We start from the raw sequence: 144,179 nt of genomic DNA, 5'->3' as shown, positions 1-144,179 counted from the left end.
TGCTGCCGGTCGTCCAGCCGCCGTCTGCTGCAGACTCCTTTCAACTGGCCAACGTCATCTTCCGCCGTCAACCTCTTCTGCCGCCGTCAACGTCTTCGTCACCTCCACTTCACTTGCGGACGCCTTCAACAGCTTCGCCTTCTTGCAACTGGCCGCTTCCTCAGCTCTTTGCCGGCTGCTGCTCTGCTGCTGCCCCCGCGTGCTACAGGCTGCCGTCTTCTGCAGACTCCTTCTGCGTAAATGTTTAATATATATATATATATATATATATATATTAAAGCTGTTTTGGCCGCCTACTCCAACCACCTCCAAGGCCTTCGCTAGCCAGACGACCAACGCCTCTCTTGCCGCCGTCAACTTTTGCTTGCCACCTCTCACCCGCCTCTTCCCGCCGTTTGCCGTCTTCTTTCGCTGCAAATATATATATATATATATATATATATATATATATATATAGTTTAAATTTTTTTTTTTTTAAAAAAAAGGCCGCCTTCTATGCAGGCTTTCAGCTGGCCGCCCACGGTTGCAAGTATATATATATATATATACCTATTCTTTTCTTTGCTGCACTTGATGGAGATGCCTCCCCACCAATAACAAAACAACAAAATAAAAAAAATAAAAACAAAACCAAAAAAACCGCCTCCAACACTTCCTATCTCCCTTCTCTTTCCCTCTCCCCTCTCATCCTTAAGCGGACTTCTTGCTTGGGAGTCTATGGGGCTTGCATAAGCTATGGAAGAGCTTAGCAACGCACCTCTTTTCTTTTTCTTTTTTTACTAATCACGTGTTAACGAAGAGCATGAAAGAATGAAATGACAAAAAACAATGAAGGTAAGCATAATGAACGGTACTTGAAAAAGCATAAAAGCAATGAAACATAAAAAAAAACAATGCGGGAGAAACCTCAACCGCTCAATGGTTAACCTTATCCACTCACACCAGGATCACACACCCAAACTTAACCTAATCACTCAATGGTTTTGCAACCAAAAGAGGAAATAGTGGTGGTTTCCACACACTCTCAACCGGATTTGAGTCTTCTCCCCGGCAGCGGCGCCAATGGAGAGACGGAGAACTCTCTCACTTGTAGTAAGAGTAGCACGATCCACGTGTAGCTCAATCCAATGGGATTTGCATCCCTGTCGGAGCTAGGGATTCGACCCGTATCGGTGCACAAGAGCTTATCCACAAATGGAGAGAATGCTCATGGCTACCATCACTTGACACTAGACTAAGCATACACACAAGCTCAACTTGTCCTCATTCCTACACACCCCTTCATTCACAAATACAAGCAAGAGGAATACAATCACTATGCACTCAAGCAAAGAGAAAGACCTCACTCCACTCCTATCTTCCTACAAGCATGCACACATTCAAGCATCAAGCTTCCATGAAAGCTTCAAATCAATCCATGTACTCAAAAATGAAATACTTAAAGCATGCATAAGAGTAAAATGATTAGAGAAGAAGATGAGAAAGACTCATGACATTGCTAATGATTCAATGAAGAGATTTACCTCATACAATAATGTAGATGGGGTGAGAGAAGAGTCTTCACCTCTATGGAGAAGAGGGAGAGTAGGTCTCTCAAAGGAGCTCTTGCATGAACTAAGCCCAAAAAGTGTGTCTAAGCTCTCAAATGAGCCACCTTTTATACAAAAATTCTAGGACTCCCATAAGTCCCCATGTGGGATTATTATCAAACCCTCTCCCACATTCATCTACAAAGTGGAACTCTTTTCAAGAGCCCTAAGTATCGTTTTTGTTGCATCCTGGTATTGATCTTCATTTGCAAGCAACAAGTACAGTATCGCTGCATAAAATACAGCAGTTTGTGCAAGACAAACCAGAGTGCTGTTTCTGGTAAATTTGTGTGTTTGGTAAGATGTCAAATGATGGCATAAACCAGATTGTTGCTGAGAAGCTTGATAAGAACAACTTCCATGCTTGGAGGTTCAGGTTGACAAATTTCCTAATGGGAAAGGGTTACTGGGACTACATAAAAGGTGAGCATGAAGAGGCACCGGAGATACTGGAGATCAATCCGACTGCTGCAGATGTGAAAGAGTTCAAGGATTGGAACCAAGGAGCCATAAAAGTTATGTACTGGCTCTCTATCAGTATACAAGACACCATGATTGGGCACATACAATACACCATGATTGGGCACATACAATACACCATGATTTGGTTCAGGTGCTTCGAACCACATGACAAGTCATGGAGAGTGGTTCAAGGAGATGAAAAACCTTGAAAGACCAGGTTTTGTGGAAACAGGGGATGACACTGCTCATCCAATTGCCCATGTGTTGGAGATGTGCTATTGTCTATGCAGGATGGCAAAGTGAAGTACCTTGCAGATGTACTTCATGTTCCGAACATAACAAAGAATCTGGTTTCAGTTGGCCAGATGATTGAGGAAGGTTTTCCCTGATGGTTGTTATGTTGAAGACTTTAAAGACAAGTGCAGGTTGGTTGCAAAAGGCAATAGAGTGGGCAGAATGTTTACATTGAATGTAAACATGCCTGAAGTGAGTGCTGCGATGTTTGTTCAGGAATTGTTGCAGACACAGACATTTGGCATAAAAGAATCGGACATGTAAATGTGCAGAGAATGAAGTCTATGCAGACTAAAGGAATTGTGACAGGGCTACCAAAGTTTAAAGTTGAAGGTATACAGAAAATATGTGAAGCATGCCAATTTGGAATGCAAACAAAGCATGTATTTCCACATGACAGAAATGTGAGCAGAAATGCACTAGATGTTATGCATTCATATGTATGGGGTCCTACAAAGACCATGTTTATGGGAGGCTACAGGTATTATGTGACATTTATTGATGACCACACAAGGAAAGTGTGGGTATACTTCATGAAGGAGAAGGGTGAGGTGTTCACTCATTTTCAAAATTTCAGAGTTATGGTTGAAAAGCAAACTGGGAAATATGTAATGTGCCTAATGTCAGATGGAGGGGGAGAGTACTTCTCCAATGAGTTCTTTGAATTTTTGAAGAAGAATGGTATTTGGAGACAGTTTACATGCAGATACAGCAAAATGGAGTTGCTGAGCGGAAAAACATGCACATTGCTGAGATTGCACGAGCATTGATGGGAGAGAAGAATATGCCGCATAGCTATTGGGCTGAGGCTGTTTCTACAGCAGTTTACATCATGAACAGGACTCCAACTACAGCCATACATGATGTAACTCGGAGAGGAGAGGTTTACTGGCAGAAAACCTGATTTGTCTCATCTGAAAAACTTTGTTTGCATTGCATATGTGCATGTGCTAGATGAGCTGAGAACTAAGCTGGATCCAAAAGCTGAAAAATGTGTTTATTGGGTATTCCCTTGATCAAAAAGGATACAGGTGTTATAACCCTACTACACGTGAGTTGACGATAAGCAGGGATGTTGTTTTTGATGAGGAGCTGGTATGCTACACGTGAGTTGAGGGTAAGCAGGGATGTTGTTTTTGATGAGATGAGGAGTTTGTATGCTACTGAAAAAGAAGTTGTTGGGGCTGATGTGAGTGGAAATGTGGTTGCATAGAATGCAAGTCAGCAATCATAGTCTTTGAGTGGACCAAGAGAGTCCTCATCTAGTGGTTCAGTTGATAGACCATGGAGTGGCAGGGTGCCTCATAATACCAATTCTATAAATGTGATTAGTACATCACATAAAGGCAAAGAGAAAGTGATTAAGCCCCTTAGTATGCCTGACATTTCTGCAGGGCATTCTCATGTTGATGGAGAGTCTAGTCTTAAGTTCAGAAACATTTGAGGCATTGACTAGAGAACTCAAGACAATGCAAAGAAGTAATACATTCTGCAAGTATTGAAGACAAAGTTTCCTTTGCTCCACCTCGATTTACAATTCAATGACCTTAAGATGCCGGATCATATGCGAGGTCATGCAAGTCACAAGATATCATTGATTGCCAATGCCATCAAGCGTGGTGGCATCAAGCCGCCAGGAGAATCAGAAAAGGATTGGAAGAAGGCCAAAAAGATATCTTGAGAAAATTCCAATCTATTCAAGAAACAAAGAGAAGCAGCCCGAGTACACATGTATGAAAGAGGGGCTTCTCATCTTGGGTCGGGTGGATGGCCATCTTTCCTCACTCAGTTTGTAAGTATTTGAACTTTTAACATTTTGTATTCAAAACTTTGGTTTCCAAAGAATTAAATCTTATATAAATTGTTATTTTTAAATGTGTGTATAATATAGGAAAATGTGGTGGGTCGTTCTCCTTCTCATGAGGAGTATGACTTTGCTTATTTTGCAAAATGGAATCTCTGTCACATTTACATGGTGTCGCATTGAACTATGAAGCTATGTCTGCTCTGTAAGTTTATATTATTTTAGTTTTATAAGCTTTTAAAAACTTATCTAGTTTGTGTTTTAATATTACTTGATCTTGTGTGATATAGGAAGATGATGAAGAGAAAATAGGCAAGGAGGACCAAGAGGATGAGGAGGAGAAGGAGGAGGATGAGTAGAGATTGGCCTATTGTGTTTAATGTTGTGTAACTTCATACTCAATGTAACTAGCTTGTTATGGCATTTTGGATGTAACTCACCTTTTATGGCGTTCGAGAACTAAGACAATTAAGATTTTGAGAGTTACTATGTTTTGTTTTATATTTTAACATGTCGATATGTCTGTTTGTACAAATTAGAACTATTCTCAATATATTAACTTTTTTTTTGGGAGGCAGATTGGGGCATTAGCCCTAATCTACCCCAAAAAGAAAAATTACAGCACTACTAAGCGACAAAAATAGTGACGCTAACGTTTTTTATTAGCGTCGCTGATGAGCGAAGAAAATAGCGATGCTGATTTTGTTATCAGTGCCAATGAGCGGCACAAATAGCGATGTTGATGTTTTTAACAGCGTTGCTTAGTGGCAAAAATACCGACACTGATGTTTTTTAATAGCGCCGCTAAGCGACGAAAATAACATGGAATAAAGCAGTGGTTATAACGTGGGATATAGCATCAACAAAATAGTGACATTTATAGCGGCGCTTACACCCCAATAATTTTCTAGATCCTTTGATAAGAAGCACACTATAACCATCACTAACCCCTTTTTTTGTTGTAGTGCAGGCAGGTTGAGGAGAAATGTACGTACACATGTATCATACGCAAAGGGAAGGAAAAGGTAGATCAACCTTTTGTTTACTGATAATCTATCAAAACAGGTCACTCATAGGTGGATCGTAACTCTAGTGGCTCTCTAAGTAAAGCCTTGATGAGGTGCTCGGCATTCTATCTATGGTAACTCCTGGTGTAAGGACAATAAAGGCTGTTTTGAGGACACCTAGCAATGATCTAAGTGTACGCACATCTATGAGGGTTAGGTACCCTATTAACAGATTGAGATATAATGGATATACAACCCATCAGTATGATTACATGGTCAAAGAAATACAGGATTTGGAGCCCACTTGTTTTGAGAAAGTACTTGGAAATGAAATGGGAAGATGCCATGAATGAGGAGATGGTAGCATTGGATGCATTGGATGCAAATGCAACATGGGAGTTAGTGCCTTTGCCTAAGAAAAAGAAGGCAATTGGATGTAAGTGGGTGTATAAGGTCAAGAATAACGCAAACGGTTTAGTGCATAGGTATAAGGTGAGATTGGATGCCAAGGGCTTCGCGCAAACCTATGGCATTGAATATGAGGAGATGGTAGCATTGGATGCAAATGCTTGGATGCAAATGCAACATGGGAGTTAGTGCCTTTGCCTAAGAAAAAGAAGGCAATTGGATGTAAGTGGGTGTATAAGGTCAAGAATAACGCAAACGGTTTAGTGCATAGGTATAAGGTGAGATTGGATGCCAACGCAAACCTATGGCATTGAATATGAGGAGACATTCAGGTTCGGTTATAAGAATGGAAACTGTGAGAGTTGTTTTTACTATGGCTGTAAGCAAAGGGTTAGCCTTTACATCAGATATCTGAATATAAAGAATGCCTTCTTACATGGTGATTTGCAGGAAGAAGTATACATGATGTGTAAGATCCCGGTCTCCACCGCGCAACAGATTCGGGGTACTAGCAGCGAAAGTACCACATCGTGCGCGGGGCATGGGTCCCACACTCGGGGTCTCGCCCATGGATATCCGGACAAGAGACTAATCCGTCGGTTTATCCAAAACCGAAACCCGAAAAACTTCCTTTACCCGGAAAGCACGAGCGATTCCTCCAGGATAACTCTTTACTTTAACATAGTCAAGATCATTAGTGATCAAACTGATCCGACTGCACCTCTAACGGTACTTGGTCAGATCAAGGAAGAAACGTGTACTTGGATCATTGGGATCAACGCTTTTTTTCCCATCAAGAGGCACAGCCGTTGATTCCTATCCATAGAATCCAGTATTTACTTCATCTATCGTAATAATAGAAATTAAATCTCAATTTACGGATCCATCAGTCCAGCCTAACCCCATCTATTCCCATGGGTTAGCCAACCTCCCAACCACTGTAGTGATGGGATCCAATTAGGAATTTGGTTAGGTTTTGTCCCGAGTACCAGGGAAAAGAGTTCCTAGGCCCCCTAGCCGAAAGTTCATGCAAACATAAAACTAGTCACACCACTTACACACCCAATATGAAATTGCCTTTTTCTCAGCATCAACTAGCTTTCAAACAATCCTTTAATGAAACCATTATGTCACTGATGACAATCCTCAAAGTCTCTGGTTGAATCCTTATTTCCCGTCATTCATTCATCGGTGTACTTATGGCATTATTGGCAACCAAAATGCTCACCACCTGTTCACTCAGGGGCCTTTTCCATAAATCCTAGCTCATAGTCACCGGCAATATATTCATATAACAGAATGGAATCTCCGTGGAAGATCAGCAAGATCAACCCACAGATCCATATAAAAGAGCCATGGACTCATCCGTTGTTGAGGACCAGCAAGGTCAATCAACCAGATCCATGCCCGGTTTCAGAAAACAACTCTTACTCCTTGTTCCAATATCTTCCACGACGCACGTGTGGGTATCTTCGGTGACCCAGAGCCCGAGCACCGTATGGTCAGCACTCTCTAAGATCCTTCGCAGGTAACCTAGCGCTTCACTCATAGGCCGCTTCCTTGATCCCTCATCCACCGTACCGGAAGCTCACCATTTAAATCGAACCGAGGCTGGTCAAGACCTCAATCGACCTTGCTACGCGAGACGTCCTCCATTGACTCTCCGTCAACAGTTGTAACTTTATCAGTTCGGTCTTCATGACCTTAATCCTCAAGACGGTCAAAATGCTTCCCCAGCATTCTTGACATAAAACAGTCATTTATAAACAGTCACAAAATACAGTTTCTATAACGAACTCTCGTCTTTCCAGATTATCCACTCTCGGACCACATTACTTATTCCACATTCCATTCAATGTGTACTCATTCTCATCCATTTCCTCATATCAACGACACATTAATTCACATACACATTCACATTCACATCCATACATCCACATTTACATGCATACATCCATTCTCACATCCTCATTTATACATCCACATCCCATATCCACATTCATACATCTACATCTACATGCATACATCCACATCCACATTCCCATTCACATCTATACCTCCACATCTACATCCACATACATACATACACCCACATCCGCATCCATACTCACATCCATATATCCACATCTACATACATACATCCATTATCACGTCCTCATTCATATATCCACATCCACATTCCCATTCACATCTATACATCCACACACATACATACATCCACATCTACATCCACATTCACATCTACGCATATACATCTTCATGCATACATCCATTTTCACATTCATACATCCACACTGCCATCTCCATATTCACACATCCACATACATACATCCATTTCCACATTCCCATTCATATAACCCCATATGCCTTCACATCTAATCTTTTACATCACATCCATTCTCGCCCTATCACAACCTACATCTTATCCTATCACATACACTTCTTACCTCATCCCATACACATCTTATCACATCTTAATTCATCTTATCACCTCCTAACTTATTTCATAAGCATCTTATCACCTCTTATCACATCTTATACACCTCTTATCACATCCTATCACATCTCATATCTATTTATAGAATACAAGAGAATTCTTATATTTGATATAAGATTTCTTTACACATTTATTTATGCATAAATTCCATTTAAGGAGATTAATACTTTCGAAGTAAAAATCAATCTTTTATGCATCTTCCTATGCATAAATTCATTTTAAATGAAAATGACACTTTTGAATTGAAATTCAATCTTTTATGCATCTTCCTATGCATAAATTCAATTTGGTAGGAATTACACTTTTAGATTAATACTTTCGAAGTAAAAATCAATCTTTTATGCATCTTCCTATGCATAAATTCATTTTAAATGAAAATGACACTTTTGAATTAAAATTCAATCTTTTATGCATCTTCCTATGCATAAATTCAATTTGGTAAGAATTATACTTTTAGAATAAAATAATTTCTCTTATGCATCTAAGTTATGTATAAAATCCATTTATGATGAAAATCACACTTTTAGTATAAAAAGAATATCTTTTATGCATACCTCTATGCATGAAATCCAATATGATAAAAGTAACACTTACAATAAAATAATCAACTTTTATGCATATCTCCATGCATGAAATTCAATTATGATAAAAGTCACACTTTTATAATAAAATAATCAACTTTTATGCATACCTCTATGCATGAAATTCAATTATGATAAAAGTCACACTTTTATAATAAAATAATCAACTTTTATGTATACCTCTATGCATGAAATTCAATTATGATAAAAGTCACACTTTTATAATAAAATAATCAACTTTTATGCATACCTCTATGCATGAAATTCAATTATGATAAAAGTCACACTTTTATAATAAAATAATCAACTTTTATGCATACCTCTATGCATGAAATTCAATTATGATAAAAGTCACACTTTTATAATAAAATAATCAACTTTTATGCATACCTCTATGCATGAAATTCAGATATAATAAAAGTCACACTTTTAAAATAAAATAATCAACTTTTATGCATACCTCTATGCATGAAATTCAGATATAATAAAAGTCACACTTTTATAATAAAATAATCAACTTTTATGCATACCTTTATGCATGAAATTCAAATATAATAAAAGTCACACTTTTATAATAAAATAATCAACTTTTATGCATACCTCTATGCATGAAATTCAAATATGATAAAAGTCACATTTTTATAATAAAATAATCAATTTTTATGCATAACTCTATGCATGAAATTTAATATAATAAAAGTCACACTTTTATAATAAAATAATCAACTTTTATGCATACCTCTATGCATGAAATTCAAATATGATAAAAGAAACACTTTTATATTAAAATAATAATCTTTTATGCATACCTCTATGCATGAAATCTACATATGATAAAAGAAACACTTTTATATAAAATAAAAATCTTTTATGCATACCTCTATGCATGAAATCCAAATATGATAAAAGAAACACTTTTATATTAAAATAATAATCTTTTATGCATACTTCTATGCATGAAATCCAAATATGATAAAAGAAACACTTTTATATTAAAATAATAATCTTTTATGCATACCTCTATGCATGAAATCCAAATATGATAAAAGTAACACTTTCATAATAAAATAATCATCAATTATGTATAACATAAAAATCAATTTCTCCATGATTACAATAAAATTCTTTCAAATAATCTAGATGATAATTCCTAGAATATAGTAGGAAGTTCTCTTTTCATGCTTTGAATGAAATTATTTTATGTGTAATTTTTATAAAAATTTTACCATAGCTCTGCTACTATGACTGATAAATCTCAATTTATTTTGAAGGATAAAGCTTATCATTAAGGGAATGATTAGAATTATCCCTAATTGGATCATTAACCCAATAATGGATTGAATTATCAATATTCATGAAATACATAAACTAAAAGCATAGAAAAAAGCCATTAATTTGGCCTCAAGCATGGATTAATCTTGGATTAAGAAAAGTTTTACGAAAAGCTTCATTTGGATTGACAATGGGTCATGAGTATGACCATTTCTTGAGTGAGAGAGAGAAATTACATAAAAACCATTAGAATTAAGCATAAAAAAAAATTTATGTAATTCTTTACTATCATTAATTAATTAACTTCAATAGCACTCATCAAATTATGTAACTCTTCACTAGCATTCATCAATTAACTTCAATAGCATTTAAAGACCATTCCAATTAAGCTTCTCAAGCTTGAGAGGGGTTGAGAAGAGAGAAGCATTGAGAAATTATAGAAAAGATCAAAATTCACCATTTACCTTACAAATTGCTTGATTCTTTGTTCACGGTAGAGGCCCCCAACCAATCAATTGGTTAAGTATGTTGATGGAGCCACCAATGGGGATTGAAGAAAGAGGGAAGCTCCAATTTCTTCAATTTGGAGAGAATTTTAGAGAATAGTAGAAATTAGCATTATTTCAGCATAACTCTAGTATAGTAAAATTCTTCTATTTTTTTCAAAGGATTCATGTTCTATTTATAGGAGAGGGAAGCTCTAACCAAAGCTAACTGATTTCTAGAATTTTCTAGATTTCAGTTTGGTTGAATTTGGACTAGATTTGGACCTAGTTTGGTTCCTTTTTTATTCGGTTTGGTTCCATTTTGATTTGGTTTGGTTCAAGAGAGAGGAGAGATAAAAATATCACAATTTTTATGAGTTTAAAACTCATTCAAGCATGTGAAATATGCACCTCCTTTAATGGACTCCCCTTCCTTACATATGTGTCAAAATGGAATCATTATACCCAAAATATCTCATATTTTTAATATTGCTCATAGTTTTTTACTAATAAACATTGTACATTTTGAACTCTTCATCTTATGTGAGCATTTACTCATTTTTGGATACCCAAAATATCTCATATTTTTAATATTGCTCATAGTTTTTTACTAATAAACCTTGTACATTTTCAACTCTTCATCTTATGTGAGCATTTACTCATTTTTGGATACCTAAAATATCTCATATTTTTTATATTATTCATAGTTTCTTACTAATAAACCTTGTACATAGTCAACTCTTCATCTTATGTGAGCATTTACTCATTTTTGGGTATCTTCTTTTACAAATTGGATTTATCTCCTCCCTACACATGGATTGATGCTATTGGCCCATAGGAACCTTAATTGGACCATAATCCAAATTTTTTTGAAAATCTAGACCCTTAGGTTAAGGTCCTTTATACCCATTTCCAATAAATTCCAATTGCACATTGGAAAGTTCTTTTTGAATTTCTATTTCAGAAAAATTCATTTTAATAATATGAGAAATTTTTCTATCTAAAAATATTCAAAATCTGAATATTCTCTCTCTAGAATATTTTCTCTCTCTATGTCAAAATAGGCAGAGACAAGATCTTTTATATTTCTGAAGAGGGGATTGATTACAGGAGAAGATGCTGGACATCTTGAGAGGCTGGGGAGGAATCTTACATGATGTAGCCACCCGGTTATGAGTGTGATTCACACCTACATTGTGTGTGTAGGTTACGTAAAGTCCTATATGGCTTGAAGCTACAAGCACCCAAAGCATGGCCAAACAAGATCGGGGAGTATCTTTTTACCATTGGATTTCAGATATCTAATGTAGATTTTTCACTTTATGTAAAAAAGACAGATAGAGAGATCATGCTATTAGTCATCTATGTGGATGACTTGATTGTCACTAGATGATAGTAATGCTGACATACATGATGTCATCAAGATTTCGAAGTAGAAGTTTGAGATGAAGGATTTGGGTGAGCTGTAGTATTTCTTCGGCATAGAGGTGGGAGCCTGGAGATCATGATCATCGATAGAACTTATATAAAGACCACCTTGAAGTGCAGTTTAATGGGGGTCACTATAGTCTGGGAGCCTAGAGATGATCATAAATATTATCAATGAAGTAGGCGGAAGAGTTTGGGTCCTAAGTCCCTGATAAAATTGCATTCTCCGAGAGATGGCACCAAGACACTACTTTTAGCTTCTAATATGTGGGTGAGGATTACCCTCGGGCCTCGTGGACGAGTAGGTTGCTTTTTAAAGGGTCATGCCCGTTTTTGGGCATTTTGGCCACTTATTTTGAATGACCGTAAAAGAATAAGGTAAAAAAGTCGACATTATTTATAGTAAATCTAATCTGTCATTTTGAAGGCGTAAAAAATTATTTATCCTTGTACTGTACCTTTGTAGAAATCTGTATATTATGGATCCCTCTTGAGGTGAATGTACTTCTCTTTATTTAAGATCAAGCAAGATCTTTTCTTTTCTTTACCCTTCATCCTTAGACACTGTAGTATGTACACTGAAAAATTTAATATATATGTACGGACTGTATATATTTTCAGTGAAAAATCTAATATATCTACAGTGAAAATTCTTATTTGAATCTCTGAAAACTCAGTCTTTTATTACTTCTCTCAAAATAGACCTTCCATTTTTATTTTCCAAAAGGATTTTCTAATTTATTTTAATTATAATTTCAAACTCGAGCATATTTTTTCTCGCATGAGTTTTTGATAGATGGTCATATTTGTTGGGCATTTAGTCAAACATTTAAGATTTTAATACATAAATTTGCCTCTTGTCTAGCTTACATTTACCATAGGTTATTTTTGAAACAATCCATTTATCTATCTCACAGACTACAGTCTACAGTAGCGCATAGAGGAGAGAGAGGAGAGAGACCTTAGACTGGTCACAACCTATATGATATTTTGGTTAGTATGTATTTGTTTAATTTTTAAATAATGTTAAGTATATTAATCAACTTTAATCCTATTACCTACTCATGTTTTGGTCAGTATGCATTATTTAATTTTTTTAACAATGTTGCATATTTTATTAATCAATTTTAATCCCATTGCCTACTCATGTTTTGGTTAGTATGCATTTGTTTAATTTTTTGAATAATATTACTATACTTTTCATGTTTACATGTGGTAGCATAACTTAATTCACACTATTTGGGTTCTTGTAGATCAAGACATTGGTGCCACTCAGTGCATTAGAAGTAGAAGCAAGTTTTAAATTGGAAGAGCCTACTTGGATCAAGTAAATTCCTTATTAGCATTTTAAATTATATTATTATTGAAATTATGATTTTAAAATGGTGTTTGTGTTTAAACAAAGTAATTTGTATTTTCCATATTTTATTGTGTATAATGTGAACTATCATCTTAAAGCAATTTGTTAAAATAGTGTCATGGGAGTACATAACTCTAATTTATACTTTATATTTAATGTGCACATTTTGTAGATCGAAATGAGCCAAAGCACACTATTTCAAGTGCTAAGTGTTTCACAACCGCAGAACAAGTCTAGAGAACAGACGATGCATAATCTATTTGCTACGCCAACTTCTAGCAATGTTGAGACAGAAAACCTTGAAATTAAAAGCAGTGAAGACGATGTGAATGATGATTTGGAAATGGTTGGTATGATGCATGATAGTTTATTGTCTTCTAACAAAGTAGATGAGCAAGAACTTTCAAACAAGAAAATGATGCAAGATAGTTCATTGTCGTCTAACAAAGTAGATGAGAAAGAACTTTCAAACAAGAAGATGTTGTGATGATTTGGAAATGTTTGGTATGATGCTTAAATTTCAACGTGGCCCCATTTTGGCATCTTAAATCTTGTTTATGGTGTATCTTGAGTATTACTACTTGAAAGTTGTTGGAGATTGTATATTTGAAATCTACTCACATAAGCTTCTTAATGATATGTCGCATGGAGGGGTTCTGACATAAGATTGATAGGGTTCACCATGGCCCCATTTTTTAGAGAGAGAAAGAGCATGAAACTTCTTAGAGGGGCCCCAAAATGAGCTCATAATTTCCCTAATGGTTCATTGTTGTTGAACAAAGTAAATGAGAAAGAACTCAAACAAGAAGAATTGTCATCGAAAATATAGAAAAGAGTGGGAGTCAAAATTCACCTTTATAAAAATGATTGTATATGGAAAGGAAGAGTGCATGAAATGTGTATGGTGTGAAAAATACAAAGTAAAGGGACATTGGGGAAAGAACACTGTTATGGGCAAAATAGGTAATTGACGAGGGTTACCTAAAAAGATTCCTTTCAAAAATGCATGAAAGCTTTAAAATAGGTTAAAAACACACTTTTTTTTAAAGCACATCTAGAATTCCATGTGTAGATTAAAAACTACATGAATTTTGACACTTTTTTCAAGAGAGAACAAGTGGTGACCTCCATAGATTTATAAACTAATAATGCTTGAAATAAAAACAAGTTGACTTTTAAATGGGATAGAAGAAGTCCCCACAACTTAAAGAAATACCAAAAAAAATTAAAATTTAAATTATGTTATAAATTTCATGAATGAAATAGACCTTTTTTAATGAACTTTCTTGGAACAAAGTTTACCACTATACATAAATATACACATTATTTGACAAGTGATAAACAAAAGATTAGAATAGATAACATCATAAGCTCTATAGTTTATAAAAGCCCTACAATTAGGCTTGAATGTATTTCTAAACCCAAATAGCAAAGCCAATACAAATAATATGAAATAAAAGTTCTTCATATAAAGATAGATGAAACATCTTGAAGGTTTCTAGAGTAATAAACTAAAGCATGTAAAGTAGGAGAGTCATGATAAACTAAATTATGTAAAGTAGTAGACTCAAAAATCTAAACATCTAGGACTTGATCTGGATATTCCTCTACTTCTTTATTGGATTGGTGATCATTTTCTTCTCCTTGGGGACCAGGGAGCATCAAAGTAAGATTTTAATTTTCTATTAGAGATGCTAATTTCCCAGGCTCATCAGAGAGGGGAGGCATAGGTTCTTTTGATGCTGGTTGGAACTTCTCATTAGCATCAATGGAGATTGCTCCTGTTGAGAGAGGGAGAGAGACGAGACAAGAGACACCACATACGCTCCACAAGAATGAATCGTATTAGTCACAAGTCACATATATATAGGCAAGACCTGGAGTGAGTTAGGGCTAGCTATATATAGCTCTAACACTCCCACTCAAATAAAGGTCTCCAGCTGCGAGTAAAAAAAACCCTTGGGAGCACAAGGGAAAAATCCGAGCTCCTACATATAAATGTACAATGCCACCTTAAAGTCCATGTGCAATGTGCTTCTATATACAAATTACAAAGAATAAATGTGCATGATGTGAAGTAATGTGTGAAGTGTCCTAAAGTCTATAGGCTATGTACAAGTCTAGACAAAATTGGCATGACGTAAGATGTGCTAATCTCCAAAAAGAGAGGCTGATCAATTGGACAATGTTCTACCATCATTGCTCCTTTCCTTACTTCATATCGAACATAGTGATAAATGAACTGCAATATGCTTGGACTTGCTATGTTGCACATAGTCCTTCGCTAGGCTAATAGCACTTTGGTTGTCACATCTAAGAGGAGTGCTTGAGGAAGGAGAATGACTGTTATATGTACATTATGTGTGCTATGTTATATACACATTATGTGTGCATATACTAGGAGGCTAACCCACATTAGACTTGTGAGCATGGGAGCATGGGAACAAGGTCTAGTGGAGCATGGGTTAGGACTAACCTTAAGGGTTAAGGTTAGGGTCAGGCATCCAAGGGTCGCACATGAGGAATGGAAAGTCAAGAGTCACTTGAGGGCCCTCCTATATAATAGGGGCATGGGGCGCACACTCAAGGGAAGCTTGGAGGCTTGGAGGCTTATGCTATGGTCTCTTGTGTAGAGGTCCATATCTACTCATCTACCATTTTACACTTTAGCTACATGCTATTGGATTGGAGTTATACCTCTTGATGGTATGGGACATCAAGGTAGAGGTATGATGTATTTCATTTATTATTCATGTGTGCATCCCTTGGGCTCGGGGGTGGTTGGGTGGTTGAGTTTATGCCTGATTTATGCATGTTTATGCATAACAATTATCTAGAGAGATCTTAGGGTTTAAACAGTGGTATCGGAGCAATCTCTATTTAATTGTTGATTTTTTTTTAGTAAATTTTAATATTTACTAATAAAATATTTTTTTTTGTTGATTTGTGTTGATGAATTGCACGTGGATCATCGATTTGGTGATTGGAACGTGTGTAACTACAATTCAATGGACGAATCGACGTTGCGGGGAAATTCCGTGAGTTAATGCTATTTTTTCCTATTTTTTATGGTTAAAATCAAGCATTAATGGAATTTTTTGCAAAAATACCATAGAGTTTATGGTGGATATTTTTGTAGAATGGATTCCCTGAATTTCTAAAATTTTTAGGAATTTTTTCCTAATTTTTTAGAGATTTTTTGAGCATTTTTTTGATTTAAAATGTATTTTTATACATTTTTTGCGGGTTTTTCCGCGGGAATGCGATCAAATTTCTGTCAATTTGCTACTGAAATTCAGTAGGGGACAGCGTGTTCATGCATAAATTGCTCTCCCGTGTGCGTGGGGTCCTCTCCGCCTCTCAAATCTGATATTTCCTTCATTTTTTCGTGAAATTTCTCTTAAAAAGGAATTTTTTAAATTAAACATTAATCATAATTAATGTCTAATTATGATTATGAGTTTAATTAAAAACTTAATCATGGATTAAGTTAATCTCTCTCATTAACAGAGAGAGAGAGAGAGAAGAGATGGGAGGAGAATGAATTGGAGAGTAAAGTAATGGAGAGGGTGGAGAGGGGAGAGGAGACTCCACCTCTCTCACATGGCCATGCGCAGGCGACGGGAGGGGGGGGCTGCGCACAGCAGCCGGCAGAAAAAAAACGTCCCCCCCCCCCTAAAAAATAAAAACCATCTAATAAGCTATAAAAAGCTTATTTTCATTTTTTTTTCATTTTTTTAAAATATGAGTTTTTTTAATTTAAAAAACAGCTTTTTGATAATATTTCAGAAAAAAGCTTGAAAAAAAAGCCTGGAAAATTTCAGAAAAATTGGAATTTGAGGTTAAAAAATCTCTGAAAAATTCCTGGAAATTTTTTATTGAAAATTTTTTGGCTTTTCATCTTCCGGAAAACCTTTGGCTTTCCGTTTTCCCGAAACCTTTTGGCTTTCCGAATTCCGGAAAAACTTTTGACCTTCCGTATTCCGGAAACCTTTGACCTTTCACATTCTGAATTTTTTTTGTCTTTTCATTTTCCCAAAACTTTTGGCTTTCCGTATTCCGGGAAAACCGTTGGAATTCTGAAATTTTTTGACCGTTCGTATTATTCTAAATGCGTTCGGGGTTGATTAAAAATTTCAAAAAATTCTTAAAAATTAGTGGAAAATTAGACAAAGGTTATTTTAAATTTCGGGAAAATGTGGGGTTGATGTTTGGCATGTGGTGTGTCCATTCGGGCACCCGTGACCATTCAAATTCCTTTAAAATTATATTTTTTGACCGAAAAAATTAGAAAAATCCATTAAAATTGAAAATTTTCATTGGATTTGAGAATTGTCGGGCGGAATTGGAAATTTCGTGAACGATGGGATTCTCAGGGAAAATTAGGAAATTTCTAGAAATTATTTTTAGAAATCCTAAAAATTGGTATTTTTTAAATATCAATGGTATTTTGGCAAATTTAATTGCTAAAAACTTTCTGGAAAAATATAGGTTTGGAATGCCATGAGATAGGTTTGGTGGAATTCAAAATATTATATTTTGAGGCCCTATAAAATTAGAGAAAATTAAGAAAAAATCATGATAATTATTTTTCTCGAGAATTTAATATTTTCGAGGGTTATTTAATGTTGAAGTACGTTTTCTCGTGCTGACATTAGATAGATGCGGGTTATTCGCATATTATTAATACGATTATACCTCGTATTGATGGATATTTATGTTTGGATTAATTCTAAACAATGTATTCATGATTTTTTACCATTGTTTAGCCATTCTTTTTGGACATGTTCCTTAATTTCTTTTGATGGCTATAATTTTCGTTCAAAGTGTGTTTCACCTTTGACATTTTTCCATGATAATTTATTTTGGCACTTATTAAAGTGTGGATTGTGCTTAATTTCTTAAGCCTAAGACAAACTCTATCATGGGTCAGTTGATCGGTTTGTTTTGGTGGATTTTATTGGATGTTTTCCAAGTTTTATATAGACTCATCAGATTCTGCCTAGATCACTTGTGTCTAGGGTTTTTTTTAATTGAGTGTTACACACATGTGTTTCACTTTCTTACTTTGGAGTTTTATTTGAACAACACAATGTTCATATACTCCGGATTGATGAGTTGGCCACCAATTTTAATTCTTCTTTTGGCATGATTTATGTCCATTAGATGGTATGCATTGATTTTTATGATCAACTATGGTGTTTATGGATTCGAGGAGCTTCTATGCTTTTATCCATGGTTTTATAAGGATCTTTTGATCTTTTGAATAATTACATGTGCTTTGAAGGTAGCATTTACCTTCGTTTTTTGCACATAATTTTGGAGTTTATTTCTTATACTCTTCTATATATTTCAACTCGGATACCTAGTTGCTTCTAGGTGAGTTATTTTTCTACCCTAACTTTATTGTGTTTTGGGTAGTTATCATTAGAAAGGCGCCAATAATTCAATTTCTTTTCTAAATGATGTACTCAGAAGGAGTTATTCCTTGATGTAGTCTCAAGTATATAGAGACAGGTTTAGTATGTGAAAGTCTGGATAAGGCCATCTTATTCCTTTTATACAAGGATTTTATTCATATTTTCCTAGACGGCATACTAGGGAGTTTCAAATTGTTAAGGTATGTATGGGTGGTATCATGGTGGAATGGGACGCTAGGGATCCCTCACATATATTATCTTATGGGATAATTTGGGCTCAAGATTGTTGCTTTGCTTACATCACTTAGCATGTTGACCTCAACATTCAAAGACAATCTTATTTTCTAAATTCACTAGAAGTTATATTGTGGGCATTCTCTAGATAAATTTCTTTTATCTATAGCCTGCATATTTTGATGAGGGTAATCTCATCGGCATTTTCACTTGTTGAAATCTCTTTCTTTAGAGTTCAAGCAAGTCTATCTTGTTGTGTTCGGATAAGGAAATTTGGATTCTTCCTTTATTGGCTTTTCTTTCTCTAGTTCCGTACTTTAGGTGATTTACATAATCAACCTCATAGGTTTACGGATGGACATATGTGACTCATCGAGAGGTTGATGACTCTATGTTGATATGGGTAACTCGAGACATCGATTATTCCATATGCAGATGTGGGTATGTCGGGGCACCGATGAATCCCTGGTTTCTGCTGTTATAATGCCATGCTTTCCTACTTTATTCCGAAAGGTTTACAACGAAAAAGTTACTTTGAATGTGAATTGTTCTGATCATCCGCAGTAGTCTGATGGGCAAACAGAGTGTATGAATCAGATTGTAGACGATATGCTTCGTGCATGTCTCTAGAAAATCATCATATTGGGAAATATCTTCTAATGATGGAATTTGCCTATAACAGTTCTAAATTTACGGCTATTTTTTTAGTCCGTGCATACTTATGTATGGGTATCAACTCAGGGCACCTATTGATGTCAGTCTTAAGGACATCGAGCTTGATGCATCGAGGGATTTCTTGCAAGATATGCAGGAAATGCTGACCGAAGCTCGGGATTCTATCAGGAGTGCTCATGATAGGGCACGGTTTTATGCTGATAGGTGACGCTCATCTCGGTCTTTTGAACCAAGAGCGTTGGTTTATTTTAATGTTCCTAAAGATTTTCAGACTTTGTCAATGGGAAAATGCTCGAATTTATCTCCTAGATATTGTGGTCCATTTCGAGTTATGCATCGGATTGGCACGGTTGTGTAAGAACTAAAACTACCTCCAATTGTTAGAGTTCATCCAGTCTTTCATATCAATAGATTGAAAGGGAAACTGGGAGGTGAGGATAACAGTTATTCCTCAAGAACTCGTTGAAGTCGAAGATTTATCCTATGTTCCACATGAACCTGATATGGTACATGAATTCAGGGAAAGGAAACTTTGTAGTTGACTTATCCTTGAGGTTAAAATTAGGTGGAAAGATAGTGAAATTGAGGATTCGACTTGGGAGTCGGTTGAGATTGTTCAGTGCAGTTCTCCTTCTTTTCATTGCAAGAGTGCAATGTTTTGAGAGAGGGGAAGTATGTTATATGTACATTATGTGTGCTATGTTATATACACATTATGTGTGCATATACTAGGAGGCTAACCCACATTAGACTTGTGAGCATGGGAGCATGGGAACAAGGTCTAGTGGAGCATGGGTTAGGACTAACCTTAAGGGTTAAGGTTAGGGTCAGGCATCCAAGGGTCACACATGAGGAATGGAAAGATAGTGAAATTGAGGATTTGACTTGGGAGTCGGTTGAGATTGTTCAGCGCAGTTCTCCTTCTTTTCATTGCAAGAGTGCAATGTTTTGAGAGAGGGGAAGTATGTTATATGTACATTATGTGTGCTATGTTATATACACATTATGTGTGCATATACTAGGAGGCTAACCCACATTAGACTTGTGAGCATGGGAGCATGGGAACAAGGTCTAGTGGAGCATGGGTTAGGACTAACCTTAAGGGTTAAGGTTAGGGTCAGGCATCCAAGGGTCACACATGAGGAATGGAAAGTCAAGAGTCACTTGAGGACCCTCCTATATAATAGGGGCATGGGGCACACTCAAGGGAAGCTTGGAGGCTTGGAGGCTTATGCTATGGTCTCTTGTGTAGAGGTCCATATCTACTCATCTACCATTTCACACTTTAGCTACATGCTATTGGATTGGAGTTATACCTCTTGATGGTATGGGACATCAAGGTAGAGGTATGATGTATTTCATTTATTATTCATGTGTGCATCCCTTGGGCTCGGGGGTGGTTGGGTGGTTGAGTTTATGCCTGATTTATGCATGTTTATGCATAACAATTATCTAGAGAGATCTTAGGGTTTTAACAATGACCAATATCAGCAAGAAATTGTCAAAGCCAAACAAATTCACGAGTTGCTAAAGATGCAGCTACATATTCAGACTCTGTAGTAGAAACTGCAATACAGCGTTGTTTCTTGCTAGCCCAAGATACCAAACAGCCATTGATAAAGAAGCAATTACCACTGGTGGATCGCATGGACAAGTTAGAGCTTGCCCAATCAGCATCTAAATAACCCAAAATATTAAGAGAAGTTGATGAAGATATATCTTCTTGACGGTGATATACAAGTCCGAAATCTGCAGTGCCCTTCAAGTACTTCAAAACATGTTTAGCTTGAGACCAATGTCTTGTAGATGGAGAGGACAAGTATTGTCCTAACATATTTACTGCAAACAGAATATCAGGACGAGTGCTCATGCACACAAATTAAAGATAACACAAGATTAGCATAGGGTTGATTTAAAGCTAATGATTCAGCCTCAGTATTTGCAGAAGTACTCCTAGTAGAGCTAATGATTCAGCCTCAGTATTTGCAGAAGTACTCCTAGTAGAGCTTGCAAGACAAGGAGTGTTTGCCAAATGTGCACTAGCCAATCCAAACTTTTGAACAATATCTTGGATAAACTTTTTTTGACGAAGAAGCAAAATACCATTGTGACGATACCTTTGAACTTGAATACCAAGGCATGAATGGATGTCGCCAAGATCCACCATATCAAAGGCTGAGGATAAAACCTTTTTTACTTGTTGCATGAAAGATAGATTATTAGACACAAGTATAGTGTCATCAACACATAAAGGGACAATATCACAAAATGGTTATCCACATTGCGTGTGATATAAAGATTTGGATCAGGGAAGCAAGAAACAAACCCCTAAGATGTGAGAAATTGATCAATCTTGATGTACCATGATCGTGAAGCTTGTTTTAGTCCATACAAAGCACGGTGGAGTTGGCATACAAGATGTTCCTTTCTGGGAATTGTAAATCCTTCAGGTTTCTCCATATATATTTCCTCCTTTAAGTCTCCATTAAGAAAAGCCGTCTTAACATCCATTTGATATATTTCCAAATCAAACTAAGTTGCAAAAGCTAGTAGTACTCGAATGCTTGTACTACGAACTACGGGTGAAAAAGTGTCATGATAGTCAATCCCTACAATTTGTGAGTATCCCTTTGCAACACTAAACGAGCTTTGAATTTATCAAAGGTGCCTTTGTTTTAGTCTTGTAAACCCACTTACATTTGATAGGAGTACGATCAGAGGGTAGATTGGTAAGAACCCATGTACCTTTCGAGATCAAAGACTCATATTCAGCTTCCATGGCTTCCTTCCATTGTTCCTTTTGTGGAGAGGACATAGCTTCTGCATAAGTTGAAGGATCTTCACAAACAGCCAATACGTGATTAAATGTTTCAAGATCATCATCATATACATGATTTGCACCATGCTCAAGTTCAATAGGAAGATCAACTTAGATATCAAGATCTATAGTAGTCTCCTTTGAAACCGTAGGATGAACATCAATAGACTTGTCTCCAATATCCATCAAAAGAGTGTTGTCATCATGTAAATCATTGTCCAAAAGTAGAAAAGGAAAAGAAGTGAGTAAAGTTTTTGTATCATCAGCATCATCTGTGGACCACGAACCTCCCATCAATTGCTCATTGAATATAGCATCTCGACTAACCATTGCCTTTTGAGAACTTGGATCGTAAAACTTGTAACCCTTTGAGTTGTCAGAATAACCAATAAAAATAACCTTCAAACCTGAAGGTTCTAGCTTGTGTCGTGTCTGTGGGATCCCACTGCCCCCTCCACGCATCGGATTCGGAGTTACTGGCAGAGGAAGCAGCTCCCTCTTGCGCGGGGCAGGGTTGCCCACTCAGGGCCTCGCCCTCGAATGTCTGGGCACGAGACTAAACTGGTGGTCATTCCGAAAACCAAAACCTGGAAAATTTCCCATGCCTGAAAAACGGGGACGATTCCACCATTTTGAATTTCTTAACTAATTTTTCTAACGAGGTCAAGATACTGAACTAACCTTCATCTGAATAAACCAGATAGAAGGGAAACTATTACAGACATAACTTGAAGGAATCAACGCTTTTTTCCTAATTGAATCAGGCACAACCGTTGATCTATTCATTTGAGAAGTCTTCAGGGTTATTATTTAACTATTCAAGTTCTAAGCGTATTCCTATTGATAAATTTTATTATTACTCTACTGATTCTAGCCTAACCCCATCCGGCCCATGGGTTAGCCACCGCCCAACCACTGGGAATTGGTAGAACCAGACAAGTACTCACCCACCCATAATTGAATGCCTTTCTTAACTTTTGCTTTAAAATATAGATACGCACACACTCCTCTTTAAACTTTAATTTATAAAACAATCCATTGACAAACAATTATTGGTTACAGATGTCATAACTTAAAATTTCCATTCAATCCTTGTTTCTCACAAAATACACTCTCGACTCTCCGTTGAGACTAGCAGGTCAGCAAACGAGATCTAGTAACAGATTACAAGAGTTTTCTCGTCATCATACATATATATATCTTCCATGACATACACATGGGTGTCGTAAGCATCGCGAGCCCGTGCATCGCCTAGTCAGAACCCTTGAGGATCCTCCTTAGGTGTCCTGGCACTTCACTCAGGGGCCGCTTCGTTGGCCCTTGCCCATCATACCAGAAGCACACCATTTTACACCATACCTGGGCAGGTTTTTGTCGCGTGAGTCGTCCTTTGAACACTCCCCGCCCCAGCTGTTGTTGTAACCGCACTTCCCTTAGAAAACACATATACCGAATGCTCCCTCCCCCCAGCATTCTGGCGTAAGACGATCCTTTAAGAAAACAGGGTTTCTATGCAAGTTTTCAATTTTGATTTTCTTTTGAATACAGTGAGTATATCTTAATTCCGTATCCCAAGACTTATAGATCACTGGTCTGGATTCCCAAGCAGAATTCCTCAAATTCTAAATTCTTGATCCTCAAATCAAAATCAAAGGTCTCAACTTAGTTTCAGATTCAGTAGGGTGATTTGAGTGTAGATTACTGAACTGGTCACATCGTCTTTTCTTGAAACTGACAAAGGAGTTATGTCTTGGTCATAGTCTGATTCAGGGTTTGAGTTTGGAAGGTTCTCCCTGAACTATCTTTCTCGAAGGGTAATATTTCAATTATTACTTTATTGAATTTCATTCATTGAGTATTTTGCTTAACTGAATTCAAAACTAGCCCCACGAATTCCTACGAGGAATAAATTAATCATTTATCTAAAATTTTGACTTCGATAGTTTTTCTGAATTTTCTCATTACCATCCTAGAGAATATGAAACGGTATAGTTTTCCTTCACTGGAGTATTTACTTATTCATTTTCTAATATTCATGGGATTTAAAAATAGGATTAAAAAGAACTCTTATTTTGATATAAAAATTATATATGCATCTATTTATGCATAAAATCCAACTTCTATGGAAATAACACTTTTATATAAAGGAAAAATCCTTTTATGCATCTATTTATGCATTGAAAAAATCAATTTTGATGAAAGTAACACTTTTATAATAATTAAAAAAATTCTTTTATGCATCATTTTATGCATAAAAATCAATATTGGTGAAAGCAACACTTTTGCAATAAAAAATTCTTTTATGCATCATTTTATGCATAAAAATCAATATTGATGAAAGTAATACTTTTATAATTAAAAAAAATATTTTATGCACCTATTTATGCATAAAAATCAAAATTAATGAAAGTAATACTTTTATACTAAACAAAATTCTTTTATGCATCATGGAATCCCCACTCTGAGGTGTCAAAAATTCATTTTTTTAGTATTTCCTTTGGTCCTTAGTGCACTCTTCGTCTTATGTGAGTATTTACTCATTTTTGGAGGAGAATTTTCTTTATTTCTTCTATTTATCTCCTCCACACATCCTGCATAAGTAGGGTAGCAATAGGGCCAAAGAATCTATCTTGCATGATCTTCTCACTTGCTTCAATAATCAAAGGATTTGACACTACAGTAATTGCAAGCAAGGAGGCTTTTCTGTTGAGGGCATCTGCTACCACATTTTCTTTGCGTGGGCGGTACTTGATTTCAAAATCAAATTCCTCCAGGGTCTGCATCCACCATCTTTAGCGCATGTTGAGATCCTTCTGAGTGAAGATCCACTTTAAGCTCTAATGATCTGTCATCAATGTGAATCTTTGACCCAGTAGGTAATGTCTCCACAACTTCAGGGCATGTACTACTAAAAGTAGTTCCAGGTCATGGACAGCATAGTTCCTCTCATGCGTTTTGAGTTTTCAGGATTCATAAGCCACTGCATGACCTTCCTGCATGAATGCACCTCCCAGGGCAAAACCACTAGCATCAGTTATTACTACCTCAAAGGGTAGAGAGAAATCTGGTAGCTTTAGAACGGGATTGGTTACCAAGGCGGTCTTCAACTTATCAAAAGCACTCTGGCACCTAGCAGACCTTTGAAATGGGATATTCTTCTTGAGAAGATTAGTCAGGGGGAAGCTATGAGAGCATACTTTGGTATAAAAATTCTATACCAACCAGTCAATCCCAAGAATCCTCTGACTTATTTCACTGTCTTTGGTTCAGGACAATCTATGACTGCTTGGACTTTAGCGAAATCTGGAGAACTTCCATCTTTGGATACCAGAAAGCCCAAGTATTCAACATGGTGGGCAAAGAAAGTGCATTTGCTCTTTTTTGCAAAGAGTTGGTGCTTCGTTAGGATCTCAAGAACTCTTCTGACATGAGCTTCATGGTCAGCTACAGTCTTTGAGTAAATCAAAATATCATCAAAGAAAACAAGAACAAAATCATCCAAGTATTCTTTGAGAATGTCCTGCATTAATTGATCGAATGTACCTGGGGCATTTGTCAATCCAAACGGCATGACAGTGAATTCATAATGCCCATATCAAGTATTGATGGCTGTCTTTGGGATATCTTGCTCATTAATCCTGATGTGATAATACCCTGATTTGAGATCTATCTTTATGAAGATCTGGGCTCCACTTAGCCTGTCCCCCCCCAGAAGCTCATCAATTCTGGGAATAGGATACTTATTCTTAACTATCAGCTGATTGAGGCCTCTGTAGTCCACACAGCGTCTTAGCGTTCCATCTTTCTTTTTCTGAGAGAACTGGCACACCCCAAGGTGAAACACTAGGTCTTACAAACCCTTTCTTTAACAGTTGTCTAAGCTGTTCCTTGAGTTTGATGGCTTCAAGAACTGGCATTTTGTACATGCGCAAGGCTACTGCCTGAGCTCCGGGGGGGGTCAATTCTATCACATGATCTACTTTCCAAATTGGAGGCATCTCTGTTAATTCTGCTGGGAATAAATCATCATAATCACTTAACCATTCAGGTTCTTTAGCTTTTAACTTTGAGTCTACTTTGACAACATAAATGAGTTACTTCTTTCTAAGTCCTTTTAGTAACTTAGAAGACTTTACTAACTGCAGACTTGGGGATCTTAAAATTCCGGTTCCTTGAACTTTATTTCCGTGGAGGTCACGGAAGGAAATGGTTCCATTTATGAAAGTGAATGTCAGCTTGATTTTTATGGAGCCAATCCATTCCAAGGATCTCGTTGAAAACTCCCAAAGGTATAACTCTGAACTGATAGTCAGTTAAATTCCCATCTAGATTGAACTGAATACGATCTGTCTCAAGGTGAGTGAAAAGAATCTTCCCACTTGCCAATTCAACGTGCATAGGTTTTCCTGATTTTTTATCTAAGACTAGCTTACGCAAGCATCCAGGAGAAATGAAAGAATGAGTACTGCCTGAATCAATCAAAAGCTTAAAAGGCTTACCTTGATACTCAACTGGAGTATAAATGACAGAGAAATGAAAGAATGAGTACTGCCTGAATCAATCAAAAGCTTAAAAGGCTTACCTTGATACTCAACTGGAGTATGAATGACAGAGAATTGACAATTTGGCCCTTGGTTTTCAATTGCTGCATAAATCTGTCCTCTTTCTTCTTCCACTACTTCTGCTATTGTGAATGCTCTAGCTGCTGCAGTCTAAGGCGGAACTCTTTCTCTTTGGTTGCTCCAGTTCTGGGAAGGAGTTCTGAGGCTACTCTGGACGACAGAGGCAGATGGTTGAGCTAGAGTTCTCCTAGGATTGCCCTGATTTTGACGAGATGGTTGACTGATAAGAAGGGGCTGGTCTCTACACTCTCGGTCCTTGACTTCCCTATCCCCTTGACATGGCAAGAGTCGGGCAGTCTTTCAGCTAGTGACCAAAACCGTGGCATCCAAAACACTCGTTCTCACTTCTGAGCTCATTCCTTTGAATTCTTGAAAGAGGTGGGGCTCCTGAGAAAGTGTTCTATGGGAAGGGTCTTCCTTCACTTATGAATCTCCAAGTATCCTGATTTTGAATTGGGCCTTGCTGCCTCTTTGGGGGAGGAAAGTTTGAAGTACTTCTCGGGGTTTGGAATCTTTTAAAGTTAGAGGGAGCAGGCTTTGGTGGGACCTTAACAATAAAGGCTTTGGAAAAGTATTTTGCCATTCTTACTGCTTCGGCCATTGAGACAGGTTTGGAATTCTTTACTAAGGTGTCCAATGGCTTGTTAATTCCTCAAATGAATCTGGCCTATCAGGTGCTCTTCATTCAATTGTGGAGAATATTTGAGGAGAAGGGCAAAAGCTTGATGGTACTCTTCAATTGTCCGGCTATCCTGCTTTAGTTCCAAGAACTCATTCATTTTAGTTTCAAGGAAGCCCGGAGGACAAAACCTCTTTCTGAGGTAAGCTTTAAGTTCGGTCCAGGTCTGGGTATTCCGATCGAGAGAGTCTCGCAGTGATTCCTCCAAGCGATCCTAGCCATTTCCACAATCTTTAACATGGCGAGAGCCATTTTGCTTTTCTCATTGTAGCCAGTTACATCAAAGTATTCCTCCATTGCCTCAATCCACTTTTTCACTACTTCACCTAATTGCTCCCCTTCACCCTTGAAGGGACCAGGTTGGGATCTGTGCAAGGATTTTTGAACATCCGAATCTAACTCTTTGTCATCGGTTAGAGGTCCAGTTGCCTTGCATAGGCTGCGTGCCTCATGACTCTGACAAAATGAGATTTTTGTCAACTTAACTTTGATAACCGATTTATGATTATTTAATTTTTACGATTTATTCTTTAAACAGATAATTATTTCATCATACATCATGAAACAAGATTTACTCTGATAATTTTATTAACCATATTCACAATCATGAAAATAATTTGGATTTTTTTTGCAAAACATCGTTTATTATCAAAAGTTTTCGATATATACATAGAGCATCACGGCTCCCAAAATCACTGCCTCAATTGTATATGCATAAAGAAACGAAACTATGAAGGAGACATGCCATGGTACATACTATGAGGTGCTGTAGTTCTACTTCTAGGGATAAAGCGGCTAAGAAGCCTAAAAACTCAGCATGAAATTCTGAAGTTCCTAGGTGAATGATCAAAGAGTTGTACATGGTAAACAAGCCCTAGCCTTATCAGAATCATGGCTAAGGAAATATTTTGCCTGAGCCTCTGACGCTCACTGGTACTGACATTAATACATCGTCCTCCACAGAACCACATATACCGATGTCGCTCAAGAGGATAAAGAAAGTAAAGACTCTCAAAATGACGTGCGAGTCTCACTATGCTTACTTGGGTCATAGCGTAGAGTTGATGAAGTGCTCCAATGCAAAGGCTATCATATCGTGACTCTGGGAGAGTTCAGGAATGCCAGAGATAGATTCGGGGTATCCATCTATAAATTTCCAATTCAATTTATGAGTTTTCAATTTTTGAAGTTCATTCAATATAAATTTAAGAAGCGAAAACATTATTTCCCAGATTTACTATAAAATTTTAAGCAATTTCTGATGCTGTTAAATTTACAACAGCGCTCTGATACCAACTGTGGGACCCTACTGCCCCCTCCGCGCATCGGCGGATTCCCAATTACTGGTACGGAAGCAGCTCCCTCTTACACGGGGTAGGGTTTCCCACTCGGGCCTCGCCCTCGAATGTCCGGGCACGAGACTAAACTGGTGGTCATTCCGAAAACCAAAACCGAAAAAATTTCCCATGCCTGGAAAACAGGGATGATTCTACCATTTTGAATTTCTTAACGAATTTTTCTAATGAGGTCAAGATACTGAACTAACCTTCATCTGAATAAACCAGATAGAAGAGAAACTATTACAGACATAACTTGAAGGAATCAATGCTTTTTTTCTAATTGATTCAGGCACAACCATTGATCTATTCATTTGATAAGTCTTCAGGTTATTATTTAACTATTCAAGTTCTAAGCGTATTCCTATTGATCAATTTTATTATTAAAACTCTACTAATTCCAGCCTACCCCATCCGGCCCATGGGTTAGCCACCGCCCAACCACTGGAATTGGTAGAACCAGACAAGTACTCACCCACCCATAATTGAATGTGTTTCTTAACTTTTGCTTTCGAATACAAAAACGCACACACTCCTCTTTAAACTTTAATTTATAAAATAATCCATTGACAAACAATTATTGGTTACAGATGTCATAACTCAAAATTTCCATTCAATCCTTGTTTCTCACAAAATAGTATCACTCTAGACTCTCCGTTGAGACCAGCAGGTCAGCAGCGAGATCCAGTAACAGATTACCATAATTTTCTCATCATCATACATATATATATCTTCCACGATATACGCATGGGTTTCCTAAGCACCGCGAGCCTGTGCATCGCCTGGTCAGAACCCTCCAGGATCCTCCTTATGTGTCCTGGCACAGGGACCGCTTCGTCGGCCCTCGCCCATCGTACTGGAAACACACCATTTTACACCATACCCAGGCTGGTCAAGACCTGGGCAGGTTTTTGCCGCGTGAGTCGTCCTTTGAACACTCCTCGCGCCCAGTTGTTGCAACCGAACCTCCCTTAGAAAACACATATACCAAATGCTCCCTACAGCATTCTGGCGTAAGACAGTCCTTTAAGAAAATAGGGTTTCTATGCAAGTTTTCAGTTTTGATTTTCTTTTGAATACAGTGAGTATATCTTAATTCTGTATCCCAAGACTTCCAGATCATAGGTCTGGATTCCTAAGTAGCATTCCTCGAATTCTCAAATCTTGATCCTCAAATCAAAATCAAAGGTCTTAACTTAGTTTCAGTTTTGTTGGGTGATTTAAGTGTAGATTACTGAGCTAGTCACATCGTCTTTTCTTGAAACTTACGAAGAAGTTACGTCTTGGTCATAGTCTGATTCAGGGTTTGCGTCTAGAAGGTTCTCCCTGAACTATCTTTTTCGAAGGGTAATATTTCAATTATTACTACTTTACTGAATTTCATTCATTGAGTATTTTGCTTAACTGAATTCAAAACTAGTCACGAACTCCTATGAGGAATAAATTAATCATTTATCTAAAATTCTGACTTTGATAGTTTTTCTAAATTTTCTCATTACCATCCTAGAGAATATGAAACGGTATAATTTTCCTTCACTGAGTATTCACTTATTCATTTTCCAAAATTCATGGGATTTAAACATAAGATTAAAGAGAACTCTTATTTTGATATAAAAATTCTGTATGCATCTATTTATGCATAAAATCCAACTTCTATGGAAATAACACTTTTATATAAAAGAAAAATCCTTTTATACATCTTATGCATTAAAAAAATCAATTTTGATGAAAGTAACACTTTTATAATAAAAAAATCTTTTATGCATCATTTTATGCATAAAAGTCAATATTGGTGAAAGTAACACTTTTGCAAAATAAAAAGTTCTTTTATGCATAAAAATCAATATTGATGAAAGTAACACTTTATAATTAAAAAAACCTTTTATGCACCTATTTATGCAAAAAAAATCAATATTGATGAAAGTAACACTTTTATAATAAAAAAATTCTTTTATGCATAAAAATCAATATTGATGAAAGTAACACTTTTATAATAATAAAAATTTCTTTTATGCACCTATTTATGCTTAAAAAATAATATTTATGATAAAAGTAACACTTTTATAATTTAAAAAAAATCTTTTATGCACCTATTTATGCATAAAAATCAATATTGATGAAAGTAACACTTTTATAATAATTAAAAAAATCTTTTATGTATCTATTTATGCATAAAAATCAATATTGATGAAAGTAACACTTTTATAATAAAAAACAATTATCCAATATACATATTTCTATGTATAGAATTTAAATCTAATGAAAATCACTCTTTTATAAATAATAATAATAATCAATATGCATCTTTCTATGCATAGAATTTAAATCTAACAAGAATCACTCTTTTATAATAAAATAATAATAATCAATATGCATCTTTCTATGCATAGAATTTAAATCTAATGAAAATAACTCTTTTATAATTAAAAAAAATCAATATGCATCTTTCTATGCATAGAATTTAAATCTAATGAAAATCACTCTTTTATGATAAAAAAATAATCAATATGCATCTTTCTATGCATAGAACTTAATTTCAATGGAAATAACACTTTTATAAAAAAAATATTTCTACTATGCATTTTTCTATGCCTAGAATGAAAATAACACTTTTAGAATACACAAACGATGGGGATTACTCTTTTTAAATAATAAAAGATAAAACTTATTTCACAAAATTTAAGAAAATTTTACCATAACCTCCTTTGTATGGCTGACCATTTTTTAAATTTTTATAACCTTAAATTACTTAAAAATTATCCCCAAATGGTTTAAAGCATTCTAAACTAATCAAATTCCACTTTTAAAAGAGAAACAATATGAAAAGTTTAATTCTAACAATTTGATTACTTAATTAGGATAAAGAAAGGCTGAATTTAAGAATGAAGAGAGGGGAAAAGCCTTTCCAACAAGGCATAGCATCAATTTATCATTTTAAAGATAACAAAAATTAGAAAAACATTAAAAGAATAAAGAAAAAGTAGGATTTCTAACTTACATGAATATCTGGGAGCTTTCCTTTGGCTTGATGGTTTGAGGGATCTACTCTTGTTTGCAACAAGAGTGGCCACCAATTCTTTAGAAGAGGGAATGGTCAAAAACTAATGAATAATAATAAATTCACAGTTTTTGACTTTAGGGAGGAGTAGAGTAATAGTGCATAAAACACTATTAAGCTTCAACAAAGGGGGAGGCTTCTATTTATAGGAAAAAGTGAGCTTCTAACCAAGCAAATTGATTCTAGAATTTTCCAAATCAGTTTGGTCAATTTTTGACCATTTTTGGGTCAATTTAGCTTACTTTTTGGAACTAGACTTGAAATAGGAGAGAGGAGAGATGAAATATCTCAATTTTTGGGAATTTAAAACTCCACCACACATGTGAAATAGGCACCTCCTTCATGAGGGGGAATCCCCACTGAGGTGTCAAAAAATCATTTGTTTTGTATTTCCTTTGGTCCTTAGTCCACTCTTCATCTTATGTGAGTATTTACTCATTTTTGGGGGGGATTTTCTTTATTTCTTCTATTTATCTCCTCCACATATTTGGATGAATCTAATTGGCCCCTCAAAACCTTAATTTAAAATTTTTAAAAAATCTGGATCCCTAGGAAGGATAAGGCCTTTTGAATAGATTATAATTGATTTCTAATGCACCTTCTGAAAATCTTTTTGAACTTCTGTTTCGGAGAAATTTATTTTAATAAGAAGAGATATTTTTCCATCCAAAAATATCTAAAATTTGAATAATCTCTTTCTAGAATATTTTCTCTCTCTAAGCCAAAATAGGTAGAAACAAGATCTTTTATATATCTGAAGAGGGATTTGATTACAAGGGAAGATACTGAACATCTTGAGAGGCTGGGGAGGAATCTTACAGTCTCTTTTGGGACATGAATATAAGCAATACACCCAAAGACTTTGAAATGTGCAAGAGAAGGAGTTTGGCCTGTCCAAAGCTGTGATCAGTATGAATGAGATCCAAAAGATTATTTGAATGCATATTTGTAGACATTGGAAATGGCTTACGATGATGTTTGCCTAGAGCACAATATTCACATATCCCCATATGTGGGTGATACTTGAGGTCCATACCTCTCACAAGATCATGAGACGATGAATATCAAGAAGCTTTGAGAAATTTGAGTGAGCAAACCGATGATGCCATAGCTTACAATCTAGATCTCCTAGAGCTATAACAACATTTGCAACATCCTCATTCAATGAAAGTTCAAAGAGATTACCATGTCGAGGAGCAACCGCAATAGTGGTGCCATCCTTTTTGATGCGACACTTTGTATTATCAAATCCAACAAATAGACCAAGATCTACAAGCCGCGCAACAGAAAGTAAGTTTCTTTGTAAATCAAGAACATATAAAACTCCTCATAGTCTTTTGGTTGAGGAAGAAGTTTCCAAATACAAGTCGTGAATCCCATTACTTGGCAAGTTGTATTATCTGATTCAGCAAGATAAACCACTTTCTTGATAGGAATTGGATGATAATTGTGTAACCATTGCAATTGATATGTCATGTTGCGAGTAGCACCAGAATCAACAATAAAGAGAGAACCATCACGAACATGTAGTACCTTTTCTGGAGAGACATTATAATGAACCAAATTAGCCTCTTGATGAACATTGTCTTCATCAATGAGGATCTTGTTGAGTAGCATAAGCTTGATTTCGAGCTTCATCATAATGCCTCTTGAAGCATCGACTAGATGAATGCTTTGTGCTCCCACAATATTCACAGGTTGCAGAAGAGGAAGAACCCCTTGATAAACAAGGTTGCTTATTTGTAATACCGTGTTTCTTCATCGTACTCTCGTGCCCAACATTCAGATACCAAGTGAACAATTTTGTCACAATAAGAACAACGCTTTTGAGGAAATCTCAAATGAGAAGAATTACCTCCTCTTTGGAAGCCACGAGATGTAAATTGGGAGGAAGAAGGGCGTTGCTGAAATGGACGTCTCCGGACAGCAAAGGATGTCTCTAATTCTATGTACTCTTGGGCAACCATGACCGTTTCATGAGTTATCAACGTCTCACGATCATGACGTTGAGAATATTCAATCAAAGAAATACATGTATGCTCAAAGTCAATTCCATCCTTGTTAGATAATATAGTGACAATATTATCATACAAAGGATCCTTCACCGTATCAAGAAGGTGTGTAACCAATTAAGTTCAAGGAATAGGATCCCCTACAGTAGAAAGTTGATTCATAATACCTTTGAATGATTCGATGTGACTAGACATGGATTTACCTGCCTTGAATTGAAGCTTGCCAAGAAGATTACAGAGATACAGAATCTCTGTAATAGTTTTCTTCTCAAACATAGTGATAATATTGTCCCGTATAGCATATGACGTGGATAATGGATAAACATCTAGCATGAGTGAATCATTAAGGGCAGAAAGTATATACCGACGACCTTATCACGACGAATCCTAGTGTGCATGATCAATTTTCCACTGTTCAAAAATAGGACCTTCGGTAATAATAACATCATTCTGAAGCGGATCAATAGGTTGAGGAGGGCATGCAAGAATACCAAGAACAATATCTGCCAATTTGTCTCCTTCCAAAATTAATAGCATCTTGTATTTCCAACCATGAAATCTTTGGCCTTGGAAAAGAGGAACATAACGCTGCCCAAAAGGATATCCGTTAACAAGTATGGTGTTTGCCATGTCGGGTTGTGAGAACACGTACAAGATAAGATCGCAGAACTTGCAGACCATGTACGAGATATGAGAAACGTAGCCAAAAAAAGGCATGCACGAGACGGCGAGCATGAAGTGATCGTGTAAAAAATAGAACGTGAACCAAAATTAGAACTCTAAAAGTGGAGAGCCGTGTCTCATGCACATAAGCAAACTTAGAGGTCCATAAAAGACAAAAATAATAATAAGAAAAAGCACTGCGTTAAGAAAAAGCACCATGTCTCAATGTAACTTGCACGACAAGTTTTGTATCTAATTATAGCTTAAACAGCAAGCATCCATCTGAAGCTTTCACGAAAAGCTTTGACCATCCAATCCTGCTTAGGACTCAGAGATAACTACCTGTTTGCTCTCACAAAGAACCTATTTTACTGTTTTAGATGCAATTTGCAGCCTGAATTGTCCTAACTTTTGACCTCAGAACTCTGATTGACAAACCGTTTTGATAGGATTCACCGGCACTGTACAATCTATGCACCAGCACTATTTTGGTTTTAAGGATGCGATTAAGAAACAATTCTAATTACAACAAGTGGAGCTATAAAATCATGTAGGCAACATTTAATCAAAGAACCAATCAACCCTACACAAAACTGTTACCAAAGATCAATCTTGTAGGACATGAAATCATGAAGATGTAGATGCTTCCCTTATGATTAGAATCACTCTTCTGATACCATGTTGAGAGAGGGAGAGAGACAAGACAAGAGATACCACATACGCTCCACAAGAATGAATCATATTAGTCACAAGTCACATATATATAGGCAAGACCTAGAGTGAGTTAGGGCTAGCTATATATAGCTCCAACAACTCCCACCTCTTGCTCTTCATCTGGAAGTTCCATAGAACCCTTTACATGCATAGGAATAAAGGCTGCTTGGATCTCATCCTTTTCAACTGATGCAATGCAGTTTCTCGTTCTCTTAATTGTTTCACATGTCATAGTTGTACCTGTAGTTTTGAAAAAAAATGAATATAAGGACTAACATACAATCAATAATAAAAATTATATATTTAAATATATTTTTTTAAAGCAAAAATAAGTGTATACCAGTTCCAGAAAATAAGTCAAGTATCCAATCATCTAGCATAGAAAATAGGTCGATCAAAGCGTTGAGGCTTCTGGTAGGGATTCACCAAGGCTTTGGACTCAGTCACATGCCTTAGTTTTCTAGTTACTGCAGGAAAAGAAAGCACATTGGAGCGTCTAGACTCATTGACATGCGCTTTAACACGTCTTTGCTCAATGTCATCCCAATAGCCAACCGTGATCATTTCAAAGGAACTTTTGAAATGAAAACCAGGAACATGATCTATATTTGTTTTGACCCTACAATCAAATTTAGTGAAACATAAATTTAAAGTGTTTGAATAATAATGAAAAGAAACTAAAAACATAAGTTCTTGAAACCATACCAAACAAGAGACTCTAGACCATGTGCTTCTTTTCTCAGAGAGCTGTAGTTATTACTGATGCAGCTTTGCTAGTGCTATGAAAGATCACAAATCTCCACATATTTGATGTAGTTACGACTTTAAAATTTTGTAACATCTTTTGAATTTCTTGATAGGTATATGCTCTCTCATCATTCGTAGAACCACTCATACCATATGTGATATCAATGAAAGGATGCAGGGGAGAAGAGAGCTTGAGCTCTTGCAAGCACACACTCACAAAACCCTAAAAGAGAATACACAAGGTGAGAGGCTGAAAATCTTCTTCTTCTTCTTCACACAACACTCAACACACCATATACAAAGATAAGAGTACACACTATGAAAAGGTACTCAACCAAATACATACTAGGGTTCTCTATAGTGTGAACCCAACTAAATGAGCTGGCGCTATAACTATGCCAGTCTCTAGAATGGCTGTCACATAGCCTATCATCCCACTGGCCGCATATCACCCATGATCTCACCAACCATGCCAGTGGTGTAAGTGTGGGGCCTATCCCCCAGGCGGGTCATCACCACTGCCTCACTAGATGAGCTCGATATCTCAACACTCCCCCTCGAGCTCAACTCCATCTCATGTACACCAAGCGAAGCCCTGAATCTACGGAGCTTCTCTATACCCAATGCTTTGGTGAAGATGTTAGCGACCTGGTCCTGTGTGGCGCTGACATAAACAAGGTCAACATCTCTTGCCAAAACCTTCTCTCTGACAAAATGGTAGTGTACCTCCATATGCTTCGTGCGAGCATGAAAAACTGGGTTCCTAGCCAACTGTATACTGCTAATGTTGTCACAAAAAATGGCAACTTGTCTATCCACTGATAGGCCCAAATCTGCAAGTAGCTTTCTCAGCCAAGCTACCTCACATGCTGCCATAGCAGCACCTCTGTACTCGGCCTTTGTACTGGGGATGAAGCAACCATAGGCTGCTTCTTGCTGCTCTAAGTCATAGTAGCACTTCCCAAAGAAAACATGAAGCCACTAGTAGATCTTTTATATGAGATACTACCAGCCCAATCAGCATCTGTGTACCCATGTACACATATCTCTATCCCAATTTCATAAAATAGTCCACAATGCAAAGTAGACCTCACATACCTCAGTATGCGACTCAATGCATCCAAATGCGGCTTCCGAGGAACCTGCATAAACTGACTCACCAACCCAACAACATAGCTCAAATCTGGCCTGGTGATCATCATGTAGATCAAGCTTCCTACTATGCACCTATACATAGTAGGATCCTCCAAAATCTCTCCTGAATCTGCACTCAACTTGCCATTATGATCCAATGGCACTGAGATAGGCTTACAGCCTGTCATACCATGGACAACATGTCCAAGCCATACTGTCTCTGCAGTAATCCATACCATGTGGTGACCTAATCACCTCAATGCCCAAGAAATATCTGAGCTCCCCCAGATCCTTCATCTCAAACTTCTGTCTAAGCAAGATCTTTACATCAAAGATCTCTGCATCATGGTCCCCCGTAATGATCAGGTCATCTACATAGATGACAACAAGCACAACCCCTCTATCAGTGTGTCTCACATAGCGAGAAATCTGCATTGGCTACATGAAAGTCAATAGTGACAAGATATTCAAAAATCTTGTCATACCATGCTCTTGGTGCTTGTTTTAAGCCATACAACGCTTTCTTCAACCTGCAAACTGCAAATCTCCATGCAAGAGTGCATTCTTTACATCCATCTGATGTAAAGACCATTGCTTTCACGCAGCCACTGCTATCACAACTCTCACTGTTGCCATCTTGGCAACTGGGTTGAAAGTTTTATAATAATCAATGCCATATGTCTGCGCATATCCTTTGGCTACCAATCTAGCCTTGTACCTGCTTATGCTTCCATCACTATTATGTTTTACTTTGTACCCACTTGCATCCAATGGCTTTCTTGCCTTCAGGCAATTGCACTAAATCTCAAGTCTCATTTCCATATAGTGCATCCATCTCCTCATCCATAGCTTTCTCCCAACACACATTTCCAACAGCCTCATCAATGCATGTGGGCTCTACAACCTACACAACTTTTGCCATGTATGCATAGTGATGTGCCACATAACCATCATAGGTAAACCTCTGCACAGGATTCTTCACTCTCCCAGATCTTTGCAGCTTTGCATTCATGTCTTCCATAGCCATAGCCTTCTTTACACCAGGTGTTCTCATAGCTGGTATCCCAAGATCCTCATCAAGGCTCATCTCTGAGCCACTAGACTCTCTGTGAGATCCCTGTCCCCACCACGCAACAGATTCGGATGCTAGCAGCGGAAGTAGCACATATTGCGCGGGCTAGGGTCCCACACTCGGGGCCTCGCCCATGGATATCCGGACAAGAGACTAATCCGTCAGTTTTTTCCAAAACCGAACCCGGAAAAAACTTCCCTTACCCGGAAAGCACGGGCAATTCCACCAAGATAACTTTTTACTCTAACGTAGTCAAGATCATTACTGATCATGCTGATCCGACTGCACCTATAAAGATACTCGGTCGGGTCAAGAAAGAAACTTGCACTTGGATCATTGGGATCAACGCTCTTTTCCCCATCAAGAGGCACAGCCGTTGATTCCTATCCATAGAATAATTACTATCCGAAAATTACCTTATCTATCGTAAAATAGAAATTGAGTCTCGATTTACGGATCCATCAGTCCAGCCTAAACCCATCCAGTCCCATGGGTTAGCCAACCGCCCAACCACTGTAGTGATGGGATCCAATTAGTAAGTTGGTTAGGTTTTGTCCCGGGTACCAGGGGAAAAGAGTTCCCACGCCCCCTAGCCGAAAGTTCATGCAAACATAAAACTAGTCACACCACTTACACACCCAATATGAAATTGCCTTTTTCTCACAATCAACTAACTTTAAAACAATCCTTTAATGAAACCATTATATCACTGATGACAGTTCTCGAAATCTCTGGTTGAATCCATATTTCCAATCATTCATTCATCGGTGTACTTATGGTATCATTGGCAACCAGAACGCTCACCACGTGTTCACTCAGGGGCCTTTTCAATAGTTCCTAGCTCATAGTACCCGATAATATTTTCACATATAAAAATCAAGATGGAATCCTCGTTGAAGATCAGCAAGATCAATCAACAGATCCATATAAGAGAGCCATCGACTCATCTGTTGAGGACCAGCAAGGTCAATCAACCAGATCCATGCCCGGTTTCAGAAAACAACTCTTACTCCTTGTTCCAATATCTTCCACGACGCAGGTGTGGGTATCTTCAGTGACCCAGAGCCTGAGCACCGTATGGTCAGAACCCTCTAGGATCCTTCGCCAGGTGACCTAGCGCTTCACTCATAGGCCGCTTCCTTGGTCCCTCATCCACCGTACCGGAAGCTCACCATTTAAATCGAATCGAGGCTGGTCAAGACCTCGGTCGACCTTGCTACGCGAGACGTCCTCCATTGATTCTCCGTCTCACCAGTTGCAAGTTTATCAGTTAGGTCTTCATGACCTTAATCCACAAGACGGTCAAAATGCTTCCCCAGCATTCTTGACATAAAACAGTCATTTACAAATAGTCACAAAATACAGTTTCTATATCGAACTCTCATCTTACCACATTATCCCTCCTCAGTCCATATTGCTTATTCCACATTCCATACTCATTCTCATCCATTTACCCATATCGAGACGACACATTGTTTCACATACACATTCACATTCATTATTCTACGTACATATCCGTGTTTGTACATCCACATCATACATCCAATCTTATATCCGCATTCATACATACACATCCATATCCACATCCATACATCCACATCCATCTCCACATTCACATCCATACATTCACATCTACATGCATATATCCATTTTTACATCCTCGTTCATACATCCACATTCACATACATACATCCACATCTGTATAATCCATATATCCACATCCACATCCACATTCACATTCACATCCATATATCCACATCTACATGCATACATCCATTATCACGTCCTCATTCATACATCCACATCCACATACATACATACATCCACATCCACATTCCCATTCACATCTATACATCCACATCTACATCCACATACATATATACATCCATATCCACATTCTCATTCACATCTATACATCCACACACATACATACATCCACATCTACATCCACATTCACATCTATGCATATACATCTTCATGCATACATCCATTTTCACATTCATACATCCACACTCCCATCTCCACATCCACACATCCACATACATACATCCATTTTCACATTCCCATTCATATAACCCCATATGCCTTCACATCTAATCTTTTACATCACATCCATTCTCGCCCTATCACAACCCATATACATCTTATCCTATCACATACACTTCTCACCTCATCCCATACACATCTTATCACATCTTAATTCATCTTTTCACCTCCTAACTTATTTCATAAGCATCTTATCACCTCTTATCACATCTTATACACCTCTTATCACATCCTATCACATCTCATATCTATTTATAGAATACAAGAGAATTCTTATATTTGATATAAGATTTCTTTACACATTTATTTATGCATAAATTCCATTTAAGGAGATTAATACTTCCGAAGTAAAATCAATCTTTTATGCATCTTCCTATGCATAAATTCATTTTAAATGAAAATGACACTTTTGAATTAAAATTCAATCTTTTATGCATCTTCCTATGCATAAATTCAATTTAGATGAGAATGACACTTTTGAATTAAAAATCAATCTTTTATGCATCTTCCTATGCATAAATTCAATTTAGATGAGAATGACACTTTTGAATTAAAAATCAATCTTTTATGCATCTTCCTATGCATAAATTCAATTTGGTAGGAATTACACTTTTAGAATAAAAGAATCTCTCTTATGCATCTAAGTTATGCATAAAATCCATTTATGATAAAAATCACACTTTTAGTATAAAAAGAATATCTTTTATGCATACCTCTATGCATGAAATCCAATTATGATAAAAGTACCACTTTTATAATAAAATAATCAACTTTTATGCATACTTCTATGCATGAAATTCAATTGTGACAAAAGTAACACTTTTATAATAAAATAATCATCTTTTATGCATACCTCTATGCATGAAACTTGATAAATTTTTGACATATTTGGCTTCTCGGTTGATCCTCATTAACCAAATGCTCTGATACCAACTGTGAGATCCCTGTCCCCACCACGCAACAGATTCGGATGCTAGCAGCGGAAGTAGCACATATTGCGCAGGCCAGGGTCCCACACTCGGGGCCTCGCCCATGGATATCCGGACAAGAGACTAATCCGTCGGTTTTTTCCAAAACCGAACCCGAAAAAAACTTCCCTTACCCGGAAAGCACGGGCGATTCCACCAGGATAACTTTTTACTCTAACGTAGTCAAGATCATTACTGATCACGCTGATCCGACTGCACCTATAAAGATACTCGGTCGGATCAAGGAAGAAACTTGCACTTGGATCATTGGGATCAACGCTCTTTTCCCCATCAAGAGGCACAGCCGTTGATTCCTATCCATAGAACAATTACTATCCGAAAATTACTTTATCTATCGTAAAATAAAAATTGAGTCTCGATTTATGGATCCATTAGTCCAGCCTAACCCCATCCAGTCCCATGGGTTAGCCAACCGCTGTAGTGATGGGATCCAATTAGGAAGTTGGTTAGGTTTTGTCCCGGGTACCAGGGGAAAAGAGTTCCCAGGCCCCCTAGCCGGAAGTTCACGCAAACATAAAACTAGTCACACCACTTACACACCCAATATGAAATTGCCTTTTTCTCAGCATCAACTAACTTTAAAACAATCCTTTAATGAAACCATTATATCACTGATGACAATCCTCGAAATCTCTGGTTGAATCCATATTTTCAATCATTCATTCATCGGTGTACTTATGGTATCATTGGCAACTAGAACGCTCACCACCTGTTCACTCAGGGGCCTTTTCAATAGTTCCTAGCTCATAGTACCCGATAATATTTTCACATATAAAAATCAAGATGGAATCCTCGTTGAAGATCAGCAAGATCAATCAACAGATCCATATAAGAGAGCCATGGACTCATCTGTTGAGGACCAGCAAGGTCAATCAACCAGATCCATGCCCGGTTTCAGAAAACAACTCTTACTCCTTGTTCCAATATCTTCCACGACGCAGGTGTGGGTATCTTCGGCGACCCAGAGCCCGAGCACCGTATGGTCAGCACCCTCTAGGATCCTTCGCAAGTGACCTAGCGCTTCACTCATAGGCCGCTTCCTTGGTCCCTCATCCACCGTATCAGAAGCTCACCATTTAAATCAAACCGAGGCTGGGTCAAGACCTCGGTCGACCTTGCTACGCGAGACATCCTCCATTGACTCTCCGTCTCAGCAGTTGCAACTTTATCAGTTAGGTCTTCATGACCTTAATCCACAAGACGGTCAAAATGCCTCCCCAGCATTCTTGACATAAAACAGTCATTTATAAACAGTCACAAAATACAGTTTCTATATCGAACTCTCATCTTACCACATTATCCCTCCTCAGTCCATATTACTTATTCCACATTCCATTCATCATTCTCATCCATTTATCCATATCGAGACGACACATTGTTTCACATACACATTCACATTCATTATTCTACGTACATATCCGTGTTTGTACATCCACATCATACATCCAATCTCATATCCGCATTCATACATACACATCCATATCCACATCCATACATCCACATCCATCTCCACATTCACATCCATACATTCACATCTACATGCATATATCCATTTTTACATCCTCGTTCATACATCCACATTCACATACATACATCCACATTCACATACATACATCCACATCTGTATCTACATCCATACATCCACATCCACATCCACATTCACATTCACATCCATATATCCACATCTGCATGCATACATCCATTATGACGTCCTCATTCATACATCCACATCCACATACATACATACATCCACATCCACATTCCCATTCACATCTATACATCCACATACATATATACATCCATATCCACATTCTCATTCACATCTATACATCCACATACATACATACATCCACATTCACATCTATGCATATACATCTTCATGCATACATCCATTTTCACATTCATACATCCACACTCCCATCTCCACATCCACACATCCACATACATACATCCATTTCCACATTCCCATTCATATAACCCCATATGCCTTCACATCTAATCTTTTACATCACATCCATTCTCGCCCTATCACAACCTACATCTTATCCTATCACATACACTTCTTACCTCATCCCATACACATCTTATCACATCTTAATTCATCTTATCACCTCCTAACTTATTTCATAAGCATCTTATCACCTCTTATCACATCTTATACACCTCTTATCACATCCTATCACATCTCATATCTATTTATAGAATACAAGAGAATTCTTATATTTGATATAAGATTTCTTTACACATTTATTTATGCATAAATTCCATTTAAGGAGATTAATACTTCCGAAGTAAAATCAATCTTTTATGCATCTTCCTATGCATAAATTCATTTTAAATGAAAATGACACTTTTGAATTAAAATTCAATCTTTTATGCATCTTCCTATGCATAAATTCAATTTAGATGAGAATGACACTTTTGAATTAAAAATCAATCTTTTATGCATCTTCCTATGCATAAATTCAATTTAGATGAGAATGACACTTTTGAATTAAAAATCAAATTTTTATGCATCTTCTTATGCATAAATTCAATTTGGTAGGAATTACACTTTTAGAATAAAAGAATTTCTCTTATGCATCTAAGTTATGCATAAAATCCATTTATGATGAAAATCACACTTTTAGTATAAAAAGAATATCTTTTATGCATACCTCTATGCATGAAATCCAATTATGATAAAAGTAACACTTTTATAATAAAATAATCAACTTTTATGCATACCTCTATGCATGAAATTCAATTGTGACAAAAGTAACACTTTTATAATAAAATAATCATCTTTTATGCATACCTCTATGCATGAAATTCAAATATGATAAAAGTAACACTTTTATAATAAAATAATCATCTTTTATGCATACCTCTATGCATGAAATTCAAATATGATAAAAGTAACACTTTTATAATAAAATAATCATCTTTTATGCATACCTCTATGCATGAAATTCAAATATGATAAAAGTAACACTTTTACATTAAAATAATAATCTTTTATGCATACCTCTATGCATGAAATCCAATTAGGCATAATATAAAAATCAATTTCTCTATGATTACAATGAATATCTTTCAATTAATCTAGGATGATAATTCCTAGAATATGGTAGGAAGTCTTCTTTTCATACTTTGAATGAAATTATTTTATGTGTAATTTCTATAAAAATTTTGCCATAGCTTCGCTGCTATGACTGATAAATCTCAATCATTCTAAGGGATAAAGCTTATCATTAAGGAAATAATTAGAATGATCCCTAATTGGATCATTAATCCATAATGGATTGAATCATCAATATTCATGAAATACATAAACTAAAAGCATAGACAAAAGCCATTAATTTGGCCTCAAGCATAGATTAATCTTGGATTAAGGAAAAGCTTCATTTGGATTGAGAATGGGACATGAGTATGACCATTTCTTGAGTGAGAGAGAGAAATTACATAAAAACCATTAGAATTAAGCATAAATGGAAATTTATGTAATTCTTTACTATCATTAATCAATTAACTTCAATAGCATTCATCAAATTATGTAACTCTTCACTACCATTCATCAATTAACTTCAATAGCATTTAAAAACCATTCCAATTAATCTTCTCAAGCTTGAGAGGGGTTGAGAAGAGAGAAACATTGAGAAATTATAGAAAAGAATCAAAATTCACCATTTACCTTACAAATTGCTTGATTCTTTGTTCACGGTAGAGGCCCCCAACCAATCAATTGGTTTAGTATGTTGATGGAGCCACCAATGGGGATTGAAGAAAGAGGGAAGCTCCAATTTCTCCAATTTGGAGAGAATTTTAGAGAATAGTAGAAATTAGCATTATTTCAGCATAACTCTAGTATAGTAAAATTCTCCTCCTTTTTCTCAAAGGATTCATGTTCTATTTATAGGAGAGGGAAGCTCTAACCAAAGCTAACTGATTTTTAGAATTTGGACTAGATTTGGACCTAGTTTGGTTCCTTTTTTATTCGGTTTGGTTCCCTTTTGATTTGGTTTGGTTCAAGAGAGAGGAGAGATAAAAATATCACATTATTTTTGAGTTTAAAACTCATTCAAGCATGTGAAGTATGCCAACATGCCTTGATCTCATCACGCAGTAGTATCGGGCACCCAAACCCAAAGCTTCAATAACCATAGCCAAGCGGACATTGTTACCCTAGTTATGTCTTGATAGGTCCGCCATTTGGTCTGAGCTACAGAAGTTCCCAAGTGAGGGAAAAGTGAGCGCTTATACAGTTCTATAAAATCCTTCTTCTTCACAGACTCGCTTGCGTCTTGAAGAGGTGAGAAATCATCATGGATAAAACCAATTCCTGCTGCCAAGCCATAAAGGAGATTAAGAAAGAAAAGGGATCGATGGAAATAAGATTACTGCGAGCGACAGGTAAGAGTTACGACTTATATATATATAAAAAAGAACTAGCGTGACCTAGAAGCCAACGGGGTATCTTGCCACACTGAAGTTTTACCGTCTTTCCATGATTTGGGTTTGGCACATATTACTATAGAAGGCTTACATGAGATACATTATGAACTTTGAGATGAGGAGGTAAAAGAAGCTCATAGGCTAAGTCACTTACTTTTTTCGAATTCAGATATGGTCCACAATATCTGGGGATAACTACTTATACTCCCTAAGAGATAAAGAACTTCTTTTGGGCCGTACTCGAATGAAGACCATATCTGCTTCTTTGAATTCTCTGACTGTTTTCTTCTTATCAGCATACTGTTTCTGTCGATCCTGGGCAGCTTTTATATCTTTATGAATTGCCTGCATCTGTTGCTCCATGTCGTCAAGCATTTGACTGGTCATCTCGACCCTAATCAATGGGTCGGACCTAGTTAATAGAATTAAGCAATCTTGTCCGAGACAGCCCTGATTAGATTGGTATGAAGGAATTGGTCTCTGAATTTGGGTTCTTGACTTCCCTGTGCCCTTGTCATGGCAGGAGTCGGGCAGTCTTTTAACTGATGACCAAAACCTTGGCATCCAAAACACCGGTTTTCACTTCTGAACTCATCGTTCTGAATCCTTAAAACAGGTAGGACTCCTGAGAAGTATTCTGGGGAAAGGGTCTTCCTTTTTAAACAGAATCTTTCTTTTATTTTAGAGAGGGAATAATTATAAGATAAGAAAAGGGAGATTCTTACTCCTGCATAAGCATACCTCGAAGGCTGGGGAGGAATCTTACATTCTACCCCACTTAAAAAAGTGCAAGATGTCCTCATCTCGCAAGGTAGAGGACAACTCTTTTTCTTAAGATCGAATTTATTCAGGGGTTCCTTATATTCTAGTCAACCCAACAGAATATTGGGATAAATATCCCTTATATAGAACTCATCATTAAATAACAATTTATTCAGATCATATCATTCATATCTTTAGCACGATAATGGTCCATTAGACCGAAAAATTTCCTTCTGAACATTCCTCCACGGGAATTTCAGTTAAGTTCTCAATTTGCCATCCCTTAACTTGATCTACCATGTCAAGTATTAACAGCAGCAATTTGACAGCACAATCCACTAATCTCATAGTGATTTGCTGAAATCATTATCATCATTTATCATCACAGGGACTCGTCCCAATCATCCACATTGTGGTTTTGCTCAGCTTATTATATTTTAGAAATCATCATTTTTTGCTCAGCTTATTACATTTCAGCTTATTACATTTCAACTAAATTTCAGAAATCATCATTTTTCAATCAGAATCCAAATCAATTCGTCAGTTCTCAAACAGAATTAAAAATCATATCAACCACAATCGAAATCATCATCTGGATAGCATTAATGCTTATAATTTCAAGTCTTAGATTTACTCGTATATACTGCCGGGTAAAGAGCTGCAGTTATACCCTCGGTATATACAGGTAGTCATGGTACTTGGAACTATAAGGTAAATACCATCATGTCTAAGCCTCAAGAAAGTCCGGGATTCCATATAATTGCGGTACTTCCATTTGAAGACCCAATTACTAATTTACGAATTTTTAGTTTGAATATCAATTTGTATGAATTATATCACTCAATTACAACCTTTTTGTGATTCTTGATAAATTTTTGACATATTTGGCTTCTCGATTGATCCTCATTAACCAAATGCTCTGATACCAATTGTGAGACTCCTGTCCCCACCACGCAACAGATTCGGATGCTAGCAGCGGAAGTAGCACATATTGCGCGGGCCAGGGTCCCACACTCGGGGCCTCGCCCATGGATATCCGGACAAGAGACTAATCCGTCGGTTTTTTCCAAAACCGAACCCGAAAAAAACTTCCCTTACCCGAAAAGCACGGGCGATTCCACCAGGATAACTTTTTACTCTAACGTAGTCAAGATCATTACTGATCACGCTGATCCGACTGCACCTATAAAGATACTCGATCGGGTCAAGGAAGAAACTTGCACTTGGATCATTGGGATCAATGCTTTTTTCCCCATCAAGAGGCACAGCCGTTGATTCCTATCCATAGAATAATTACTATCTGAAAATTACCTTATCTATCGTAAAACAAAAATTGAGTCTCGATTTACGGATCCATCAGTCCAGCCTAACCCCATCCAGTCCCATGCGTTAGCCAACCGCCCAACCATTGTAGTGATGGGATCCAATTAGGAAGTTGGTTAGGTTTTGTCTCGGGTACCAGGGGAAAAGAGTTTCCAGGCCCCCTAGCCGGAAGTTCACGCAAACATAAAACTAGTCACACCACTTACACACCCAATATGAAATTGCCTTTTTCTCAGCATCAACTAACTTTAAAACAATCCTTTAATGAAACCATTATATCACTGATGACAATCCTCGAAATCTCTGGTTGAATCCATATTTCCAATCATTCATTCATCGGTGTACTTATGGTATCATTGGCAACCAGAACGCTCACCACCTGTTCACTCATCAGGGGCCTTTTCAATAGTTTTTGACACATATGTAAGGAAGGGGAGTCCCTTAAAGGAGGTGCATACTTCACATGCTTGAATGAGTTTTAAACTCAAAAATAATATGATATTTTTATCTCTCCTCTCTCTTGAACCAAACCAAATCAAAAGGGAACCAAACCGAATCAAAAAGGAACCAAACTAGGTCCAAATCTAGTCCAAATTCAACCAAACTAAAATTTGGAAAATTCTAGAAATCAGTTAGCTTTGGTTAGAGCTTCCCTCTCTTATAAATAGAACATGAATTCTTTGAAAAAAAGGAGGAGAATTTTACTATACTAGAGTTATGCTGAAATAATGCTAATTTCTACTATTCTCTAAAATTCTCTCCAAATTGGAGCTTCCCTCTTTCTTCAATCCCCATTGGTGGCTCCATCAACATACTAAACCAATTGATTGGTTGGGGGTCTCTACCGTGAACAAAGAATCAAGCAATTTGTAAGGTAAATGGTGAATTTTGATTCTTTTCTATAATTTCTCAATGTTTCTCTCTTCTCAACCCCTCTCAAGCTTGAGAAGCTTAATTGGAATGGTTTTTGAATGCTATTGAAGTTAATTGATGAATGCCAAGTGAAGAGTTACATAATTTGATGAATGCTATTGAAGTTAATTGATTAATGATAGTAAAGAATTACATAAATTTTCATTTATGCTTAATTCTAATGATTTTTATGTAATTTCTCTCTCTCACTCAAGAAATGGTCATACTCATGACCCATTCTCAATCCAAATGAAGCTTTTCATAAAGCTTTTTCTTAATCCAAGATTAATCTATGCTTGAGGCCAAATTAATGGCTTTTTTCTATGCTTTTAGTTTATGTATTTCATGAGTATTGATGATTCAATCCATTATGGATTAATGATCCAATTAGGGATCATTCTAATTATTTCCTTAATGATAAGCTTTATCCCTTAGAATAATTGAGATTTATCAGTCATAGCAGCGGAGCTATGGCAAAATTTTTATAGAAATTACACATAAAATAATTTCATTCAAAGTATGAAAAGAGGACTTCCTACCATATTCTAGGAATTATCATCCTAGATTAATTGAAAGATATTCATTGTAATCATAGAGAAATTGATTTTTATATTATGCCTAATTGGATTTCATGCATAGAGGTATGCATAAAAGATTATTATTTTAATATAAAAGTGATACTTTTATTATATTTGAATTTCATGCATAGAGGTATGCATAAAAGATGATTATTTTATTATAAAAGTGTTACTTTTATCATATTTGAATTTCATGCATAGAGGTATGCATAAAAGATGATTATTTTATTATAAAAGTGTTACTTTTATCATATTTGAATTTCATGCATAGAGGTATGCATAAAAGATGATTATTTTATCATAAAAGTGTTACTTTTGTCACAATTGAATTTCATGCATAGAGGTATGCATAAAAGTTGATTATTTTATTATAAAAGTGTTACTTTTATCATAATTGGATTTCATGCATAGAGGTATGCATAAAAGATATTCTTTTCATACTAAAAGTGTCATTTTCATCATAAATGGATTTTATGCATAACTTAGATGCATAAGAGAAATTCTTTTATCCTAAAAGTGTAATTCCTACCAAATTGAATTTATGCATAAGAAGATGCATAAAAATTTGATTTTTAATTCAAAAGTGTCATTCTCATCTAAATTGAATTTATGCATAGGAAGATGCATAAAAGATTGATTTTTAATTCGAAAGTGTCATTCTCATCTAAATTGAATTTATGCATAGGAAGATGCATAAAAGATTGAATTTTAATTCAAAAGTGTCATTTTTATTTAAAATGAATTTATGCATAGGAAGATGCATAAAAGATTGATTTTACTTCGGAAGTATTAATCTCCTTAAATGAAATTTATGCATAAATAAATGTGTAAAGAAATCTTATATCAAATATAAGAATTCTCTTGTATTCTATAAATAGATATGAGATGTGATAGGATGTGATAAGAGGTGTATAAGATGTGATAAGAGGTGATAAGATGCTTATGAAATAAGTTAGGAGGTGATAAGATGAATTAAGATGTGATAAGATGTGTATGGGATGAGGTAAGATGTGTATGTGATAGGATAAGATGTATATGGGTTGTGATAGGGCGAGAATGGATGTGATGTAAAAGATTAGATGTGAAGGCATATGGGGTTATATGAATGGGAATGTGGAAATGGATGTATGTATGTGGATGTGTGGATGTGGAGATGGGAGTGTGGATGTATGAATGTGAAAATGGATGTATGCATGAAGATGTATATGTATAGATGTGAATGTGGATGTAGATGTGGATGTATGTATGTGTGTGGATGTATAGATGTGAATGGGAATGTGGATATGGATGTATGTATGTATGTGGATGTAGATGTGGATGTATAGATGTGAATGGGAATGTGGATGTGGATGTATGTATGTATGTGGATGTGGATGTATGAATGAGGACGTGATAATGGATGTATGCATGTAGATGTGGATATATGGATGTGAATGTGAATGTGGATGTGGATGTGGATGTATGGATGTAGATACAGATGTGGATGTATGTATGTGAATGTGGATGTATGAACGAGGATGTAAAAATGGATATATGCATGTAGATGTGAATGTATGGATGTGAATGTGGAGATGGATGTGGATGTATGGATGTGGATATGGATGTGTATGTATGAATGCGGATATGGGATTGGATGTATGATGTGGATGTACGAACACGGATATGTATGTAGAATAATGAATGTGAATGTGTATGTGAAACAATGTGTCGTCTCGATGATATGGGTAAATGGATGAGAATGAGTACACATTGAATGGAATGTGGAATAAGTAATATGGACTGAGGAGGGATAATGTGGTAAGATGAGAGTTCGATATAGAAACTGTATTTTGTGACTGTTTGTAAATGACTGTTTTATGTCAAGAATGCTGGGGAAGCATTTTGACCGTCTTGTGGATTAAGGTCATGAAGACCTAACTGATAAAGTTGCAACTGCTGAGACGACGGAGAATCAATGGAGGACGTCTCGCGTAGCAAGGTCGACCGAGGTCTTGACCAGCCTCAGTTCGATTTAAATGGTGAGCTTCCGGTACGGTGGATGAGGGACCAAGAAAGCGGCCTATGAGTGAAGCGCTAGGTCACCTGCGAAGGATCCTAGAGGGTGCTGACCATGTACGGTGCTCGGGCTCTGGGTCGCCGAAGATACCCACACGTGCGTCGTGGAAGATATTGGAACAAGGAGTAAGAGTTGTTTTCTGAAACCGGGCATGGATCTGGTTGATTGACCTTGCTGGTCCTCAAAAGAGATGAGTCCATGGCTCTCTTATATGGATCTGTTGATCGATCTTGCTGATCTTCAACGAGGATTCCATCTTGATTTTTATATGTGAAAATATTGTCGGGTACTATGAGCTAGGAACTATTGAAAAGGCCCCTGAGTGAACAGGTGGTGAGCGTTCTGGTTGCCAATGATACCATAAGTACACCGATGAATGAATGATTGGAAATATGGATTCAACCAGAGATTTCGAGGATTGTCATCAGTGATATAATGGTTTCATTAAAGGATTGTTTTAAAGTTAGTTGATGCTGAGAAAAAGGCAATTTCATATTGGGTGTGTAAGTGGTGTGACTAGTTTTATGTTTGCATGAACTTCCGGCTAGGGGGCCTGGGAACTCTTTTCCCCTGGTACCCGGGACAAAACCTAACCAACTTCCTAATTGCATCCCATCACTACAATGGTTGGGCGGTTGGCTAACCCATGGGACTGGATGGGGTTAGGCTGGACTGATGGATCCGTAAATCGAGACTCAATTTCTGTTTTATGATAGATAAGGTAATTTTCGGATAGTAATTATTCTATGGATAGAAATCAATGGCTGTGCCTCTTGATGGGGAAAAAAGCGTTGATCCCAATGATCCAAGTGCAAGTTTCTTCCTTGACCCGACCGAGTATCTTTATAGGTGCAGTCGGATCAGCGTGATCAGTAAATGATCTTGACTACGTTAGAGTAAAAAGTTATCTTGGTGGAATCGCCCGTGCTTTCCAAGTAAGGGAAGTTTTTTTCGGGTTCGGTTTTGGAAAAAACCGACAGATTAGTCTCTTGTTCGGATATCCATGGGCGAGGCCCCGAGTGTGGGACCCTGGCCCGCGCAATATGTGCTACTTCCGCTGCTAGCATCCGAATCTGTTGCGTGGTGGGGACAGGAGTCTCACAGTTGGTATCAGAGCATTTGGTTAATGAGGATCAACCGAGAAGCCAGATATGTTAAAAATTTATCAAGAATCACAAAAAGGTTGTAATTGAGTGATATAATTCATACAAATTGATATTCAAACTAAAAATTCGTAAATTAGTAATTGGGTCTTCAAATGGAAGTACCGCAATTATATGGAATCCCGGACTTGCTTGAGGATTAGACATGATGGTATTTACCTTATAGTTCCAAGTACCATGACTACGTGTATATACCGAGGGTATAACTGCAGCTCTTTACCAGCAGTATATACGAGTAAATCTAAGACTTGAAATTATAAGCATTAATGCTATCCAGATGATGATTTTGAATGTGGTTGATATGATTTTTAATTCTGTTTGAGAACTGACGAATTGATTTGGATTCTGATTGAAAAATGATGATTTGTGAAACTTAGTTGAAATGTAATAAGCTGAAATGTAATAAGCTGAGCGAAATGTAATAAGCTGAAATGTAATAAGCTGTAATAAGCTGAAATGTAATAAGCTGAAATGTAATAAGCTGAAATGATTTCTGAAACTTAGTTGAAATGTAATAAGCTGAAATGTAATAAGCTGAGCGAAAAATGATGATTTCTAAAATGTAATAAGCTGAGCGAAACCACAATGTGGATGATTGGGACGAGTCCCTGTGATGATAAATGATGATAATGATTTTAGCAAATCACTATGAGATTAGTGGATTGTGCTGTCAAATTGCTATTGTTAATACTTGACACGGTAGATCAAGTTAAGGGATGGCAAATTGAGAACTTAACTGAAATTCCCGTGGAGGAATGTTCAGAAGGAAATTTTTCAGTCTAATGGACCATTATCGTGTTAAAGATATGAATGATATGATCTGAATGAATTGTTATTTAATGATGAGTTCTATATAAGGGATATTTATCCCAGTATTCTGTTGGGTTGACTAGAATATAAGGAACCCCTGAATAAATTCGATCTTAAGAAAAAGAGTCGTCCTCTACCTTGCGAGATGAGGACATCTTGCACTTTTTTAAGTGGGGTAGAATGTAAGATTCCTCCCCAGCCTTCGGGGTATGCTTATGCAGGAGTAAGAATCTCCCTTTTCTTATCTTATAATTATTCCCTCTCTAAAATAAAAGAAAGATTCTGTTTAAAAAAGGAAGACCCTTTCCCCAGAATACTTCTCAGGAGTCCTACCTGTTTTAAGGATTCAGAACGATGAGTTCAGAAGTGAAAACCGGTGTTTTGGATGCCAAGGTTTTGGTCATCAGTTAAAAGACTGCCCGACTCCTGCCATGACAAGGGCACAGGGAAGTCAAGAACCCAAATTCAGAGACCAATTCCTTCATACCAATCTAATCAGGGCTGTCTCGGACAAGATTGCTTAATTCCATTAACTAGGTCCGACCCATTGATTAGGGTCGAGATGACCAGTCAAATGCTTGACGACATGGAGCAACAGATGCAGGCAATTCATAAAGATATAAAAGCTACCCAGGATTGACAGAAACAGTATGCTGATAAGAAGAAAACAGTCAGAGAATTCAAAGAAGCAGATATGGTCTTCATTCGAGTACGGCCCAAAAGAAGTTCTTTATCTCTTAGGGAGTATAAGTAGTTATCCCCAGATATTGTGGACCATATCTGAATTCGAAGAAAGTAAGTGACTTAGCCTATGAGCTTCTTTTACCTCCTCATCTCAAAGTTCATAATGTATCTCATGTAAGCCTTCTATAGAAATATGTGCCAAACCCAAATCATGGAAAGACAGTAAAACTTCAGTGTGGCAAGATACCCCGTTGGCTTCTAGGTCAGGCTAGTTCTTTTATATATATATATAAGTCGTAACTCTTACCTGTCGCTCGCAGTAATCTTATTTCCATCGATCCCCTTTCTTTCTTAATCTCCTTTATGGCTTGGCAGCAGGAATTGGTTTTATCCATGATGATTTCTCACCTCTTCAAGACGCAAGCGAGTCTGTGAAGAAGAAGGATTTTATAGAACTGTATGAGCGCTCACTTTTCCCTCACTTGGGAACTTCTGTAGCTCAGACCAAATGGCGGACCTATCAAGACATAACTAGGGTAACAATGTCCGCTTGGCTATGGTTATTGAAGCTTTGGGTTTGGGTGCCCGATACTATTGCGTGATGAGATCAAGGCATGTTGGGTTTTCTGAGCGGGTCTTCTTACTAGCGTGTTTTCTTCCTCATCAGAAGATATGCCTTTATCCCGTTTTTGGCTTGCCTCTCAGAGGTCCTTTTAATAGGTCACCTCATACCAGTGAGATAGGTGCTGCAATAACCGGTCGAGTTATTCCCATAGATGAGTTACCTTATACGTGTGCAGCTTGTGAGTGCTGCTTTTGTGACCATATGATGGACGGGCTTATGGAATTGTAAAAAGTTCTTCTATCTTGCTGTATATGTTCCAAGAGTGAATAAAGTTGAAATCTTTGTTCTTGTCTTGAGTCTTGCTCTCTTTGAGACTTCTTGGTGGTTAATCTTAATTAAATTTTCTCTTAGTCTCATATTCGTGCATCTTGCGAAATTACCCCCAGTTTGTGAGATGAGGACATCTCGCGTTTTTCAAGTGGGAGAGAATGTAAGATTCCTCCCCAGCCTCTCAAGATGACCAGCATCTTCCCGTGTAATTAAATTCCTCTTCAGAAATGTAAAAGATCTTGTTTCTAACCGTTTTAACATAGAGAGAGAAAATATTCTAAAGAGAGAATATTCAGATTTTGAATATTTTTAGATAGGAAAATTTCTCATATTATTAAAATGAATTCCCCTGAAATAGAAATTCAAAAAGAACTTTCCAATGTACAATTGGAATTAATTGGAAATGGGTATAAAGGACCTTAGCCTAAGGGTCTAGATTTTCAGAAATTTTTGGATTATGGTCCAATTAAGGTTCCTATGGGCCAAAAGCATCAATCCATGTGTAGGGAGGAGATAAATCCAATTTGTAAAAGAAGATACCCAAAATGAGTAAATGCTCACATAAGATGAAGAGTTGACTATGTACAAGGTTTATTAGTAAGAAACTATGAGTAATATCAAAAAAATGAGATATTTTGGGTATAATGATTCCATTTTGACACATATGTAAGGAAGGGGAGTCCCTTAAAGGAGGTGCATACTTCACATGCTTGAATGAGTTTTAAACTCAAAAATAATATGATATTTTTATCTCTCCTCTCTCTTGAACCAAACCAAATCAAAAGGGAACCAAACCGAATCAAAAGGGAACCAAACCGAATCAAAAAGGAACCAAACTAGGTCCAAATCTATAGTCCAAATTCAACCAAACTAAAATTTAAAAAATTCTAGAAATCAGTTAGCTTTGGTTAGAGCTTCCCTCTTCTATAAATAGAACATGAATCCTTTGAAAAAAAGGAGAAGAATTTTACTATACTAGAGTTATGCTGAAATAATGCTAATTTCTACTATTCTCTAAAATTCTCTCCAAATTGGAGAAATTGGAGCTTCCCTCTTTCTTCAATCCCCATTGGTGGCTCCATCAACATACTAAACCAATTGATTGGTTGAGGGCCTCTACCGTGAACAAAGAATCAAGCAATTTGTAAGGTAAATGGTGAATTTTGATTCTTTTCTATAATTTCTCAATGTTTCTCTCTTCTCAACCCCTCTCAAGCTTGAGAAGCTTAATTGGAATGGTTTTTGAATGCTATTGAAGTTAATTGATGAATGGTAGTGAAGAGTTACATAATTTGATGAATGCTATTGAAGTTAATTGATTAATGATAGTAAAGAATTACATAAATTTCCATTTATGCTTAATTCTAATGGTTTTTATGTAATTTCTCTCTCTCACTCAAGAAATGGTCATACTCATGACCCATTCTCAATCCAAATTGTAAGATTCCTCCCCCAAACCCCTTTTTGATGTCTAGTATCTTCTTCTATAATCAATCCCTCTTCAGAAATATAAAAGACTTGTTTCTAACTGTTTTAACCTAGAGAGAGAAAATATTCTAGAGAGAGAATATTAAAATTTTTAATATTTTTAGATAGAAAATTATCTCATCTTATTAAAATAAGTTCCCCTGAAACAGAAATTCAAAAAGAACTTTCCAATGTGCAATTGGAATTAATTGGAAATATGTATAAAGGACCTTAGTCTAAGGGTCTAGATTTTTAGAAATTTTTGGATTATGGTCCAATTAAGGTTCCTATGGGCCAATAGCATCAATCCATGTGTAGGGAGGAGATAAATCCAATTTGAAAAAGAAGATACCCAAAAATGAGTAAATGCTCACATAAGATGAAGAGTTGAAAATGTACAAGGTTTATTAGTAAAAAATTATGAGCAATATTAAAAGTATGACATATGTAAGGAAGAGGAGTTCTTTAAAGGAGGTGCATATTTCACATAAGATGAAGAGTTGAAAATGTACAAGGTTTATTAGTAAAAAATTATGAGCAATATTAAAAGTATGACATATGTAAGGAAGAGGAGTTCTTTAAAGGAGGTGCATATTTCACATAAGATGAAGAGTTGAAAATGTACAAGGTTTATTAGTAAAAAATTATGAGCAATATTAAAAGTATGACATATGTAAGGAAGGGGAGTTCTTTAAAGGAGGTGCATATTTCACATAAGATGAAGAGTTGAAAATGTACAAGGTTTATTAGTAAAAAACTATGAGCAATATTAAAAATATGACATATGTAAGGAAGGGGAGTTCTTTAAAGGAGGTGCATATTTCACATGCTTGAATGAGTTTTAAACTCATAAAAATTGAGATATTTCATCTCTCCTCTCTCCTCATTTAAGTCTAGTTCCAAAAAGTTAGCTTAACTGACCTAAAAATGGTCAAATATTGACCAAACTGATTTAGAAAATTCTAGAATCAGTTTGTTTGGTTAGGAGCTCAATTTTTCCTATAAATAGAAGCCTCCTCCTTGTTGAAAAATATATAGTGTTTATGCATCGTTACTCTACTCCACCTAAGCCAAGAACTGTGAATTCATTTAATAATTCACTAGTTTTTGGAGCTTCCCTCTTTCTTCAATCCCCATTAGTGGCTCCATCAACATACTTAACCAATTGATTGGTTGGGGGCCTCTACCGTGAACAAAGAATCAAGCAAGTTGTAAGGTAATTAGTGAATATTGATCTTTCTATAATTTCTCAATGTTTCTCTCTTCTCAACCCCTCTCAAGCTTGAGAAGTTTAATTGGTATGGTTTTTTTTTAAATACTATTGAAGTTTGAATAGTAGTGAAGAGTTACATAAGTTAATAAATGCTATTGAAGTTAATTTTCATTTATGTTTAAATTCTAATGATTTTTATGTAAATTCTCTCTCTCACTCAAGAAATGGTCATACTCATGACCCGTTCTCAATCCAAATCAAGCTTTTCATAAAGCTTTTCCTTAACCCAAGATTAAGCTATGCTTGAGGCCAATTTAATGGCTTTTTTCTATGCTTTTAGTTTATGCATATTGATGATTCAATCCACTATAGATTAATGATCCAATTAGAGATCATTTTAATTATTTCCTTAATGATAAGCTTTATCCCTTAGAAAAAATTGAGATTTATCAGTCATAGCAGCGGAGCTATGGCAAAATTTTTATAAAAATTATGCATAAAATAATTTCATTCAAAGCATAAAAAGAGGACTTCCTATCATATTCTAGGAATTATCATCCTAGATTAATTGAAAGAATTTCATTATAATCATGGAGAATTTGAATTTTAATATCATGCATGAAGGATAATTTTTTTATATCAAAAGTGTTACTTTTATCATTTTTAATTTTCATGCATAGAAGTATGCATAAAGGAAAAATTTTTATATCAAAAGTGTTACTTTTATCATTTTTTAATTTTTCATGCATAGAAGTATGCATAAAGGAAAATTTTTATATCAAAAGTGATACTTTTATCATTTTTAATTTTCATGCATAGAAGTATGCATAAAGGATAATTTTTTTATATTAAAAGTGTTATTTTTATCATTTTTAATTTTCATGCATAGAAGTATGCATAAAGGATAATTTTTTTATATTAAAAGTGTTATTTTTATCATTTTTAATTTTCATGCATAGAAGTATGCATAAAGGATAATTTTTTTATATCAAAAGTGTTACTTTTATCATATTGGATTTCATGCATAGAGGTATGCATAAAAGTTGAATATTTTATTATAAAAGTGTTACTTTTAGCATAATTGAATTTCATGCATAGAGGTATGCATAAAAGATATGGGAAGTGATAAGATATGATAAGATGCATGTGGATGTGGATGTGGATGTATGAATGTGGATGTATGGATGTGAATGTGAATGTGGATGTGGATGTATGAATGTGGATGTATGGATGTGGATGTGGATGTATGAATGTGGATGTATGGATGTGAATGTGGATGTGGATGTGGATGTATGAATGTGGATGTATGGATGCATGAATGTGGATGTATGGATGTGAATGAGGATATAGATGTGGATGTATGGGTGTGAATGTGCATGTAGATATGGATGTATATATGTGAATGGGAACGTGGATGTGGATGTATGTATGCATGTGGATGTGGATATGGATGTGTATGTATGAATGTGGATATGGGAATGTGGATGTATAAATGAGGATGTGAAAATGGAGATAAGCATGTAGATGTGCATGCATGAATGTGGATGTATGGATGTGAATGAGGATATAGATGTGGATGTATGGATGTGAATGTGCATGTAGATATGGATGTATATATGTGAAGGGAATGTGGATGTGGATGTATGTATGCATGTGGATGTGGATATGGATGTGTATGTATGAATGTGGATATGGGATGTGGATGTATAAATGAGGATGTGAAAATGGAGATAAGCATGTAGATGTGGATGTATGGATGTGAATGTGGATGTGGATGTGGATGTATGAATGTGGATGTATGGATGTGAATGAGGATGTGGATGTGGATGCATGGATGTAAATGTGGATGTGTATGTATGGATGTAGGCATGTAGATGTGGATGCATGAATGTGGATGTATGGATGTGAATGAGGATATAGATGTGGATGTATGGATGTGAATGTGCATGTAGATATGGATGTATAGATGTGAATGAGAATGTGGATGTGGATGTGGATGTATGTATGTATGTATGTGGATGTGGATGTATGAATGAGGACGTAATAATGAATGTATGCATGTGGATGTGGATATGGATGTGTATGTATGAATGCGGATATGGATGTGGATATGGATGTGTATGTATGAATGTGGATATGGGATGTGGATGTATAAATGAGGATGTGAAAATGGAGATAAGCATGTAGATGTGGATGTATGGATGTGAATGTGGCTGTGGATGTGGATGTATGGATGTGGATATGGATGTGAATATATGATATGTGATGTGAAGGAATCTGAAGTGAAGAGATGGAAAATGATATGATTGGATGAGTACACATATAAATGAAATGTGGAATAAGTAATGTGGATTGCATGAGGGATAATGTGGAAAAATGAGAGTTAATATAGAAATTGTATTTGTAAACTGTTTGTAAATGCTGTTTGTAAATGGCTGTTTTATGTCAAGAATGCTGGGAAAGCATTTTGACCGTCTTGTGATTAAGGTCGTGGAGACCTAACTGATAAAGTTGCAACTGCTGACGGAGAGTCAATGGAGGACGTCTCGCGTAGCAAGGTCGGCCGAGGTCTTGACCAGCCTCGGTTCGATTAAAATGGTGAGCTTCCGGTACGGTGGATGAGGGACCAAGGAAGCGGCCTATGAGTGAAGCGCTAGGTCACCTGCGAAGGATCCTAGAGGGTGCTGACCATACGGTGCTCGGGCTCTGGGTCGCCCAGGATACCCACGCGTGCGTCGAGGAAGATATTGGAACAAGGAGTAAGAGTTGTTTTCTGGAACCGGGCATGGATCTGGTTGACTGACCTTGCTGGTCCTCAACGGATGAGTCCATGGCTCTTTTATATGGATCTGTTGGTTGATCTTGCTGATCTTCAACGAGAGTCCATCTTGATAAGTGATTATATTGTTGAGTATTATGGGCTAGGAACTATTGAAACGGCCCCTGTGTGGACAGGTGGTGAGCGTTCTAGTTGCCAATGATGCCATAGATACTCTGATGAAGGAATGATGGGAAATTATGAATCAACTGGATAAATTGGGAGATTGTGATCAGTGGTACTATGGTTTCATTAAAGGATTGTTTTAAAGTTAGCTGATGCTAAGAAAAAGGCAATTTTCATATTGGGTGTGTAAGTGGTGTGGCTAGTTTTATGTTTGCATGAAATTCCGGCTAGGGGGCCTTGGAACTCTTTTCCTTGGTACCCGGGACAAAACCTAACCAAATTCCAAATTGGATCCCATCACTACAGTGGTTGGGCGGTTGGCTAACCCATGGGATCGGATGGGGTTAGGCTGGACTGATGGATCCGTAAATCGAGACTCAATTTCTGTTATTACGATAGATAAAGTAAATCCCGGATAGTAATTGTTCTATGGATAGGAATCAACGGCTGTGCCTCCTTGGTGGGGAAAAAAGCGTTGATCCCAATGATCCAAGTGCAAGTTTCTTCCTTGATCTGACCAAGTATCTTTATAGATGCAGTCGGATCTGTTTGATCAGTAAGGGTTTTGACTACGTTAGAGTAAAAATTATCCTGGTGGAATCGCCCGTGCTTTCCGGATAAGGGAAGTTTTTTCGGGTCTGGTTTTGGAAAAACCGACGGATTAGTCTTTTGTCCGGATATCCGTGGACGAGGCCCCGAGTGTGGGACCCTGCCTCGCGCAAGAAGTGCTACTTCCGCTGCTAGTACCCCGAATCCGTTGCGCGGTGGGAACAGGGATCTCACACAAATGAAGCTTTTCCTTAATCCAAGATTAATCTATACTTGAGGCCAAATTAATGGCTTTTTTCTATGCTTTTAGTTTATGTATTTCATGAATATTGATGATTCAATCCATTATGGATTAATGATCCAATTAGGGATCATTCTAATTATTTTCTTAATGATAAGCTTTATCCCTTAGAATAATTGAGATTTATCAGTCATAGCAGCGGAGCTATGGAAAATTTTTTATAGAAATTACACATAAAATAATTTCATTCAAAGTATGAAAAGAGGACTTCCTACCATATTCTAGGAATTATCATCCTAGATTAATTGAAAGATATTCATTGTAATCATAGAGAAATTGATTTTTATATTATGCCTAATTGGATTTCATGCATAGAGGTATGCATAAAAGATTATTATTTTAATGTAAAAGTGTTACTTTTATCATATTTGAATTTCATGCATAGAGGTATGCATAAAAGATGATTATTTTATTATAAAAGTGTAACTTTTATCATATTTGAATTTCATGCATAGAGGTATGCATAAAAGATGATTATTTTATTATAAAAGTGTTACTTTTATCATATTTGAATTTCATGCATAGAGGTATGCATAAAAGATGATTATTTTATTATAAAAGTGTTACTTTTGTCACAATTGAATTTCATGCATAGAGGTATGCATAAAAGTTGATTATTTTATTATAAAAGTGTTACTTTTATCATAATTGGATTTCATGCATAGAGGTATGCATAAAAGATATTCTTTTTATACTAAAAGTGTCATTTTCATCATAAATGGATTTTATGCATAACTTAGATGCATAAGAGAAATTCTTTTATTCTAAAAGTGTAATTCCTACCAAATTGAATTTATGCATAAGAAGATGCATAAAAAATTGATTTTTAATTCAAAAGTGTCATTCTCATCTAAATTGAATTTATGCATAGGAAGATGCATAAAAGATTGATTTTTAATTCGAAAGTGTCATTCTCATCTAAATTGAATTTATGCATAGGAATATGCATAAAAGATTGAATTTTAATTCAAAAGTGTCATTTTCATTTAAAATGAATTTATGCATAGGAAGATGCATAAAAGATTGATTTTACTTTGGAAGTATTAATCTCCTTAAATGAAATTTATGCATAAATAAATGTGTAAAGAAGTCTTATATCAAATATAAGAATTCTCTTGTATTCTATAAATATATATGAGATGTGATAGGATGTGATAAGAGGTGTATAAGATGTGATAAGATGCTTATGAAATAAGCTAGGAGGTGATAAGATGAATTAAGATGTGATAAGATGTGTATGGGATGAGGTAAGAAGTGTATGTGATAGGATAAGATGTAGGTTGTGATAGGGCGAGAATGGATGTGATGTAAAAGATTAGATGTGAAGGCATATGGGGTTATATGAATGGGAATGTGGAAATGGATGTATGTATGTGGATGTGTGGATGTGGAGATGGGAGTGTGGATGTATGAATGTGAAAATGGATGTATGCATGAAGATGTATATGCATAGATGTGAATGTGGATGTATGTATGTGTGTGGATGTATAGATGTGAATGGGAATGTGGATATGGATGTATGTATGTATGTGGATGTAGATGTGGATGTATAGATGTGAATGGGAATGTGGATGTGGATGTATGTATGTATGTGGATGTGGATGTATGAATGAGGACGTGATAATGGATGTATGCATGTAGATGTGGATATATGGATGTGAATGTGAATGTGGATGTGGATGTGGATGTATGGATGTAGATACAGATGTGGATGTATGTATGTGAATGTGGATGTATGAACGAGGATGTAACAATGGATATATGCATGTAGATGTGAATGTATGGATGTGAATGTGGAGATGGATGTGGATGTATGGATGTGGATATGGATGTGTATGTATGAATGCGGATATGGGATTGGATGTATGATGTGGATGTACGAACACGGATATGTATGTAGAATAATGAATGTGAATGTGTATGTGAAACAATGTGTCGTCTCGATATGGGTAAATGGATGAGAATGAGTACACATTGAATGGAATGTGGAATAAGTAATATGGACTGAGGAGGGATAATGTGGTAAGATGAGAGTTCGATATAGAAACTGTATTTTGTGACTGTTTGTAAATGACTGTTTTATGTCAAGAATGCTGGGGAAGCATTTTGACCGTCTTGTGGATTAAGGTCATGAAGACCTAACTCATAAAGTTGCAACTGCTGAGACGACGGAGAATCAATGGAGGACGTCTCGCGTAGCAAGGTCGACCGAGGTCTTGACCAGCCTCGGTTCGATTTAAATGGTGAGCTTCCGGTACGGTGGATGAGGGACCAAGGAAGCGGCCTATGAGTGAAGCGCTAGGTCACCTGTGAAGGATCCTAGAGGGTGCTGACCATGTACGGTGCTCGGGCTCTGGGTCGCCGAAGATACCCACACGTGCGTCGTGGAAGATATTGGAACAAGGAGTAAGAGTTGTTTTCTGAAACCGGGCATGGATCTGGTTGATTGACCTTGTTGGTCCTCAAAAGAGATGAGTCCATGGCTCTCTTATATGGATCTGTTTATCGATCTTGCTGATCTTCAACGAGGATTCCATCTTGATTTTTATATGTGAAAATATTGTCGGGTACTATGAGCTAGGAACTATTGAAAAGGCCCCTGAGTGAACAGGTGGTGAGCGTTCTGGTTGCCAATGATACCATAAGTACACCGATGAATGAATGATTGGAAATATGGATTCAACCAGAGATTTCGAGGATTGTCATCAGTGATATAATGGTTTCATTAAAGGATTGTTTTAAAGTTAGTTGATGCTGAGAAAAAGGCAATTTCATATTGGGTGTGTAAGTGGTGTGACTAGTTTTATGTTTGCAATAACTTCCGGCTAGGGGGCCTGGAAACTCTTTTCCCCTGGTACCCGGGACAAAACCTAACCAACTTCCTAATTGGATCCCATCACTACAATGGTTGGGCGGTTGGCTAACCCATGGGACTGGATGGGGTTAGGCTGGACTGATGGATCTGTAAATCGAGACTCAATTTTTGTTTTACGATAGATAAGGTAATTTTCGGATAGTAATTATTCTATGGATAGGAATCAACGGCTGTGCCTCTTGATGGGGAAAAAAGCGTTGATCCCAATGATCCAAGTGCAAGTTTCTTCCTTGACCCGACCGAGTATCTTTATAGGTGCAGTCGGATCAGCGTGATCAGTAATGATCTTGACTACGTTAGAGTAAAAAGTTATCCTGGTGGAATCGCCCGTGCTTTCCGAGTAAGGGAAGTTTTTTTCGGGTTCGGTTTTGGAAAAAACCGACGGATTAGTCTCTTGTCCGGATATCCATGGGCGAGGCCCCGAGTGTGGGACCCTGGTCCGCGCAATATGTGCTACTTCCGCTGATAGCATCCGAATCTGTTGCGTGGGGACAGGGATCTCACAGTTGGTATCAGAGCATTTGGTTAATGAGGATCAACCGAGAAGCCAGATATGTCAAAAATTTATCAAGAATCACAAAAAGGTTGTAATTGAGTGATATAATTCATACAAATTGATATTCAAACTAAAAATTCGTAAATTAGTAATTGGGTCATCAAATGGAAGTACCGCAATTATATGGAATCCCGGACTTGCTTGAGGCTTAGACATGATGGTATTTACCTTATAGTTCCAAGTACCATGACTACCTGTATATACCGAGGGTATAACTACAGCTCTTTATCGGCAGTATATACGAGTAAATCTAAGACTTGAAATTATAAGCATTAATGCTATCCAGATGATGATTTCGAATGTGGTTGATATGATTTTTAATTCTGTTTGAGAACTGAATGATTGATTTGGATTCTGATTGAAAAATGATGATTTCTGAAATTTAGTTGAAATGTAATAAGCTGAGCGAAACCACAATGTGGATGATTGGGACGAGTCCCTGTGATGATAAATGATGATAATGATTTCAGCAAATCACTATGAGATTAGTGGATTGTGCTGTCAAATTGCTACTGTTAATACTTGACACGGTAGATCAAGTTAAGGGATGGCAAATTGAGAACTTACTTTACTGAAATTCCCGTGGAGGAATGTTCAGAAGGAAAATTTTCGGTCTAATGGACCATTATCGTGTTAAAGATATGAATGATATGATCTGAATGAATTGTTATTTAATGATGAGTTCTATATAAGGGATATTTATCCCAGCATTCTGTTGGGTTGACTAGAATATAAGGAACCCCTGAATAAATTCGATCTTAAGAAAAAGAGTTGTCCTCTACCTTGCGAGATGAGGACATCTTGCACTTTTTTAAGTGGGGTAGAATGTAAGATTCCTCCCCAGCCTTCGAGGTATGCTTATGCAGGAGTAAGAATCTCCCTTTTCTTATCTTATAATTATTCCCTCTCTAAAATAAAAGAAATATTCTGTTTAAAAAAGGAAGACCCTTTTCCTAGAATACTTCTCAGGAGTCCTACCTGTTTTAAGGATTCAGAACGATGAGTTCAAAAGTGAAAACCGGTGTTTTGGATGCCAAGGTTTTGGTCATCAGTTAAAAGATTGCCCGACTCCTGCCATGACAAGGGCACAAGGAAGTCAAGAACCCAAATTCAGAGACCAATTCCTTCATACCAATCTAATCAGGGCTGTCTCGGACAAGATTGCTTAATTCCATTAACTAGGTCCGACCCATTGATTAGGGTCGAGATGACCAGTCAAATGCTTGACGACATGGAGCAATAGATGCAGGCAATTCATAAAGATATAAAAGCTGCCCAGGATCGACAGAAATAGTATGCTGATAAGAAGAAAACAGTCAGAGAATTCAAAGAAGCAGATATGGTCTTCATTCGAGTACGGCCCAAAAGAAGTTCTTTATCTCTTGGGGAGTATAAGTAGTTGTCCCCAGATATTGTGGACCATATCTGAATTCGAAGAAAGTAAGTGACTTAGCCTACGAGCTTCTTTTACCTCCTCATCTCAAAGTTCATAATGTATCTCATGTAGAAATATGTGCCAAACCCAAATCATGGAAAGACGGTAAAAGATACCCCGTTGGCTTCTAGGTCACGCTAGTTCTTTTTTTTATATATATAAGTCGTAACTCTTACCTGTCGCTCGCAGTAATCTTATTTCCATCGATCCCCTTTCTTTCTTAATCTCCTTTATGGCTTGGCAGTAGGAATTGGTTTTATCCATGATGATTTCTCACCTCTTCAAGACGCAAGCGAGTCTGTGAAGAAGGATTTTATAGAACTGTATGAGCGCTCACTTTTCCCTCACTTGGGAACTTCTGTAGCTCAGACCAAATGGCGGACCTATCAAGACATAACTAGGGTAATACCGTGGGGTCAGCAGTACTTTCATAACAATGTCCGCTTGGCTATGGTTATTGAAGCTTTGGGTTTGGGTCCCCGATACTATTGCGTGATGAGATCAAGGCATGTTGGGTTTTCTGAGCGGGTCTTCTTACTAGCGTGTTTTCTTCCTCATCAAAAGATATGCCTTTATCCCGTTTTTGGCTTGCCTTTTAATAGGTCACCTCATACCAGTGAGATAGGTGCTGCAATAACCGGCCGAGTTATTCCCATAGATTAGTTACCTTATACGTGTGCAGCTTGTGAGTGCTGCTTTTGTGACCATATGATGGACGGGCTTATGGAATTGTAAAAAGTTCTTCTATCTTGCTGTATATGTTCCAAGAGTGAATAAAGTTGAAATCTTTGTTCTTGTCTTGAGTCTTGCTCTCTTTGAGACTTCTTGGTGGTTAATCTTAATTGAATTTTCTCTTAGTCTCATATTCGTGCATCTTGCGAAATTACCCCCAGTTTGTGAGATGAGGACATCTCGCGTTTTTCAAGTGGGAGAGAATGTAAGATTCCTCCCCAGCCTCTCAAGATGACCAGCATCTTCTCGTGTAATTAAATTCCTCTTCAGAAATATAAAAGATCTTGTTTCTAACCGTTTTAACATAGAGAGAGAAAATATTCTAGAGAGAGAATATTCAGATTTTGAATATTTTTAGATAGAAAAATTTCTCATATTATTAAAATGAATTCCTTTGAAACAAAAATTCAAAAAGAACTTTCCAATGTGCAATTGGAATTAATTGGAAATGGGTATAAAGGACCTTAGCCTAAGGGTCTAGATTTTCAGAAATTTTTGGATTATGGTCCAATTAAGGTTCCTATGGGCCAATAGCATCAATCCATGTGTAGGGAGGAGATAAATCCAATTTGTAAAAGAAGATACCCAAAATGAGTAAATGCTCACATAAGATGAAGAGTTGACTATGTACAAGGTTTATTAGTAAGAAACTATGAGTAATATCAAAAAAATGAGATATTTTGGGTATAATGATTCCATTTTGACACATATGTAAGGAAGGGGAGTCCCTTAAAGGAGGTGCATACTTCACATGCTTGAATGAGTTTTAAACTCAAAAATAATATGATATTTTTATCTCTCCTCTCTCTTGAACCAAACCAAATCAAAAGGGAACCAAACCGAATCAAAAGGGAACCAAACCGAATCAAAAAGGAACCAAACTAGATCCAAATCTAGTCCAAATTCAACCAAACTAAAATTTAAAAAATTCTAGAAATCAGTTAGCTTTGGTTAGAGCTTCCCTCTCCTATAAATAGAACATGAATCCTTTGAAAAAAAGGAGAAGAAGTTTACTATACTAGAGTTATGCTGAAATAATGCTAATTTCTACTATTCTCTAAAATTCTCTCCAAATTGGAGAAATTGGAGCTTCCCTCTTTCTTCAATCCCCATTGGTGGCTCCATCAACATACTAAACCAATTGATTGGTTGAGGGCCTCTACCGTGAACAAAGAATCAAGCAATTTGTAAGGTAAATGGTGAATTTTGATTCTTTTCTATAATTTCTCAATGTTTCTCTCTTCTCAACCCCTCTCAAGCTTGAGAAGCTTAATTGGAATGGTTTTTGAATGCTATTGAAGTTAATTGATGAATGGTAGTGAAGAGTTACATAATTTGATGAATGCTATTGAAGTTAATTGATTAATGATAGTAAAGAATTACATAAATTTCCATTTATGCTTAATTCTAATGGTTTTTATGTAATTTCTCTCTCTCACTCAAGAAATGGTCATACTCATGACCCATTCTCAATCCAAATGAAGCTTTTCCTTAATCCAAGATTAATCTATACTTGAGGCCAAATTAATGGCTTTTTTCTATGCTTTTAGTTTATGTATTTCATGAATATTGATGATTCAATCCATTATGGATTAATGATCCAATTAGGGATCATTCTAATTATTTTCTTAATGATAAGCTTTATCCCTTAGAATAATTGAGATTTATCAGTCATAGCAGCGGAGCTATGGTAAAATTTTTATAGAAATTACACATAAAATAATTTCATTCAAAGTATGAAAAGAGGACTTCCTACCATATTCTAGGAAAAAAAGTAACACTTTTATATTAAAATAATAATCTTTTATGCATACCTCTATGCATGAAATCCAATTAGGCATAATATAAAAATCAATTTCTCTATGATTACAATGATTATCTTTCAATTAATCTAGGATGATAATTCCTAGAATATGGTAGGAAGTCCTCTTTTCATACTTTGAATGAAATTATTTTATGTGTAATTTCTATAAAAATTTTACCTTAGCTCCGCTGTTATGACTGATAAATCTCAATTAATCTAAGGGATAAAGCTTATCATTAAGGAAATAATTAGAATGATCCCTAATTGGATCATTAATTCATAATGGATTGAATCATCAATATTCATGAAATACATAAACTAAAAGCATAGAAGAAAGCCATTCATTTGGCCTCAAGCATAGATTAATCTTGGATTAAGGAAAAGCTTTATGAAAAGCTTCATTTGGATTGAGAATGGGTCATGAGTATGACCATTTCTTGAGTGAGAGAGAGAAATTACATAAAAACCATTAGAATTAAGCATAAATAGAAATTTATGTAATTCTTTACTATCATTAATCAATTAACTTCAATAGCATTCATCAAATTATGTAACTCTTCACTACCATTCATCAATTAACTTCAATAGCATTCAAAAACCATTCCAATTAAGCTTCTCAAGCTTGAGAGGGATTGAGAAGAGAGAAACATTGAGAAATTATAGAAAAGAATCAAAATTCACCATTTACCTTACAAATTGCTTGATTCTTTGTTCACGGTAGAGGCCCCCAACCAATCAATTGGTTTAGTATGTTGATGGAGCCACCAATGGGGATTGAAGAAAGAGGGAAGCTCCAATTTCTCCAATTTGGAGAGAATTTTAGAGAATAGTAGAAATTAGCATTATTTCAGCATAACTCTAGTATAGTAAAATTCTCCTCCTTTTTTTCAAAGGATTCATGTTCTATTTATAGGAGAGGGAAGCTCTAACCAAAGCTAACTGATTTCTAGAATTTTCCAAATTTCAGTTTGGTTGAATTTGGACTAGATTTGGACCTAGTTTGGTTCCTTTTTGATTCGGTTTGGTTCCCTTTTGATTTGGTTTCGTTCAAGAGAGAGGAGAGATAAAAATATCACATTATTTTTGAGTTTAAAACTCATTCAAGCATGTGAAGTATGCACCTCTTTTAAGGGACTCCCCTTCCTTACATATGTGTCAAAATTGAATCATTATACCCAAAATATCTCATTTTTTTGATATTACTCATAGTTTCTTACTAATAAACCTTGTACATAGTCAACTCTTCATCTTATGTGAGCATTTACTCATTTTTGGATATCTTCTTTTACAAATTGGATTTATCTCCTCCCTACACATGGATTGATGCTATTGGCCCATAGGAACCTTAATTGGACCATAATCCAAAAATTTCTGAAAATCTAGACCCTTAGGCTAAGGTCTTTTATACCCATTTCCAATTAATTCCAATTGCACATTGGAAAGTTCTTTTTGAATTTCTGTTTCAGGGGAATTCATTTTAATAATATGAGAAATTTTTCTATCTAAAAATATTCAAAATCTGAATATTCTCTCTCTAGAATATTTTCTCTCTCTATGTTAAAACGGTTAGAAACAAGATCTTTTATATTTCTGAAGAGGAATTTAATTACACGAGAAGATGCTGGTCATCTTGAGAGGCTGGGGAGGAATCTTACACTCTCCATCAACATGAGAATGCCACTTTCTCTTTACCTTTATGTCATGTACTAATCACATTTTTAGGACTGGTATTATGACGCAGCCTGCCACTCCATGGTCTATCAACTGAACCACTAGATGAGGACTCTCCTGGTCCACTCAAAGACTGTGATTGCTGACTTGCATTCTGTGCAACCACATTTCCACTCACATCAGCCCCTACAGCTTCTTTTTTAGCAGCATACCAGCTGCTCATCTCATCAAAAACAACATCCCTGCTTACCCTCAACTCACGTGTAGCAGGGTTATAACACCTGTATCCCTTTTGCTCAAGGGAATACTCAGAAAACGCACATTTTTTAGATTTTGGATCTAGCTTAGTTCTCAGCTCATCTGGCACATGCACATATGCAATGCATCCAAAGACTTTCAGATGAGACAAATCAGGTTTTCTGCCAGTAAACCTCTCCTCTGGAGTTACATCATGTATGGCTGCAGTTAGAGTCCTGTTCATGATGTAAACTGATGTAGAAACTATTAAGGGACTAAGGTTATGTAGAAGGGTGAGAGAAGGGTGTGAGTGTGAATGGACTTAAGGTCCACTTGTTCACCTATTTAAAGGTGAGGCCATGAGGCATTTTGTATGTGAGTAAGGCCTAGTTGTATTCATAAACAACTTAATAAGCAAGAGTTTATTCTTGTATTTTGTGAGTCTCTCCTCTCCACACACTTGATCTAGCATGAGCACCACATTTTCTCATCCTGATATCAGAGCCTAGGTGATTTGAACCATTTGTGGTGTAGATTAGGTCAAAAATATCCATTTTTTCCTCATCTTCCTTGTGTGGAGCTCAACCTTCTCATGGTTGAGGAGCTACAATAGCTTGTAGAGTGGATATTTCTCTGTGATTTCAACTAGGGAGTTGTAGAACAGCCCCGGGCGCTTCAGTTCGTACCGACAATTTTTGAAGACCTTCACGCTACGCCGCGGCATTCCGTCTGTAGCAGCCCGGCGCCGATTTTTGTCTCCTGCGCAGGGTCGTACACAAATGCTCCAGCTGTAGGCTATAATAGGCTGAGATTCCTTAGGGCTTTGATAGCCCAATGAGTGGAGGGTCTACATCTCAAATATGAGAGCATTTCATCCACGCATGCGTCTGAAAAACCAGTCGCCTCCTTCTCTTTCACTCTCAAGCTTTCCATTAAAGCTTGTTTTTGGGTTTTTCTTGCTCAATCATCACTCCCTTGCTTTAATCACTAAAATGGTGGTGTGAATTCTTAGTTATTGAGTTCCTCTCTTGTTTTTGAAGAGTTCTCATTCATATGAGGTAGCCATAAACCTCATGCTGTAAGATTCCTCCCCCAACCCCTTTTTGATGTCTAGTATCTTCCCCTATAATCAATCCCTCTTCAGAAATATAAAGACCTTGTTTTTAACTATTTTAGCCTAGAGAGAGAAAATTATTCTAGAGAGAGAATATTCAGATTATGAATATTTTTGGATAGAAAAATAATTCATCTTATTAAAATAAGTTCCCCTGAAACAGAAATTCAAAAAGAATTTTTCAATGTGCAATTGGAATTAATTGGAAATAGGTATAAAGAACCTTAGTCTAAGGGTCTAGATTTTCAGAAATTTTTGGATTATGGTCCAATTAAGGTTCCTATGGGCCAATAGCATCAATCCATGTGTAGGGAGGAGATAAATCCAATTTGTAAAAGAAGATACCCAAAAATGAGTAAATGCTCACATAAGATGAAGAGTTGAAAATGAGTAAATGCTCACATAAGATGAAGAGTTGAAAATGTACAAGGTTTATTAGTAGAAAACTATGAGCAATAAAATTTTGACACATATGTAAGGAAGGGGAGTTCTTTAAAGAAGGTGCATATTTCACATAAGATGAAGAGTTGAAAATGTACAAGGTTTATTAGTAAAAAACTATGAGCAATAAAATTTTGACACATATGTAAGGAAGGAGAGTTCTTTAAAGAAGGTGCATATTTCACATAAGATGAAGAGTTGAAAATGTACAAGGTTTATTAGTAAAAAACTATGAGCAATAAAATTTTGACACATATGTAAGGAAGGAGAGTTCTTTAAAGAAGGTGCATATTTCACATAAGATGAAGAGTTGAAAATGTACAAGGTTTATTAGTAAAAAACTATGAGCAATAAAATTTTGACACATATGTAAGGAAGGGGAGTTCTTTAAAGGAGGTGCATATTTCACATGCTTGAATGAGTTTTAAACTCAAAAATAATGTGATATTTTTATCTCTCATCTCTCTTGAACCAAACCAAATCAAAATGGAACCAAATCGAATCAAAAGTAACCAAACTAGGTCCAAATCTAGTCCAAATTCAACCAAACTGACTTGGAAAATTCTAGAATCAGTTTGTATGGTTAGGAGCTCAATTTTTTCTATAAATAGAAGCCTTCCCTTGTTGAAAAAGATATACTGTCTTATGCATTGTTACTCTACTCCACCTAAGCCAAGAACTGTGAATTCTTTAATAATTCATTAGTTTTTGATACTTCTCTCTTTCTTCAATCCCCATTGGTGGCTCCATCAACATACTAAACCAATTGATTGGTTGGGGGCCTCTACCGTGATCAAAGAATCAAGCAAATTATAAGATAAGTATAGTGAATTTTGATCTTTTCTATAATTTCTCAATGATTCTCTCTTCTCAACCCCTCTCAAGCTTGAGAAGCTTAATTGATATGGTTTTTGAAATGCTATTGAAGTTAATTAATTAATGATAGTAAAGAATTACATAAAATTCTATTTATATTTAATTCTAATGGTCTTTCTCTCTCTCACTTAAGAAATGGTCATACTCATGACCTTTTCAATCCAAGCTTTTCATAAGGCTTTTCCTTAATCCAAGATTAAGCTATGCTTGAGGCCAAATTAATGGCTTTTTTCTATGCTTTTAGTTTATGTATATTGATGATTCAATCCATTATGGATTGATGATCCAATTAGAGACCATTCTAATTATTTTGTTAATGATCCAATTAGAGACCATTATGGATTGATGATCCAATTAGAGACCATTCTAATTATTTCTTTAATAATGAGCCCATTAGGAAGTGAATGGGGTCTTCTTGGGCCCTTTAATTTGCCCAAGCCTAATCAAGGTGATTAAGGAATAGCCAAATGGGGGGTTGCCATGTGGATTGAAATGTTGGGTTTTTAAGAGAGGTATAAGAGTGGTCAAAGGGTGCACTTTTTTCCCCAAAAAGGGAGGGGGGCAATTTTACAATTTTCGGACCTCCATAACTTCTACATACAAGCTCCGATTTGAGCGGAGATTACAGATCCGTGATCTACGCATCAAGAGATTTCCATAGATATGTTACATGATATGGTTTTATCCGCTAGATTTTAAATTCCATTTTCCCTCCAAAATTTAAATTCGAATAAAGTAGCCGTTTTGAAGCTTCTAATTAGAAAACGTCTCTTCTTAGGAGAAAAGGTTTGACTCCCTTAAATTGCCAAATAAAAGAGCCCAAGAAGCCTTTCATTGAGGTCCTAATGTTATCCCTTAGAAAAAAATTGAGATTTATCAGTCATAGTAGCGGAGCTATGGCAAAATTTTTATAGAAATTACGCATAAAATAATTTCATTCAAAGCATAAAAAGAGGACTTCCTACCATATTCTAGGAACTATCATCCTAGATTAATTAAAAGAATATTATTATGCATGGAGATATGGATGTTTGCATGTAGATGTAGATGTATAGATGTAGATGGGAATGGAGATATGGATGTATGCATGTAGAAATAGATGTGTAGATGAGGATGTAAATGGAGATGTGGATGGATGCATGTAGATGTAGATGTATAGATGTAGATGTGAATGGAGATGTGGATGTATACATGTAGATGTAGATGTATAGATGTAGATGTGGATGTGGAGGTGGATGGATGCATGTAGATGTAGATGTATAGATGTAGATGGGAATGGAGATATGGATGTATGCATGTAGATGTAGATGTATAGATGTAGATGGGAATGGAGATATGGATGTATGCATGTAGAAATAGATGTGTAGATGAGGATGTAAATGGAGATGTGGATGGATGCATGTAGATGTAGATGTATAGATGTAGATGTGAATGGAGATGTGGATGTATACATGTAGATGTAGATGTATAGATGTAGATGTGGATGTGGAGGTGGATGGATGCATGTAGATGTAGATGTATAGATGTAGATGGGAATGGAGATATGGATGTATGCATGTAGATGTAGATGTATAGATGTAGATGTGAATGGAGATGTGGATGTATACATGTAGATGTAGATGTATAGATGTAGATGGTGGAGGTGGATGGATGCATGTAGATGTAGATGTATAGATGTAGATGGGAATGGAGATATGGATGTATGCATGTAGATGTAGATGTATAGATGTAGATGTAAATGGAGATGTGGATGTATGCATGTAGATGTAGGTGTATAGATGTAGATGTGGATGTAGAGGTGGATGTATGCATGTAGATGTAGATGTATAGATGTGGATGTGAATGTGGAGGTGGATGTATGCATGTAGATGTAGATGTATGGAGGTGAATGTGAATGTGGATGTGGATGTATGCATAGAGATGTAGATGTATGCATGTAGATGTGAATGTACGCATATAGATGTGGATGTATGGATGTGAATATACGATATGTGATGTGAGAGAATCTGAAGTGATGAGATGGAAATGATGTGATGAGATGAGTATACATATAAATGAAATATGGAATAAGTAATGTAGATTGATGAGGGATAATGTGGAAAAATGAAAGTTAAAATAGAAATTGTATTGTAAACTGTTTGTAAATGCTGTTTGTAAATGCTGTTTGTAAATGACTGTTTTATGTCAAGAATGCTGGGGGGAGCATTTTGACCGTCTTGTGATTAAGGTCGTGATGATAAAGTTGCAACTGCTGACGGAGAGTCAATGAAGGACGTCTCGCGTAGCAAGGTCGGCCGAGGTCTTGACCAGCCTCGGTGCGATTAAAATGGTGAGCTTCCGGTACGGTGGATGAGGGGCCAAGGAAGCGGCCTATGAGTGAAGCGCTAGGTCACCTGCGAAGGATCCTAGAGGGTGCTGACCATACGGTGCTCGGGCTCTGGGTCGCCTAGGATACCCACGCGTGCGTCGAGAAAGATATTGGAACAAGAGTAGGAGTTGTTTTCTGAAATCGGGCATGGATCTGGTTGATTGACCTTGCTGGTCTTCAATGGATGAGTCCATGGCTCTTTATATGGATTTGTTGGTTGATCTTGCTGATCTTTCAATGAGAGTCCATCTTGATAAGTGATTATATTGCCAAGTATTATGGGCTAGGGATTATGCCCCCAACTCCTTTTTGATGTCTAGTATCTTCCCCTGTAATCAATCCCTCTTCAGAAATATAAAGACCTTGTTTCTAACTATTTTAGCCTAGAGAGAGAAAATTATTCTAGAGAGAGAATATTCAGATTATGAATATTTTTGGATAGAAAAATAATTCATCTTATTAAAATAAGTTCCCCTGAAACAGAAATTCAAAAAAGGGGTTGGGGGAGGAATCTTACATTCTACCCCACTTAAAAAATGCGAGATGTCCTCATCTCGCAAACTGGGATAATTTCGCAAGATGTACGAATATGAGACTTAGAGAAAAATTTTAATCAAGATTAACCACCAAGAAAAGTCTTCAAGAAAGCAAGATAAGAACAAGATTTAAACTTTATTCATTCTCGAAACTTATACAGTAAAGATAGAAGAACTCTTTACACTTCCATAAGCCCGTCCATCATATGGTCACAAAAGCAGCACTCACAAGCTGCACAAGTATAGGGTAACTCATCTATGGGAATGATTCTGCTGGTTATTGCCGCACCTATCTTAGTGGTATGAGGTGATCTAACAAAAGGACCTCTGAGAGAGGCAAGCCAAAAACGGGATAAAGGCATATCTTCTCATGAGGAAGAAAACACGCCAGTAAGAAGACCCGCTCAGAAAACCCAAGATGCCTTGATCTCATGACGCAGTAGTATCGGGGACCCAAACCCAAAGCTTCAATAACCATGGCCAAGCGGACATTGTTACGAAAGTGCTGCTGACCCCAGGGTGTTACCCTAGTTATGTTTTGATAGGTCCGCCATTTGGTCTGAGCTACAGAAGTTCCTAGGTGAGGAAAAAGTGAGCGCTCATACTGTTCTATAAAGTCTTTCTTCACAGACTCTCTTGCGTCTTGAAGGTGAGAAATCATCAGAGATAAAACTAATTCCTGTTGCCAAGCCATGAAGGAGATTAAGAAGAAGGGAGATCGATGGAAGTAAGATTACTGTGAGCGACAGTAAAGGTTACGACTTATATAAAGGAAGGAGCTAGCGTAACTTAGAAGCCAACGGTAACTTGCCACTCAAGTTTTACCGTCTTTCCATGATTTGGGTTTAACACTTTTTTCTATAGAAGGCATTAAGAATTTTGAGATGAGGAGATAAAAGAAGCTTGTAGGCTAAGTCACCTACTTTCATTGAATTCAGATATAAGGGTCACAATATCTGGGGGATAACTTCTTATACTCCCCAAGAGATAAAGAACTCCTTTTGGGCCGTACTCGGATGAAAACCAAAACCTTGGTATCCAAAACACCGATTCTCACTTCTGAATTCATTGTTCTAAATCCTTAAAACAGGTGGGACTCCTGAGAAGTATTCTAGGGAAAGGGTCTTCCTTTTTTAAACAGAAACTTTCTTTTATTTTAGAGAGGGAATAATTATAAGATCATAAAGGGAGATTCTTACTCCTGTATACCTCGAAGGCTGGGGAGGAATCTTACACATGCCCATCAAGCTTCAACATCAACACCAATTGTTATGCTTTCAAAGTAATTAAAGTGTGCTTCTAAGCACTAATTATATTATTTAACATTAATTACTCTGCTAATCCAGCAAAGGGAAAGTATTTTTAAACACTAATAGTGTTATTAAATACTAATGGTGAGTTAATCACCAAAATAAGTGTTATTTTACACTAAAAATGTATTTTTTAACACTAATTGTATTTTATACACACTAATGGTGATCCTAATCACCAACCAAAGTGTTCATTAACACTAATGAAGCCAACCCTCATCAAAAATCAGTAATTAAGCACAAACCCTAAGTGCTTTATCATAAAATTACTATTTTAATCTCCTATTTATGCAACATTCTCAACTCAATTAGGGTTGTTGCACTATAATAAGCATCTCTCTTTCTAATTAAACCTAAATTATCATAAATTCTGGTTTTTTTCTCTTCATAATCAGTCCCTTCCTTTTCTCATAATCACCCAATGTCAAAGGATACTCAAATCAAGAAGTTCTCGGGAGAGGGCTTCCATACTTGGCAAGTCCTTGTCAAGTATAAGATGATGTCCAAGGGCTTTTGGCCATTCATCTCCGCCACACCAAGGTGATTGATCGAGCAAAGGCTGAAGATGTTGAAGATGATGAGAGGGCACAAGCCATCATCATGCTTCATCTTGATGAGGCACTCATCCACCATGTGGACCACCTTCCGACTGCAAAGGAGAAGTGGGATGAGCTTGATAAGCTCTATGGAGCTCGTGGCAAGAATTCCAAGATCTCACTCAAGATCGAATTCTTTAGCTTGGAACTCAAAGAGGGAGAGGGCATTGGAGCCTTCATCTCTCACTTGAAGGGCCTTATGGCTCAACTTGCATCAGTGAATGCAAGAATGGATGAAGATGATGCAGTGGTTGTTTTACTCAAAGTGGTCAAGAAGGTGTACCCCACTTTAGTCACCACCCTGAAGAACATACCGAATCCCACCCTCAAAGGAGTCATCCAATCATGTCTTGACGAAGAAAAGAGGCCAAAGGGACCAACTGAATCTTCACATGCAACCACTTCATCGACTATGGAACAAGCTTTGTCACATAAGGTAGTCAAAGTAAGATGTGCCCATTGTAAAAAGGTGGGACACTTGGCAAATAATTGTGGGGAAAATACCCCAACAAAATGAAATGTAACAAATGTAAACAAACAGGGCATATTACTTCTAAATGTCCCAACAAAGAGTTAGAGGCCAACTTTGTATCAGCCTCTACCTCTTCTGAGAAATTGTTTTAATTCTCAATGTAATCACACCTATATTCCAAAGCCTTGTACGCCTAATGTTATAAAGGCATCCTATGGTCCAATACCTCCTATTCCATTCTTCCATAGTTGGTATTGAGGGGGAGTATTAAGGGACTAAGGTTATGTAGAAGGGTGAGAGAAGGGTGTGAGTGTGAATGGACTTGAGGTCCACTTGTTCACCTATTTAAAGGTGAGGCCATGAGGCATTTTGTATGTGAGCAAGGCCTAGTTGTATTCATAAACAACTTAATAAGCAAGAGTTTGTTCTTGTATTTTGTGAGTCTCTCCTCTCCACACACTTGATCTAGCATGAGCACCACATTTTCTCATCAGAAACAGCTTCAGCCCAATAGCTATGCGGCATATTCTTCTCTCCCATGATTGATCACGCAATCTCAGCAATGTGCTTGTTTTTCCGCTCAGTAACTTCATTTTGCTGCGGAGTGTATCTGCATGTAAATTATCTCTGAATTTCATTTTTCTTCAAAAATTCAGAGAACTCATTGGAGAAGTACTCTCCCTCTCCATCTGACCTTAGGCACTTCACATATTTCCCTGTTTGCTTTTCAACTCTGAAATTTTGAAAATGAGTGAACACCTCACTCTTCTCCTTCATGAAGTATACCCACACTTTCCTTGTGTGGTCATCAATAAATGTCACATAATACCTACAGCCTCCCATAGACATGGTCTTCGTAGGACCCCATACATCTGAATGCACAACATCTAGTGCATTTCTGCTCACATTTCTGTTACGTGTGAGAGATCCATGTTCCCACCGCGCAACGGATTCGGGGTACTAGCAGCGGAAGTAGCACTTCTTGCGCGAGGCAGGGTCCCACACTCGGGGCCTCGTCCACGGATATCCGGACAAAAGACTAATCCGTCGGTTTTTCCAAAACCAGACCCGGAAAAACTTCCCTTATCCGGAAAGCACGGGCAATTCCACCAGAATAATTTTTACTCTAACGTAGTCAAAACTCTTACTGATCAAACAGATCCGACTGCATCTATAAAGATACTTGGTCAGATCAAGGAAGAAACTTGCACTTGGATCATTGGGATCAACGCTTTTTTCCCCACCAAGGAGGCACAGCCGTTGATTCCTATCCATAGAACAATTACTATCCGGGATTTACTTTATCTATCGTAATAACAGAAATTGAGTCTCGATTTACGGATCCATTAGTCCAGCCTAACCCCATCCGATCCCATGGGTTAGCCAACCGCCCAACCACTGTAGTGATGGGATCCAATTTGGAATTTGGTTAGGTTTTGTCCCGGGTACCAAGGAAAAGAGTTCCAAGGCCCCCTAGCCGGAATTTCATGCAAACATAAAACTAGCCACACCACTTACACACCCAATATGAAAATTGCCTTTTTCTTAGCATCAGCTAACTTTAAAACAATCCTTTAATGAAACCATAGTACCACTGATCACAATCTCCCAAATTATCCAGTTGATTCATAATTTCCCATCATTCCTTCATCAGAGTATCTATGGCATCATTGGCAAGTAGAACGCTCACCACCTGTCCACACAGGGGCCGTTTCAATAGTTCCTAGCCCATAATACTCAACAATATAATCACTTATCAAGATGGACTCTCGTTGAAGATCAGCAAGATCAACCAACAGATCCATATAAAAGAGCCATGGACTCATCCGTTGTTGAGGACCAGCAAGGTCAGTCAACCAGATCCATGCCCGGTTCCAGAAAACAACTCTTACTCCTTGTTCCAATATCTTCCTCGACGCACGCGTGGGTATCCTGGGCGACCCAGAGCCCGAGCACCGTATGGTCAGCACCCTCTAGGATCCTTCGCAGGTGACCTAGCGCTTCACTCATAGGCCGCTTCCTTGGTCCCTCATCCACCGTACCGGAAGCTCACCATTTTAATCGAACCGAGGCTGGTCAAGACCTCGGCCGACCTTGCTACGCGAGACGTCCTCCATTGACTCTCCGTCAGCAGTTGCAACTTTATCAGTTAGGTCTCCACGACCTTAATCACAAGACGGTCAAAATGCTTTCCCAGCATTCTTGACATAAAACAGCCATTTACAAACAGCATTTACAAACAGTTTACAAATACAATTTCTATATTAACTCTCATTTTTCCACATTATCCCTCATGCAATCCACATTACTTATTCCACATTTCATTTATATGTGTACTCATCCAATCATATCATTTTCCATCTCTTCACTTCAGATTCCTTCACATCACATATCATATATTCACATCCATATCCACATCCATACATCCACATCCACATCCACATTCACATCCATACATCCACATCTACATGCTTATCTCCATTTTCACATCCTCATTTATACATCCACATCCCATATCCACATTCATACATACACATCCATATCCACATCCATATCCGCATTCATACATACACATCCATATCCACATCCACATGCATACATTCATTATCACGTCCTCATTCATACATCCACATCCACATACATACATACATACATCCACATCCACATCCACATTCTCATTCACATCTATACATCCATATCTACATGCACATTCACATCCATACATCCACATCTATATCCTCATTCACATCCATACATCCACATTCATGCATCCACATCTACATGCCTACATCCATACATACACATCCACATTTACATCCATGCATCCACATCCACATCCTCATTCACATCCATACATCCACATTCATACATCCACATCCACATCCACATTCACATCCATACATCCACATCTACATGCTTATCTCCATTTTCACATCCTCATTTATACATCCACATCCCATATCCACATTCATACATACACATCCATATCCACATCCACATGCATACATACATCCACATCCACATTCCCATTCACATATATACATCCATATCTACATGCACATTCACATCCATACATCCACATCTATATCCTCATTCACATCCATACATCCACATTCATGCATCCACATCTACATGCTTATCTCCATTTTCACATCCTCATTTATACATCCACATCCCATATCCACATTCATACATACACATCCATATCCACATCCACATGCATACATACATCCACATCCACATTCCCATTCACATATATACATCCATATCTACATGCACATTCACATCCATACATCCACATCTATATCCTCATTCACATCCATACATCCACATCCATGCATCCACATCTACATGCTTATCTCCATTTTCACATCCTCATTTATACATCCACATCCCATATCCACATTCATACATACACATCCATATCCACATCCACATGCATACATACATCCACATCCACATTCCCATTCACATATATACATCCATATCTACATGCACATTCACATCCATACATCCACATCTATATCCTCATTCACATCCATACATCCACATCCATGCATCCACATCTACATGCTTATCTCCATTTTCACATCCTCATTTATACATCCACATCCCATATCCACATTCATACATACACATCCATATCCACATCCACATGCATACATACATCCACATCCATATTCCCATTCACATATATACATCTTTAGCTACATGTACATTCACATCCATACATCCACATCTATATCCTCATTCACATCCATACATCCACATTCATGCATCCACATCTACATGCATACATCCATACATCCACATCCACATTTACATCCATGCATCCACATCTACATCCTCATTCACATCCATACATCCACATTCATACATCCATACATCCACATTCATACATCCACATCCACATCCACATCCACATTCACATCCATACATCCACATTCATACATCCACATCCACATCCATACATCCACATTCATACATCCACATCCACATCCACATTCACATCCATACATCCACATTCATACATCCACATCCACATCCACATGCATCTTATCATATCTTATCACTTCCCATATCTTTTATGCATACCTCTATGCATGAAATTCAATTATGCTAAAAGTAACACTTTTATAATAAAATATTCAACTTTTATGCATACCTCTATGCATGAAATCCAATATGATAAAAGTAACACTTTTGATATAAAAAAATTATCCTTTATGCATACTTCTATGCATGAAAATTAAAAATGATAAAAGTAACACTTTTGATATAAAAAAATTATCCTTTATGCATGATATTAAAATTCAATTTCTCCATGATTATAATGAAATTCTTTCAATTAATCTAGGATGATAATTCCTAGAATATGGTAGGAAGTCCTCTTTTTATGCTTTGAATGAAATTATTTTATGCATAATTTTTATAAAAATTTTGCCATAGCTCCGCTGCTATGACTGATAAATCTCAATTTTTTCTAAGGGATAAAGCTTATCATTAAGGAAATAATTAAAATGATCTCTAATTGGATCATTAATCTATAGTGGATTGAATCATCAATATGCATAAACTAAAAGCATAGAAAAAAGCCATTAAATTGGCCTCAAGCATAGCTTAATCTTGGGTTAAGGAAAAGCTTTATGAAAAGCTTGAATTGGATTGAGAACCGGTCATGAGTATGACCATTTCTTGAGTGAGAGAGAGAATTTACATAAAAATCATTAGAATTTAAACATAAATGAAAATTAACTTCAATAGCATTTATTAACTTATGTAACTCTTCACTACTATTCAAACTTCAATAGTATTTAAAAAAAAACCATACCAATTAAACTTCTCAAGCTTGAGAGGGGTTGAGAAGAGAGAAACATTGAGAAATTATAGAAAAATCAATATTCACTAATTACCTTACAACTTGCTTGATTCTTTGTTCACGGTAGAGGCCCCCAACCAATCAATTGGTTAAGTATGTTGATGGAGCCACTAATGGGGATTGAAGAAAGAGGGAAGCTCCAAAAACTAGTGAATTATTAAATGAATTCACAGTTCTTGGCTTAGGTGGAGTAGAGTAACGATGCATAAACACTAACTATTTTTCAACAAGGGGGAGGCTTCTATTATAGGAAAAATTGAGCTCCTAACCAAACAAACTGATTCTAGAATTTTCTAAATCAGTTTGGTCAATATTTGACCATTTTTAGGTCAGTTAAGCTAACTTTTTGGAACTAGACTTGAATGAGGAGAGAGGAGAGATGAAATATCTCAATTTTTATGAGTTTAAAACTCATTCAAGCATGTGAAATATGCACCTCCTTTAAAGAACTCCCCTTCCTTACATATGTGTCATAATGGAATCATTTTAATATTGCTCATAGTTTTTTTACTAATAAACCTTGTACATTTTCAACTCTTCATCTTATGTGAAATATGCACCTCCTTTAAAGAACTCCCCTTCCTTACATATGTGTCATAATGGAATCATTTTAATATTGCTCATAGTTTTTTACTAATAAACCTTGTACATTTTCAACTCTTCATCTTATGTGAAATATGCACCTCCTTTAAAGAACTCCCCTTCCTTACATATGTGTCATAATGGAATCATTTTAATATTGCTCATAGTTTTTTACTAATAAACCTTGTACATTTTCAACTCTTCATCTTATGTGAGCATTTAAGGGACTCCCCTTCCTTACATATGTGTCATAATAAAATCATTATACGCAAAATATCTCATATTTTTAATATTGCACATAGTTTTTTACTAATAAACCTTGTACATTTTCAACTCTTCACCTCATGTGAGCATTTACTCATTTTTGGGTATTTTCTTTTTACAAGTTGGATTTATCTCCTCCCTACACATGGATTGATGTTATTGGTCCATAGGAACCTTAATTGGACCATAGTCTAAAGATTTCTGAAAATCTAGACCCTTAGGCTAAGGTTCTTTATACCTATTTTCAATTAATTCCAATTGCACATTGGAAAATTCTTTTTTGAATTTCTGTTTCAGGGGAACTCATCTGAATTAGAAGAGATATTTTTCTATCCAAAAATATTCAAAATCTGTATATTCTCTCTCTAGAATATTTTTCTCTCTCTAGGCTAAAACAGATAGAAACAAGGTCTTTATATTTCTGAAGAGGGATTGATTACAGGGAAAGATACTAGACATCAAAAAGGGGGTGGGGGAGGAATCTTACATTCTACCCCACTTAAAAAATGCGAGATGTCCTCATCTCGCAAACTGGGATAATTTCGCAAGATGCACGAATATGAGACTTAAAGAAAAATTTTAATCAAGATTAACCACCAAGAAACGTCTTAAAGAGAGCAAGATTCAAAATAACAAGATTTAAACTTTATTCATTCTCGGAACTTATACAGTAAAGATAGAAGAACTCTTTACACTTCCATAAGCCCGTCCATCATATGATCACAAAAGCAGTCCTCACAAGCTGCACAAGTATAAGGTAACTCATCTATGGGAATAATTCTGTTGGTTATTGCTGCACCTATCTCAGAGGTATGAGGTGATCTAACAAAAGGACCTCTGAGAGGCAAGCCAAAAACGGGATAAAGGCATATCTTCTCATGAGGAAGAAAACATGCCAGTAAGAAGACCCGCTCAGAAAACCCAAGATGCCTTGATCTCATGACACAGTAATATCGGGGACCCAAACCCAAAGCTTCAATAACCATGGCCAAGCGGACATTGTTACGAAAGTGCTGCTGACCCCAGGGTGTTACCCTAGTTATGTTTTGATAGGTCCGCCATTTGGTTTGCGCTACAGAAGTTCCCAAGTGAGGGAAAAGTGAGCGCTCATACTGCTCTATAAAATCCTTCTTCACAGATTCACTTGCGTCTTGAAGGTGAGAAATCATTAGGGATAAAACTAGTTCTTGTTGCCAAGCCATGAAGGAGATTAAGAAAGAAAGGAGATCGATGGAAGTAAGATTACTGTGAGCGACAAGTAAAAGTTACGACTTATATAAAGGAAGGAGCTAGCGTAACTTAGAAGCCAACGATAACTTGCCACTGAAGTTTTACTGTCTTTCCATGATTTGGGTTTGACACATTTTTCTATAGAAGGCATTAAGAATTTTGAGGTGAAGAGATAAAAGAAGCTTGTAGGCTAAGTCACCTACTTTCATTGAATTCAGATATAAGGCTCACAATATCTGGGGGATAACTTCATATACTCCCCAAGAGATAAAGAACTTCTTTTGGGCCGTACTCGAATGAAGACCAAAACCTTGATATCCAAAACATCGATTCTCACTTCTAAACTCATTGTTCTGAATCCTTAAAACAGGTGGGACTCTTGAGAAGTATTCTAGAAAAAGGGTCTTCCTTTGTTAAACAAAACTTTCTTTTATTTTAGAGAGGGAATAATTATAAGATCAGAAAGGGAGATTCTTACTCCTGTATACCTCGAAGGTTGGGGAGGAATCTTACATTCTACCCCACTTAAAAGGTGCAAGATGTCCTCATCTCGCAAGTAGAGGACAACTCTTTTGCTTAAGATCCAATTTATTCTGGGGTTCCTTATATTCCGGTCAACCCAACAGAATATGGGGATAAATATCCCTTATATAGAAGTCATCATTAATATTCAGATCATATCATTCATATCTTTAACATGATAATGGTCCATTAGACCGAAAAATTTCCTTCTGGACATTCCTCCACGGGAATTTCAGTCAAGCAAGTTCTCAATTTGTCATCCCTTAACTTGATCTACTGATCAAGTGTTAACAGTAACAATTTGACAGCACAACTCACTAATCTCATAGTGATTTGCTGAATTCATTATCATCATTCCAGTTATGAATATCATCACTGGGACTCGTCCCATTCATCCTCATTGTGGTTTTGTTCAGATTTTTATATTTCAACTAATTTCAGAAATCATCATTTTTCAATCAGAATTTTCAATCAGAATCCAATTCAATTCATCAATTCTCAAACAGAATTAAAAATCATATCAACCACATTCGAATTCATCATCTGGATAGCATTAACGCTTATAATTTCAAGTCTTAGATTTACTCGTATATACTGTCAGTAAAGAGCTGCAGTATACTCTCGGTATATACGAGTAGTCGTGGCTCTTGGAATTATAAGGTAAATACCATCATGTCTAGGCCTCAAGCAAGTCAGGGATTCTATATAATTGCGGTACTTCCATCTGAAGACCCAATTACCAAATTACGAATTTCAGTTTGAATATCAAATTGTATGAATTATATCACACAATTACAACCTTTTTGTGCTTCTTGATAAATTTTTGACATATTTGTCTTCTCAGTTGATCTTTATTAACCAAATGCTCTGATACCAACTGAGAGATCCCTGTTCCCACCGCGCAACGGATTCGGGGTACTAGCAGCGGAAGTAGCACTTCTTGCGCGAGGCAGGGTCCCACACTCGGGGCCTCGTCCACGGATATCCGGACAAAAGACTAATCCGTCGGTTTTTCCAAAACCAGACCCGGAAAAACTTCCCTTATCCGGAAAGCACGGGCGATTCCACCAGAATAATTTTTACTCTAACGTAGTCAAAACTCTTACTGATCAAACAGATCCGACTGCATCTATAAAGATACTTGGTCAGATCAAGGAAGAAACTTGCACTTGGATCATTGGGATCAACGCTTTTTTCCCCACCAAGGAGGCACAGCCGTTGATTCCTATCCATAGAACAATTACTATCCGGGATTTACTTTATCTATCGTTATAACAGAAATTGAGTCTCGATTTACGGATCCATCAGTCCAGCCTAACCCCATCCGATCCCATGGGTTAGCCAACCGCCCAACCACTGTAGTGATGGGATCCAATTTGGAATTTGGTTAGGTTTTGTCCCGGGTACCAAGGAAAAGAGTTCCAAGGCTCCCTAGCCGGAATTTCATGCAAACATAAAACTAGCCACACCACTTACACACCCAATATGAAAATTGCCTTTTTCTTAGCATCAGCTAACTTTAAAACAATCCTTTAATGAAACCATAGTACCACTGATCACAATCTCCCAAATTATCCAGTTGATTCATAATTTCCCATCATTCCTTCATCAGAGTATCTATGGCATCATTGGCAACTAGAACGCTCACCACCTGTCCACACAGGGGCCGTTTCAATAGTTCCTAGCCCATAATACTCAACAATATAATCACTTATCAAGATGGACTCTCGTTGAAGATCAGCAAGATCAACCAACAGATCCATATAAAAGAGCCATGGACTCATCCATTGTTGAGGACCAGCAAGGTCAGTCAACCAGATCCATGCCCGGTTCCAGAAAACAACTCTTACTCCTTGTTCCAATATCTTCCTCGACGCACGCGTGGGTATCCTGGGCGACCCAGAGCCCGAGCACCGTATGGTCAGCACCCTCTAGGATCCTTCGCAGGTGACCTAGCGCTTCACTCATAGGCCGCTTCCTTGGTCCCTCATCCACCGTACCGGAAGCTCACCATTTTAATCGAACCGAGGCTGGTCAAGACCTCGGCCGACCTTGCTACGCGAGACGTCCTCCATTGACTCTCCGTCAGCAGTTGCAACTTTATCAGTTAGGTCTCCACGACCTTAATCACAAGACGGTCAAAATGCTTTCCCAGCATTCTTGACATAAAACAGCCATTTACAAACAGCATTTACAAACAGTTTACAAATACAATTTCTATATTAACTCTCATTTTTCCACATTATCCCTCATGCAATCCACATTACTTATTCCACATTTCATTTATATGTGTACTCATCCAATCATATCATTTTCCATCTCTTCACTTCAGATTCCTTCACATCACATATCATATATTCACATCCATATCCACATCCATACATCCACATCCACATCCACATTCACATCCATACATCCACATCTACATGCTTATCTCCATTTTCACATCCTCATTTATACATCCACATCCCATATCCACATACATCCATACATCCACATCTATATCCTCATTCACATCCATACATCCACATCCATGCATCCACATCTACATGCTTATCTCCATTTTCACATCCTCATTTATACATCCACATCCCATATCCACATTCATACATACACATCCATATCCACATCCACATGCATACATACATCCACATCCATATTCCCATTCACATATATACATCTTTATCTACATGTACATTCACATCCATACATCCACATCTATATCCTCATTCACATCCATACATCCACATTCATGCATCCACATCTACATGCATACATCCATACATCCACATCCACATTTACATCCATGCATCCACATCTACATCCTCATTCACATCCATACATCCACATTCATACATCCATACATCCACATTCATACATCCACATCCACATCCACATCCACATTCACATCCATACATCCACATTCATACATCCACATCCTCATCTAACATCCACATTCATACATCCACATCCACATCCACATTCACATCCATACATCCACATTCATACATCCACATCCACATCCACATGCATCTTATCATATCTTATCACTTCCCATATCTTTTATGCATACCTCTATGCATGAAATTCAATTATGCTAAAAGTAACACTTTTATAATAAAATATTCAACTTTTATGCATACCTCTATGCATGAAATCCAATATGATAAAAGTAACACTTTTGATATAAAAAAATTATCCTTTATGCATACTTCTATGCATGAAAATTAAAAATGATAAAAGTAACACTTTTGATATAAAAAAATTATCCTTTATGCATGATATTAAAATTCAATTTCTCCATGATTATAATGAAATTCTTTCAATTAATCTAGGATGATAATTCCTAGAATATGGTAGGAAGTCCTCTTTTTATGCTTTGAATGAAATTATTTTATGCATAATTTTTATAAAAATTTTGCCATAGCTCCGCTGCTATGACTGATAAATCTCAATTTTTTCTAAGGGATAAAGCTTATCATTAAGGAAATAATTAAAATGATCTCTAATTGGATCATTAATCTATAGTGGATTGAATCATCAATATGCATAAACTAAAAGCATAGAAAAAAGCCATTAAATTGGCCTCAAGCATAGCTTAATCTTGGGTTAAGGAAAAGCTTTATGAAAAGCTTGAATTGGATTGAGAACCGGTCATGAGTATGACCATTTCTTGAGTGAGAGAGAGAATTTACATAAAAATCATTAGAATTTAAACATAAATGAAAATTAACTTCAATAGCATTTATTAACTTATGTAACTCTTCACTACTATTCAAACTTCAATAGTATTTAAAAAAAAACCATACCAATTAAACTTCTCAAGCTTGAGAGGGGTTGAGAAGAGAGAAACATTGAGAAATTATAGAAAAATCAATATTCACTAATTACCTTACAACTTGCTTGATTCTTTGTTCACGGTAGAGGCCCCCAACCAATCAATTGGTTAAGTATGTTGATGGAGCCACTAATGGGGATTGAAGAAAGAGGGAAGCTCCAAAAACTAGTGAATTATTAAATGAATTCACAGTTCTTGGCTTAGGTGGAGTAGAGTAACGATGCATAAACACTAACTATTTTTCAACAAGGGGGAGGCTTCTATTTATAGGAAAAATTGAGCTCCTAACCAAACAAACTGATTCTAGAATTTTCTAAATCAGTTTGGTCAATATTTGACCATTTTTAGGTCAGTTAAGCTAACTTTTTGGAACTAGACTTGAATGAGGAGAGAGGAGAGATGAAATATCTCAATTTTTATGAGTTTAAAACTCATTCAAGCATGTGAAATATGCACCTCCTTTAAAGAACTCCCCTTCCTTACATATGTGTCATAATGGAATCATTTTAATATTGCTCATAGTTTTTTTACTAATAAACCTTGTACATTTTCAACTCTTCATCTTATGTGAAATATGCACCTCCTTTAAAGAACTCCCCTTCCTTACATATGTGTCATAATGGAATCATTTTAATATTGCTCATAGTTTTTTACTAATAAACCTTGTACATTTTCAACTCTTCATCTTATGTGAAATATGCACCTCCTTTAAAGAACTCCCCTTCCTTACATATGTGTCATAATGGAATCATTTTAATATTGCTCATAGTTTTTTACTAATAAACCTTGTACATTTTCAACTCTTCATCTTATGTGAGCATTTAAGGGACTCCCCTTCCTTACATATGTGTCATAATAAAATCATTATACCCAAAATATCTCATATTTTTAATATTGCACATAGTTTTTTACTAATAAACCTTGTACATTTTCAACTCTTCACCTCATGTGAGCATTTACTCATTTTTGGGTATTTTCTTTTTACAAGTTGGATTTATCTCCTCCCTACACATGGATTGATGTTATTGGTCCATAGGAACCTTAATTGGACCATAGTCTAAAGATTTCTGAAAATCTAGACCCTTAGGCTAAGGTTCTTTATACCTATTTTCAATTAATTCCAATTGCACATTGGAAAATTCTTTTTTGAATTTCTGTTTCAGGGGAACTCATCTGAATTAGAAGAGATATTTTTCTATCCAAAGATATTCAAAATCTGTATATTCTCTCTCTAGAATATTTTTCTCTCTCTAGGCTAAAACAGATAGAAACAAGGTCTTTATATTTCTGAAGAGGGATTGATTACAGGGAAAGATACTAGACATCAAAAAGGGGGTGGGGGAGGAATCTTACAACGTGGAAATACATGCTTTGTTTTCTTTCCAAATTGGCATGCTTCACATATTTTCTACATACCTTCAACTTTAAACTTTGGCAGCCCTGTCATAATTTCTTTAGTCTGCATAGACTTCATTCGCTGCACATTCACATGTCCAATTATTTTATGCCAAATGTCTGTGTCTACAATAATTCTTGAACCATTTGCAAACATCGCAAAACTCACTTCAGGCATGTTTACATTCAATGTAAACATTTTGCCCACTCTGTTGCCTTTTGCAACCAACCTGCACTTGTCTTTAAAGTCTTCAACATAACAACCATTAGAGTTAAACCGAACCTGCAAACCAAACCTGCAAACCCTGCTCAATCATTTGGCCAACTGAAACTAGATTCTTTGTTATGTTCAAAACATGAAGTACATCTGCAAGGTACCTTACTTTGCCATCCTGCATAGACAATAGCACATCTCCAACATGGGCAATTAGATGAGCAGTGCCATCCCTTGTTTCCACAAAACCTAGTCTTTCAAAGTTTTTCATCTCCTTGAACCACTCCCCACCACGACTTGTCATGTGGTTCGAAGCACCTGAATCAACATACCATACATCATCTTTATGTGCAGCATCAACATTTTCAGACATGGCATTAACGACATGCTGCATAACAAACAACCTTTCATTATCCTCATTGTTTATGCTCAAGGATGCATAGTTGTTTGCTGCAATTTCCCATTTTGCATGTCAGCCTGCTTCTTATAACAATCTGCCTGCACATGTCTAGGCTTACCACAATAAAAGCATCGACGTGTATCATTATACTACCTTTGCCAATTTCCACGACCTCTTTGACTCCCCCTGCCTCTGAATTGGCCTCTTCCACCTACGTGTTGTTGTTGTTGTGAATTCTGGGACTGTTGTTGTTGCTGCTGCTGGCCATAATTCTAATTACCTGTTCGGCCACCTCCTTGGCTACGTCCATGGCCTCCTCTACCCGTCCTCTTCCTGAACTTGTGTAGAAGGCATGTTGCTCTGAATTGTTTTTGTTTTGTGAAGACTGTTGGTCTTCATCACTGAAGCTCTTCTCTTCTATAACATAGACACCAAATCTGTGAAATTGGGAGTGTTTTCCCGAGTTTGAATAGATGTCTTGAATGCCTTGTATTGTGGCCCAAGACCACGTAGACAGACGTCCACCTTATCATCAACATCTACTGAAACCCCAATAGATGCAAGGGATTCCACAATACCCTTGATCTTCAATGCATAGTCATTCATAGACATACTCTTTTTCTCCACAGTATGAAGTTCATTCTTCAATTGTATCTTTCGTGCCTTGGTATTCGTTTCATAGATTTTTACCAAGGTGTCCCACGCCTCCTTGGGGGACTTGGCATCCTGTATGTGCCCAATCATGGTATCCTATATACTGATAGAGAGCCAATACATAACTTTTGTGGCTTCTTGGTTCCAATCCTTGAACTCTTTCACATCTGCCAGCAGTCGGATTGATCTCCGGTATCTCTGGTGCCTCTTCATGCTCACCTTCTATGTAGTCCTAGTAACCCTTTCCCATCAGGAAATTTGCCAACCTAAACCTCCAAGCATGGAAGTTGTTCTTGTCAAGCTTCTCAGCAATAATCTGGTTTATGCCATCATTTGACATCTTGCTAGACACACAAATTTACCAGAAATAGCACTCTGGTTTGTCTTGCACAAACTGTTGGATTTTCTGCAGCACGGTACTGTACTACACTCAGATGTCACAACCAGTGACATCTGAGTGTGCATACATACACCCAATGGCAACTGTTGATCTCCTTGCAGCACACCCAATGTCTGCACAACCAATCTGTCTTCGTGCAGTTCTTAAAACAGAGTTCTGCATAGAATCGATGACTTACGCGCAGTGCTCGAAATCGCCTGCTTTCTAAGAAACAGAGGTCCTAACGTGCCTGAAACGCGTTTTTGGCCCGGAAAATCGTATTCCGATAGGACAGTATAGTTGCCCTATAGCTTTACTCCCACGAAGAAAGCTCCTCAATCAGAGATCGTTTGCCGGTGCCTCTCGTAGAGCTCCCGACACAAGGGTGTAGTTGCCAACACAAATAGGGAAGAGTAGATGAAGCTCTTACCCTCGTATCGCTTCCTATGCTTATCTTGCTTGCAGCTCAGTCCTTAGCATGAACCAGGCTCTCATACCATGAAAGGATGCAGGGGAGAAGAGAGCTTGAGCTCTTGTGCAAGCACACACACACTCACAAAACCCTAAAAGAGAACACACAAGGTGAGAGGCTGAAAATCTTCTTCTTCTTCACACAACACTCAACACACCATATACAAAGATAAGAGTACACACTATGAAAACGTACTCAACCAAATACATACTAGGGTTCTCTGTAGTGTGAACCCAACTAAATGAGCTGGTGCTATAACTAAATGAGCTGGTGCTATAACTATGCTAGTCTCTAGAATGGCTGTTAAACAGCCCATCATCCCACTGTCCGCATATCACCCATGATCTCACCAACCATGCCAGTGGTGTAAGTGTGGGGCCTATCCCCCAGGTGGGTCATCAGCGTCCACTGCCTCACTAGATGAGCTCGATATCTCAACAATCAGCAAAACAAGACTGTAATCTTTCTTTTGAATGATATTCTGAAGATTATTTACATCCCCACAAATCACTTTATAGGATGCTGCTTTACTTTCCTGTCCAGGAAGAAAAAACTCTTCTATTCATCTCCTTCAATTGGAGCAGCATTTCGTAGAAGGTGTCTTGCTTTCTCTTGGGTGCACAAGAAAGTTTTGTGGACACTCTGATTCTTCTTGAAAGAGTGACTTTTTGCCTTTTTTAGTTGGAGGCTTCTGTTTTGTTAGTAGAAAGTTAATATACAAGAATATAATATTTAGTGGTTGGTTTCTTAAACATAACAACAATACTAGCATACCATCACATTTGAATCTTTAATACAAAAACAAAAGAATATTACCCAATCTTTGAAGGACAAGAAAAAATCTTTCAAAGCTGCCTGAGAGTTAGACTGGGGATACTCTGCACGTACGTCGTCCCAAGTGGTGTAATTTAATTTTTTTATCATTACCTCTTGCATCTTCATATAACCTTTATGGCTGTAAGACACATGTAAAGACAATATAAATACTTCATTTACATCAAGAAGATAAAAAATGAATAACTAAAAACTTTACTTACTTTTGTAGCTCCAAAGACATTTCATCAAGTGATAGCTCCTTCGAAATGACACGTGATAAGATAGAAACTAGCAGTGTTTGATCCTTCACTCCTTGAAGTGATTGCCATGGATTAAGCTTCATATCTTCTGCAAGGTCTTCAATTGATGTGTCCACCTTCTTACCACGACTTTTAGCCAAGCCACTAGATTCATTTAACCCTTTAGAGGTCTTCTGCCCTTTCAAAGCTTTATTCTCCCACATTCAAAAGATTTTATTCTGAATATCCCAAATCTGTCCTATACGAAAAGCAAGCTGAAATACAGGATCATACTTTCTGAGTCCATAAGAGAGCTCCTCTTTCTCCACCACAAGAATCCCAACCTCCAAAAGGCACTATCTTTGTAATATGCCATCAACCTTTTGGTGTTGTGCCACATATTCCTCAAACTCATGGTGAAAAAACGTGATTTTCTCAATTTGGTACATCTTTGCACGGTAGTCATTATCATTATTATGATCCCATGCAAGAAGTTTTGCCTCTTCAACTGTGAGAGAAGCATAGATTTTGCAATCTACAATGCTGTAGTAAGGACTATTTGGATTTTCCTTTAATAGTTCCCTCTTAGCTTCAGCAAAGTGTGAGCCCCCAATGACATAATAGTTATAATTCTGACATTCTACCATTTTAAAGCTATTTTTATTGGGACAATATTGGGGGTCTACCAAAACAATAAATGGGACCACTGTGGCATGGGGATTGACCTTCATTTTCTTCTTAAGATTATTGACATATCCTGTGTGAGGTTCTCTAATCTCCATTGATCTTCTACTAGATGTTGTATCAACAGGTGGTCGAAGTATCTTTTCCATTGGCAAGTTTAAAATCCTACCATTGAGCACAAGTTTCTGCTGTTTAATTATCTCCCTTATTTTATTTTGTTGAGTTGGGAGTGCACCTGTGCCAAGCTCACCACCAGGAGTGACGATGTCAAGCTCCTTGTTGTCGTCTGAAGATACAAAATCCTCCTCGCTTGACAAATTGATGTTTTTATGAGATGTCCTCTCATCTAGAGGGCTTGTAGACATATAAGTCCTTTTAACTTCTCTTTGTTTCCCTCCTTTCCTATGAGAGTCAAGTGTAGAAGACCTTGGAGGCTCTTGGAGGGGTGACCTCTAAGCTAGCAACATTAGAGGCTGCAGTAGTCGAAGTCAAGAAAGGTCCTAAGCTCACTAACAAATTGTCATTTTTCTCCAATGCACAAGTTAGTTGCACAGGACCACAAAGACCCACTTGAAGATTATTTTGGCTCACTAGAAACTCTCTAATGTTGTTCGTTTTATCAACAATAAAAGAAACAACATCATCTCTCTCTTCCCCTGTATAATCCACCTTTAACACTTTGCCACAAGTCTTTTGACCTATGATGAGAAGATTACCCTTGCCACCATAGTGCCTAGCAATGAAAAAAAAAAGACCACCATCGACCCCAGAAAGACTCCACTCATGTTGAAGATAAGCAAGAGTTTTAATTGATGTACCTACTGAGAGTTGAGGTGGTCTATCTTTTGGTGCATTTATAAAACCATGAGTTCTTCCTGGGGGTACATAATGAGTTGTTGTTGTCTTTGCCCTATCTCTCACTGGATTAGACATAGGATCATCCTCCTTCTAATTTTCTTCTTCATCAGAGGATGGTGATGAAGCTATAAATCTCTTTTAGGTGAAGGCTTCAGTAGTCGCAGCACCCCCGGGAGGAAAAGTGGCAATGGTCCCTAAACCTGGTCGAGTTTGAGTTTGTACTTCTTTCTTTGCAATAACATCCAACATTGTGTTGGTATGATTGACACCCGCAACACCATCTCTCTTCTCGTGTTTTGTTGTGAAGCCTCCACTTGTTGGAAGAGGGATCTTTTCCCACGTAAAGTAGCAACTTGGACTTCCTTTGCAATTTTTTTAGAATGTTCCTTTCTTGCCTTGTTTGCAGCTTGTATTTGAGGAGGTGAATCAAATTCTGGAGCCTCAATGGCAGGCCTCTTAGAGGACTTCTTCATCTCATCACCCCTACTTTAAAGATAAAAAGAAATATGTGAGGTCCCCGCCCGCCCGCTCCGGGGCTCCTGCCCCGGTGGGGCGGAAGGGGCATCGGCCTCCCGCGCGGGGCAGGGGTCTTGCACACTCGCGGGGCCTCACCCCGCGGATGTCCAGGATGCCCGCAGATCCTCTCTCAACCTTAATTCATTACGTAAAATTATGATGGAAATTCATCTTTTGACATTAGAATTTAATTCACTATTTTCTCAAATATCATGAAAATTCATCTTTTAACTAAAATATCAATACCTATTTTTTTGAATAAACTTGAAATCCTTCTTTTTCTCATTTCAATGAGTGCAATCCAATTATCATGGGAATTCCTCTTTTACATAAATTAAATCTAAGCATGAGGAGCTAATGCTAAATGAGACATTCACATGTAAAGAGAGTGTTTGAAATAAGGGTTTGAAGGTAAGAGAATGGTAATGACACAAAATGCTCAATTGAGGAGGCTCATTCATTGATTTGAAAGGGAGAGGAGGGCTCCCTTTATAGGTGGAGAATCACCCTCTCTTCCATTGTTACAAATTACAACATAATTGAAGACTTTTTGACTTTGAAAGTGTGATGAGATAATAGCCAAGTCTAAGTGGCATGTAGGTGGAGATCCCACTTACACATGGCGGAATTCTCCTCTTCCATGTAGGCATTCTAGAAGAATCTTTCCCAATTATGCACCTACACACACTCCTCCACATGCCTTCCACACTCCCCAACTTGTAACATAAAAATAACCATTAATTCCTTTAAGCTAAAAATTCCACTTTTCTCATCTAAACATTTGAATTCCAATATAATGGGAATTCCTCTTTTATCATTTAAACTTATCTTTGCAAAAAGATAAATTTAACTAAATTTTTCTCTTAAAATTTAAATAAAAATATCCATTAATTCCTTTACACTAACTTTCTTCATTTAATTAATTGGATTCCAATATGGTGGGAATTCCTCTTTCATCATAAAAATTTATCTATACAAAAAGATAAATTTAACTATATTTTCTCTTAAAATTTAAATAAAAATCTTCATTAATTCCTTTGCACTAGGAATTATAATTTCCTTATTTAAATATTTGAGTTTCAATATGGTGTGAATTCCTCTTTCATCATAAAAATTTATCTATACAAAAAGATAAATTTAACTAAAATCTTTCATAAAATATACATTATTTTAGCATTTTAATTTTTCTTTCTCTAAATCATTGGAATACCTGGATTTCCAATGTCATGGGGATTACTCTTTTAACATAAAAATAAATTACTAGAAATTTCTCTTTTTTCTAATTTACTAATTATGCATAAACATAAAAATCAATTTCTCCATGATTACAATGAGAATCATCCAATTAATCTAGGATGATAATTCCTAGAATATGGTAGGAAGTCCTCTTTTCATATTATGAATGAAAATCTTTTATGTGTTTATTTTACAAAAATTTTACCATAGCTCCGCTGTTGCTATTACTGATGATTCTCAATTTAATTAAAATAATGAAGTTTAATAATATTGATATGATTAGAATAACCACTAATTGGATCATTATCCAATTATGGATTGATTCATAATTTCTCTATGAAATAAATATCATTAAAGCGTTAAAAAGCTATTATTTTGGCCTCCAATTAGACAAGCATAGAAATTACTTTTGGATTAGAGAAATGCTTCATGAGGAGCTTCATTTGGATTGAGAATAGGTCATAGGAATGACCTTTCTTTAAGGGGAGAGAGAGAAATGCTTAAAAACCATTAAAATTAAGCATAAATGAAAATTTATATGTTTCTTTATTACAATTCATAAAAGAACTTCAATAGTAATCAAAAGCCATTCAAATTAAAGCTTCTCAAGCTTGAGAGGGGTTGAGAAGAGAAGCATTTGGAGTTTTAATAAGAAAAAGACAATAATCCACACTTTATCTTCTAATTTACTTGATTCTTTGATCACAGTAGAGGCCCCCAACCAATCAATTGGTTTGGTATGTTGTAGGAGTCACCAAGGAAGATTGAAGAGAGAGAGAGAAGCTCCAATCTCTTCAATTTTGTAGAGGTTTTTAGAGGATAATAGAAATTAAGCTTAGTTTAGAGTAATACCGGCATAGTTTACTTCACAGATAATAATACAAAGGAATGAGGGTCTATTTATAGGAGAGGGAGGCCACTAATTGAGTCCAACTGAGTTCTAGAGTTTTCCAGCTTTAGTTTGGCTAAATTTGGACAAGATTTGGACCAGTTTGGCTCCCTTTTTTATTTGGGCACCACTTTTTTCCTCATTCCCGCCGAGGCACAGCCGATGATCCCTTCCCATAGAACAATGTCTTCTCAGGATTTAAACTGATCAACGTAATTAATCGTATCTAGCTGTTTCTCAGGAATGGAATGCATCCACTTTTAAAAAATTTGTTTGTGTATGCAAAATTGATGCATTGCATTCACTTTGCCACACAAACTAGATGTTTTGCATCACGTTGATGCACAAAATCAAGTTTGTGTGGCAAATTTGATGGAATGCAACATCTTTGTACACACAAACAAAATTTCTTAAAGTTGATACAGTGCATCAACTTTGCTGCATAAACTTGATATTCTGTATCAACTCAATACAAAACATCAAGTTTGCGTGGAAAAATTAATACAATGCATCAACTTTACGTACATTGTTTTCTTAGCAAAGTTGATGAAATGCATTAACTTCGCATTAATAAACAAAACTTCTTAAAATTGATGCATTGCATCAACTTTGTCAGGTCACCTTAATGGTGTGCATCTTCTTAAAGTTGATACATTACATCAAGTTTGCCAAGCCACCTTGATGTTGTGCATCAACTTGATACAAAACATCAACTGTTTATACAGAAACTTGATACAAAACATCAACTGATGCAATGCATTAACTTTTATATATATAAAAAATTTTAGGAGTTGATACATTGCATCAACTTTGCATACACAAACAGAGTCAACTTAATGTTGTGTGTATCAACTCGATCCACAGCATCAAGATTCTATGCCAAAGTTGATGCAATGTATCAATTTTATGTATACAAACAATTTTTAAAAATTGTGTGCTACTCTCCTAATATATAAAAAACACTAAAACTGTGTCCATTCTTGTGAGAACTTTATTTTAAGAAAAATACTTTAGAAGCTTTATTTAGCTTTTAAGATTTATTTCAAACTAGTTGTTGCTATTAAAATTTTGTTCATCGGTAGATATAAGTACATTCTATAATAATTTTTCTAACATCTAAGTTAAAACATCCTATAGGCTCAAACAAATAGTTTTTCTAACATCTAAGTTAAAACATCCTATAGGCTCAAACAAATATTAATAATTTTATGTTACCACATTCTATAATAGTTTTTCTAACATCTAAGTTAAAACATCCTATGGGCTCAAACAAATATTAATATATTATGTTATCACAAATAAAGCTTTTAAGTAATAAGAAGAAAAGAAAATCTTTATGGAATCTTTCTAAGAATCGAGATTTTGTGTACCTTGCCATGGTTGGACTTGAAAGTGTGATTTGCTCTCCTTGCTGCTTTGCTTCTTGTGTGCCCAAATAGTGCTCTCTCTCTTTGTTTATATCTCTCTCTCACACAATGCGAGGTGACCAAATGAGCCTCTCAACTTCTTATGTAGCCTCATAGTTCCAAAAATAGTAGTTATTTAGTGTTTTAATTCTAGGGTTTCTTAATCAAGTCCCACCTTAATTATGTATTAAGTTTAATGATTTTCTATATGATGGCCACATGGGCTATTAGGTTCTCATTTCTCATTTGTTAGATAAGGAGAAAGACATGAGGAGAGACCTTTCGTTGGTCATTTCCCCTACACAAGTGGTTGGAAGTTCATCCCCTACCATTGCATCACATTCAAAGGGTCTCTCATTCTCATCATATTCCTTGTCTCCTAGGGTTAAAAATACTAAAAAATAGAGATAGAGAAGTGGAAACTCCAAGCCATGGGAAATCACCATGCTTATCTTTTACATCATATGAAGGTACGAGTACAAGAAGGAGTCCTTACTTTGCTTCTCCAAGTAAAGCATCCACACCACAACAAGCAAAAAATGATGGTAGTGATGAACATGATGACTTGGATACCATTGAGTAGTTGACATCATCTCCAATGTATCGAGATAAGACCTACCATGGGTTGAAGGGAAAAGCATTCTTGTGTGCAGATAGACAATTAAGGGATGCAGTTAAAACAGAATGTTACAAGAAAGAATGTCTAGCAAAGTTTGGATTGTAAAAGTTAAAGGAATTACGAACATGCTATTGAGAGCAAGATGCACTTCTTAGTGGTCTGCTAATACCTTGTTTGCATGGAAAATCTGAATATAGCCTTGGATTTGATTTGGTATGTAGGACAACCTTTAAGGTTATTTTGAGTCTTGGAAATGTACGGCTTGAGAGGGTGAAGTGCAAGACCAAAAAATGGGGCAGACCAAATCCGTTAGATCCTTTATTATCCATATTAGGTCCAATGGGGAAAAATGCTTCATGGCTTCATTGTTATTTTAAGTATCATGCAGAATGTATGCCGACAACAGGAAGGTTTAACTTATCTGACAATTTTACAAGGTGAGAGGTATTCTCATTGTATAGAGATGCTATGACAGTTAAACAAGAGCAATATACAAGCTACTCTTATTTTACCAAGCTTTGGAAAACCTTCTTTGCCAATGTGACTATCCCACAAAAAGTTGGAATGGGTGTGTGCACTATGTGTGCAAAGAAAAAAAAAAGAAGAAAGGTTGCAAGTGACCTAGATGAGCTAAGGATAGTCAAGGATGCTTTGAGAATTCACAGGGAGGAAGAGCAAGCAAATGAAAGAAGGAAGGTAATGGATCAGAGAGGAAAGTGTTTTGCATCTCCAGAAAAGTATCTTGGGCTAGTTATTGATGGAATGGACTAGAAAAAAACTTGCTTGCCTCACTTTTCTAGGCTGCCTAAGGACATTACAGAAGACACACTTGTGCAAATGCATTTGGTTGGTTGCCTTGTATAAAATGCTCAAGTTCACCCAAGGGTTTTTTTCACATATCCAAATATCCATAATGATCCAAATCTAACCGTCACAATCATTCATCATGTGATGTCTAATTGGGAAGGTGCATTGCCAAACATATTATATTTGCAGCTAGATAACACTGCAAGAGAGAATAAGAATCAAATAGTTCTTGGATACCTAAGCCCTTAAAGTTCTGAAATTTATTCCAGACATGGTTATGCAAGCTTCAAAAATGGCACCCTTGGAAAGCTTAAAGGAAGTAAAGGAGGCAAACAAGGTAGGTCGTGCTATTGACTTTCAAAGGTGAATTGCAGAGAGAAGATCACTAATCGAGAAGGCAAAGCAGTATGCAGGAGAGCAAGATGTAAAATGGTGGGACATGTTCTTTGAACAACAAGAAGAAATACTTGAAAAAGAAATATCAATAACTCATGGAATCTAGCTAGTTCTTTTCAGTGGCCAACTCTTGTTGAAAAAACCACTTATTTTGCAATACCAATTCCAAGAGATCAATAAACTTCTTCATGGGGAAGCAAGAGAGATGTACATAGGAGCCAAACGATCGAAAGAAAGGCAAAAAAGAATTCAAGAGATGTGGAGTGGTGATCCACAAGACATAAAAGAGGGTACCCTTGTTGCTACCCTAGCTGAGGATGATGCTTTAAAACATCCGTTTTGGATTAGCAAGGTAATAGCTATCAACAAAGATGAAATTGGTGAGCATACATTGTCACTAATAGTGCACTCAATGAGAACAACTCATGCAAATACGTTTGAGGGAAAGTATAGGTTGGAAATGGTAAATACAACAAAAGGAAAGGGCAATAACAAGAGGGGAAAGAACACTGCTAGCACTAGTGTACTACCACTTAATGAGGTAGATATTTTGGTGTATGACTTTACTCTCACAAAAGCAGGCTTCTTGAGAAAGTCAACCATTTCTATTTTACAAGAGAAGATCCCTTCCTTCAATAACTCTGAGCTTGGTAGCACATCCTTGGGTGTGCTACCACTACAACGAACCCAAGGAGTCTTAGCTTCAGGTGTACCCCTAGAAGAAAAAAATGTCTTTGTGGATAGTGATGAAGAGGATGCCTCGTCTACCTCCTCAGGGAAAGGCACACCAACAAGTGATGGTGATGGTATAGGTAGTAGTGATGATGAGGAGCCATAACTATGCCATGAGTTGTATGTCTAAAAAACAACTCCTTTTTTAGAGTTGTATTAATTAATTTTCTGGATTGAAGATGTCAATGACAAATGGTCTCTATTTTGGTATATTTTTTTAATACTTATTGTTAGATTTTAAGTTGTCATATCAAAAAGTAAGCAAAACCATGTTTTTTTTCGTTCAATTTTTTGTAAAAAATACATAGAGTGTCCTAAATATTGTCCATTTTGGGCGGCATTGTACGCATGCATAGACCACTTTCCAAAAAAAGGTTAAAATTTGACCTTTTTTTAATGGAATATTTGAAAGATGCTAGATGTTTCTCGTTTTCAGGAAATATTACTGTGTTCAGCCTAAAGAATGCACCGGCAAAGAATGATGCAAGAGAATTTCTATGAAAGCCTTTGTGGATGATTTCAGTGTATCTGGGGATAAGGCAAATCACATCTATCATTTCAGGCTGTGTGTGTAGAGATGCAGAGATACAAGGCTCAAGATAAATCCAATAAAGTGTGCATTTGTAGTAAAATCATGAACTCTATTGGGACACATAGTGTCAACTCGAGGATTGGCCATAGATCCTGCTAAAGTGGAGCCCATATCCATAATGTTTGCTCTAGAGAACATCAAGTAACTAGAGAGATTCCTTGGTAAGGTTAAGTGGCATGCTATATTTTGAAGTATTTAGAACATGTGGCCAATCCACTGTATGCACTTACCAAGAAAGATGCCAAGTATGAGTAGAACCCGGAGTGTCAAAAAACATTCCAATGGCTGAAGGTAATGGTGTCAACTGCTTCAGTGGTGACCACCCCAGATTAGAATGAGATATTCCATATATATGTTAATGCCTCACACAAAGTAGTGGGCAATGCACTAATGTAGGAGAAGCAAGAGGGGTACATGCAACTAGCAATGCTAGCAATGCCCTCACAAAGGAGGAAAGGAACTACAACACAACAGAGTGGGAAGCTCTCTCTATAATTTATGTTGTGACCAAGTGGGAGTCACCCTCTATCTCTCGTCCCACTCTCCATCCCTCCAACTTCCCTCCAAACTTCCCTCCAATGGCATCATGGGAGGCGAATGACACATGGCCTCCCACTTTGCACCTCTCATCAAAATCGGAGAAATCTCTAATGGAGCATAATTTGGGTGATTTGGAGGAAGAAATCGATGATGTTAATCATACATCACTTTCTTTAGTATGTGCTTGTTTGGAAACAAGTGATGGACAACAAATTCGACATGCATTATATCTTGTAGTTGTGAGATGTACAAAATTGGCATGTAAGATGTAAGATTCCTCCCTCCAGCTTTTGAGGTGTGCAGGTGTAAGAACCTCCCCTTCTGATCTTATAATTATTCCCCTCTCTAAAATAACAAAAAGATCCTCTTTTACCCTGTTTTGGAGAGAGAAAATATCTAGAGAGAGGTAATTCAAAATTGAGATATTTTTGGATATAAAAATCCTCCTAGTGTCTAAAATGATTTCCCTTGAAACAAAAATTCCAAAAGAACTTTCCAATTTGCAATTGGAATTAATTGAAAATAGGTAAAAAGGACCTTAGCCTAAGGGTCCAGATTTTCAGAAATTTTTGGATTATGGTCCAATTAAGGTTTCTATGGACCAATAAGATTAATCCAAATGTAGGGAGGAGATAAATTTAAGAATAAAAGAAAAACCCCCCCAAAAATGAGTAAATGCTCACATAAGATGAAGAGTGGACTAAGGATCAAAGAAAACAATTACAAAACTGAATTTTGACACCTTAGTGTGGGGATCTCCCCTCATGAAGTAGGTGCCTTTTTTCTCATCATTACCCCGACCTGCTGGTCCCAACGGATGAGTCCATGTCTCTTTTATATGGATCTATTGGTTGATCTTGCTGATCTTCAATAGAGATTCCATTTTGATTTTTATAAGTGAAAATATTGCCGGTTACCTATGAGCTAGGAACTATCAAAAAGGCCCCTGAGTGGATAAGTGGTGAGCGTTCTGATTGCCAATGATGCCATAGGTACACAGATGAAGGAAAAATTAGAAATTAGGATCCAACCGGATATTTTGGAGGATTATGATCAGTGATACTATAGTTTCATTAAATGATTGTTTTAAAGACATATGAATCTGTGAAAAAGGCAATTTCATATTGGGTGTGTAAGTGGTGTGTCTAGTTTTAAGTTTGCATGAATATCCGACTAGGAGGCCTGGGAACTCTTTTACCTGGTACCCGAGATAAAACCTAACCAAATTCTTAAATGGATCCCATCACTACAATGGTAGGGCGGTTGCCTAATCCACGGGACTGGATGGGGTTAGGCTAGACTAATGGATCCCTAAAATGATACTCAATTATGTTATGGTACGATAGATGAAGTAAATCTCGGATAAAAATTGTTCTATGGAAAAGAATCAACGGCTGTGCCTCTCAATGAGGAAAAAAGCATTGGTCTCTATGATCCAAGTGCAATATTTTCCTGGATCTGACTATGGGACTTACGGGTTCAGTCAGATCAGTTCAGTTAGTTAAGGCTTTTGACTACGTTAGAGTAAAATTATCCTGGAGGAATCGCCCGTGCTTTTCGGGGGAGGGAAGTTTTTCGAGTTCGGTTTTGGAAAAACCGAGGGATTAGTCTCTTGTCCAGATATGCATGGGCGAGGCCCCCGACGAGTGAGGGACCCCCCCATGCAAGAAGTGCTACTTTCGCTCTGCTAGCACCCCAGAATTCATTGCGCTGAGGGGACAGGGATCTTTCAGCTTGGTATCAGAGCGAATTGGCTAAAGTGGATCAACCGAGAAGCCAAAAATGTCAAAATTTTATGAAGTAACAGTAAAAAGTTAGAAATGTGTGATGAAATTCATACAAATTGATGTTCAAACTGAAATTCATAATTTAGTAATTGGGTCTTCAGATGGAAGTGCCACAATTGCATGGAATCCCTAACTTGCTTGAGGCCTAGACATGATGGTATTTACCTTATAATTCCAAGGACCGTGACTACCCGTATATACCGAGGGTATAACTGCAACTCTTTACTGGCAGTATATACGAGTAAATCTAAGACTTTGAAATTATAACCAAAAATGCTATCCAGATGATGAATTTGAATGTGGTTGATATGATTTTAAAAACTGTGGTTGAGAACTGATGAGTTGATTTGGATTCTCATTGAAAAATGATGATTCCTAAGTTTTGGTTGAAAAGCAATAAGCTGAGCAAAACCACGATGAGGATGAATGGGACGAGTCCCTGTGATGATGTCCGTAACTGGAATAACGATAATGACTTAAGAAAATCACTATGAGATTGATGGATTGTGCTGATAGATTGCTACTGTTAAAACTTGACCCAGTGGATCAAGTAAAGTGATGTCAAATTAAAATTCTGTATAATTGAAATTCCCATGGAGGACTGTTTAGATGAAAATTTTGGTCTAATAGACCATTATTGTATTAAAGATCATATGGTCTAATAGAAAATATTGGTCTAATAGACCAATATTGGTCTAATAGACCATTATTGTGTTAAAGATATGAATGATATGATCTGAAAGATTTATTATCTGATGATGAGTTCTATGTGAGGGATCTTTATTCCAGGATTTTGTTGGGCTCATCAGACTATAAGGAACCCCAGAATCAGTTGGATCTTAAGGGAAAGAGTTGTCCTCTAGTTTGCGACATGAGGACATCTCGTGTTTTTTAAGTGGGGTAACACGTAAGACTCCTCCCTCCAGCTTTTGAGGTGTGCAGGTGTAAGAGCCTCTCCTTCTCATCTTATAATTATTCCCCTCTCTGAAATAAAAGAAAGATCCTATTTTACCCTGTTTTGGCCAGGAGAGAGAAAATGTCTAGAGGGAGGTAATTCAAAATTGAGATATTTTTGGATATAAAAATCCTCCTAGTGTCTAAAATGATTTCCCCTGAAACAAAAATTCAAAAAGAACTTTCCAATGTGCAATTACTTAAATTCACTTTCATTTTGTGTCTAGAGTGATCCCACCATGTGTCTTGCACACCAAATTGGGCTACACTCCAAATGCCGCCTGCAAATCTGGACTTGGCAGTGCTTCCTGTGTTTGCAAGCTGCACCTTGTATCTCCATCCACCTGTTCTTCAAGGCCTTGCTTTGGCTTGCATGTAAATCTCCCCGTTCAACCTTTCTTGCATAGAGGCAAACTCACCGTGCACGTCTGACAAGCTCTTTTCCAACACAATCAACAGTTTGACTCCAATGCCTTCTATGCCTGTTTGAGCTACTGCTCAAAAAATTGCACTTGCTTAATGCAAAGTCTACTTGCTACAAAACTTTGCCTCAACCTCTTCCATGAGGTCCATAGTGACCACCATTATGGTCATGGATGAGCTCACAATTGAGCTCCAATGTGAGATTGGCAGCGCTAGAGCTTCATCTCCATCTCTATGCGCCCAGATCTCCACCATACAAGGGTGCTTCCATGATTTCTCACAAGAAACCATTGAGGTGCCAAATATATGTGAAAGCTCTCATGGCTTCCACCCAAACATGCCCATCTTCCATGAGCATTTCACTGCGCATCTTCTTCTTGATGCACACACATGAACTCCCCCTTGAGTTCACATTTTGCTTGCCACCATTTGACAAGCACGCACCTCCACACACAAGATTCATGGAGGATTAGCAAAATCGAGCACGAAAAAACCAAGCGAGGACTCAAACCGAGCGGCAAGAGACCGAGCAAGCTGTTTTGACAGTGTCATTTAGAACTCGTAGTCATATCTTAAAGTTTTAGATTCTCAAAGAAAGTGCATACACAAGCCTAGTAATGGAATTCTCCCTCACAAGAACAACACAGCAACAACTTATAACACAACAACAACTTATTGACATTAGCAAAAGAAACTTATATTGTCTCAATCAAGAAAGCGCAAACATAATTCAAAATGCGACTCTGTTTTAATGAACCAAAAAAGGAATGACAATATATAACCATCTATAAGACACTAGAAGAAGAAATTACAGATGTCCCAAAAGTTACTGACTTATCTATGGCGCAAACCTAATTTCTTGCTTCCCTGGAATTTTTGCATTTCCGCAATGGATCAAAAAATCCAACCAAATGCCAAACATCCCGTATACATTCCTTCTATATAACACTAGTAGAAGGAATATTGCGGTGTCCCAAGAGTGCTTGACTAAGCTCTAACTTTGTAATTGCAGCTTGGTGCATAAATTTGTGTATTGCAGGTTGCAAACCAAACATCCTAATGAACACAAAATATATATATGCTCACATGGCACGTACGACTCTTTTTTCAGATCCCTCAAAGCAAACTCTGGACAAGAGAACCTTGGAAATTCGCATACATTAATCGTAAAGGAGATTCCAGATTTCTTTGAATCAGTTGTTGAAATCCAAAAAATGTGTGACTCTGCTTGATTGACAACTGTCTCACGCACTACCTCTCCTTCCATTATAAGTGCTGTGTTGATGCAATCTTGGCTTGCCTTGCTTATCTTCTCCTTCCATCTTACAATGTGGCCATCACCTCTGCTCGTTGGGCGAACATTGTATGGTGTTGTCTGAATAGTGGAAACATTGTGTTTTACACCCTCCAAAATATAACCCGCGTTGATGAGTTTGGTTGTCTCTTCCACAGACAAACATGTGCCTCTAGCAACCTTCCAAAGAAGAGGAGCTAGCCCACAAGACTTTTGAATCTGCTCATCCACTCTAGCTGAATGAATTACACTCGATGGACAAAAGTAGAACATCTACCAACTCTACTTATCCTTATACTGTCGATGTCCTTTGAAGCAAGGTGCAGGAATACCCTTCACTGGCCCTTCCTTCTTGTCAAGAACGAAATCTCCACAGCGTTTGGCTCTCCCTTCCAAAATACCCCTCCAAAATACCCGAGCATGTAGATTGACATTTGGGTGGTGTTCTCTGGATAGCCCATTCTTTCACATTAACCTCACTCTCTTTTGGGGTCCCATGAATGCATGAAGCACCCCCTTTTGGTCTTGGAACATGAATAGTAACGGACATAAATCTTTTCTTAATTTGATTTAAACCCGGTCCAGACCCCTCATGTCTTCCTGTCAAGTAGGCCTTATAATGGGCACTTTGCAAGACTGACATGGCAAGTCTACAGAAGTAGAGAACAAGCTAACTTTGTTGAGCGTATCCCAAAGCTGCTCGCATGGATGCATGCTTAGACTCTGAGAGATTAACCGTAGGCACAAATGGACCTCCACCCCCTTGTGTCAATACCCATTTTGCCTAGTGAAATCCCCAACCATCTCTCTAATGAATGTAGCTCTGTCTCATGCGCATGTCCCAAACTCCAAAATGTAACAAGTTTGTCCTTTGCTGATGCGGCTGACACTTCACTTGGTGCATCTCTCCACCGTCGACACAAATCCTTATGCTCTTCTTGAAATTGTGGTTTGATACAAATTTGTGTATATTCCAGCATACTCTTTTCCCAATGAAAAGAACACGAGCGTTCCTTGAACATCATCACATTCCTTTTACCTTTATTGAAAATAGTACGCACTGCAAGCCAATTTGCTTGTGCCTCATCAGCCATGAAACCTGCAAACTCTGCACTCTCAAATCCACATTGCTGCAACCTTTCATTCATCAAAGTCCAAAATAAAACCTGTGCATTTGTATTCTCCACCTTGAACTCACCTACTGCAATTGTAAGCAATTCTCTGACAAAAGGGTGATAAACATGTGCACTCATTGTGGCCTCATTTGATTAACCAAGTCGATCCCACTTTTCCAGGACCCACAGAGGACATCTTAAATACATGAGGCTCCACATTTCTTGCCAGCTGGTTTGGAAATAAGAGGCTATGAAAGAAAGGGTATCGCCTATTTGTTTTCTCCTTAAGATCTAGTAATGCTTCGAGCCCAAGAACTGATCCCTTCACATTTTGACAGGCAATATCCATGGATCTCTGAATCCTAATCAAATACCAAAAGTCAACCATTGCAACATGTGTTTTCAAAAAAATGTAAACAAAGTTTAGACCTAACCTTTTTCTTTGTACAAGAGGTGTAACTCTTTCCAGAAGCTGCTCGACCCCCAAATCTCCCATATCAAGAGTGATATTAGTGTCATCAAAGAGCATGTCCATAATTATATCTTGAGCTACACCTGTCTCAACCTTTTTACACTTTGCATAAAGGTCATGGGAAGCTCTATCTTGCACCAGATATGATTGCATTTAAAACCAAATATTTGCACCACTAGTATATGTCTTTTTCAAATAAATGATTACGATGCATTTAATGACTATATCTCCACTAATATATGCTTGTACAATCAATTCATAGCATTTCAATGCATAATATATAAATAAAAATAAATACATATATAAATAATACATAATATATACCAATCTCTATTTATATATGTATTTATTTTTATATAATATATTCTCAAAACTGCAGGGTCGTCTCCCGCTCTGCTCTTCTTCTTTCGCCTCCGCCAAGCCTCTGCTTGTGCTTTTCTCTGCAGGGCCTAATTGTTTCCATCTTTGTTTGTCTTCGCACCCCGGTTGTTGCTGCAATGCTGCTCGACAAAACCGGCTTCCTCTTCCGCGAACCCATCTTGCACTGCCGTGAACCCCTTCTGCATTGCTAGGTGAGCTGCGGCCCCTTCTTCTCCGTGTTATGCACTCCCCTTAGCCCCTTGCCACCAAGGGCAAGAAAGCCCATATGCTAGCGTATGGGCTTTCTTGCCCTTGGTGGTAAGGGGCTAAGGTCTGAGTAATCAACCAAGGAGTGAGTGGTTGTGTGAGTGTGTAGCGTGGGGGTCCATTAGAGGGCTGCGAGTGCACAGGGGTGTTCTGAGAAATCAACCAAGGAGTGTGCGTGTGTTTGGCTTGGTGCCGCAGTGTGAGGGCACAATATTATGAGGCAAGGGTTGAGTGTGTTGTGTGTTGAGAGTATCGGATAAGAAGCAGCTGTGGGTGTGCCTGTGTGTGTGCGTGTCCAGCAGATGGCATCCATGGGCTTTTGTGGGAACAAGGTGAGTGCATGTGTGGGTGGCAATAAGCACCACCAAGGGCAAGAAAGCCCATACGCCAGCGTATGGGCTTTTGTGGGAAACAAGGTGAGTGCATGTGTGCGTGTCCAGCAGAGGGCATCCATGGGCTTTTGTGGGAACAAGGTGAGTGCATGTGTGGGTGGCAATAAGCACCACCAAGGGCAAGAAAGCCCATACGCCAGCGTATGGGCTTTCTTGCCCTTGGTGGGAAGGAGCTAAGACCCTGTGCCTGCATCACGTATATTATGCATGTAAGGTTTGGTATAGAAAAGTGCAAGTCAATAGCTATCCTTATGGAGCCTCACCTGTAGCTCTCTCTTGTTGATGTAAGTGAAGAGTTTGATGTTCATACTCATTGTGGGTTGCCTCATCTATTTACTAGCAACAAAAACCACGCGGATTTTACTTGCAAATTTATGCATTGGCCAAGCACAAAATACTAAGGGCATGGTTTCCTTATTGCCAGTACCAAGGGCTTTCTTAGTGGCAAGTTGCTAAGGCCACAGACAATGACCATGATAGGTAAATTTAATAGGAGTGAGTAGAGGAGTTTAGGATGCTTGCCACAATGGCCACGATCTTGATTACCTCATGGCCATTTTGTGGCCATGATCTTAATTTTCTAAAATGTTAGGGAATAATCATGCCTCCACGAAAGAGACAACAAGCAAAAATGTTGAGATTCAAGCTCGATGTCAGTGTGAGCCAGCTATGCTATGTGCTGGCAGATTAGGTAGGAACATGTGTGAGACATAAATGACCGCGTGTCCAGCTGGTCATAGTGTGTGGACATTAGCTAGGGTTAGTAGAGTGTGGACACAACTCATTGTGTGTTGTGTGGATTATGGATTAGTGCATTATGCTTTGTGTGTGAGTGGAGATGGCTTCCCTCTATGGTTAGGGTTTGCAATATACATTAGGGTTTGCTCCTGTGTGTGTGCCTCCTCTCCCTCTACCATTCTTTCAACATGGTATCAGAGCCTTGTGTTGTTTATTAGGGTTTATGAGTGAGTGAGTGAAAAGAGGGAGAAGAAGCTGTGAAAAGAAGCTGTGAAGCTTGCCATTGGAGCTGTGAAGCTTGGAGCACACCGAATCTTATCAGATCTAAAAGCTTGGCCTACCGGGTAAGGTCTTCTAAACATCCTTGAGCGGATTGCAGGTGATACAGGCAAAAACAAAGCATTTTAGAGCAAATCAAAGCAAAGCAAAATTCTGGTTTTTGAAGCTTTCCATTAAAGCTTGAAAGCATTGATGTATGGTGGAAATACAAGTGATTCTGGCAAAAGACATATGTATTTGACAAAGAGGGATGTAATGGCAACTCTTATGCAAGCCCTATTGTGATTTTGGAGCATTTTGGAAGCATTTGAATGTGTGAAAATTCTGGTTTTTTGAGCTCTTACAAAACAGAGAGAAGGAAGCCCAAAATTGATGCATTTGGAGTGAGTTTTTTGCAAAAATCCAAGCATTGGTGGATTGCACATGTACCTAGGTGTGTTGGGCACCTATAACCATCATCAAAAAACATTATAAACCTTCCCAAATCCCCTAATTGCAGGCGGCGCAGCCCATACAGAGGAAACAGCGCAGAATTTTGGTTTTTTGACTACGAGGAGATCGATTTCTCATTGGTTGCTTGATATCTTCCACAACTTCTTTAGCAATTGGATGCTTTACACTTTGGAGAAGAGGGCTATATAATTTTCTTGGTCAATGATGCCTAATTGAGCTGGGAATGAGCTGATTAAAACAGGCTGTCCACTGGTTGCAGAGAAACAGGGTCATTTTAATTGAGCAATTAATTCTTGGTGTTTTACAATTGGACAAATTCCTCTTACATGGAGTTGATGGACACTATTGCTAAGCTAATGAATGCCTGGTTGCCCAATTTGGACAAATATTGAAGGAATTAGAGCAAATTTTCTACTGGTTTTTCTGGTTTTTCTGGTTTTTCCAAAAACAGAGAAAGGGGTTTTCAAAAATCGATATGTACACATGTCAGATGGTGTTGATACTCAACATTGAGGTTGATTAGGTGTCAATGCAAGTTTTCCATACTTGATTGCACCATTACATTGTGATTTGGAGCCTTGGAAGGCGTGTCGATTCAGGCTATCTCGAACTGTGTGAGTCAGTTCATTTTGGATGATTATAGGTTGATTTCCTACATCAAATTTGGAGTTTGTTGGCTATCTTGGAGTATCTGGAACATTCATTGGAGTGTGGTTGAGCTGAGGAAGGCTCGGTTTCAGATTTGGACGAGTGCGGAAGGTGCACATTGAGCAGATATGTCGGATAATCCAGTTCAGATTGTTGGTGAAAAGCTGGATAGGAAGAACTTCCAGGCATGGAAGTACAGGATAAAGAGTTTCTTGAAAGGAAAAGGATTTTGGAATCTCATTACAGGTGCTGAGCCAGAGCCTGAGCTACCTCGGCAACCTACACAGCAGCAGCTTATTGCTCATAAGCAATGGTCAGAGAGAGCATTCAAAGTGCTGCATTATTTGTCTATATGTATTTCTGATGCTATGCTCATACACATTCAGGATGCTGAGAATCCCAAAGATGCATGGGATACTTTGGTCAAGATGTTTGATACAGATACGAGTGCTCGCAAGTCTCAGTTACGACAGCAGATACATAATGTCAAAAGGAATAAAAGGAGCATACATGATTATGTGCAAGAAATCAAGAAGTTTGCAGATGCATTGGCCACAATAAATGCCCCCATGCCTGATGATGATTTGGTGGATATTACCTTGCATGGTCTTGGCAAGGAATACAAATCATTTGATACATCTATCTCAGTGAGGAGTACAGGTTTACCCGACTTCGATGAGTTGGTTTCACTCTTGTTGGTTGAGGAAATCAAGCTCAGTGATTCATTTCTGGATGCATCTTCTAGCCATGATGATGGCAGAAATCAGGCTTTCTACTCGCAGAGAGGTTTTAGAGGCAGGGGGAGATTCGCATCACATGGACGTGGTGGTAATGGCCGTGGATGGCAGGATAGGCCTCCACAACAGAATTTTCAGCCTTCATATGGTGCTCGAGGTGGTCGTGGATATGCACCACAAAGAGGTCGTGGTAACCCCCGTGGACGAGGACGTTGGCAAGGCCAACAAAATTCTATGCAAGATGTGGAATGCCATTATTGTGGCAAATATGGTCATATGGCGAGAGATTGTTTCCGCAAACAGAATGATTTGAGAGGGGGAAGAGCACAACGTGGTGGTCATTATGGTGGAAACTATGCACAGCATGGTGGTAACTATGCATCAAGTAGCAATGAGATGGAACTGCAAATCATTTGTTTGCCATGAAGCATGTTGTGGGTTCTATGACGACAAATGCTGAGAATGATGACACATGGTATATGGACTCAGGAGCATCAAACCATATGACATGTCATGGAGAATGGTTTGAGCACATGAAGCCTATGGATGTAAAGGGCTATGTGGAAATAGGTGATGATACCCAGCATGTCATTACACATGTTGGTAGTGTACCATTGGTCATGCACAATGGTCAGACAAAGTCTATGTCAGATGTGCTGTATGTGCCTTCGATCACTAAGCTTGGCCTCAGTTGGTCAAATGGTGGAACAGGGATTACAGGTTCGTTTCAACGAGCATGGATGCTTCGTTGAAGATTTTAAACATGGATGTAGAGTGATTGCTAAAGGCAAGAAAGAAGGCAGATTGTTTAAGCTGGGGATGCTGGAATTCTTGAGCTAAAATCAACCATGTTCTCAAAGAGCAGGAATGTGGTACAGGACATTGATATGTGGCACAAGAGGATTGGCCATGTCAATATACAAAGATTAAAGAACATGCAAACAAGAGGCATTGTCAATGGATTGCCTAGGTTCAAATATGATGGACATATGCATGTTTGTGAAGCCTGTCAGTTTGGGAAGTAGGCAAGGTTGAGGTTTCCTAGAGAAGGAAATATGAGTAACAGGCCACTTGAGATAGTACACAGTGATGTATGGGGTCCTGCACAAAACCCATCTATCAAAGGCAGTTTATACTATGTTACATTCATAGATGATTTTAGCAGGATGACATGGATATACTTTCTCAAAGAGAAGAGTGAAGTGTTGGAAAAGTTCATGGATTTCAAAGCTTTTGCAGAAAAGCAATATGGCTGTTGGATTAAATGTCTGAGGACAGATGGAGGTGGTGAATACACCTCAAAAGCTTTTGAGCATTTCTTGAGGAAGCATGGAATAAGAAGACAGTTGACTTGCAGGTATACACCTCAGTAGAATGGTGTGGTTGAGAGAAAGAATAGAGTCATATGTGAAGTGGCAAGGGCGATGCTCAATGAAAAGAGCATGCCAGATTACTATTGGGCAGAAGCATGTGCTACTGCAGTATATATATTGAACAAAACACCTACAGCAGCCATTCATGGAAGCACGCCAGAGATGCGGCTTACAGGTTACAGGCCAGACATTGGACATCTTAAAGTTTTTGGATGCATAGCTTATGTACATGTGCCTGATGAAAGAAGAAGGAAGTTGGATCCTAAAGCAGAGAAATGTGTATTTGTTGGATATGCACAGGATCGAAAGGCATACAAATGTTATAATCCACAAACTAGACAAGTGGTCATCTCACGAGATGTGGTGTTTGATGAGCTTGCTAGTTGGTACAAAGCAAAAGATGAGGGAGTCATTGAGTCACTTGAGGCTGATGTACATGTGAACTTGCCACCACAAGCAAGTTCTAGTTCTACTACTATGTCTGGGCCAGCAGCAGAAGCTAAGAGTAGCAGTGTACGTCCATGGTCAGGACGTCTGAGGCATGAGAGTGTGAGCACTGGGAGTAGTGCTATGGATAAAGGCAAGAAGAAGGTCGAAGGAATTGGAATCACAGGTTATGAGTCATCTAGTTCTGAGAGTTTGGATGAAGAGCTTGGCATACCTGTTTTACGCACACCTGGTGCTAGGCAGGACAGATATGTGCCACCACATGCAAGAGTTACAGGTGTACAGAGTGACCCGCATGCATTGCGGAGATCCCAGAGAGTCAGATATCCTGTTGACAGATTGACATATAGAGATTTTGCTATGCACTATGCATACATGACATCTATGGTGAAGCATGTGGAACCTACATGCTATACAGAGGCTATTGGAGAGCATGTATGGGAGAAAGCAATGGATGTATGGGAGAAAGCAATGGATGTTGAGATGGACGCATTGGTCCATAATGATACATGGGATTTGGTTGCATTACCAAAGGACAAGAATGTTATTGGATGTAAATGGGTTTACAAAGTGAAGTGCAAATCTGATGGTTCTATTGAGAGACATAAAGCAAGATTGGTAGCAAAGGGTTATGCACAGACCCAAGGATTGGATTATGATGAGACGTTTAGTCCAGTGGCTAAGATGGGCACAGTGAAAGCAGTCATTGCTATGGCTGCAGCTAATGGCTGGGAAATGCATCAAATGGATGTCAAGAATGCATTTCTAAATGGAGATCTACAAGAGGAAGTGTATATGGCACAGCCAGAAGGGTATGTACACCCAAGATATCCCACTCACGTATGCAGGTTGAAAAAGGCATTGTATGGTCTGAAGCAAGCACCTCGTGCTTGGAGTGATAAGATGAGCAGATATCTTATCTCACTTGGTTTTCAGACTTCTACAGCAGATTCTTCACTCTATGTGAAGAAGACACAGCATGGGATTGTTTTACTAGTCATCTATGTGGATGACTTGATTATCACAGGTGATCATGGTGCAGATGTGATGCATGTCAAGAAAGCTTTGAGTGGGCAATTTGACATGAAAGATCTTGGTGAGTTGAGATACTTCCTTGGAATTGAAGTGGTCAAAGATCATGCAGGTACTTGGTTAGTACAGCGCCAATATGCATTGGATATGTTGGCAAAGTATGGCATGACAGGATGTAAGCCTATGAGTACACCATTGGAGCAAAATGTGAAGTTGCGGGCTGATTATGGCGAGGAATTGGATGATCCTTCTATGTACAGGAAGATGGTTGGTAGTCTCATATACATGACTATCATACGCCCGGATTTGAGTTATGCTGTGGGGCTAGTGAGCCAGTTTATGCAGAGCCCCAGGAAACCACATTTGGATGCAGTGAGACGCATCATGAGATATGTGAAGACCACAGCACATTATGGTTTATTTTATGAGAGTGGTAAAAGCTTGGACATACATGGCTACACAGATGCTGATTGGGCAGGTAGCGCATATGACAGGAGGTCTACTAGTGGATATGCTTTTACACTTGGAAGTGCCGTGGTGAGTTGGAGTAGCAAAAAGCAACCTACAGTTTCTTTATCCAGTACAGAGGCTGAGTACAGAGGTGCAGCCATTGCTACTTGTGAGGCTATATGGTTAAAGAGTCTCTTGGCAGATTTATGTGAGCCTCTTGATGGCAAAGTTGTCATTCATTGTGACAACATGAGCAGTATACAGTTGGCAAAGAATCCAGTGTTTCATGCGAGGACCAAACACATAGAGGTCCATTATCACTTTGTCAGAGAGAAGGTGCTGGATGGTTCAGTTGATCTTCAGTATGTGAAGACTGATGAGGAGGTGGCTGATATCTTTACGAAGCCACTTAGCAGGGAGAAGTTTGAGTACTTCCGGACTATGTTGGGAGTACATGGGATGAGCTTGAGGGGGAGTGTTGAGAGTCTTGATATCCCAAGCTCATCTACATCTTCATCGGCAGTACATCATGAGCTTGAGAGGGGCTGTTGAGATTCAAGCTCGATGTCAGTGTGAGCCAGCTATGCTATGTGCTGGCAGATTAGGTAGGAACATGTGTGAGACATAAATGACCGCGTGTCCAGCTGGTCATAGTGTGTGGACATTAGCTAGGGTTAGTAGAGTGTGGACACAACTCATTGTGTGTTGTGTGGATTATGGATTAGTGCATTATGCTTTGTGTGTGAGTGGAGATGGCTTCCCTCTATGGTTAGGGTTTGCAATATACATTAGGGTTTGCTCCTGTGTGTGTGCCTCCTCTCCCTCTACCGTTCTTTCAACAAAAAAAACATAGGGAGTTCGGGTCTCTTACAGTAAGATTTTACATTCAATTGTTGCAGCTTTGATTTCTTAATATTTCCGTGTGAACTAATGATTTAGAATTCAGCGAACGAGCAAGGAGAAAGGAGTGTGTGCATCTAGTCCTACAGTAGCAGATGAGACTGGTGGTGATGATTTCTCTCCTATCCAGGTATTGTTTGTATGCTTTTTCTAGGGAATATTTTATGTTGCTTATATTGAGTTTGCCAGTTTCTAAGTTCTATGTTTCAAATGTTGTTCGTTTTGTGTTTGATTAATGTCTTCCTAGGTTTCTAAAAGAAGACATAAAGAACAAGTATTGTCTCAACCTGCTAGTAGCACTATGCAGTCCATGTGTAGTGAGAAAGAAGAGCAAGGGGAAAATGAGGTGAAAGGTGGAGATGTATTGGCTAAATGCAGGGTTTTAGATATTTCAAGGTGCCCACCCATTCCCCTTTGTAGGATGTTTCCAAACCCTAGGGTTGGAGGTTTGAGAAGCGACACTTCGCTACTCAAAATAGCCTTAGAGGGTGAAACTTACTGTCCAGAGAAGGGTAAAAGTAACACTTTTATGTTAAAATAATAATCTTTTATGCATACCTCTATGCATGAAAATCAATTATGCATAATATAAAAATCAATTTCTCTATGATTACAATAAATATCTTTCAATTAATCTAGGATGATAATTCCTAGAATATGGTAGGAAGTCCTCTTTTCATGCTTTGAATGAAATTATTTTATGTATAATTTTTATAAAAATTTTGCCATAGCTCCGCTGCTATGACTGATAAATCTCAAATTTTCTAAGGGATAAAGCTTATCATTAAGGAAATAAATAGAATGATCCCTAATTGGATCATTAATCCATAATGGATTGAATCATCAATATTCATGAAATACATAAACTAAAAGTATAGAAAAAAGCCATAAAAATTTTGCCATAGCTCCGCTGCTATGACTGATAAATCTCAAATTTTCTAAGGGATAAAGCTTATCATTAAGGAAATAAATAGAATGATCCCTAATTGGATCATTAATCCATAATGGATTAAATCATCAATATTCATGAAATACATAAACTAAAAGTATAGAAAAAAGCCATTAATTTGGCCTCAAGAATAAATTAATCTTGGATTAAGGAAAAGCTTTATGAAAAGCTTCATTTGGATTGAGAATGGGTCATGAGTATGACCATTTCTTGAGTGAGAGAAAGAAATTACATAAAAACCATTAGAATTAAGCATAAATGGAAATTTATGTAATTCTTAACTATCCTTAATCAATTAACTTCAATAGCATTCATCAAATTATGTAACTCTTCACTACCATTCATCAATTAACTTCAATAGCATTCAAAAACCATTCCAATTAAGTTTCTCAAGCTTGAGAGAGGTTGAGAAGAGAGAAACATTGAGAAATTATAGAAAAGAATCAAAATTCACCATTTACCTTACAAATTACTTGATTCTTTGTTCACGGTAGAGGCCCCCAACCAATCAATTGGTTTAGTATGTTGATGGAGCCACCAATGGGGATTGAAGAAAGAGGGAAGTGTCAAAAACTAGTGAATTATTATTGAATTCACGGTTCTTGGCTTAGGTGGAGTAGAGTAACAATGCATTAAACATTGTTGAGTTTCAACAAAGGGGAAGGCCTCTATTTATAGGAAAAAGTGAGCTCCTAACCAAACAAACTGATTCTAGAATTTTTCAACTTAGTTTGGTCAATTTTTAACCATTTTTAGGTCAGTTAAGCTAACTTTTTGGAACTAGACTTGAATTAGGAGAGAGGAGAGATAAAATATCACATTATTTATGAGTTTAAAACTCATTCAAGCATGTGAAATATGCACCTCCTTTAATGGACTCTCCTTCCTTACATATGTGTCAAAATGGAATCATTATACCCAAAATATCTCATATTTTTAATATTGCTCATAGTTTTTTACTAATAAACCTTGTACATTTTCAACTCTTCATCTTATGTGAGCATTTACTCATTTTTGGATACCCAAAATATCTCATATTTTTAATATTGCTCATAGTTTTTTACTAATAAACCTTGTACATTTTTAACTCTTCATCTTATGTGAGCATTTACTCATTTTTGGATACCCAAAATATCTCATATTTTTAATATTGCTCATAGTTTTTTACTAAAAAACCTTGTACATTTTCAACTCTTCATCTTATGTGAGTATTGAAGGGACTCCCCTTCCTTACATATGTGTCAAAATGAAATCATTATACCCAAATATCTCAAACTATTAAAATTACTCATAGTTTCTTACTAATAAACTTTGTACATAGTCAACTCTTCATCTTATGTGAGCATTTACTCATTTTTGGGTATCTTCTTTTACAAAATTGGATTTATCTCCTCCCTACACATGGATTGATGCTATTGGCCCATAGGAACCTTAATTGGACCATAATCCAAAAAATTTTGAAAATCTAAACCCTTAGGCTAAGGTCCTTTATACCCATTTCCAATAAATTCCAATTGCACATTGGAAAGTTCTTTTTGAATTTTTGTTTCAGGGGAATTCATTTTAATAATATGAGAAATTTTTCTATCTAAAAATATTCAAAATCTGAATATTCTCTCTCTAGAATATTTTCTCTCTCTATGTCAAAATAGGCAGAGACAAGATCTTGTATATTTCTGAAGAGGGATTTGATTACAGGGGAAGATGCTGGACATCTTGAGAGGCTAGGGAGGAATCTTACACAAAAGCAAGGAAATTCCTCTCTGCACCATGAAATGAAAATGGAGAACTAGTAGTACAACAACCAGAGAAATATGAAGCATGTAAAAAGTTACATATGGCCATTCCGGATCGAAGAAATGGAGGAAAGACTAGAGTAGCAAAAGCAAATGTATGGATTGCTCTTGACAAATTGGCAGTGCTTTTGCAAAAGATGACATTTGGACCAGATGATTCCAAGGAGTTTAAGGAGGTGACTGGTATATTCTATGCATCAGTTGGTTGAAGCCTAGACTTCAAGTAGTATAATACATTACATGGTAAGTGTGACATTACAATTAATTTATATGGTTTTAGAGACTAACTATGATTACGTTGTTTATTGATGTAGCATATATTACATGCTTATGGTCCTTACTTTGCAAATGAAGGAAGTTTAGTGATATGGTCTACACAGGGCATGGAGCGATCTCATTGGCAAGCACGATGAGATTTCCAAAAGACATCTGCTCATGTGGGGAGGTGGAATCTATGATGTCAATCCAATGAAACAATTACTTCTATCGTGGTATAGAAAGATAGTAATAAGGGTAGAAGAGAAGAAACCTATGTCCACTGGATCACAGGCAATACACAAAGTCATATGTAAGGTTAGAAAGGCACGATTTGAGAATTCATCAGGTAGAGAGAAACATGCTGAGTGGTTGAGAACTCAAGAAAGAGAGGGAAGCAAGTGGAAAACTCGAGAGTCAAGTGTTTCAAATGAGCAAATGCAAGTTGAAATTTTGTAATTTTTTGGTTATGCAAGTATTACTCTACTAAACCAAAATGGCTTTCACATAAAGCTTGTAAACTAATGTGATATATCACCCATAATCTCACCAACTATAACCATAATATTAAATGATTTTATGTGTGAGAGTATATGCATACTTGTGTGTGTGAATAGTTGTGTTATTTTTAAAGTTGACTAAAGTTGACTAAACTGTGCTTATAAGTGGTGAGACATTTACATTTTGTAGTCTTCTAGCTTTCAAGGCATGGCACGCACCAAGCAAAGTGATAAGAGGAACCCTACTAAGACTCGCCCAACACAACCCCAGGTCAATATACTAATGGAGACTGATAATGAGCGCCCTCAATCTGACAATCTAGGAGGCACTACTACACGTACAACGCATCCACATCCACATCCACCACATCACAAGAAGCATACATGGAGACTAGGCACTGCTGCTCTTCGAGAAATAAGGAAGTATCAGAAAAGTACAAACTTAATCATACCGAGGGTGCCATTTGCAAGACTGGTGAGAGAGATATTGCAAGATCTCCAATGAATGTCTTGTAATAATAGGTTCTATGCAAGACTTAGTTCTACAATCAAGAATGTGCAGCGATGGTTAGCCCAAGCATTGCTAGCTCTTCAAGAAGCAGCAGAGGCATATTCGGTGGACCTCATGCATGACGGTCAGTTGGCACCTATTCACACGAAGCGCATCACTCTTATGGACAAGGATATGAGACTTGTACGAAGGATTTGTAATAATGGCGATGCCTTCAGTTTGAACATGGATAATATGATTTGAGTAAATCATATGATGCATTGTAAACCTATGTTTCAATGTACTTGTAATCTATGAGAAGTGTTTTTAATACAAGTACAATTTGATGTTTCTTTCTCAATATCTTGGGTGTTATTATCTTTTTCTCTCGTATAGTTTTTCAAGTTTATCGAAAGCATTATTTTTTTGTTCACAGGCCTCACATGGATTTAGGATTTTTCACACAACATGTATGCATGAAAGACTATAAGTGTATAAAATTTCAATGAATTTAGAAATTTTAAAATTTTGTCTTTACTAAAAACATATAATAAAAATTACTCTAAAAACTAGATTACTTTAAACATGGAATGAAGTTCTAGAAACCCTAAGGAATTAGTGAGATGTTGCATTAGAGGGGCTCTTATAAATAAGGAAATTACTAAATATAATAAAAAATACTAAATTTTTTAAGGTTTATTTATTTTTATTCTATAAAAATATAAATATAAGTTATATTCTTAGTTTTTGAAGTTTTAATTATAAGTTTAGAGTCTTTTATTTTCATTCTATTCTTGTTTTATCTTCTTCAAGAACATGGCTTGCACCAAACAAAGACTGCCAAGAGGGTTGATCGCGTGAAGGTCAGGCCCCCACTACCGCCCACACATCACAAACCTTGGTTGAGACCTGGCACCGTCGCTCTTCGAGAAATAAGAAAGTATCAGAAGATGACAGAACTTCTAATCCTGAGGAGACCTTTTCATCGCGCCTCGTTAGGGAGATTATGGATGATTTGAACGAGAGCCGGATATCTCGATGACATCATCGGGTCGGCAATAGTGAGGCTCCGACACGATGGATAGTAGTAGCTTTGGAAGCTCTTCTCAAGAGGTTGCTGAAGCTTTTTTGGTAAACATGTATAGTGACACAGTGTATGCAGCAGTCCATGCCAAGAGAGTCATCATCACTGACAAAGATATGCGGCTAGTTCTACGCATGCTAAAGTGGAGGGAAGATTATGGTCATGAGCCGCAATTTTAGGGAGATCTTGTAATCTCAATGTATATGCCACAATGTAATCTCATGTGATCATGATGTAAATGCTTTCCTTAATGAATTTTTTTTTAAAATCCTTGCCAAGTGTCTACTTGATTATATCTGGCAATCATAATTGTATTGTGATTTCAATTTTAAATTAATGATTAAAAATTATTTGTTGATCGCACGAATACAACAAAACTTTAAAAATATATTTTTATTAATATAGAAACTATTACATCATGACATAGAAGCAAGTACAAAAACCCTAAACTCTGCGTCTCTTACTACTAGGCTCAGCAGAGTCAGTAGGAGCTTTAAGCAAAGGAATTACAACAAAATTTCCATCAAGCTCGAGTTGGATAGCATGAAGATCAATCTTCCCAGCCAACAAGTGAATGAATCTTCCCTACATGCTGAGCTTCGAACAAATATAGGAGCTTGGAGAGCGCTTCACAAGCACCACCGTCTCTAAGCTTGATTTCATAGGCATGGACTTGAATGCGGCACCCTTTTCTAAAGCCTTGATCTTCATGAGAGAGACTTGTCCATCAGGGGAGCATACTTCGTTGTGAGATCCCTGTTCCCACCGCGCAACGGATTCGGGGTACTAGCAGCGGAAGTAGCACTTCTTGCGCGAGGCAGGGTCCCACACTCGGGCCTCGTCCACGGATATCCGGACAAAAGACTAATCCGTCGGTTTTTCCAAAACCAGACCCGGAAAAACTTCCCTTATCCGGAAAGCACGGGCGATTCCACCAGGATAATTTTTACTCTAACGTAGTCAAAACTCTTACTGATCAAACAGATCCGACTGCATCTATAAAGATACTTGGTCAGATCAAGGAAGAAACTTGCACTTGGATCATTGGGATCAACGCTTTTTTCCCCACCAAGGAGGCACAGCCGTTGATTCCTATCCATAGAACAATTACTATCCGGGATTTACTTTATCTATCGTAATAACAGAAATTGAGTCTCGATTTACGGATCCATCAGTCCAGCCTAACCCCATCCGATCCCATGGGTTAGCCAACCGCCCAACCACTGTAGTGATGGGATCCAATTTGGAATTTGGTTAGGTTTTGTCCCGGGTACCAAGGAAAAGAGTTCCAAGGCCCCCTAGCCGGAATTTCATGCAAACATAAAACTAGCCACACCACTTACACACCCAATATGAAAATTGCCTTTTTCTTAGCATCAGCTAACTTTAAAACAATCCTTTAATGAAACCATAGTACCACTGATCACAATCTCCCAATTTATCCAGTTGATTCATAATTTCCCATCATTCCTTCATCAGAGTATCTATGGCATCATTGGCAACTAGAACGCTCACCACCTGTCCACACAGGGGCCGTTTCAATAGTTCCTAGCCCATAATACTCAACAATATAATCACTTATCAAGATGGACTCTCGTTGAAGATCAGCAAGATCAACCAACAGATCCATATAAAAGAGCCATGGACTCATCCGTTGAGGACCAGCAAGGTCAGTCAACCAGATCCATGCCCAGTTCCAGAAAACAACTCTTACTCCTTGTTCTAATATCTTCCTCGACGCACGCGTGGGTATCCTGGGCGACCCAGAGCCCGAGCACCGTATGGTCAGCACCCTCTAGGATCCTTCGCAGGTGACCTAGCGCTTCACTCATAGGCCGCTTCCTTGGTCCCTCATCCACCGTACCGGAAGCTCACCATTTTAATCGAACCGAGGCTGGTCAAGACCTCGGCCGACCTTGCTACGCGAGACGTCCTCCATTGACTCTCCGTCAGCAGTTGCAACTTTATCAGTTAGGTCTCCACGACCTTACTCACAAGACGGTCAAAATGCTTTCCCAGCATTCTTGACATAAAACAGCCATTTACAAACAGCATTTACAAATACAATTTCTATATTAACTCTCATTTTTCCACATTATCCCTCATACAATCCACATTACTTATTCCACATTTCATTTATATGTGTACTCATCCAATCATATCATTTTCCATCTCTTCACTTCAGATTCCTTCACATCACATATCATATATTCACATCCATATCCACATCCATACATCCACATCCACATTCACATCCATACATCCACATCTACATGCTTATCTCCATTTTCACATCCTTATTTATACATCCACATCCCATATCCACATTCATACATACACATCCATATCCACATCCATATCCGCATTCATACATACACATCCATATCCACATGCACATGCATACATTCATTATCACGTCCTCATTCATACATCCACATCCACATACATACATACATACATCCACATCCACATCCACATTCCCATTCACATCTATACATCCATATCTACATGCACATTCACATCTATACATCCATATCTACATGCACATTCACATCCATACATCCACATCTATATCCTCATTCACATCCATACATCCACATTCATGCATCCACATCTACATGCCTACATCCATACATACACATCCACATTTACATCCATGCATCCACATCCATATCCTCATTCACATCCATACATCCACATTCATACATCCACATCCACATCCACATTCACATCCATACATTCACATCTACATGCTTATCTCCATTTTCACATCCTCATTTATACATCCACATCCCATATCCACATTCATACATACACATCCATATCCACATCCACAAGCATACATACATCCACATCCACATTCCCATTCACATATATACATCCATATCTACATGCACATTCACATCCATACATCCACATCTATATCCTCATTCACATCCATACATCCACATTCATGCATCCACATCTACATGCTTATCTCCATTTTCACATCCTCATTTATACATCCACATCCCATATCCACATTCATACATACACATCCATATCCACATCCACATGCATACATACATCCACATCCACATTCCCATTCACATATATACATCCATATCTACATGCACATTCACATCCATACATCCAAATCTATATGCTCATTCACATCCATACATCCACATTCATGCATCCACATCTACATGCATACATCCATACATCCACATCCACATTTACATCCATGCATCCACATCTACATCCTCATTCACATCCATACATCCACATTCATACATCCATACATCCACATTCATACATCCACATCCACATCCACATTCACATCCATACATCCACATTCATACATCCACATCCACATCCATACATCCACATTCATACATCCACATCCACATCCACATTCACATCCATACATCCACATTCATACATCCACATCCACATCCACATGCATCTTATCATATCTTATCACTTCCCATATCTTTTATGCATACCTCTATGCATGAAATTCAATTATGCTAAAAGTAACACTTTTATAATAAAATATTCAACTTTTATGCATACCTCTATGCATGAAATCCAATATGATAAAAGTAACACTTTTGATATAAAAAAATTATCCTTTATGCATACTTCTATGCATGAAAATTAAAAATGATAAAAGTAACACTTTTGATATAAAAATTTTCCTTTATGCATACTTCTATGCATGAAAATTAAAAATGATAAAAGTAACACTTTTAATATAAAAAAAATATCCTTTATGTATACTTCTATGCATGAAAATTAAAAATGATAAAAGTAACACTTTTGATATAAAAAAATTATCCTTTATGCATGATATTAAAATTAAATTTCTCCATGATTATAATGAAATTCTTTCAATTAATCTAGGATGATAATTCCTAGAATATGGTAGGAAGTCCTCTTTTTATGCTTTGAATGAAATTATTTTATGCATAATTTTTATAAAAATTTTGCCATAGCTCCGCTGCTATGACTGATAAATCTCAATTTTTTCTAAGGGATAAAGCTTATCATTAAGGAAATAATTAAAATGATCTCTAATTGGATCATTAATCTATAGTGGATTGAATCATCAATATGCATAAACTAAAAGCATAGAAAAAAGCCATTAAATTGGCCTCAAGCATAGCTTAATCTTGGGTTAAGGAAAAGCTTTATGAAAAGCTTGATTTGGATTGAGAACGGGTCATGAGTATGACCATTTCTTGAGTGAGAGAGAGAATTTACATAAAAATCATTAGAATTTAAACATAAATGAAAATTAACTTCAATAGCATTTATTAACTTATGTAACTCTTCACTACTATTCAAACTTCAATAGTATTTAAAAAAAACTATACCAATTAAACTTCTCAAGCTTGAGAGGGGTTGAGAAGAGAGAAACATTGAGAAATTATAGAAAGATCAATATTCACTAATTACCTTACAACTTGCTTGATTCTTTGTTCACGGTAGAGGCCCCCAACCAATCAATTGGTTAAGTATGTTGATGGAGCCACTAATGGGGATTGAAGAAAGAGGGAAGCTCCAAAAACTAGTGAATTATTAAATGAATTCACAGTTCTTGGCTTAGGTGGAGTAGAGTAACGATGCATAAACACTAACTATTTTTCAACAAGGGGGAGGCTTCTATTTATAGGAAAAATTGAGCTCCTAACCAAACAAACTGATTCTAGAATTTTCTAAATCAGTTTGGTCAATATTTGACCATTTTTAGGTCAGTTAAGCTAACTTTTTGGAACTAGACTTGAATGAGGAGAGAGGAGAGATGAAATATCTCAATTTTTATGAGTTTAAAACTCATTCAAGCATGTGAAATATGCACCTCCTTTAAAGAACTCCCCTTCCTTACATATGTGTCATAATGGAATCATTTTAATATTGCTCATAGTTTTTTTTTACTAATAAACCTTGTACATTTTCAACTCTTCATCTTATGTGAAATATGCACCTCCTTTAAAGAATTCCCCTTCCTTACATATGTGTCATAATGGAATCATTTTAATATTGCTCATAGTTTTTTACTAATAAACCTTGTACATTTTCAACTCTTCATCTTATGTGAAATATGCACCTCCTTTAAAGAATTCCCCTTCCTTACATATGTGTCATAATGGCATCATTTTAATATTGCTCATAGTTTTTTACTAATAAACCTTGTACATTTTCAACTCTTCATCTTATGTGAGCATTTACTCATTTTTGGATACCCAAAATATCTCATATTTTTAATATTGCTCATAGTTTTTTACTAATAAACCTTGTACATTTTCAACTCTTCACCTTATGTGAGCATTTACTCATTTTTGGGTATCTTCTTTTTTACAAATTTGGATTTATCTCTTCCCTACACATGGATTGATGCTATTGGCCCATAGGAACCTTAATTGGACCATAGTCTAAAGATTTCTGAAAATCTAGACCCTTAGACTAAGGTTCTTTATACCTATTTCCAATTAATTCCAATTGCACATTGGAAAATTCTTTTTGAATTTCTATTTCAGGGGAACTCATCTGAATTATAAGAGATATTTTTCTATCCAAAAATATTCAAAATCTGAATATTCTCTCTCTAGAATATTTTTCTCTCTCTAGGCTAAAACAGATAGAAACAAGATCTTTATATTTCTGAAGAGGGTTGATTACAGGGGAAGATACTAGACATCAAAAAGGGGTTGGGGGAGGAATCTTACATTCTACCCCACTTAAAAAACGCGAGATGTCCTCATCTCGCAACTTGTGATAATTTCGCAAGATTCACGAATATGAGACTTAGAGAAAAATTTTAATCAAGATTAACCACCAAGAAACGTCTTAAAGAGAGCAAGATTCAAAATAAGAACAAGATTTAAACTTTATTCATTCTCGGAACTTATACAGTAAAGATAGAAGAACTCTTTACACTTCCATAAGCCCGTCCATCATATGATCACAAAAGCAGTCCTCACAAGCTGCACAAGTATAAGGTAACTCATCTATGGGAATGATTCTGTGGGTTATTGCTGCGCCTATCTCAGTGGTATGAGGTGTTCTAACAAAAGGACCTCTGAGAGGCAAGCCAAAAACGGGGTAAAGGCATATCTTCTCATGAGGAAGAAAACATGCCAGTAAGAAGACCCGCTCAGAAAACCCAAGATGCCTTGATCTCATGACACAGTAGTATCGGGGACCCAAACCCAAAGCTTCAATAACCATGGCCAAGCGGACATTGTTACGAAAGTGCTGCTGACCCCAGGGTGTTACCCTAGTTATGTTTTGATAGGTCCGCCATTTGGTTTGCGCTACAGAAGTTCCCAAGTGAGGGAAAAGTGAGCGCTCATACTGCTCTATAAAATCCTTCTTCACAGATTCACTTGCGTCTTGAAGGTGAGGAATCATTATGGATAAAACTAGTTCTTGTTGCCAAGCCATGAAGGAGATTAAGAAAGAAAGGAGATCGATGGAAGTAAGATTACTGTGAGCGACAAGTAAAAGTTACGACTTATATAAAGGAAGGAGCTAGCGTAACTTAGAAGCCAACGGTAACTTGCCACTGAAGTTTTACCGTCTTTCCATGATTTGGGTTTGACACATTTTTCTATAGAAGGCATTAAGAATTTTGAGATGAAGAGATAAAAGAAGCTTGTAGGCTGTCACCTACTTTCATTGAATTCAGATATAAGGCTCACAATATTTGGGGGATAACTTCATATACTCCCCAAGAGATAAAGAACTTCTTTTGGGCCGTACTCGAATGAAGACCAAAACCTCGATATCCAAAACATCGATTCTCACTTCTGAACTCATTGTTCTGAATCCTTAAAACAGGTGGGACTCTTGAGAAGTATTCTAGGAAAAGGGTCTTCCTTTGTTAAACAGAACTTTCTTTTTTTTTAGAGAGGGAATAATTATAAGATCAGAAAGGGAGATTCTTACTCCTGTATACCTCAAAGGTTGGGGAGGAATCTGACATTCTACCCCACTTAAAAAAGTGCGAGATGTCCTCATCTCGTAAGGTAGAGGACAACTCTTTTCTTAAGATCCAATTTATTCTGGGGTTCCTTATATTCTGGTCAACCCAACAAAATACGGGGATAATTATCCCTTATATAGAACTCATCATTAAATAACAATTCATTCAGATCATATCATTCATATCTTTAACACGATAATGGTCCATTAGACTGAAAATTTTCCTTCTGAACATTCCTCCACCACAGGAATTTTAGTCAAGCAAGTTCTCAATTTGTCATCCCTTAACTTGATCCACCAAGTCAAGTATTAATAGTAGCAATCTGACAGCACAATCCACTAATCTCATAGTGATTTGCTGAAATCATTATCATCATTCCAGTTATGAATATCATCACAGGGACTCATCCCATTCATCCTCATTGATGTTTCGCTCAGCTTATTACATTTCAACCAAATTTCAAGGATCATCATTTTTCAATCAGAATCCAAATCAATTCATCAATTCTCAAACAGAATTAAAAATCATATCAACCACATTCGAAATCATCCTCTGGATAGCATTAATGCTTATAATTTTAAGTCTTAGATTTACTCGTATATACTGTCAGTAAAGAGCTGCAGTATACTCTCGGTATATACGGGTAGTCACGGCCCTTGGAATTATAAGGTAAATACCATCATGTCTAGGCCTCAAGCAAGTCAGGGATTCTATATAATTGCGGTACTTCCATCTGAAGTCCGAATTACCAAATTACGAATTTCAGTTTGAATATCAAATTGTATGAATTATATCACACAATTACAACCTTTTTGTGCTTCTTGATAAATTTTTGACATATTTGGCTTCTCAGTTGATCTTTATTAACCAATTCGCTCTGATACCAACTGTGAGATCCCTGTTCCCACCGCGCAACGGATTCGGGGTACTAGCAGCGGAAGTAGCACTTCTTGCGCGAGGCAGGGTCCCACACTCGGGCCTCGTCCACGGATATCCGGACAAAAGACTAATCCGTCGGTTTTTCCAAAACCAGACCCGGAAAAACTTCCCTTATCCGGAAAGCACGGGCGATTCCACCAGGATAATTTTTACTCTAACGTAGTCAAAACTCTTACTGATCAAACAGATCCGACTGCATCTATAAAGATACTTGGTCAGATCAAGGAAGAAACTTGCACTTGGATCATTGGGATCAACGCTTTTTTCCCCACCAAGGAGGCACAGCCGTTGATTCCTATCCATAGAACAATTACTATCCGGGATTTACTTTATCTATCGTAATAACAGAAATTGAGTCTCGATTTACGGATCCATCAGTCCAGCCTAACCCCATCCGATCCCATGGGTTAGCCAACCGCCCAACCACTGTAGTGATGGGATCCAATTTGGAATTTGGTTAGGTTTTGTCCCGGGTACCAAGGAAAAGAGTTCCAAGGCCCCCTAGCCGGAATTTCATGCAAACATAAAACTAGCCACACCACTTACACACCCAATATGAAAATTGCCTTTTTCTTAGCATCAGCTAACTTTAAAACAATCCTTTAATGAAACCATAGTACCACTGATCACAATCTCCCAATTTATCCAGTTGATTCATAATTTCCCATCATTCCTTCATCAGAGTATCTATGGCATCATTGGCAACTAGAACGCTCACCACCTGTCCACACAGGGGCCGTTTCAATAGTTCCTAGCCCATAATACTCAACAATATAATCACTTATCAAGATGGACTCTCGTTGAAGATCAGCAAGATCAACCAACAGATCCATATAAAAGAGCCATGGACTCATCCGTTGAGGACCAGCAAGGTCAGTCAACCAGATCCATGCCCAGTTCCAGAAAACAACTCTTACTCCTTGTTCTAATATCTTCCTCGACGCACGCGTGGGTATCCTGGGCGACCCAGAGCCCGAGCACCGTATGGTCAGCACCCTCTAGGATCCTTCGCAGGTGACCTAGCGCTTCACTCATAGGCCGCTTCCTTGGTCCCTCATCCACCGTACCGGAAGCTCACCATTTTAATCGAACCGAGGCTGGTCAAGACCTCGGCCGACCTTGCTACGCGAGACGTCCTCCATTGACTCTCCGTCAGCAGTTGCAACTTTATCAGTTAGGTCTCCACGACCTTACTCACAAGACGGTCAAAATGCTTTCCCAGCATTCTTGACATAAAACAGCCATTTACAAACAGCATTTACAAATACAATTTCTATATTAACTCTCATTTTTCCACATTATCCCTCATACAATCCACATTACTTATTCCACATTTCATTTATATGTGTACTCATCCAATCATATCATTTTCCATCTCTTCACTTTAGATTCCTTCACATCACATATCATATATTCACATCCATATCCACATCCATACATCCACATCCACATTCACATCCATACATCCACATCTACATGCTTATCTCCATTTTCACATCCTTATTTATACATCCACATCCCATATCCACATTCATACATACACATCCATATCCACATCCATATCCGCATTCATACATACACATCCATATCCACATGCACATGCATACATTCATTATCACGTCCTCATTCATACATCCACATCCACATACATACATACATACATCCACATCCACATCCACATTCCCATTCACATCTATACATCCATATCTACATGCACATTCACATCTATACATCCATATCTACATGCACATTCACATCCATACATCCACATCTATATCCTCATTCACATCCATACATCCACATTCATGCATCCACATCTACATGCCTACATCCATACATACACATCCACATTTACATCCATGCATCCACATCCATATCCTCATTCACATCCATACATCCACATTCATACATCCACATCCACATCCACATTCACATCCATACATTCACATCTACATGCTTATCTCCATTTTCACATCCTCATTTATACATCCACATCCCATATCCACATTCATACATACACATCCATATCCACATCCACAAGCATACATACATCCACATCCACATTCCCATTCACATATATACATCCATATCTACATGCACATTCACATCCATACATCCACATCTATATCCTCATTCACATCCATACATCCACATTCATGCATCCACATCTACATGCTTATCTCCATTTTCACATCCTCATTTATACATCCACATCCCATATCCACATTCATACATACACATCCATATCCACATCCACATGCATACATACATCCACATCCACATTCCCATTCACATATATACATCCATATCTACATGCACATTCACATCCATACATCCAAATCTATATGCTCATTCACATCCATACATCCACATTCATGCATCCACATCTACATGCATACATCCATACATCCACATCCACATTTACATCCATGCATCCACATCTACATCCTCATTCACATCCATACATCCACATTCATACATCCATACATCCACATTCATACATCCACATCCACATCCACATTCACATCCATACATCCACATTCATACATCCACATCCACATCCATACATCCACATTCATACATCCACATCCACATCCACATTCACATCCATACATCCACATTCATACATCCACATCCACATCCACATGCATCTTATCATATCTTATCACTTCCCATATCTTTTATGCATACCTCTATGCATGAAATTCAATTATGCTAAAAGTAACACTTTTATAATAAAATATTCAACTTTTATGCATACCTCTATGCATGAAATCCAATATGATAAAAGTAACACTTTTGATATAAAAAAATTATCCTTTATGCATACTTCTATGCATGAAAATTAAAAATGATAAAAGTAACACTTTTGATATAAAAATTTTCCTTTATGCATACTTCTATGCATGAAAATTAAAAATGATAAAAGTAACACTTTTAATATAAAAAAAATATCCTTTATGCATACTTCTATGCATGAAAATTAAAAATGATAAAAGTAACACTTTTGATATAAAAAAATTATCCTTTATGCATGATATTAAAATTAAATTTCTCCATGATTATAATGAAATTCTTTCAATTAATCTAGGATGATAATTCCTAGAATATGGTAGGAAGTCCTCTTTTTATGCTTTGAATGAAATTATTTTATGCATAATTTTTATAAAAATTTTGCCATAGCTCCGCTGCTATGACTGATAAATCTCAATTTTTTCTAAGGGATAAAGCTTATCATTAAGGAAATAATTAAAATGATCTCTAATTGGATCATTAATCTATAGTGGATTGAATCATCAATATGCATAAACTAAAAGCATAGAAAAAAGCCATTAAATTGGCCTCAAGCATAGCTTAATCTTGGGTTAAGGAAAAGCTTTATGAAAAGCTTGATTTGGATTGAGAACGGGTCATGAGTATGACCATTTCTTGAGTGAGAGAGAGAATTTACATAAAAATCATTAGAATTTAAACATAAATGAAAATTAACTTCAATAGCATTTATTAACTTATGTAACTCTTCACTACTATTCAAACTTCAATAGTATTTAAAAAAAACCATACCAATTAAACTTCTCAAGCTTGAGAGGGGTTGAGAAGAGAGAAACATTGAGAAATTATAGAAAGATCAATATTCACTAATTACCTTACAACTTGCTTGATTCTTTGTTCACGGTAGAGGCCCCCAACCAATCAATTGGTTAAGTATGTTGATGGAGCCACTAATGGGGATTGAAGAAAGAGGGAAGCTCCAAAAACTAGTGAATTATTAAATGAATTCACAGTTCTTGGCTTAGGTGGAGTAGAGTAACGATGCATAAACACTAACTATTTTTCAACAAGGGGGAGGCTTCTATTTATAGGAAAAATTGAGCTCCTAACCAAACAAACTGATTCTAGAATTTTCTAAATCAGTTTGGTCAATATTTGACCATTTTTAGGTCAGTTAAGCTAACTTTTTGGAACTAGACTTGAATGAGGAGAGAGGAGAGATGAAATATCTCAATTTTTATGAGTTTAAAACTCATTCAAGCATGTGAAATATGCACCTCCTTTAAAGAACTCCCCTTCCTTACATATGTGTCATAATGGAATCATTTTAATATTGCTCATAGTTTTTTTTTACTAATAAACCTTGTACATTTTCAACTCTTCATCTTATGTGAAATATGCACCTCCTTTAAAGAATTCCCCTTCCTTACATATGTGTCATAATGGAATCATTTTAATATTGCTCATAGTTTTTTACTAATAAACCTTGTACATTTTCAACTCTTCATCTTATGTGAAATATGCACCTCCTTTAAAGAATTCCCCTTCCTTACATATGTGTCATAATGGCATCATTTTAATATTGCTCATAGTTTTTTACTAATAAACCTTGTACATTTTCAACTCTTCATCTTATGTGAGCATTTACTCATTTTTGGATACCCAAAATATCTCATATTTTTAATATTGCTCATAGTTTTTTACTAATAAACCTTGTACATTTTCAACTCTTCACCTTATGTGAGCATTTACTCATTTTTGGGTATCTTCTTTTTTACAAATTTGGATTTATCTCTTCCCTACACATGGATTGATGCTATTGGCCCATAGGAACCTTAATTGGACCATAGTCTAAAGATTTCTGAAAATCTAGACCCTTAGACTAAGGTTCTTTATACCTATTTCCAATTAATTCCAATTGCACATTGGAAAATTCTTTTTGAATTTCTATTTCAGGGGAACTCATCTGAATTATAAGAGATATTTTTCTATCCAAAAATATTCAAAATCTGAATATTCTCTCTCTAGAATATTTTTCTCTCTCTAGGCTAAAACAGATAGAAACAAGATCTTTATATTTCTGAAGAGGGTTGATTACAGGGGAAGATACTAGACATCAAAAAGGGGTTGGGGGAGGAATCTTACATTCTACCCCACTTAAAAAACGCGAGATGTCCTCATCTCGCAACTTGTGATAATTTCGCAAGATTCACGAATATGAGACTTAGAGAAAAATTTTAATCAAGATTAACCACCAAGAAACGTCTTAAAGAGAGCAAGATTCAAAATAAGAACAAGATTTAAACTTTATTCATTCTCGGAACTTATACAGTAAAGATAGAAGAACTCTTTACACTTCCATAAGCCCGTCCATCATATGATCACAAAAGCAGTCCTCACAAGCTGCACAAGTATAAGGTAACTCATCTATGGGAATGATTCTGTGGGTTATTGCTGCGCCTATCTCAGTGGTATGAGGTGTTCTAACAAAAGGACCTCTGAGAGGCAAGCCAAAAACGGGGTAAAGGCATATCTTCTCATGAGGAAGAAAACATGCCAGTAAGAAGACCCGCTCAGAAAACCCAAGATGCCTTGATCTCATGACACAGTAGTATCGGGGACCCAAACCCAAAGCTTCAATAACCATGGCCAAGCGGACATTGTTACGAAAGTGCTGCTGACCCCAGGGTGTTACCCTAGTTATGTTTTGATAGGTCCGCCATTTGGTTTGCGCTACAGAAGTTCCCAAGTGAGGGAAAAGTGAGCGCTCATACTGCTCTATAAAATCCTTCTTCACAGATTCACTTGCGTCTTGAAGGTGAGGAATCATTATGGATAAAACTAGTTCTTGTTGCCAAGCCATGAAGGAGATTAAGAAAGAAAGGAGATCGATGGAAGTAAGATTACTGTGAGCGACAAGTAAAAGTTACGACTTATATAAAGGAAGGAGCTAGCGTAACTTAGAAGCCAACGGTAACTTGCCACTGAAGTTTTACCGTCTTTCCATGATTTGGGTTTGACACATTTTTCTATAGAAGGCATTAAGAATTTTGAGATGAAGAGATAAAAGAAGCTTGTAGGCTGTCACCTACTTTCATTGAATTCAGATATAAGGCTCACAATATTTGGGGGATAACTTCATATACTCCCCAAGAGATAAAGAACTTCTTTTAAGCCGTACTCGAATGAAGACCAAAACCTCGATATCCAAAACATCGATTCTCACTTCTGAACTCATTGTTCTGAATCCTTAAAACAGGTGGGACTCTTGAGAAGTATTCTAGGAAAAGGGTCTTCCTTTGTTAAACAGAACTTTCTTTTTTTTTAGAGAGGGAATAATTATAAGATCAGAAAGGGAGATTCTTACTCCTGTATACCTCAAAGGTTGGGGAGGAATCTGACATTCGTGAAAGACAATGATGTCTTAGAAGATCTTGCCAATATACTCCTTCAAAGTTGCATCCTAGACTCTTCCTCTACCACCCCTTGTTCCACCAGCTCTTGATGCAAACTCATCGACATAGACAATTTCCTGAAGAAACTATTTGCATGCAAAAATAAAATATCAAAAGTTATTCCAAAATACAATTGCATGAAAAAAAAATATTTTCAAATGAGTTGAAATTTTCTGTGTGGGGCCTCAGGGTCCTGGGGACCCCACACATGTAATCTGGCATGCATCGGGGCCCTCTCCCCAAGGGGCATGCTAGCCCGAAGGCTGGGCGAGGATGGTCCTGATTCTGTAGTGTGGGGTCCCCAGGAAGATTCAAAAAAATTTTACGCACCTTCTCAGCCTCATCATTCTGTCTCCCGACTGGTGCATCTAGGTGTGCTCTCCAATGATCGCTTTATCACCATGTAGAGGGTTCGAGAGGTCAATGCATGGTCGAGGTCCAAAGAGCTTCTCCTGCAACCTCTCAAATTTTGCATCTGAGATATCATAGTTAGGAGAGCTTTTGTAGCACTTCTTTGGATGCCGAGGATTGCAGAGACATCATCCATGCTCGTGCCATCGTATTGGCCAATCTCAATTACTTGTAGAGGGACATCCACAGTGTAAAAGTCAATGAGGTCTTCATCAACATCCCCAACAAGGTGGCAGTACAGATCTTCCTCCCTCAAATCCAAGACCTCAAGGACATCCTGCATGAGTAAGTGCTCAACACCATCTATAGTGATGGCACTCAATGATGGAAGTTTTGCATTCTTAATAGGATGGCTGCCTCCTAGTGGATAGTCGACAAGTCCAAAGACAAGCTACGTGCCTCCTCCTCTTGCATGAGCAAGTACTCAACACCATCTATAGTGATGGCACTCAATGATGGAAGTTTTGCATTCTTAATAGGATGGCTGCCTCCTAGTGGATAGTCGCGACAAGTCCAAAGACAAGCTACGTGCCTCCTCCTCTTGCTTGTCCAGGACTATCTCCTCTGGCTCCTTCTCTTCATAAGTGAGAAGAGGCACCACTGGCTCCTCATCATTCTCCTCTTCAATATCAGAGTATAATATACAAATAGCAAAGGCAATATCCTGCTCAATGAGATCGATCGGGTCTGCCTCCTCAAAAGTTAGGGGCACATAGGTAGATCGGAAGGGGGGGAATATGTGCAAGTTCTCTTTGCACAACCTTTCTATGGTTGTCACCACTCTTCACATGAAGAAGAAGAACTCTAGGGGTATCCACTGAGCAGTGGAGTCAGGGATAAAAAATGTGATGTCATCACATCCCGCGTAAAAATATGCAAGCACTGAGCTATCAGGATCTAGAGTCCTAAATATATTCTCTAGCTCAAAACTATAATAAAACCTAGGGTAAATCTAGTCCCACATCTGACCATAAGGGTTTCACTCATCCACTGTGCGAATGCATCATAATGAGAAGCCATGGTGAAGGCGTAAAGTGAGCAATAAGCAAGGTGGATAGAAAGTGAGAGATAGAGAATGCAATAGAAGTGAATGAAAACAACCCCTACTTATACTTATAAATATAAATTTATCCAAGAGCTCCAACACATCTTGCATGAGGAGGTACTCCACCCCCCTTCAATGGTGATTGCACTCAATGAAGCTAGTGGTGGGTCATGACTTTGGGTTTCGTGAGGTTGGATGGATGCAATTTATACTTATGTTTATTATTGTACTTAAAATATCTATAAACTTATATTTATTTTAATACCTTATGTTTATACTTTAATAAATAAAGGACACTTCAATAAAATATAATAAATAAAAAATCATACTTTTATTTCTTGTTACATATTATTATTATTATATTATTTACAAAGTTACTTATATTATTATTTGCACTTAAATGTATACTTAAAGTTAAATTTATTTTTATACTTATATCCATAAACTAAAAATTAATGACACTTCATTAAAATATAAGAACTCATAAATCATATTTATATTTCTAGGATAATTAATTATATTATTGTTTACACTTAAATATATACTTATACTTATATTTATAATTGTACTTACTTATACTTATCTTTATTTTCTTACATATTAATGGGTTCGAAACACAGTAGACTTTAAAAAACCAATACAATTTATGAAAATAAAATTAAATTAAATTTACAACACTTTTAGAGAAATAGTTTTTAATATTCACTTGGAAGAATAAGAATTACATGAACTCTACAATTTCAAGGATGTGTGGAGCAACACACTGCTTACATGTTTTGAAATGTTCACTTCGACTCCCAACCTTCCTACCATCCAACTTGAAATAAAAATTACAAGGGGGATCATTGGGACATGAGTTGGATTTCTTGCCTCAGAAAACTAAGGGGCCAATAAGAAATAAACAGCAACCTATTTCTTTGATTCACACAACCTTGTTGCCTACAACCTATGAAAATGAAAATAAACACATCAAGACAAAACATAAACAAACCCTAAACCTATGATCATTACTCATCACAAGCATTTTATGCCACTTAAAATCAAGATAGTTATCTGTGTGTGGTGGTGTAAAGAAGAATATAAGCAACAAATAAAGATTGAAACAACACGAAATAAATAGCAACGTATTGCTTTGATTTGCACAATCTTATTGCTCACAACCTTGCTCCTCTGAAAATAAACAACAACACATCAAGACAAAACATAAACAAACCTATCTTACATCAAGACAAAACATAGACAAACCCTAAACATATGATCATTACTCATAAAAGAATTTGAAACCACTTTAGATCAAGATAGCTATTTGCGGCGCAAAGAAGAGAAAGTTCATGTGAGAAAACATGCATAACTCATAGAGGTTTTATCCAAATGAGATGAAATTTTATGAGGAGAGAGCTATGGTGGAGAACAACATACCTGTGAAATTTCGTGAAGAAAGAACTAGAGTTGCAGAAGATATGGCAAAATTAAATTCTGCTAAAAAAGGAGGGAAATGAAAAGGTAGTGAAATGCAAAAGGAGGGAAAGTAAAAAATTAAACATAAAAAAGGAAAAAAATGAAATTTGATTTTCAAACTTCCATGTGCTGACCACAAGGTACATTTAACATGAAAGAATAGTTTATGACATGAAATCAGACATTTCTCTATTTTTTAAAGTTATGGGCTCTATTATTTTATTGTCCTAAGAGATTTGGGAAAAGATATGACAAAAAGATCCATGTTACATGGATCTAGAATCCCAGCTCTCTCATTGGTTAAGCCAATCTTTTTTTATTCACTCCTTAAGGGGAAAAATGGAGAGTCCATATTTCTCCTAATGCTAACGCCACAACACATTGAAAATTGAACCTTTCGCATGCACATTATACAAAAAGGTGGTTTGATGGTGGGCAAACTCTGTTAGAGTGTGCATGGGATCCGCACACTCACTCTCACAAAGTATCATCACCATCGGACCACATTTGTTTGCAATGTGAGTGCTAAAGCCCCAACTTCCATTGGAATCTCTAAGGCCTCAACACATGGAAAATTGGGCCTTTGGCACGCACATTGCACACAAATGTGGTTTGATGGTAACCAAACATTCGAGAGTGTATATGGGGTACCCACATCCACTCTCGCAAAGTTTGGTTACCATCGAACCATATTTGTGTGAGATTTGCATGCCAAAGGTCCAATTTTCAATGGCCTCTCTAAGGCAACAACACATTGAAAACCGGGCCTTTGGCGTGTACATACATTGCCTACAAATATGGTCCCCGATGGTAACCAAGCTCTATAAGAGTGTGTATGGGGTTCCTCCACTCACTGTTGCAAAGTTTGGTCACCATGAGACCACATTTATGTGCAATGTGAGTGCCAAATGTGTAATTTGCAAGTGGTTCTCTAAGGCCACAACACATTGAAAATTGGGTCTTTGGCATGAACATTACATATAAATGTTATCCGATAGTGACCAAACATTGTGAGAGTGTATATGGGATCCTCACACTCAACATCACAAAATTTTGTCACCACTGGACAACATTTGTGTGCAATGTTCGTGCCAAAAGCCTAATTATCAATGGGTCCTCTAAGGACACAACACAGGGAAAATTGGGTCTTTGGCATGCACATTGCACATTGCACACAAGTGTGGCCTAGTGGTAACCAAACATTGTGAGAGTGAGTGTTGGGACTCCATACACACTCTTACAAATTTTAGTCACCATCGGATCACGTTTGTGTGCAATGTGCATGAAAAAGACAGTTTTAAATGGGCTCTCTAGGGCCACAACACATTGAAAATTGGGCCTTTAGCGTGCACATTATACCATAAATATAGTCCGATGGTTACCAAACTCTCTAAGGGTGTGTATGGGGTCCCTAAACTCACTCTCGTAAATGTTTCTTACCATCGGACCACATTTATGTGCAATGTGCGTGCCAAAGGCCCAATTTTCAATGGGCTCTATAAGACCACGACTCATTGAAAACTGGGCCTTTGGTACGCACATTGCACAAATGTGGTCCAATTGTGAGACCAATGTCTATTAAAGTGCATGTGGGTTCCGCACACTCACTCTCACAAATTTTGGTCACCATTGGATCAGATTTGTGTGCAATGTGAGGGCCAAACATTCAATTTTCAATGGTCTCTCTAAGGCCACAACACTTGGAAAATTGGGCCTCTAGCACGCACATTGTAAGATTCCTCCCCAGCCTCTCAAGATGTCCAGCATCTTCCCCTATAATCAAATCCCTCTTCAGAAATATAAAAGATCTTGTTTATACCAGTTTTGGCCTAGAGAGAGAAAATCTTCTAGAGAGTGGTAATTCAGTTTTTAAATATTTTTGGATAAAAAAATACCTCATCTTATTAAAATAAGTTTCCCTGAAATAGAAGTTTAAAAAGATTTTCAGAAGGTGCATTAGAAATTAAGTATAATCTGCTCAAGAGGCATTATCCTGGGGGTCAAGATTTTTTCGAAATTTTAAATTAAGGTTCCTATGGATAAGATTCATCCAAATGTAGGGAGGAGATAAATAGAAGAATAAAAGAAAAATCCCCCAAAAATGAGTAAATACTCACATAGGATGAAGAGTTGACTAAGGAGGACAAGGTTAATAGTTAAAAAAGAGAGATATTTAGATGAAATGATGCATTTTTGACACCTCAATATGGGGGAGTTCCCCTCATGAAGGAGGTGCCTATTTCACATGCTTGAATGAGTTTTAAACTCCCAAATAATGAGATATTTTTATCTCTCCTCTCTCCTGTTTCAACTAGATCCAAAAAGTGGACTAAACTGACCCAAAAATGGTCAAAAATTGACCAAACTGATCTAGAAAATTCTAGAATCAGCTGGCTTCGTTAGAAGCTCACTTTTTACTATAAATAGAAACCTAACCCTTTGTTAAAACTCAATAGTGTTTTGCACTGTTACCCTGCCTCTCCCAAGTGCCAAAAACTGTGAATTTTACTCATAATTCATTAGTTTTTGACCTTCCCTCTTCTAAAATATTGGTGGCCACTCTTGTTTCAAACAAGAGTAGAACCCTCAAACCATCAAGCCAAAGGAAAGCTCTCAAATTATTTATGTAAGTTGGAGATTCTTCTCTTTTCTATTTCTTTTATGGTTTTTTATGATTTTTCCCCTCTCTTCTTTAGTAAATCCAACCATTCTTTATCCTAGATGATTAATTATTGAATAAAAACTTGAATAAAATCAAGGTTTTCATAATGTTTCTCTTAAATAAGTAGAAAATGTTTACATTAGAATGATTAAATACTCTTGGTGAACTTCTAATTAGAGGGTTAAAAATTGAAAAATGGTCAGCCATACAAAGAAGGTTATGAATTTTTTGAAAATTTGTGAAATAAATTTCATCTTTATTTAATCAAAAAGAGTAATTCCCATCGTTAGAGTATTCTAAAAGTGTCATTTTCATTCATGCATAGAAAGATGCATATTGATTAATTTTTATAAAAGAATGATTTTCAATAGAATTAAATTCTATGTATAGAAAGATACATATTGATAATTTTTTTATTATGAAAGTGTCACTTTCCTCATTATGGATTTTTATGCATAAAATAATGCATAAAAGAATATTTTTTATTATAAAAGTATTACTTTTATCATTATTGATTTCTATGCATAAAAGTATGCCTAAAAGAATATTTTTTATTATAAAAGTGTTACTTTTATCATTATTAATTTCTATGCATAAAAGTATGCATAAAAGAATATTTTTTTATTATAAAAGTGTTACTTTTATCATTATTGATTTCTATGCATAAAAGTATGCATAAAAGAATATTTTTTTATTATAAAAGTGTTACTTTTATCATTATTAATTTATATGCATAAAAGTATGCATAAAAGAATATTCTTTTATTATAAAAGTGTTACTGTAAGATTCCTCCCCAACCTTCGAGGTATACTGGAGGAAGAATCTTCCTTTCTGATCTTATAATTATTCCCTCTCTAAAATAAAAGAAAGTTTCTGTTTAAAAAAGGAAGACCCTTTCCCTAGAATACTTCTCAGGAGTCCCACCTGTTTTAAAGATTTAGAACAATGAGTTCAGAAGTGAGAATCGGTGTTTTGGATACCAAGGTTTTGGTTTTCATTCGAGTACGGCCCAAAAGAAGTTCTTTATCTCTTGGGGAGTATAAGAAGTTATCCCCCAGATATTGTGACCCTTATATCTGAATTCAATGAAAGTAGGTGACTAGCCTACAAGCTTCTTTTATCTCCTCATCTCAAAACTCTTAATGCCTTCTATAGAAAAATGTGTCAAACACAAATCATGGAAAGACGGTAAAACTTCAGTGGCAAGTTACCGTTGGCTTCTAGGTTACGCTAGCTCCTTCCTTTATATAAGTCGTAACTTTTACTTGTCGCTCACAGTAATCTTACTCCCATCAATCTCCTTTCTTTCTTAATCTCCTTCATGGCTTGGCAACAGGAATTAGTTTTATCCCTGATGATTTCTCACCTTCAGAACGCAAGAGAGTCTGTGAAGAAAGACTTTATAGAACAGTATGAGCGCTCACTTTTTCCTCACCTAGGAACTTCTGTAGCTCAGACCAAATGGCGGACCTATCAAAACATAACTAGGGTAAAACCTTGGGGTCAGCAGCACTTTCGTAACAATGTCCGCTTGGCCATGGTTATTGAAGCTTTGGGTTTGGGTCCCCGATACTACTGCGTCATGAGAT

This window comes from Cibotium barometz, chromosome 14 (assembly GCF_041138505.1).
Source record: "Cibotium barometz isolate CiBa-2024 chromosome 14, ASM4113850v1, whole genome shotgun sequence".
Lineage (NCBI taxonomy): Eukaryota > Viridiplantae > Streptophyta > Polypodiopsida > Cyatheales > Cibotiaceae > Cibotium > Cibotium barometz.
This window is presented reverse-complemented; position numbering follows the sequence as displayed.